Genomic DNA, 113,849 nt, shown 5'->3' on the forward strand with positions numbered 1-113,849 from the left:
CTTTTAAATTATAAGATGTATTTAAATGGGTATTTATGGTTGCATCTCCAATGTAAATTTGAATTGAATTATGACCATAATTTTTTTTGGAAAATGGGCGGGGGAGGTGAAAAAAATAATTATTTTTTTTTGGGGGGGAGGGTGTAAAAAAGAAATTGGGGAGGGGGATACTATTTATTTTTTCTGATTGGGGTAAATATGCAACAGTGTATTGCATGAAATCAAAGAACGAGAATAATTTTTTATTATTTTTTGGAGGGGGAGCAATTCGCAACAGCATAGTGTATTAGACAAAAGCAAAAACTTGAGCATATTACCAATTCTAAGTTCTTTGACTACAGTTGTGCTGTGTCCGAAACCTATTATGTGTCAAATATTTAATTACAATTCAAATTCAAACCTGTATTAAGCGTGAAAACTGTGTCCATTTTTGCCCCCAACGGTACAGTGTTGGACCTCTGCGGTCGTATCCAGCTGCGCTTGGCGAAACAATTTATTTGATATGATTTCATAAATAAGGCACATGTACATAAAAGACGAAGACAGTTAGAACAGGGATTATCTTAAAACGAATCCAACTAAACTTTGTATTTCAATTGACATGTTCAGACATTTAAATTCATTTGGTGTTTTGTTTTGATTTTAGAAAATAGGCTAGATACCATAATGAGATTTATGCCAGCTCGAAAGCCATGAATTTGGCTATATGACTTATAGTTATATGGTTTTGACCGTTTGAATGACAATATTCTACTGGAAAGAATCCTGTCCATAATTAGCAAAGAAATAAAGAAGACTTTACTATGGAGTATATTACTAAAGAGGAGGAAAACTATGTTCGGATGAGTTTGTTATTAACAGAAATGTCTCCTCGTGCAACTAGAACCTTCTTTGATAGTGAGTTTGCTCCAGTATGCTTAGGTGCAACAATGAAGAAAGAGTATAACAAGTTGTTTGACTTGAAAAAGAAATGTATAATCAACCAATCACAGTGGAACCTTCTGTTTCCAAGATTTGCTGGTAAGTGCAGAAATAAACAAAATAATAATACACTTTCTAAAGATTCACAGTAAGTATACACAAAACCCTGCTGTATATTCATGTACTAATCATATCCAAACTTTCTGTTCTGAAGATGTTGTAGTTTATTAAGTCCATTATTTTATTTCTAGAATCAATTTTATTTTTGCCGTTAACTATGGAAGAGTCTTAATGTTTTTGAAGTCAGTAGGACCAAGTTCAATGTCTCAAACAAACATGCAGAAAAAAATGATTTCCAAATTTTAACTTTATTTTTCCTTGATGGTAAAGATGGCAGGCTAATGGTCGGAAAAGTTGATTTTGGAGTCAATATGCCAAAGTTCAAGAGCTGTGTTTTAATAACATACTTTTGATAGATATATTTTCAGATCAAGTTTCAGTAGAGATAAGCAATTTATTTGTGAAATGCGTAATTATAGATAACATAAGAATTACGTTCTGGTTGACTTCCTATCTTTTTCTTTGAATTATATACCCTTGATTATAAAGCGTTCCTTATGAAGGTAAATCTAGAAAAGAGATCAGGATGCACAAATTTTTAAATTAATAAATTTTTAAGACTATTGGTTTTTTCTCTGTCCTACACGTTCTTTTTTTGTGTGCTGTATTCGTGTCACGAAATGTTGTCACTTTTAATTAGTGGTATTTTCAACATTTCCCTGTAAGTGGGAGGTTTAGCTAGCCATTATACCGGGTTCAACCCAAATTTCTTTCTTAGAATTCCCTTTACCAAGTCAGGGGCCGGTTTCACGAAGCTATCCTAAGACATGTCATAAGACATATCTTAGGACATGTCTTATGATCCTCTTATGACTATCTTAGGACATATCTCAGACCTCGTCTAGAAGCTGTCTTAGGATCATCTTAGCTAAGACATCCTAAACCTGTCGCAAGTTCTTTAAAAATTTTCAAATATAAATATGATCGACGGAAAAAAATCATGTAAATGTAGTATGTCTTACCATAAATTATTCTAAACGTATTGATTAATATAATGACATAATTTGCAAAATAAATATAAAAAAATAAAAGTAATTTATATATAAATTATCTTTAAACAATACATCAATATAAATATGAAATTTTCAATGCAAAATTAAGAAAAAAGAATATAAAATTATGACATTGTTTTGGTACAAGTGAGTTGAATTCAATTTCGACTTTATTGGTTATAAAAGGTTAAGAGATAAAATCGTGCAATTTTTATATCAAAACATCGAATTTTCATTGTTGACAAATCCTGATAATCCGTCAATGTATATGTTCCAGACCATATGAGTATTTGGACCGTACGAGTATACGTACGAGTATACGTATACGGTCCGGACCGTACGCGTACGGTCCAAATACTCATATGGTCTGGAACATATATATAATGCATGCTTGTCAAACATAGATGGCTGATACGTCGGAGGAACATTCTATTTTCTATGCTTTTATTTCATTGGCTGCTCGATACATACAGGAGTTTCCCAGGAAGGTTCCATTATATTTATTGTGCTCATCGAAAGGGCCTTTTTCGTATTTTTAAACGTAAAGTCTATCACTACATTAGTTCGTGTTTTCTTTATGAGAAAATCATTTTCAAATCCTATTTTTTTCTATTTCAATTATATCTTATATCTTTTACACTTTTAAGAATTTTATCCGCAGTTATGATTTTTTTTTCAAATACAATATATTTATATATAATACATGATTGTCACACATAATTTTTATGCTATTATTTCATTGCCTGCTCGGTACATATACAGATGCTTTTCAAGAAAGTTCATTATATTTCAGTCGTGCTCATCGAACGGACCTTCATCGGCTTCGGTATATTTGGCACCTTATTGATTGGTTTATCTATATTATATAGTGGTGTGCAGGAATTTGTAAATTTTATTATAGGATTGCAGGCAGCTTAAGGGATACTTTCATTCTTTCTTGCTAGTAGTTTCACCAGATTTTGTCAATAAATATTTAAGTTAGTCATAAGGTCTCAATGAAGGGATTAAAGGGGTAGTAATCTACCTTCTACCACCCTCTCCTTCTTTATTCCACCAGAACAATATATCTCTCTTTGCAAAAATTTAAAATCCAAATTATTCAATTTAAATAAAAATTCTTGTAAATTTCTTGACAACTGTTTCTTCTGGCTCAAATAGCTCGTGTATTTTGTTCCTACTCTTTTAGTATATTTTCGTTCCTTGCAAGGCATCGCGCGTTACCAGGCGACCTTCTATTCGTTTGGTCTTTAAGGAATATATTAATTCATGTACATTCATCCAATGTGCAGCGATAGATTCAGGATTGAAAGGTGAAGAAGGCTCCATCTAAGATGATAAAAAAAACACTTTTCTATACATTTTTTTTTAATTCTGATCGATACGCAGGCAATATCTGTACAATTTTTATGCCCCACCTACGATATTAGAGGGGCATTATGTTTTCTGGTCCGTGCTTCCGTTCGTTCGTCTGTGCGTCCGTTCAGGTTAAAGTTTTTGGTCAAGGTAGTTTTTGATGAAGCTGAAGTCCAATCAACTTGAAACTTAGTACACTTGTTGCTTGTGATATGATCTTTCTAATTTTCAAGCCAAATTGGACTTTTGACCCCAATTTCACGGTCCACTGAACATAGAAAATGAAAAGGGAGTTTCAGGTTAAAGTTTTTGGTCAAGGTAGTTTTTGATGAAGCTGAAGTCCAATCAACTTGAAACTTAGTACACTTGTTGCTTATGATATGATCTTTCTAATTTTAAAGCCAAATTAGACTTTTGACCCTAATTTCACGGTCCACTGAACATAGAAAATGAAAGGGGGAGTTTCAGGTTAAAGTTTTTGGTCAAAGTAGTTTTTGATGAAGCTGAAGTCCAATCAACTTGAAACTTAGTACACTTGTTACTTATGACATGATCTTTCTAATTTTAAAGCCAAATTAGACTTTTGACCCCAATTTCACGGTCCACTGCACATAGAAAATGAAAGGGGGAGTTTCAGGTTAAAGTTTTTGGTCAAGGTAGTTTTTGATGAAGCTGAAGTCCAATCAACTTGAAACTTAATACACTTGTTGCTTATGATATGATCTTTCTAATTTTAAAGCCAAATTAGACTTTTGACCCCAATTTCACGGTCTACTGAACATAGAAAATGAAAGAGGGAGTTTTAGATTAAAGTTTTTGGTCAAGGTAGTTTTTGATGAAATTGAAGTCCAATCAACTTGAAACTTAGTGCATATGTTCCCTATAGTATAATCTTTCTAATTTTAATGCCAAATTAGATTATTACCCAAATTTTACAGTCCATGGAACATGGAAAAGGATAGTGCGAGTGCGGCATCCGTGTACTTTGGACACATTCTTGTTTTTTAATTATTATACCGACCCTTATCTCGGACCTGCATCAGCCCCCGATATGCGACTTCTCAAATTGCAGAAAATATTTTTACAGTATGATTTCATATAAATGTAGTGTAATTGCCCCGTAGATCTAGGGGGTTTCCCCTTCCTGTCACAAGGGTACTGGTACACCACCGAGGGATCCGAAGGGACACATGACGCAAGGGTAACAGTTTGGTACTTCCAGTCTTTACTTCGAGTGCATTCCTCTCTTACAGCGGAACTAGCAAAGCAATGCGCCTGATATCTGGGACCTGACAAGATTAGCTGGGACCGACACCTTGTAGGAAGGTAAGGGCACTCTAACACTAAGCATAGCTTGAATTAGCCCCTGGGGTAACCGTGGAGCTCAGCGAGACAGGCTTAATAATACTTTACTGGTAGTTGCGGTTTGTTTAAAATTTTGGTCAAGCAGGGGATTGATCAAATTTTGAGTGCCTTCAGTCAATCTTTGGAATTGGTATATCGTCTTGAAGAGTGAAGAGTCATACCAGGTCCCGTGTTTTACTTTTTGGGTGAAAGAAAGGGAAATTACATCGTAATTGACTAGTTTTTTGGCCCGGAAAACTTTTTCAAACTTTGCTATAGTTTAATAGCGAGGTCACGCGAGGTTTTTTGTCGCGAGATTTTGGCGCCATCTTGAATTCCTAATTACAGATGTAAACAAACACGGTGTTTTTGTGCATATTGTAAAACGGTGTATTCATGTTAATATTGACTTTTTATATTGAATAAAGATTTATAGTTGCTTTTATTTCATTGAATATTTATTATTGCTTTGTAATTGATATTGAAATAAAGTAAAATAAATAAAACAACTTAAGGTAGATTCATGGTAAACCGCCATCTTGGATTGCACTAGCGCAGTACACAATCAGTATAATTATTTGCCCAAATCTGCAAATTTGTAGACAGATGTGCAATTTTAGTTGTTAGACTGGTATTTATATGAAGAAAACTTGCTCATTTAAAATAGTATTCAAAATATCTAAACAAGTACCAAACATTTGTGCTGAAGAATCCATTTTTTCATCTAAGCCATTTAAGGGGAGATAACTCTTAAAATATTTATACTGGACTCAAAGGGAAATTTTTTATTTTTACTTTTATCAAGAAAACAAGTTTGGTGCCATTATTTTTTCTTTTCATTTTCTTAAGACATATTATAAAACCTATCTTCTCACAATTTATTTCAAAATTCTATCTCATAGATTTCTTTTTATGCACAAAAATGTGTTTTTTCATGATCATTCTAAGTAAATTTATGCAATTTTCAATGACTCATAGCTTGAAAAATAGCACGGTGACCCATTCTTTTTACTATATTTTTGAAAAGAGCGTAGTAAAATCTCATTTTGGCAAGTATAAGAAAATTCTATCTCGGGGAAACATATACCGAGGATCTACCTTAAATAATATAGAAAGTCATAATGGAAAAAGCAAGAGGGTACACTATAAAGATAAACACCTGTACTGAGGTGGTACTGAAGTGTATGCCTGGCATCGGGGATACCATAGGAAATAGGATTATGGATATCAGGAACAAAGAAATCCACATTAATAGGAAGGTGTTAGAGCAAATCCCCTATCTGATAGTAACTGAGGCTTTCCTGGGTAGGATTGACTTTGAATCTAGAGAAACTAGGGAGAATACTGGTGCAAGGCACCCCAGTATTCCATTTGGAGACAAGGACCACACACACAGGTTCCTATAAGACCAAAACCACACCTGAAATCGATTGAACAGCCTGATTTCAGACAAACAATCTCACCTATTGCAATGCAATCAGTCCTTGAGTCAGAAATAGAGAAGGTGTTTGGGGAAATAGAAAGTATGCTTGGTTAGCTGGGACATCTCAGTGATGTTTCGGATAGGGATAGTTTAACACCTTTCACTCGGACTAAAAGTTTGCTGCTAGCCTACAGCGACAAAAAGTCCTGGACCTGAGTACACATAGTCATGACATCAGGCAAAATTTAACAGTTCAATATCAATTAGAACCACCTGTGGCTAATTTTCAACAGATAGACCAGCAGGTTATATCAACAGACCTCAACCGGTCAACAACAGCCATCGACAAGATGATATACCTGTCACGACTGATGAAATGCCAACTGACCATGTTCTCCACTTTCCACCAAGTGTTCAACATGACAACACATACCGTCAACAAGAACAACAGGTAGTCAGCCATCTTTAACAGGCTTCACCGGCATATCACAGGTCGTTAACTAGTGACAATCCTGTAAAACAACATATACAAACCTGACACTCAAACAGTTGAACGTGTTCAACAGTTCCCACCGTCTGTTCAACATGACGACGACCACCGTCAATTAGAATTTAACAAGCATGAACACCAGACAACTGGTTTTCACAGCCCTCCGTCATTATTCAACAAATTAGTGGAACATCAACAAACAAGTCACCATGTAAGTCAACAACACGACTTCAGCAAGTATCAACCAGAAAGGTTACCTTCTGATCATTTTTATGCTCAGCATACAGAATCCTTCCTTCAACAAGGTTACAACAGTCAACAACAGGATAGTACATCCCATCAATTTCAACCGAGTACACAGGGAAAATGTTCTACAGCCATACATTCAACTAATCAATACCAACTTAGTACTAACAACATACAAAGCTGTGTCAACAGGGTTCAACAACCAACGGTACAATCTCAGACTTATGTGCCGAGTCATCAAAAAGGTACCCAAACAACATCAGATTGGTTCCACCAACCAACAGCCAAGAGTCAACAAGCTTCAACAACCGATGTTGCCAGTTCAAAAAGGTGTGCAGTTGCAAAAACAGGAACAAGGCCTGCACCAACGGTTACCCAGCTTCAACTTGGGGTCAACAACTATGCACAACCTATACAACAACAAAATCCAGCTACTGCGGCGGTTTCCTTTCCTCAACAGCAGCCGAACCAACAACAACCTGTTTATCAACAACCATTGTACCAACCACCTAATTTTGTACAAAAAACCCAAACGCCTACAACTTCTAGGTTTCAACCTCCTAGGGATGGACCACCACCACCACAAGGACCAACACAAGGACCAACACAGTCCTTTAACCAGAAAAACATGTCTAGTGTAACGTACCCAGCCATGGGTCAGCCTACCTTATCAAGGCCTCCAGACACAAGTTACTATCAGCCACAGTCACACACATTACCCGTGAAACAGCAGCAACCACCACCACAACATAACAAACAACCGTCAGCAAGACGAGAGGAGTATGATAGTGATTATCACCAGAAACAGCGTATGCGTGATTCAGGTCGTTATTATACAGCTGATTCGGACACGTCTGATGCTTCACCATACTGCCAGACCTGGAATAAGCGTAGGTCAACACCTGCTTACCTTAGTGATCATCCACACAGAGCCTTATCACCTATAAGAAGTGCAAGGACCTCTCCAGCAAATAGTAGACATAGTTCTAGGAGAAGCCTTACTGCTAGAGAGTCGCAATTAGAATCTGAGACAGACAGTAGACATTCAAGGAATCAGTCAAGGAAAACCAAAAAAAAAATCAGAAAAGACAATTTCTGTCTTCAATTCCGAAAACACTCCGTTATTGTGGGAAATGCAACTGGAAAGCCTTTTATACCAAGTTTTCTGGTCACGCTAAAATTGCTGAGTCGACAAAAGAATAAAAAAAAGGGGACAGCTCTGTGTATAATAACTTACTGCTGGAAAACAACAAAACTGCTAGTTTTACTGATATCATATCCAATATGAACAGGTTCAGTTCCAGACAAGTGCCCAAGGAGAAAAGGAGCCCTTGGATGATTGGTCGGAAAGAGTGTTAACTCTCGCCATAAGTTGAAGAGCCTGTAGTAGGTACAGTAAACAACTGATGACTGAACAGGCAATCATGAGACTTTGTCAGGGTTGCAATGATACTGTTGCTGAAACAGAAGCCTGTATCTCTAAACCTAAGTCTATGGATGAAGCATTGGACATGATGAGATGGTGTCAGCACACCAGAAAGGCAGTCAGTGCCATTCAAAAACTTGGTAAACTGGCAAATGAGTCAAATTCAGGGAAGCCAGGTAACTCACCAGTAGTTCTTGGAATAGGTAGCACCAAGTCCAGTATGGATATTCGTGACTCTCGCATAGAGGAGTATATTGAGCAAATGATGTCAATAGTAACCAGTTTGGTTCAGGAACAATAAACCAAACAAGGAACCAGTCATAGTTCTAGGTCACCTAACCAAGATAGATCCAACAATTATTTGCCTAGACGTAATTATGGCCAAGGTCGTGGGTGGAGGAATAATTCGGGTGACAGGAGATATACCAGACCTGGATATTATAATAATGAATGCTTTAATTGTCACAAGCAAGGTCAATATGTCAAAGACTGTCCAGATCTATGTGTACAAGGTACCGGAAGTTGACAGTTAGTACAGAAAGAGCCAACGTTTCAAGAAGTATCTTTTAAAAAGTATAACAAAGATGATTTTTATGAATCTGAAGGAGTAGTATCAGAGTCAGTACAACTAGATCACTAGGAGCAGCTAAACTCTTCAGAGTTGAAGTAGATATACATGATATAGCTGGAACGAAAGTACTTGTTCTAGTTGATTCTGGTTCTGAAGTAACTATTCTAACGGACACAATTTTTGACACTTTGGAGCCTAATCCCTCTGTTATCAGGGAGTCTACCATATATAGGGCTGGTACCAAAATGACAATGCCATGCAGGCTTACTAGTCCTATCAAGTTTAAGATTGGAGATATGCAGTTCAATCAACAACTGTATGTAGCTCCAGTTTCATGTGATATGAAACTGGGATGTGACTTTATACTACAAAACAAGGTTGTCAGGAATATTGGAGAATTAATTATAACTGTACATAACAGAAACATGCCTCTTATCATAGGAGAAAATAATACTGCTCATGAACCAATTGTCAACATAGTTCATAGTTCAGATTCATAGTTTGCGACCAGTAAACAGCCCTGATTTTTTACTCAACTGGAGAGTTTTTTCTTCAGTTCTACACGTTTTAACCGCTGCACAAATAAATATGGTAGCCAAGGGATTTATCTACAATCCTCGAAATCCTCCAGAACCTGAGGAACTTGCTAAGATTAATGCCATTTTCTGGCCAGTGTTTGTAAACAAAACTCAGGATGAGTCAGCAATTCTTCAAAAATAAGGAGAGGAATATAATGTTCAGTCTGACAATGACACAAATGCACACCATACTTCGATGAATGAAACCGCAATTCTCCTTGGACGCCAAGTTTCACAACTAAGCGAATCCCTTCTTTTTCGCAGCTCAAATTGAGTCAGAGCCCTCAAGTTCCAACACTTGTTATACAGTATGAAAGTTTGCAGTGTATGGCAAGGGTTAGTTCTATGGCAGAACTGTACAATGTGGTTTCAGAAAGATTCCCTGGAAGTGGGAATGTTTCACTGATCATTGAAGGAACAGTTTTAGATGATAGTGTATGCTTTGACCTGTTAGGTCACCGTCCTCACATTGAGGTGAGGTGCCTTCAGTATTTAAATTGTCAAAACATAAAAGTTTACCAGTTTGGAATTTACCGTTATTGGTATTGTGTTGAGTGTGAACCATAGTTGTATTTTATGTGGTTTTTATAATTTTTATTTTTTGCTTCACACACTCACATGTATAGTGTACAATATGTTATCAGTTGCAACCGATATTTAGAGTGGTGTCATGACCCTTATATTATGTAAATTGTAGTTAAACTGTATCCTTATATAGAGGCACTATTTATAGATGGAATTTTTGACAACAGTCAAATTATTTATGGTCATGTACATCCTTCCCAGTTATGGGATTATAGCCCTATAGATTTAGTCGGTTGTAAACGGTGTATAAGGATATACATATTAGTTGGTTTCATTTGGAAATTTAGGGCGATATTAATGAACTTTTCATTTGGACATTGCGATTGTTTTATATTGTGCATTTATGTTTTGAAGTATGATTTTTGTCAGTTCAGTTCTTAACAGTTGACACATGTACATGTATGTTGACAATACACAATAGTCAGGGATTTTAGGCATATTGGGCATGCAGTATATTGCCTTGTTGTGAGACATGTATACAGAATTTATAAGTTGAAATAGCATACGGCTATGTCGACGTGGAGTTTGGCTGTTATTTGTCCTGAAGAATCTGTGTAGGTTTGCACCCTGTGGCAACTCTGGAGTGTAAATTGTTGGAAGTTTGATACTCCATAGCTAGATAGCTGTTTAGAACTGAATAAGTACATGGGTAATTCAATTTTTTTTCTATGGGAAAGATTCAAGTTTGTCGAATTTAACCTTATCCAGGATTAATGAGGTGGATATTTTAGATACCTTGTGTCATGGTTTAGCAAGAAGAAGACGCTGTCAGTCTTCCCCTGGGGAGTTTTAGTAAGATTATACAATCTTTGTGAAAAAAAATCATGTTTGTTTATATTTTTTTTCTTTTTGAAATGTCAAGAAGCAATCTGGCTTTTGTTGTTTTGTAAAATCTATATACTTTTACAACGGGATTTTCTCACATACTGATCATAATGTTGAACCATATTGACAGACAATTTTATTTTGTGGTAAATTTGTCTGTGTAATTAATTAAATTAGATTATTAAGTGACCTTTCATATGTCTTCTCGATTATATTTCTTTCACGATCCGGTACCAGAGCTTTCACGATCGTCTCGCAATACTTGGCCACCGTTATATATTCTTTCACGATCATTTCTCTCGTTTAACCTAATGACACCCGTGTAATTGAACGTATAGCATGTTTTATCACTCGAAAAAGCCCAAACTACACTCGGAAAAAATGGACCAAATCACACGAAAAACCACGATCCTAGCCGGACACTATACCTACCGTAGTTATGGATACGGCTTTTTAAATTGACGAGATGTTACAAATGTACATACTTATACAACACGTATTTCATTAATATTCCTATGTATCCACTGTATAATTTTCGTTTGAAGACTTGAACATTTGTCAAAACAGAATCTAAAATAATGAATGTAAATCAAAGGCAAACAAGGTAAATTACGATTACAATTCCATGTATAAATGTACAGTTATATTGAGGAAGAGACTATTAAAAACGGGGAACGAAGCAACGTTAACCATGATGTTTATAAAGTGTTATTTGGTCTGTGTCGCTGAGCTCTACGGTTACCCCAGGGGCTAATGCAAGCTATGCTTAGTGTTACCTTCCACTGTAAGAGAGGGATGGACTCGAAGTAGAGGCTGGAATTACCAAACTGTTACCCTTACGCCATGTGTCCCTTCAGATCCCTCGGTGATATACCAGTACCCTTGTGACAGGTTGCGGAAACCACCTAGAACTACGGGACAATTACACTACACCCCCCTCCATTTTAAAAAGGAGGAACTACAGTTCCGACAAAAAAACGATTGTATAATCTTACTTAAACTCCCCAGGGGAAGACTGACAGTGTCTTCTACTTGCTAAACCATGACACAGGGTATCTAAAAATATCCATCCCCTTAATCATGGATAAGAGTAAATTGGACAAACTTGAATCATTCCCATAGAAAAAAAAATGAATTACCCATGTACTTATTCAGTTCTAAACAGCTATCTAGCTATGGAGTATCCAATTTCCAACAATTTACACTCCAGAGTTGCCACAGGGTGCTAACCTACACAGGTTCTTCAGGACAAATAACAGCCAAACTCCACGTCGACATAGCCGTATGCTATTTCAACTTATAAATCCTGTATACATGTCTCACTACAAGGCAATATACTGCATGCCCAACATGCCTAAAATCCCTGACTCTTGTGTTTTGTCAACATAAATGTACATGTGTCAACTGTTAAGAACTGAACTGACAAAAATCATACTTCAAAACATAAATGCACAATATAAAACAATCGCAATGTCCAAATGAAAAGTTCATTAATATCGCCCTAAATTTCCAAATAAAACCAACTAATATGTATATCCTTATACACCGTTTACAACCGACTAAATCTATAGGGCTATAATCCCATAACTGGGAAGGATGTACATGACCATAAATAATTTGACTGTTGTCAAAAATCCCATCTATAAATAGTGCCTCTATATAAGGATACATTTAACTATTACTGTAATAGACAGTTTAACTACAATTTACATAATATAAGGGTCATGACACCACTCTAAATATCGGTTGCAACTTATAACATATTGTACACTATACATGTGAGTGTGTGAAGCAAAAATAAAAAATTATAAAAACCACATAAAATACAACTATGGTTCACACTCAACACAATACCAATAACGGTAAATTCCAAACTGGGAAACTGTTCTGTTTTGACATTTTAAATACTGAAGGCGCCTCACCTCAATGTGAGGACGGTGGCCTAACAGGTCAAAGCATACACTATCATCTAAAACTGTTATTTCACAGATCAGTGAAACATTCCCACATCCAGGGAATCGTTTTGAAACCACATTGTACAGTTCTGCCATAGAACTAACCCTTGCCATACACTGCAAACCTTCATACTGTTTAACAAGTGTTGGAACTTGAGGGCTCTGACTCAATTTGAGCTGCGAAAAAGAAGGCTCTTCCTGGGATTCGCTTAGTTGTGGAACTTGGCGTCCAAGGAGAATTGCGGTTTCATTCATCGAAGTATGGTGTGCATCTGTGTCATTGTCAGCAATATTGGACTGCAATTTTCTCATTTTGCTAGATGTGTCAGTGTTCAAACTTTCCCTCTCATAATGAATTTCTTCTATTTCGTCAATTACAATGGTACGTTCTTCTTGTTCAGACTGAACATTATCTGCCTCCTCTTCTTTTTGAAGAATTGCTGACTCATCTTGAGTTTTGTTAACAAACACGTGTACTGGCCAGAAAATGGCATTAATCTTAGCAAGTTCCTCAGGTTCTGGAGGATTTCGAGGATTGTAGATAAATCCCTTGGCTACCATATTTGTTGTTCAGGGGTTAAAAAGTGTACAACTGAAGAAAAAACTCTCCAGTTGAGTAAAAAATCAGGGCTGTTTACTGGTCGAAAACTATGAATCTGAACTATGAACTATGTTGACAATTGGTTCATGAGCAGTATTTTTTTCTCCTATGATAAGAGGCATGTTCCTGTTATATACAGTTATAATTAATTTTCAAATATTCCTGACAACCTTGTTTTGTAGTATAAAGTCACATCCTAGTATCATATCACATGAAACTGGAGCTACATACAGTTGTTGATTGAACTGCATATCTCCAATCGTAAACTTGTTAGGACTAGTAAGCCTGCGTGGTATTGTCATTTTGGTACCAGCACCATACATGGTAGAGTCCCTGATAACAGAGGGGTTAGGCTCCAACGTGTCAAAAATTGTGTCCTTTAGAATAATTACTTCAGAACCAGAATCAACTAGAACAAGTACTTTCGTTCCAGCTATATCATGTATATGTTACAGGCATTTTCTAAATTTAGGCATTTTGTAAAATGACTGAAATTTTTAGGCATTTTCTAAAATGCCTGCATGATTTAGGCATTTTACAAATTGACTATTTTTTTCAGGCATTTTACAAAATGCCTGAAAAAATTGTAAGGCATTTTACAAAATGCCTAAAAGACTAAAACTAAATATAATGTACTTAAAATTAAACGACTTGAAATATCAAATAGATACTTTTATTCTATCATTAAATAAAGCATGCAATTTAAACAGTTACAGATTTTTAATTGTAATTGAATTATTTACATAAACAGTGAAGTTGACAATTATTTGTTGCTACATGTAAGGTTTGGATGACAGCGACTGTTACACTTTTGTCCCGACTTTTCGCAAAGACAACGTTTATTGTTACATCTAGTCTTACCACTAGCACTACAGCCACATTTTATGTAACACTGACCATAACATAAAGAAACTTTACTGACAGCAATTCTAAAGGATATTTCATTATCATAATTTACAGATTGAATAGCAATAAAGTTACTGTCAGACAGTTCAAACTGATTCCTGGTGTAAAGTCAACGTAGTATTCCTTTTTTAATTCCCAGTTGATAACGATGCTCTTCCTTTCCAGTCACAACAGCCATAAGGTTAGGGGTCATCCATAATTGTCAACCATTTTCCAAAGTGTACAAAACGTACACTTGGGTGGAGGGGGTTAAACAATCAAAATTTTACCGTACGCCTTTTAAAAAAAAATAAAAGTAAAACAGCCAGATATTTTTTCAATGCAAATTTTGATATGAATCTGAACAATAATAGACAGGATCTTCTTTTTATTAGGAATGATTGATTCTTGTCTTGAAATCTGAAAATGGTTGATGTACACTTTTTGGGGGAGGGTGGGGGGTCGGACAAAGTGTATGTTTTGTACACTTTGGAAAATGGCTGACAATTATGGCTACATTTTTAAAGAATAATCTTTAATTTATTTTACTTAACCCTTTTGTGTAGCTTTACAATATATTTTTATCATCTATTTCATGTATTTCATATTTACACAATTTGCCTGAAACAGACCAGGCAATTTGTGAAATTTTCATTAAAAATTTCAGGCATTTTACAAAATGACTAGGTTTTTTTAGGCATTTTGTAAAATGCCTGCCAACTTTAGGCATTTTAGAAATTGCCTAAAAATTCAGTCATTTTACAAAATGCCTAAATTTAGAAAATGCCTGTAACATATATCTACTTCAACTCTGAAGAGTTTGGCTGCTCCTAGTGATCTAGTTGTACTGACTCTGTTACTACTCCTTCAGATTCATAAAAATCATCTTTGTTATACTTTTTAAAAGATACTTCTTGAGACGTTGGCTCTTTCTGTACTAACTGTCAACTTCCGGTACCTTGAAAATATAGGTCTGGACAGTCTTTGACAAAATGACCTTGCTTGTGACAATTTAAGCATTCATTATTATAATATACAGGTCTGGTATATCTCCTGTCACCCGAATTATTCCTCCGCCCACGACCTTACCATAATTACGTCTAGGCAAATAATTGTTTGATCTGTCTTGGTTAGGTGACCTAGAACTATGACTGGTTCCTTGTTTGGTTTATTGTTCCTAAACCAATCTGGTTACTGTTGACATCATTTGCTCAATATACTCCTCTATGCGAGAGTTACGAATATCCATACTGGACTTGGTGCTACCTATTCAAAGTCTCATGATTGCCTGTTCAGTCATCAGTTGTTTACTGTACCTACTACAGGCTGTTCAACTTGTGGCGAGGGTTAACACTCTTTCCGACCAATCATGCAAGGGCTCCTTTTCTCCTTGGGCACTTGTCTGGAACTGAACCTGTTCATATTGGATATGATATCAGTAAAACTAGCAGTTTTGTTGTTTTCCAGCTGTGAGGTATTATACACAGAGCTGTTCCCTTTTTTATTCTTCTGTCCACTCAGCAATTTTAGCGTAACCAGAAAACTTGGTATAAAAGGCTTTCCAATTGCCTTTCCCACAATAACGGAGTGTTTTCGGAATTGAAGACAGAAATTGCCTTTTCTGAATCTTTTTGGTTTTCCTTGACTGATTCCTCGAATGTCTACTGTCGGTCTGATTCTGAATGCGACTCTCTAGCAGTAAGGCTTCTCCTAGAACTATGTTTACTATTTGCTGGAGAGGTCCTTGCACTTCTTATAGGTGATAAGGCTCTGTGTGATTGATCACTAAGGTAAGCAGGTGTTTACCTCCGCTTATTCCAGGTCTGGCAGTATGGTGAAGCGTCAGACGTGTCCGAATCAGCTGTATAATAACGACCTGAATCACGCCTACGCTGTTTCTGGTGATAATCACTAGCATACTCCTCTCGTCTTGCTGACGGTTGTTTGTTATGTTGTGGTGGTGGTCCTGATGATGGAGGTTGCTGCTGTTTCACGTGTAATGTGTGTGACTGTAGCTGATAGTTACTTGTGTCTGGAGGCCTTAAAAAGGTAGGCTGACCCATGACTGGGTACGTTACACTAGACATGTTTTTCTGGTTAAAGGACTGTGTTGGTCCTTGTGTTGGTCCTTGTGGTGGTGGTCCATCCCTAGGAGGTTGAAACCTAGAAGTTGTAGGCGTTTGGGTTTTTTGTACAAAATTTGGTGGTTGGTACACTGGTTGTTGATAAACAGGTTGTTGTTGGTTCGGCTGCTGTTGAGGAAAGGAAACCGCCGCAGTAGCTGGATTTTGTTGTTGTATAGGTTGTGCATAGTTGTTGACCCCAAGTTGAAGCTGGGCGAACCGTTGGTGCAAGTCTTTGTACTTGTTTTTGCAATTGCACACCTTTTTGAACTGGCAACAGCGGTTGTTGAACCTTGTTGACTCCTGGCTGTTGGTTGGTGGAACCAATCTGATGTTGTTTGGGTACCTTTTGATGACTCGGTACATTAGTCTGAGATTCTACCGTTGGTTGTTGAACCCTGTTGACACCGCGTTGTATGTTGTTAGTACTAAGTTGATATTGATTAGTTGAATGTATGGCTGTAGAACATTTTCCCTGTGTACTCGGTTGAAATTGATGGGATGTACTATCCTGTTGTTGACGGTTGTAACCTTGTTGAAGGAAGGATTCTGTATGCTGAGCATGAAAATGATCAGAAGGTTACCTTTCTGGTTGATACTTTCTGAAGTCGTGTTGTTGACTTACATGGTGAATTGTTTGTTGATGTTCCACTAATTTGTTGAATAATGACGGAGGGCTGTGAAAACCAGTTGTCTGGTGTTCATGCTTTTTGAATTCTAGTTGACGGTGGTCGTCGTCATGTTGAACAGACGGTGGGAACTGTTGAACACGTTCAACTGTTTGCGTGTCAGGTTTGTATATGTTGTTTTACAGGATTGTCACTAGTTAACGACCTGTGATATGACGGTGAAGCCTGTTAAAGATGGCTGACTACCTGTTGTTCTTGTTGACGGTATGCGTTGTCATGTTGAACACTTGGTGGAAAGTGGAGAACATGGTCAGTTGGCATTTCATCAGTCGTGACAGGTATATTATCTTGTCGATGGCTGTTGTTGGCCGGTTGAGGACTGTTGTTAACCTGTTGGTCTATCTGTTGAAAATTAGCCACAGGTGGTTCTAATTGATATTGAACTGTTAAATTTTGCCTGATGTCATGACTATGTGTACTCAGGTCCAGGACTTTTTGTCGCTGTAGGCTAGCAGCAAACTTTTATTGTTCATGTTGGCGTTGAACAATCATATTGGTCCGAGGGAAAGGTGTTAGACTATCCCTATCCGAAACATCGCTGAGATGTTCCACACCTTTCCTGTTTCTGACTCAAGGACTGATTGCATTGCAATAGGTGAGATTGTTTGTCTACAATCAGGCTGTTCAATCGATTTCAGGTGTGGTTTTGGTCTTATAGGAACCTGTGGGTGTGGTGTCCCTATTAGCATGGTGTTCTTCAATCCAATCGCTAACCACATTACCACAGTTGCACATCTCTGCAATCCTTTGCCTATTCTCCTCATGTTGATGAGCAGGAATAGGTATAAAATATGGTGAATCTCCATATGCTTCTGATATACCCTTGGCTGGGTCAGAACATTCTCTGAGCAACGGCGAGTCTCTTCTCTCATGTGTCTCCACACATAACGGGCTAAACATAGGCGTCGATTGCCTGTCCTTGTCTCCAAATGGAATACTGGGGTGCCTTGCACCAGTATTCTCCCTAGTTTCTCTAGATTCAAAGTCAATCCTACCCAGGAAAGCCTCAGTTACTATCAGATAGGGGATTTGCTCTAACACCTTCCTATTAATGTGGATTTCTTTGTTCTTGATATCCATAATCCTATTTCCTATGGTATCCCCGATGCCAGGCATACACTTCAGTACCACCTCAGTACAGGTGTTTATCTTTATAGTGTACCCTCTTGCTTTTTCCATTATGACTTTTTATATTATTTAAGGTAGATCCTCGGTATATGTTTCCCCGAGATAGAATTTTCTTATACTTTGCCAAAATGAGATTTTACTACGCTCTTTTCAAAAATATAGTAAAAAGAATGGGTCACCGTGCTATTTTTCAAGCTATGAGTCATTGAAAATTGCCTAAATTTCCTTAGAATGATCATGAAAAAAACACATTTTTGTGCATAAAAAGAAATCTATGAGATAGAATTTTGAAATAAATTGTGAGAAGATAGGTTTTATAATATGTCTTAAGAAAATGAAAAGAAAAAATAATGTCACCAAACTTGTTTTCTTGATAAAAGTAAAAATTAAAAAAAATCCCTATGAGTCCAGTATAAATATTTTAAGAGTTATCTCCCCTTAAATGGCTTAGATGAAAAAATGGATTCTTCAGCACAAATGTTTGGTACTTGTTTAGATATTTTGAATACTATTTTAAATGAGCAAGTTTTCTTCATATAAATAAACAGTCTAACAAATAAAGTGCACATCTGTCTACAAATTTACAGATTTGGGCAAATAATTATACTGATTGTGTACTGCGCTAGTGCAATCCAAGATGGCGGTTTACCATGAATCTACCTTAAGTTGTTTTATTTATTTTACTCTATTTCAATATCAATTACAAAGCAATAATAAATATTCAATGAAATTAAAGCAACAATAAATCTTTATTCAATATAAAAAAAGTCAATATAAACATGTATACACCGTTCTACAATATGCACAAAAACACCGTGTTTGTTTACATCCGTAATTAAGAATTCAACATGGCGCCAAAATCTCGCGGCAAAAAACCTCGCGTGACCTCGCTATCAAACTTTAGCAAACTTTGAAAAAGTTTTTCCGTTCCAAAAAACTAGTCAATTACGATGTAATTTCCCTTTCTTTCACCCAAAAAGTAAAACACGGGACCTGGTATGACTCTTCACTCTTCAGAACGAAATACCAATTCCAAAGGTTGACCGAAGGCACTAAAAATTTGGGAGTGATGCCCAAAATGGCGATCAATCCCCTGCAGGACCATAATTTTAAACCACCCACAACTACCAGTAAAGTGTTATTTGGCCTGTCTCACTGAGCTCCACGGTTACCCCAGGGGCTAATTCAAGCTATGCTTAGTGTTAGAGTGCCCTTACCTTCCTACAAGGTGTCGGTCCCAGCTAACCTCGTCAGGTCCCTGATATCAGGCGCATTGCTTTGCTAGTTCCGATGTAAGAGAGGAATGCACTCGAAGTAAAGACTGGAAGTGCCCAACTGTTACCCTTGCGTTATGTGTCCCTTCGGATCCCTCGGTGGTGTACCAGTACCTTTTGACAGGAAGGGGAAACCCCCTAGATCTACGGGGCAATTACACTACATTTATATGAAATCATACTGTAAAAAAAATTCTGCAATTTGAGTAGTCACATATCGGGGGCTGATGCAGGTCCGAGATAAGGGTCAGTATAATAATTAAAAAAAATGTACAGATATTGCCTGCGTATAATGTGGATTCATTTTTATTCGTGGTATACCAATTTTCGTGGGTTTCGTGGGACACAGCGAACCACGAATTTAAGAATTCAACGAAAAATAATCCCAAGAAATGTGTATGGAGTCGGATTTTTATTTCCGGTTATGTTATGCAGTTCTAGTATAGTTAGTGTTGACTAGGGACAAACATTGTAACATAAAACATGTTTTTTATTGAAAGAAGATACAAGTATTTTGATTAAATCTATAATAAATATATCGAAAATCAGTGATAATTTACTTTATAAAATTTATTAAAACTGTTCATGGAAAATAACTGCAAGTTGTTAATTACCGTGTCATAGTTTGGTTTACCACTGATTAAAAATCAATAGGATTAAGAACAGGGATATTGCCCGTAGGTAATATTGTTTATGACAGGAACATTTATTTTCACATCTTATACTTATATCGTAATAAGGGAATTGAGCTTTCAATCATAAAGTTTTGAATGCTTTATATGTATAGGATTCAAACAAGAATTTATAAATTGTAAAACAAACACATAATTAGTTGTCTCTGTCCATTATTGTAATCGAAGTTATCAATGAACACTTTACCCTAGAATGACCAAGCGAGGATTTTGACGATTCAAAACTTTTTCAATTAATTCCTTCTTTTTTTTGTTTTTTTTGTTATTATTGATCAAACCAAGGAGGTTATATGATATCCTAAATCAAAAAGAAATCCACGAATTACGTATCTAATTTGTTGTTGTTGTAATCAGCGATCCACGAATTTACGTATACCAAGAAACGTCTTTTTTCTCTATCCACGAAAATTGATACCCACGAAAATAAATGAATCCACAGTAGATCAGAATTAAAAAAAATGTATAGAAAAGTGTTTTTTTGTCGTCTTAGATGGAGCCTTCTTAACCCTTCAATCTTGAATCTATCACTGCACATTGGATGAATGTACATGAATTAATATATTCCTTAAAGACCAAACGAATAGAAGGTCGCCTGGTAACGCGCGATGCCTTGCGAGGGACGAAAATATACGAGCTATTTGAGCCAGAAAAGACAGTTGTCAAGAAATTTACAAGAATTTTTATTTAAATTGAATAATTTGGATTTTAAATTTTTGCATAGAGAGATATATTGTTCTGGTGGAATAAAGAAGGAGAGGGTGGTAGAAGGAAGATTACTACCCCTTTAATCCCCTCATTGAGACCTTATGACTAACTTAAATATTTATTGACGAAATCTGGTGAAACTACTAGTAAGAAAGAATAAAAGTATCCCTTAAGCTGCCTACAATCCTATAATAAAATTAACTAATTCCTGCACACCACTATATAATATAGATAAACCAACCAATAAGGTGCCGAATATACCGAAGCCAATGAAGGTCCGTTCGAAGAGCTCGAAAATATAATGAACTTTCTTGAAAAGCATCTGTATGTACCGAGCAGGCAATGAAATAGTAGCATAAAAATGGAATGCTCCTCAGACGTATCGTCCAATTATGTGTGACAATCATGTATTATATATAAATATATTGTATTTGAAAAACAAATCATAACTGATAAAATTCTTAAAAGTGTAAAAGATATAAGATATAATTGAAATTGACAAATTTTGGATTTGAAAATGATTTGCTCATAAAGAAAACACAAACTAATGTAGTGATAGACTTTACGTTTAAAATACCAAAAAGGCCCTCTCGATGAGCACAATAAATATAATGGAACCTTCCCGAGAAATTCCTGTATGTATCGAGCAGCCAATGAAATAAAAGCATACACAATAGAATGTTTCTCCGACGTATCGTCCGATTATGTTTGACAAGCATGCATTATATATATATATATATTATATCTTGAAAAAAAACCAGAACAAATATATCAATATACCGTGCCCCATTTTCTATTTCGGTCTCTTTTATATAACCTCTTTTGACAGAGCCGGGAACACAGTGTGGGAACGGAACTGTACGGTTTTCTAATATTTTGGTCATTCGGGAGACTGTCAAGCGGTGCTCCGACATTCGAAAAATAACAAGTTGCTTGATGGAAACTTTGACGAACTCTTATGTTCCTATATAACGTTTCTGCTTCAAGTTTTGATAGCTAAAACATTCTTTATGTAAATATGAACCAATAAAATAATAAGAAAGATATATGCATCGAAACGTTTTCCTTAGAATGGTGGAGCTCCGTGTAAAACAATCAAAATGGTCACACAACAGCGATCAAAAATGTCAAATAAACATCGAAAAATCAATGTTTGGTACCTGGATTTTCACATGTACCTTTTCTGATATATAGTCTTACCTGTCTGAAAGTTTCAAAGCCATTGTCCCAGTAGAAATCCAAATATATTCATTTTCTCCATGTCGGATATTTTTATTGACTGTACAATCGCTCGCAAGTTGACTGTAATATCACTCGGAGCCTTCCTGTACAATCACTCGGAGCTTTTCTTTTCATCGTTTGGCCAACTAGACTACTCCGAAAGGAGGGTAACCTACTTAACCTTCTTATGACTTCACGGTCCAGCTAGCAAGCAAGCTAGTCAATGCATTTTGCTGTAATAGTTTCTAGTGGCATATGACTAAATAATGCTAAACTTCTTCTGCCACATTCATGATAAGTTTATGTATTCCATGATACTTTTGACATCTAAATATTTATTAAAACTACTGCAATCCAATACAATATATGTCTGGTATGATTTTTCTCTTCTTTTTCTGATACGATTTTTGGTATTGTTATCGATTTTTGTTTTAACCTAAATTACACACTCAAAAGGGTTAATGATTTTTGAACGTTTTATTTGAATGGCTGCAGCCTGCATTAGCGGATCTGGTATGCGGGGAGAGGGAGTTTTTGGTGGTTGAAGCCTATTTTTTTCGATTTTTATGGTGTTCCGTGGTTTGGATCCCCCTTTGTAGAAAGGCGGGATCCGCACCTGGTCTGATATCGTCAATGATAGTATGATGATCCGATTATTCATCTGATTTTTATAGTTTGGTCTTGTGCTGTGATAGTTTTGGGGAGAAATGAGCGCACACAAACATTGTTACCCTTGCCAAATTCTTTATGTACCTGTTTTAAGTCAAGAGCTCGTAGTTCAGTGGTTGTCGTTGGTTCGTGTCTGTCATATATGTTTTTCGTAAATTGTTTTATTATGAATTAGGCCGTCAGTTAAATTCGAAAGGTATTGATTCTTATTTTTCTTTTCTGGACCTTTTATAGCCGACTATAATTGCTTAAATCCATTTATTTTTTAACTTTGACAATCATATCACATCTCCTTATTTTTATGTTGAAAATATAAATGTGGTTTGATAAAATGTTGTTTTCCCTAAATAAAAACAACTGTTTCGTTCGTTTGTCGGATGCTATAGTTGGGAATATTAAAAAGTTCCTGAATCGTGACATTGATATAAAAAAAAATGTTGAAGAATTTTGTGTTTTCTCTGTCTTTCAGATAACAAGTCCTCTCCCATCCTTGATAAAATTTAATTTTACTGGAGCTTTTTCTACCAGTAGCTACATGTATAGCTTGTAATAAACAGACATCTCATTTGTAATTATACCACATTTTCTATTTTAATATCATGTTTATTGACATAAACGTGTCTTTTCTTGGGTCAGTGGTTAGCTACCACAATTCCACATTCGAATTCCTTGGTATACCAAATTAAAAAGTGTTAGGTATGTGTAGATACACCATAAGAGAGGCTAAATTTCACGATAAAGCTTTGCTTTGAAATTTAGTTCATCCTATGGTGTATCTACACATATAGCCAATCACTTTTTTATTTGGTAAATGACATGTGTCAAAGTTCTCAACTGATATCACAGGAAAGAAAATGTGTTACAATGTAGTTTCTTGCTAAAAGTGTGAGGTATCTAACATATACCACATGACCATTTTCAATCTTCTGGTAAACCAATCAGAGGGTCGATATGGAACTGTGGTGTATGTGTCGATTCCCTCACACTTTTTCAAACAAACTATGGTACATATCAAGTTACAATATCCCGATCCTGTGCTGAAAAATTCTTTGTTGTATTGTTCAAATATGTATTTATTATTTTTCTAAAATTGCTGGTGAATAATATATTAAGTAAAATTCAAAATATGCCAATTAACTTTCCAGAGAATCTTTTCGGTATATATAAATATTTATTTTGTACGAGGATTATTTTCATTTTTATTTAAGATTAGATTCTTTACATATTTTGTACTGTCCTTTTCTTTTTGTCTTGTATACTTATTCAGTGGTTGTTTGTTTATGTGTTTCATATTTGTTTTTCGTTCATTTTTTGTACATAAATAAGCCGTTAGTTTTCCGAAGTCTTTTTCCATTGTTATTTCGGGACATTTTAAAGATGACTATGCGGTATGGGCTTTATTCATTGTTGACGACCGTACGGTGACCTATAATAGTTGGTAATTTCTGTGTCATTTTGGTCTCTTGTGGAAAGTTGTCTCTTTGGCAATCATACCACATCTTCTTTTTTATGTGTAGTGTACACGTTTTGTTTTTGTCTCTGATATAGTCACCTTAATAGGGTTCCTTGATAGAATCTTAATTGTCAAAATGACTGGTTTTGTGCTTATTTTCACTTCAAATATCATAGATGAACAAATAGGACAGCAATACACAACCAATACAATGCATATGCAATGTATTTAATAAATTTGGCCAAGCAATTCTACAGGAAAGCTCCAAGTGATTTACAGGAAGGCTCCGAGTGATATTACAGTCAACTTGCGAGCGATTGTACAGTCAATAAAAATATCCGACATGGAGAAAATGAATATATTTGGATTTCTACTGGGACAATGGCTTTGAAACTTTCAGACAGGTAAGACTATATATCAGAAAAGGTACATGTGAAAATCCAGGTAGCAAACAATGATTTTTAACCGGATTTTTGTGACAAAAATGTCGGTTATTGATTTGGGGATGTACGGCGGGCGGTCGGGCGGGCGGTCGGGCTGTCGGGCGGGCGGGCGGGCGGGCGGCAATCAAATGTTGTCCGTGCATTAACTTATGAACCGTTCAACCAAAGCTTTTAAAATTTTAATATGTTATTCCTGACAACTATACGAAGGTCAAGTTCAATAATGGCGATTTTGACTTTTACCGTTCAGGAGTTATGGTTCTTTAAAGATTGAAAAATGGAGTTGTCCGTGCATTTACGCATGAACTGTTATACCAAAGCTTCCCAAATTTTAATATGTTGTTACTAATGAAAGAATGGAGGTCAAGTTCAATAATGACGAATTTGACTTTTACCGTTCAGGAGTTATGGTTCTTGAAAGATTGAAAAATGGAGTTTCCAGTCGTGTCCGTGCATTTATGCATGAACTGTTCTACCAAAGCTTCCGAAATTTTATTATGCTGTTACTGATGACAAAATGGAGGTCAAGTTCAATAATGACGATTTTGACTTTTACCGTTCAGGAGTTATAGTTCTTGAAAGATTGAAAAATGGTTTTTCCCGTCGTGTCCGTGCATTTTCTCATGAACCATTCAACCAAAGCTTTTGAAATTTTAATATGTTGTTACTGATGACAAAATAGAGGTCAAGTTCAATAATGACGATTTTGACTTTTACCGTTCAGGAGTTATGGTTCTTGAAAGATCGTAAAATGGCGTTTCCATTCAGGTTGTTACATTTACTCATGAACCATTCAATCTAAGCTTTTCAAATTTTAATATGTTGATACTGATGACAAAATGGAGGTCAAATTTGATATTGACGATTTTCACTTTCACCATTCATCAGTAATGGTTCTTGTGATATTGCCAGGACACAAATAAATGTTAATAAATCCGGTTTGCTGTCGTTGTGACAGCCTCTTGTTCGATGTTTATTTGACATTTTTGATCGCTGTTGTGTGACAATTTTTATCGTTTTACACGGAGCTTCACCAATCTAAGGAAAACGTTTTGATGCATATATCTTTCTTATTATTTTATTGGTTCATATTTACATAAAGAATGTTTTAGCTATCAAAACTTGAAGCAGAAACGTTATATAGGAACATAAGAGTTCGTCAAAGTTTCCATCAAGCAACTTGTTATTTTTCGAATGTCGGAGCACCGCTTGACAGTCTCCCGAATGACCAAAATATTAGAAAACCGTACAGTTCCGTTCCCACACTGTGGGGAACAATTTGACCAAATCGAATCATTTGTGCAACAATATACCGATCGTCAAGGTCGTACGGAGCATCTTTTATGGTAACATGTGTTATTGACTTTTCTACATCTAAAAAGTTAACTGACCTATTCCTTAATGTTATACCATTTACTACCAACGTATCTTTGACTCTACGTCTTTAAGAGACACAATACATTTTTTTTCTGTAATTTGTATAGATCCAACATTGTTTATATGTATTTGTTTACTTATTTCCGTTAAAATTTCATCGTGTTTTATCCCTTTGAAACCTTTGGTGTAAAAATGTATGGATAATTGTCTGCTTACCCTCGACATTTTTCAGTGAGTTGAAATCAGGATGTCACAACAGGACACATAAACAATAAATTATATTATTTTTGGATCAACAAAAAGCGTTTGATAGGGTTGAATGGGAATGGATAGATTTTGTATTGGAGAAATTTGAATTTGGTGGGAAATTTAGAGCATGGATAAAGATGCTATTATACAATGCTACTACGTGTATCAAAACTAATGGGTTTGTATCAAGCTACTTTTCGATTACTCGCTCCGCTAGGCAAGGGTGTCCAATAGCGCCTCTCTTGTATATCATACAAGCTGAACCCATGGCATGTGCGATTAGGGGTGACATTAAAATAGAAGGATTAAAATTACCAGGAGGGGGAGGGAATTTTATAGAAACCAAATTATGAATGTTTGCAGATGACACCCAGATATTTAATAAAAATGAAAAATCTGTAGAAAATACTTTTAAAATTTTGTCCTTATACGAAAAAGCTTCGGGTTCTAAAATAAACTATGACAAAACAAAAGGCTTACTATTAGGGTCTTCTAAAAGAAAACGATTTAAATTTGATAAAATCAAAATGGATCACAGGTAATGTTAAAACATTAGGGGTGTGCCATGGTTATGAAATAGATGACGATGATATTTGGAGAAAAATAATAGAAAAAGTTAAAAATTGTATACATGTATGGAAAAAGTAGGAAGCTTACATTTAAAGGTAAAACACTTATAATAAAAAATATGATACTTTCTCTTTGTTCTTACGAGATCGAAATACAAGGAATTCCAGATAAATACACTAAAGAGCTAAATAATATGATTTGGAACTTTATGCGGGACGGAAAAGTGAACCATGTAGGTAGAAATGTCTGCTGTTTGGATGAAATAAAAGGGGGGTGGGAATGGTAAGTATAGATACGTTTATAAAAAGTAAACAAACAAAACTTGTATATCGTTTAATTCAAGAGCCATTGGAAAGCTGGAATGCGATCGGTAAGTATTGGCTTCGGAAATTTGACGAAAAATCTGATGATAAAATTGAGAATGGAAATGGGGAATGTGCCAAAGAGACAACAACCCGACCATAGAAAAAAAACAACAGCAGAAGGTCACCAACAGGTCTTCAATGTAGCGAGAAATTCCCGCACCCGGAGACGTCCTTCAGCTGGCCCCTAAACATATATATACTAGTTCAGTGATAATGAACGCCATACTAATTTCCAAATTGTACATAAGAAACTAAAATTAAAATAATACAAGATTAACAAAGGCCAGAGGCTCCTGACTTGGGACAGGCGCAAAAATGATGCCTTTTTTTTAATGTAAATGTTCAAGTTTAAATGGTTTAGATATAAACCAACTACCACAATTTTATCAGAAAATTATAGATACGTGGTCAGGATTCATTCAAAATGTTAATTCACCTCCATATAAAAGTGCTATTTTAAATACGAGAATATTTGGAAACTCTTCTATTCGTTTCAAAAATAAACCATTGTTTTACTCTTCTTTTTTAAAAAGCGGTATCACAACTATCCAGGACATTTGGAATTTAGAAACTACAGATTTCATTACCTGTAATGAAATTTATAGGAAGCTGATTGATCGGCGAAATTGTATTTCCAAATTTTCAAAAATAAAACAGGCAATTCCTAAAGATTTCGTGCAAATTTTGAAATCTTGCGGAAACCAGAATTATGAAAGTAAATTAAAGATATCAAATGACCTTGAGATCATTAACTTAAACAACCAAAAAATCAAACCATCAAAGTTAAAACTCAATTATATTCGTACGGTTTTAAATAAAGATGTATCTCCAAAATGTCAAATTAAGTGGGAGGAAATATTTGAAACAAATATACCTTGGGAAAATATGTGGTCGGGATTAAAATATTAGAAAATTGAAAATAAAGTAAAAGAATTCCAATGGAGATCCTTACACAATATTTTATATACTGAAGAAAGATTAAAAAAAAATGAAGATATTAAATGGAAAATGCCACATTTGTCAAAATGACAATGATATAGAAACTCTGCAACACTTATTTTTCAGTTGTAGTACATCACAGTTAATTTTAAAAACCTCCAAGACCATGACCATCATGCTTAAAATAGAACATAAGGGTTCACTATACAAGTTTATGAAAAAATTGTAAAAAGAATATCAAATGGTCACAACTTGAAAACTATTTCAAATAATGATTAGGGGTCTTGTAACTATTGTAAGACTACAATGGGATGACTGGTTTTAATTTAGCTATTAGAAGATTTATATATCATGTTTAGGGTTTGTTTTATAAAAAGTAAAAAGTATATCTGCTCTATGTTGATACATTATCAATTAGAAAAATAGAACTATACTTTATTTGTGTTGGAAGGTTAAATTTCGAGTTATTGTACCATGCTTGGCATCCGGACTGGATGGCGTATGCCAAACAGTGTCCGTGCAAAGTAATGTCCCGTTCGATCAAAGCTTGTCAAATTTTAGTATGTTGTTACTGATGACAAATAGAGGTCACGTTTAATATTATATATTGACGATTCTAACTTTCACCGTTAAGGAATTATGGCTCTTGGAAGATTGAAAAATGGTCTTTCCAGTTGTGTCGAAACTTTTTGTTACTGTTGACTAAAAGGGGTCAAGTTTAATATTGACGATTTTCACTTATACCGTTCAGGAGTTATGGTCCTTTTGATATTGAAAAATGCCAGATTTCAATTTAGCCGCTCTGACAGCCTAGTGTGTGTGTGTGTGAGAGAGAGAGAGAGAGAGAGAGAGAGAGAGAGAGAGAGAGAGAGAGAGAGAGAGAGAGAGAGAGAGAGAGAGAGAGAGAGAGAGAGAGAGAGAGAGAGAGAGAGAGAGAGAGAGAGAGAGAGAGAGAGAGAGAGAGAGAGAGAGAGAGAGAGAGAGAGAGAGAGAGAGACTATAATTCGTTTGTTGATGTGGTACATATTTGTTTTCGCTCATTTTTGTACATTAATTAGGCCGTTAGTTTTCTCGTATGAATTGTTTTAAACTTTTCATTTCGGGGTCTTTTTTAGCTGCCTATGCGGTATGGACTTTGCTTATTATTGAAGGCCGTACGGTGACCTATAGTTGGACATTTCTGTGTCATTTGGTCTCTTATAGACAGTTGTCTCTTTGGCAATTATACAACATCTTATATATTTGTAAGCAACTGTTACCCTGGAGCATTGAGTAAACAGTACCACATTAAAACAATACAACTGTACCAATCAAATTTCTCAAAATCTTTGATATAGCTCTTCCAGAATTTAATTAAAGGAATTTACTTATAATTCTTCGGTTAGAATATTCTAGTTGTATGGTAATTATGTTTCCTTAAAATACGGTTTTTTTTTGTTTTTTTTTAATTTATTTTCCAGATGCTCCGGATTCTAAGAGGTTTGATGTGACTTTGATGATAACATTACTGATGCATTTGACTCCAATGACCCCTCCTCTTTGTGGATTTGACTGTTTACCTTCTGCAATGGAAACCACACCAGCTGCAGATTTAGCAAGAATAAAACACTATGGGAATTACCTGGCTCATCTGCAGGATGACAAGATAGACACTTCTGTCTTTATTACAGCATGGAGTGATACAACTAGTGTATGTATATATCAATTTCATTTAGCTGAATATAAGTCACCTGGTAGAAAACATTGGGAAATTAAAACTTGACATTTAATTAATTTTAACATGCCAGTTCTGATGGATGGTTATAAGACTTCTTATAAGCACATGTTTCCAAAGAAGACTCACATTTCTATACCTGAAAGTTATGTTAATGTACAGATATATGGATACATTTCTTTAGGAGACAAGTGCCTGTGTGGATGATGAATAAATGAAAGGGAATTCAACATCACCGCAAACACTATTTTATTGTAGTGATATACCATATGCATAGTAATCATTTGTTTCAGTATACTCGTTTGTATAGCATTCTATTCTAATGGTAGTGCTGGTCAAGTGCATAGTGGACACTCTTCTATAATAATTCCTTTTTCTAAAGGATTGCATTTGAGTAGGCATTCATATTTCCCAACGTTGGCTGCGATATTCTTCCACATGCGTTAACACATATTTTCGGTATTCTTGATTTTTAATTGATATATTTCTCACGACAATTTTTTTTCATATCATTTATCTATGTTCTTTAGAATGTAAAAGATAATTTTCGAGCTATCTTTTGACTTTAACCATTTGGCATAGTGCCAGACATATGTTTCTTCTTCCCAAGACTCTCACGTCGTTTTTTGAAAATCCCAAGGCTTTGACATCTCCCTTTTTAACCAACCTGGTCCAAAGAGTCAATGTGTGCTTATCTTTTTACATAGTATTGATCGTCTGTTGTCATCTGTCACCGTCGTTTGTGGTCGACTTTGTCCCTTAACATTTAAAAAAAAATATATTTGCCAAATTAGATAAACCACAATCATCATTTAGGTATCTAGTCATCGAAATGTGTCTTAACACTGCCGTTTAAAAAATATGGCTGACATGGCTAAACATAAAGCATCCCGTTTAAGTTTTGTCTGTTATCTTGAAAACTGCTATACAGAAAAAAAAATTACTGATATATCTGTTTTATTTTCTTCAAAACTCTGCACGAGGCTCTTGGTCACAAAATATTTACTCAGTACTCGGGAATGCAAATTATTTTATTGAAACACCACTTCCAGTATTTTGATTGGTTGATTTCTGAGAAGGTTCTTCATGTTCGAATAGTTGAATATGACCACAAGACCTGGAGTGTGGGCAGAGTATGTGTCTCCTGCTATGCATGCATCAACCTTTATCAGATTCTTTCAAAATGTCTCAATAAGAAATAGGACAGCATTGGTTAATTTACAAGTCTGAAGATAGTTTTCGGTTCTTAAGATATAAGAATGCATAAACATCGTTACACGTCTTTCATAGGTTGAGACTAAGAAACATCATATTATATCTTGAGTTGACCGTGAAACCTGTGCTATATCATTTCAGTAGTTCTTCTTCATAACCATGCTAGAACAAGTATTGTGTCATGAACATAATACAATGAACATAAACAATTACATATCCCTTTGTGGTATCAAAACTTGTGGTATAATTTCAGAGAAATTCATACACTTAATCACAATTTATTGTCAAGAAACTACAAACTTATAAAAAAGGAAGATGTGGTATGATTGCCAATGAGACAACTATCCACAAAAGACCAAAACTACACAGACATTAACAATTATAGGTCACCCAACGGCCTTCAACAATGAGCAAAGCCCATACCACATAGTCAGCTATAATAGGCCCCAATAAGACAATGTAAAACAATTCAAACGAGAAAACTAACGTTCTTATTTATGTAAAAAAACAAATATGTAACATATAAACAAACGACAACCACTGAATTACAGGCTGTTGACTTGGGACAGGCACATACATAAATAATGTGGCGGGGTTAAACATGTTAGCGGGATCCCAACCCTCCCCTAACCTGGGACAGTGGTATAACAGTACAACATAAGAACGAACTATAAAAATCAGTTGAAAAAGGCTTAACTCATCAGATGGACAAAAATACAAGTGGACGTAGCCGGATACTTATACATCCCGACACATAAAGACACAATGAACAGATCTTAGAGTACTCGCAGTTATCTGACAGCTAGTTCAAAGCCACTAACAACTAATAAAAAAATCATGCATCTAAGACTAAACTATCAATCCGTACACATCCAACATCCAATGGATTTAGTGTAAAGACGTCATAAACAGCCAGAGAAAAACATGAATTGCTTATTTGGGCCCTTATTCCTTGACTTTTGGGACCATAACCACTAAAATCATTCCCAACCTTCCTTTTGTGGTTATAATCCTTGTGATTAAGTTTCAGAAGTTGCCATACCACAAAGGGAGGATTAGGATTGACTTTGGGGTTATGGCTCAAACCATTTAGGAATTAAAGGCAAAAAGGGGGGGAAACAAGGGGTTTGTTTTGAAGGACAAATAAAACAATTTAAAACAGTGTTAGGGAAGTAATCCAAATCGATTAAAGGACAATGTTTTATTACCTCCCTTAAATTGCTTGTAAATTATGTATTTTAAAACTTTTATGATGTATTGAAATGAGTAATTATGGTTGCAAACAGGTCCGTGTAACACTTATCAATTCAAAGTTTTAAAAAGTTTTCAAATTTTAGAAGTTTTTGGAATTTCGATCAAAGTTTAAAAAATCAAAATTCCAAATTGTGTAAAAGTTTTGAAATTTTGAAATTTTTACCAATAATTAAAATATTTAAATTCTAAATATCGTTTATAAATTTGATAGTTTAGAAATTTGATCAAACTTTTAAAATACTAAACCTAACATGTAATTTTGATTATTTCACTTTTTGGAAGTTTGATTTTTTAGATTTTTGATTAAGATATCAAAAATAGAAAAGGGGCGAAAAGAGGGGTACCTGTAAACACGGCTTTGATTATAATCATTCTTAGTAAAAAAATAAATAGCACGAAATATATCAAATCATTTTTATTTACAAAATAAATAATTAAAAGAAGAGGTCGGTTTTTTTTTAAACATATTAGACATCACATGGGATAACAGTATCCTGAAATTTAAAGGTTGTGCATCTATTAAAAAAATTCATTTAAACCGGCATCAAATAAGTTGATTTAATTCTCTTATATAAGGTTAGCGTTTGAGATAAATAATACAGTTATTTGGTGTCCCCAGTGCCCAACATTTAGTTGTAACAGTGAAAACTGACCAACTCACAGTAGGCCAAATACATGTAGTATTATTCGCCTTTTTGACGTTCCTGATGAAGGTAGATCCAGAAAAAAGCGAATCGATCGCATGCAACTTTAAACGATTTGTTTTCTTTTTTATTGATTGCATGACGATAATATATTGTCTTTTATGACTGATTTCAGTTCCAAGTTATTATACGGAAGGAATACTAAATTTATGGTTTCGCAATGAACGTTGTCCTAGAAAAAAAAATGTACTGGTCCAGTGATGGTTCAGTGATGGTTCAGTAATAATAGACGTCATATTAAACTCCGAAATGAAACTATGAACTAAAATTAAAATCATACAAGACTAAAAAGGCCAGAGGTTCCTGAATTGTGATAGGCGCACAAATGCGGCGGGGTTAAACATGTGTCGTGAGATCACCCCTCCCCCCCCCCCCCCAGTTACCTCCAGCCAATGTAGAATAAACAAACACACAGCAATACGCACAGTAAAACGCAATTTAAAAGAAATCCAAGTCCTATGTCAGAATAGGAAACAAAAGAAACAAATCAAATAATAAATTAACAAAGGACTACTTTATATAGGGCAGTTACTGACATATGCCAGCTCCAGACCTCAATTTAACTGATTGAAAGATTATGTCTTCAGCATATGAATAACAAGCACAATCCTTCCCTTTTGTATTTATTGCTAATTTGGCCGGTCCTGAACATTTATGAAATACTTGTCACTGCCAACCAAAAATCGATAATTTTAAATACGTTGTTTACATACAAATTTCAAAGAAACTTAGGATTCAACTCCCTCTGGCAAAGTAGCTCTAATAGATGGATTTTGATATGTTTAACTTCACTTTGACCAAACAGGTCTTCAATTGTTTCGGTTATTATATTTACTTGACTTTCAAATATTCAGTTTTCAGCGTTTCTTAAGTGAATGCTTTACTTAAAATTCAGCGTTTTACATTGTTCTAGTTTCGAGAGCAACATTGGTGTATGGCCAAAAATGGAAACACCCATTATGCAGCTAACAGCGTGAGACTCTCTTTACACGCCCTTTTCGGACTGGACGTACCTGTGTTCTTTAACTTTGCTCTCTAAGTTGATTGATTGGCGTACGATAACTTAAAAATGCACAATTCACAAATACGGAACAATGTCAGTGATATTAAATGAAAAGAGCTTCGGTCGTAACTTTTAACGTTTTGTTTTCATTTTTTATCGATTCCATGCCGATCATATATCGCCTTGTATCAATGTTTTCAGTTCTAAGTATTGGTACGGTAGGAATACTGAATTCATGGTGTCACAATGAACGTTGTGCTTGTCTGGAATGTGGGAGTTTTTTATATCTGTTTTTTTTTGCATGATATTAAGTGTAAGATCAGAACGCTCAAAGCTGAATATTTAAGGCCAACAATTTATAAAGAACAAAAATAGTTGATTAAAATGTTAAATATGATTGTTCAAAATGTACATGGAATGATATATCTTGAAAATGAAATTAGTTCATTTTCTATTGAAGGACAAATTATTTTAATAGGGGATTTTAATTCTAGAACTGCAATGAAAGCAGACTACATAGAAAATGACTCAGATGAAATAAATAATTTTGATGGTATTGACCTTCTTCCAGAGAGCTATATAACTGATATTGAAATCAGAAGAGTAAACCAAGATAGCACTTTGAATACATTGGGGAATAAATTACTTGAATTATGTTCGTCCTCAAGGCTACGTATACTCAATGGTCGTTTTTTGGGAGATTCCCTGGGATATTTTACTTATATGTGTAATACTGGGTTCAGTACAGTTGATTATGTTATTGCAAGTGAGAGTCTCCTGCCTGAGGTAAAATACTTTAAAACAAATGACTTTACATATTTATCAGATCATGTTCAAATAAACTTATATATGAATTGTTCTATCATATCAGATACATGTATGAAGAAATGTTTAGATGAAAAGAGATGGCATTTGATAAAATCATACAAATGGACAGAATTGTCATCTTCAAAATTAATTGATGTTCTATCAACAGAAAATGTTAAAAAGGAAATTTTAGATTTAGAGATGCAATATTTTGATAGAAATAAACTAGGCGTTGGTGGTGCAACTGAAAAACGTACCAAAATTATACAAACTATTGCAGAAAATACATGTAAAGTCATATCTAAACCAACAAAAAAAAATTAAACAAGTATGGTCAGATAATGTAGTATATGCAACAAAAAGACAAATAAACTTTTTAGGAAATAAAATCAAGAATAACTTAAATGACAAAAGTTTAAAACCTAAATATTTTGAATTATGTAAAAAACTAAAAAAAATGATTAAACAGAAAAAAATTGAATATCACCAAAAACTTTATAAATCACTTTCAGATAATTTTAAAAATAATCCAAAAGAATACTGGAATATTCTAAAGGCAATAAAAAAGAAACCAAATATTGAAGAAGATATTCCTGAAATTTTAATGAATGAAAATAAAATCATAAAACATTTTCAGGATCAGGGTACACCAGCCTCATATGATAAATCCTTTGTAAATAAACTGGAACGTGAACTAAACATTCTAGAAGATAATATTGAATTGAATATGGAAACTGATGCACCAATTACATTTGCTGAGGTAAAATTGGTCATTTCAAACCTTAAAGTAAACAAATCAGCAGGCCCAGATAGAATTGTGAATGAAATACTCAAACACTCACAACCTGTGATAATTAATTCTATTGTAAAAGTTTTTAATTTGATTTTAAAGACAGGTAATTATCCAGATTCTTGGAAATTATCTTTCATGATCCCTTTACATAAAAAAGGTGACAAGTTAGACCCTAATAATTATAGAGGAATTTCTCTTATAAGTAATCTACCAAAATTTTTTAATGCCATATTGAATAATAGACTAATCAAGATTGTTGACAAACAATTAAGTGATTGTCAGTTTGGTTTTAGAGAAAATCACAGATCAGCTGATAGCATCTTTTTATTAAAGTCCTTGATAAATAAATATTTACATAAAGAGAAAAAAAAGATTTATGCCTGCTTCATAGATCTGAAAAAGGCTTTTGATTCAGTATGGAGAACTGCTTTACTTTATAAATTATGTAAAATGGGAGTTGGCAGGTCTTTTTATAGAGTTTTAAAACAACAATACTTAAATACTAAATCATCTTTAAAATATAAAGATTATGTATCAGAATATTTTAATATTGCTAAAGGGGTTAAACAAGGAGACACACTAAGCCCCACTTTATTTAATGTCTTTATAAATGATATTGTAAAAAATTTTGAGGGAAATGATTCAAGTCCCCTTAGCTTATAAATAGTAAGGTGGGATGCCTCCTTTTTGCAGATGATCTTTTAATCCTGTCAGAATCAAAAGAGGGTCTTGAAAACAGTTTAAATAATGTTAAATTATATTGTAACAAATGACAACTCTCTTTGAATACAAACAAAACTAAATCCATGATTTTTAGTCAGTCAAAACATAATAGTGAAACATCACATATTTACTATGAGAATAAAGCCATAAGGAGTGTAACAGAATATTCATTTTTGGGAATGTTGATAAAATGTAATGGAAATTTATCACAAAGTACTTTAGAGTTGACAAAAAAAGGCAAAAAAAGTATTTTTTGCAATAAAATCCTATACTAAATCATTGAATAATCTACCTATAAAAGTAGCAAATAATCTTTTTGATTCTTTAGTAAAACCAATTATGACCTATAATTCAGAAGTAACATATTTGGATACATATATTTCTTTTCATCGAGCCAATAACAGGGGCCGGTTTCACGAAGCTATCCTAAGACATGTCATAAGACATATGTAGTTGAAATGAACTTTATGAAGATTTCAATTAAACAATTAATTAAAATTTAGAAATAATCATAAATAACTAAGGATATTTGAAAACTTCCCAACTGGAAACTTTCCAAAGTTTCAAGAAACTCACAAGAATTCTGGTGAGTTGCAAACATAATAAGCACCTTTATCATATATTCTATGAATGAATTTCAATAAAATAAAAAAGGGTGTAGTATTATTACCAAGAAAATTATCATGAAAAAAACTGAACAAAATAATACATAGTTATCTAACACGTGATACAAAGCTTCAAGAAACACCATTGAGTAATATGGGAGGAGGTTTCAGTACAGACAACTATAGAAATATTGAAAAAAAACCAATGGTCTAATCTATAAAAAAAAAACAGGAACGAGAAACACGTATAATTTTATGAACAGCCACATCAATAAATGACAACTACTGAACATCAGGTTCCTGACTTACAAATGCAGTGGGTTTAAAGGTTTAAAAGGTACCAACCTTCACCCTTACCTGAAACAATAGTGTAACATCACAACATAGAAAGACACACTATAAGATATCAAATATTGTAAATAAGTTTTTGTTGCTATATAGATATAGGAAGATGTGATATGAGTTCCAATGAGACAACTCTCCATCCCAATTAACAATTTATAAAACTAAACCATTATAGGTCAATGTACGGCCTTCAACACGGAGCCTATAGAATACATATGGTTTTTGCTATAAAGTATTCATTCATTCATTCATTCATTCATTCATTCATTCATTCATTCAATTGAAATGGCATGAATTAAATTTAGCTACCTGTAAAATACCTAATATGTGTTTAATTAGTATGATTGTTTTGATAAGCATGCACTTTTGTTGTGATAACTACTTGCACCTATTCCTCGAACGCCAACATTATTTCACAGGTAAATTATTGGTAGATCAAAGGATGTTGGCATTCAAGGAATAAACCCTTAGGACATGTCTTATGATCCTCTTATGACTATCCTAGGACATATCTCAGACCTCGTCTCGAAGCTGTCTTAGGATCATCTTAGCTAAGACATCCTAAACCTGTCGCAAGTTCTTTAAATTTTCAAATAAAAATATGATCTACGGAAAAAAATCATGTAAATGTAGTATATCTTACCATGAATTATTCTAAACGTATTGATTAATATAATGACATAATTTGCAAAATAAATATAAAAAAATAAAAGTAATTTATATATAAATTATCTTTAAACAATACATCAATATAAATATGAAATTTTCAATTCAAAATTAAGAAAAAAGAAAATAAAATTATTACATTGTTTTGGTACAAGTGAGTTGAATTCAATTTCGACTTTATTGGTTATAAAAGGTTAAGAGATAAAATCGTGCAATTTTTATAGAAATACATCGAATTTTCATTGTTGATAAATCCTGATAATCCGTCAATGTATATATGTTTTAAGCAGGAACAGGAGAATAGATAATTAGATAATTATAAGATATTTTTTTTCAAAATTGATATAAAAAATGAGTGTAATTTATATACATAAACGTATTACTATCCTAAGACCATCATAAGACACCTCTCGCGTTGTCCTAACTTTATGACCAACTTTAAGAGATGTCCTAATTTAGGACCGCTTTGTGAAACCCACTTAGGACTAAGATATGTCGTAAGACCATCCTAAGACATGTCTTAGTCCTAAGACAGCTTCGTGAAACTGGGCCCAGAGCCTTATCTTCAGGAAAAGAAATTAATCAACTTGATTTTAAGGACAAAACCCCCATTGAAAATATGCATCTTAATTTTTGTAAATCTACTCTAGGAATAAGAAAAAATGCATCCAATTTAGGAGCAAGAGCTGGATTAGGGAGATTGCCTATCGAATGTTTTATTAAAACACAAACCCTTTTATATTTAGCTAGACTATATAATAATAATATTAATCCATTGATAAAGGAAGCTTTTTCTCTAGCACAGTCTCTAGATTTGACAGGAACTTACTCATGGTATACATATGCAAAAAATATTGTTAAAGAGACTAATGTTGACCTTAATATTCTTTCTACTTGTAAGGACATAAAAGATGTAAATAAAATTAAAAACGATATAAAGTTAAAAATGAAAAATGGATATGAAGATTTAATTCAAAATAAATTTCAAAACATTGATGATAAAAGTAAATTTTTTCTTTATAAAAAAATTGAAAAAGATTACAAACTAGAATCTTATCTTAATACATCTAATTTTCAGATAAGGAGATTAATCACTAAATTTAGAATAAGTGATCATTCCCTTCTGATTGAAAAGGGGAGATATTTTAAAATCCCAAGAGAGGAACGTCTTTGCCATAAATGTAAAATACTACAGGATGAGAAACATTTTTTACTCTATTGTGAGTTTAATAAAACTCTAAGAAATGATTTTGTTCATCACATATGTACTGAAAATAATAACTTTAATAATTTAAATGAAGAAGAAAAAATTCAATATTTACTAAATCCATCATCGCCTTTACAAACAAATAAGTTAGGATCCTTCTTGAAAAAGTCATTAGAACTGAGGGCAGGGGACTCTTAACAACTTGTTTGTTGTTTAAAAAAAAAATTGATGCTGTTGTTATTGTGTATGTTTAATATGTATGTTTATTGTGTTTATTGTGTTAATATATGTTGGTCACAAACTGTAAAGTTTATATGACAATAAAATATTTGATTTGATTTGATTTGATTTGATATATCCATATGTCGCCATGATTGCAGAAAGTAAGAAGTCGTAGAGCAAAACAGAAAAATTTGAAATCAAATGAGATAATACAACGTGAATTGAACCATTTTATTGCTTAAGGTTCAGTAAATAAATATAAATAATCAATCTAACCATACTATTTGACCTACTGCGAGTTGGTCAGTTTTTACTGTTACTCCTAAATCATGGGTGCTGGGAAAACAAGCAAGTAAAATGGTCATTATCAGAGTCGTGCGTCTTCAGTGTTTTAAAAATGAATTCTATTCTTTTGAGAAATATTTATTTTGTCACCCAATTTTTCACCGCTTACAACTGTCTACCTGTGGTTTTATTTTATACATTAACTCATCAGTATGTTTTCATTTTATTTTGTTTCTTTCCATTCTGCTTTTATTTCGTTTCCCCCTCTTTTCGCCCCTTTTCTATTTTTGATATCTTAATCAAAAATTTAAAAAATCAAACTTCCCAAAAGTGAATAATCAAAATTGGACGTCAGGTTTAGTATTTTTAAAGTTTGATCAAATTTCTAAACTATTAAATTTAAAAACGATATTTAGAATTTCAATATTTTAATTATTTGGTTAAAATTTCAAAATTTCAAAACTTTTACACAATTTGGAATTTTGATTTTTTTAAACTTTGATCAAAATTCCAAAAATCTAAAATTTCAAAACTTTTTAAAACTTTGAATTAATAAGTGTTACACGGACCCAAACACCATTAGAAATTTTAATTGAAATACTTACCATTTCTTAAGGGAAAGAATTTTCGTTTGGAATAAGGGAAGGGGAATTGGAAACAAATTGGAGGGACAATTTTATTCTCATTTCAGACTTCAGAAATTAAATTCTTCAAATACTTTTTTATGGGTGCAATATTCAATAGCGTAGTGTATTGCACAAACTAAAAAAAACAGGGAATTTTTTTTTAGTGAGGAGGGGTCAATACGCAACAGAATAATGTATTGCACAAAAGCAAAACATTGAATAAATTTCACATCATATAACCCATTTGAAGTTCTTTGACAGTTATTCTGTGTCAGAAACCTATAGTGTGTCAAAAGTTTAATTACAATCCAAATTCAGATCTGTAAGAAGCGTGAATATTGTGTCCATTTTGGCACAACTTTTCAGGGTTGGACATCTGCGGTGGTATCCAGCTGCGCTCAACGAAGCAATTTATTTTAAAAGTGGCGGGGTTTATTCCCTTCCGGAAAACAAGTAATTATCCCTGGTTTTTGTGTAATAAATAATTCCTTTGTTTTTGCACCATAATTGAAAGAATTTACAATAAAATTTGAAGATCCTTCCAAATATTTTTATAAAACTCTACTGAAAAACTATCAGTTCAAGGAGTTTTGTTGTTTTTCTCTTTTTTTTTCGGTTCTTCGCCAGCTTCTTTATCGCAAATTATACATTGTTTACCTTCCAAGATCATTCTTTTTCCTGAGATCAACGGATAGGAACACTTAAACTTTTCAAGTCTTTTTTTCAGATTGCTTAAAGTATTTTTGGTACTCCTTTTTTATACAGATTGTCATAAAAATATTTAACTTCATTAAAAATATCTTTCTGTTTTGTTGTAATTTCCATATTTTCTTTTCTATTTTAGGAATAATTTTGATCATACATTTTCATGATTCTAAGCCACAGAAATAAGTAGTCGTTTTTTTCCCTTCCTGTATCCATTGGACACGTATATACTACTAATTTCCCTTGTAGTTTTTGTATTCGTAAACTTTCATTAAACTCATCATAGAAACCAGCTCATGCTTTTTTGCTTATAATTCGTTATTGAAACTCAGAACACATATTCCCCATGGAATGATCTTTCTAATTTTAATGCCAATAAACTCGTCATAGATACCAGGATTGAAATTTTGTATTTTCGCCTGACGCGCGTTTCGTCTACAAATGACTCATCGGTGGGGTTCGAATAAAAAAAAGTTAAAAAGGCCAAATAAAGTCCGAAGTTGAAGGGCAATGAGGACCAAAATGTTCTAAAAGTTTTGCCAAATATAGCTAATGCTATTTATTCTTGAGGTAGAAAAGCCTTTGTATTTCGAAAAGTTCAACCTTTTGTAAACAGTTAATTTATGATTATGACCATATCAATAACAATCCATGTCAACACAGAAGTGCTGACTACTGGGCTGGTGATACCCTCGGGGAATAATAACTCCACCAGCAGTGGCACCAACCTTGTCGTTGTAAACAATCTCATCATAGAAACCAGGATTTATATTTAAATTAGAGTTTAGACCCAATTTCATGGTCCACTGACCATAGACAATTATAATGTGAGTAGTATGGAAAGCCAACAGGTTCAAAATTCTTAATTCGTAACTTGTCAATTCGTAACTTGTAGTTGTGTAATTTCATAATTCGTAATGCGTAAATTGTTAATTTGTAACTTGTATATTTGTAATTTCAAAATTGTCAATTCGTAAATTGTCAATTTGTAATTGAAACTGTGTGCTTTCAAAATTCTTTATCGGTAAATTGTCAATTGTATATTGATGCTTTGTATTAAACTTGTAACTTGTCGATTCGTGAAATGCCGATGTGTGAAATGCCAAAGTGTTAAATATTGTCGTTGTTGTATTATAAGTAGTAGGATTCCACCTAGACACTAGTCGGAATGAAGTAGGAATCCACCTAGATTCAAAGATTCCATATAGAAAGTAGGCGGACATGGAAAATGAACAAAATTCTGACTGGAATTTTTAATATTCCTGCTTCCAAAATCCTACTACCTAGGTGGAATTTTAAAAGTCTGTATGGATTTTTTTCTGTTTTGAAAATCCGATTTGATTATTTATTTTCCTACTACATGTTTAACATTCTTACCAGAATTAATTTATAAATTCCTACTAGAAAATCTTTCTACCTGGAAAGTTATCTTGAACTGGATTCCTGTTTGCTAATGACACACATTTTGCGATGTTAAATGCAAGCAAGTTCCAGTTCACAAATTCAAAAGTTGGAGGCGAAAGAATGAAAAGTTGTGTTGGAATACAATGTTGCAAGCTAGGGTCACACAACGAAAATATAGAAATGTTAGAAAATATGGCTAATCAAGACTAAAGGTAATTCTTATGCAGCCCGTAACAGAGAAGTGATCGAATTGATGTTTCTTTACCGTCAAAATTAGCTACGTTATCGACAAACTTAATTGAGTAGTGACCGAACTATTGGTAGTTTAACGTTAAAAAGATTGACAATGCTGACAAACTTTCATGTGTCGATAATCAAGTTTAATACCGATAATATTGAAAATAATTCTAATAATATGAAACAAAATATGTCCATGCACCATTTCGATTAGGCGAAAAGTAGTCATTTCTTCAAAGTCAGATAAGAAAAAAAAAGATTTATGGAAGAACGTCTTGATAGTATTATTTCCTTTACAATTTTACCCAAAACTAAAAGAAATATACTGGTAAACAATTAAAAAGGTGTTTGATAGGAATGAAGTCCTTTATTTTTTCGGACTACAATGTGTACCGTATATACGTATGTGTGATAGATTTGAATTCAATCAATAACTTTGAAATGTTTCCTCATATGTATACACAAAAGGGAGGACTGGTATTTGTACTTCTGTTAGAATATGTCTTCGTCCGTTTCACATGCCAAAGTTTTTTCTAGTACAGTTTAAACGGGAAAATTTTGTTGAGAATTTTTTTTTAATATGACAAAATAACGAGCAAAACTATTTCTTGCAATGGCACACACAGCGAATATTTTTTTTAGTAAAAATCAGTAAATAAAGAATTTCTCCAAAATATACCATGGCCAGGACCTGACAGTTTTTAGCAGTGTACAAATGAAAATCGTCCGGAAAACTGCGCTTGCTGTCATTTTGAGGGATCATGCAATATTTCACCTATTACCCATAAACAACATAGGTTCTCAACTATACTAAAAAAAGTTCTAAAAGATAATTTCAAATCAGAGTAAACATATTAACTTCCTTATATCCAGTCGAATTTGTCTATAGGTTACACAAAGCTGGTTCTTAAAACGTTTGCATCAGGAAAACATTTTTCTTTGACTTTTAAAACATGTAGGGGAAACGGATTTCCTAACCATTCACATATAATATTCCGTATTTCTGATTTTTTGTTCAATAACGTAAATTATACGACTTTTTTATGACTACGTGAACTTGTGCCATTTATTTTTGCTGGTCTTTAGGAAGACAATTTACAATTGTGCAGTGAACGGATGCACTTATACATAACCTTATAATTTTGTTTGGAAACAAAAATAAATTCCCAATATATAAATATACATGTATGAATATACATGTATTATATGTCGTGTACATGATTGGATTTTGTAGATATAACTACCGCACAGAAAAAGTATCATGGATTTCGAGGCTTTCATATTCAAGGTTTTGAATTCTACCCTTGTTGAAACCTGTGGAGACCTCTACAGTTCCTTAAAACATCAATTATTTTTTTGTAAATTGAGTGCCGTCTCCCTGAACATGCTAACACTTAAGTCATATCTTTTCATTTTCATATTTGTTTCCCTGTTTGTCTCTGTTGTCTTGATTGTTGGAACGATTAGTGGTAACTTACAATATTTATGAAAGCTTCCTGAGAATTATGAATATTTCTTCTCTGTCAGATATGGATCATTACCAATGATAAAATGAAAAGCCGTACATCACATCTTATAGAGGTTTAAATTTCAAATATTCGTCTATAACTTAAGATATAGAGCAATTTTGTCTTCAACATTTCAAATGTTAAAGGGTACATTTGTATTTTTTACTTCGATTTGAAGGAAATTTATTTCAGTTTTTTCTGTGACAAAGTACAAGCATGTCGGTATTGCAACAATGTATGATTGACATAATCCCGGGGACATAATAAACAGATAGGTATGAAAAAGAAAAGATATGGGGTATTTTGTATCAGACGAAAGAAAAACTATTACAGTGTTGAATCCCATAAATATTGACAGTGAAAGCAGTATATAATATCTACATTGAGCATATGTTCGATTGAATAATGATTTCCTCGTAACAAATGATAGAAATTTCGGAGATCCCGTATTTGATCCTTTACCATTAAAATGAAAATGCCAATGACAGATGTTGATTATAAAAAATGTTTTACTGTGTTAAAAAAAAACTTCGACTTAAACGGCAATGTACACTTACACGTTGGGCATGAAATATTTTGTCGATGAAGAAAATTAAATTATGTCACTTCTGAAATAAGTTTGTCGATAACGTAACTTATTCTGACGGTAAAGAAACGCGAATTCGATCACTACTCTGTTACGGGCTGTACATTCAAGAGGATTGTTTTTATCTGCCTGCCAAAAATATTTAGTAATCAATTAATTCAACTATAGTGCATAATCTTACTCATTATTTGTTCATTTAACTAATATCTACATGTTTATGTATAACTCCTTTTATAGCTTGCATTTATTGCAGTATCCTTATAAATTTCAAATGTCAATTTTTTTAAAAAGGAATTTATTCCATGAATTTCCTTTGTTCTTTGTTGCAAATGGTTGAGATTCAAACTTATCATTGACCCAGTTGTGTATTTGTGAATATACACTTACTTTTTGTATATTTTTAGATTCCAACCAGAAAATATTTTTTTCTGGGTGGAATTTTGAAAAATTCCTACCAGGTTTTCTATTAGGAATTTTATTTTCCTACCAAATTATTCCTGCTAATTTGCATATTCCTGGTATTCCTACTAGATAATTCCTGCTAATTTTCGGCTATTTTCCGTGTGGATTCCTTCTACTGTCTGACCAGAATATCACTCTTTTCTGGTAGAAATTCAAAGCAATGTTCCTACTATGTTCCGTGTACATTCAATATGGATTGTTTCATACAGGCCGGTTTCTTCTTCGTGTTCATAAGCCATCTGTAAGTAGGAGCACCTTCATATGGAGTAGATACCTAGTAATTTAAATCAATTATGTTCACCAAATGCCGCAAAAAAAAATGCATGTTTACAGGATCCCAGTTTTATTTTGTTTAATGAAGACGACAGTTGGCGTTTCTTTTAAGCGGGAACTATAGGTAAATACATCCCGAATAGTTCAGTCCCTCCACCTAATCGATCTCTCCTAATTGCAAGATTAATGAAATAGTCGTTTGTCAGCGGAATAAAACGACAGAATTATTCAAGTAAATACAATAAGGAGATGTGTTAATAAACCGTATGATTGCCAATGGGAAAACTATCCACCAAAGTTGAAAAAATTAAGCAAGTATAGGCAACTTACGGCCTTCACCAATGCCGAGAATTACTAATACCATATATAGTCGTTTATAAAAGGCTACATCATTTATACTTGAAATCCCAGGTACTAGTAATAAACGATTTCTGTTAATCCTTAAATGCTACTATCGCACCATTTTATTTTGACAGGATGGGATAGGGCTGCCAGATACAAATATATATTAATATACATGCCAACTGAACTATAATTCTTGTCTCGAAGCTTAAGAATTATCGCTACCTGATTTTATATAATAATGGGAAATTGCATAGTACTATATCACCATAATTATGATTTGACCATTTTGTAGCAGTAATGTATCAAACGCCACAGCTGTCTTATGTTGAACTCTAATATTACTTTATGTTTGTTTATTATTGCTTGATGATAGTTTGTCTTTACATAATATGGTTTTCACATTACGTAATGGTGTTTTGATATAACGCAATATGGTATAGTCATTACTTAATGATATTTCGATATTACATAATATGGTTTCGTATTGACTTGATATAGTTTTGTCATTAATAATATGGTTTTGTCATTACTCGATGTGGTTTAACCATTATTTAAAGGGGTTGTGTCATTAGGCAATGTGGTTTTAACATTTCTTGATGTGTTTGTGAATTAACGGAATGTAGTTGTTTCATTACATGATCATGATGATGTGGTTTTATTATTTGGTAATGATGATTTGTCAATTCTTTATATCACTTTAACATTACGTAATGATGTTTCAAAATTTGACGATTTTACACTACATGATGTGTTTGTTTCAGTATTTGATGTGGTCATGTTATTCGTTGATGTTGTTTTCCCATTACTACTACGAGGTAAAACCACCAGAACATTTTTGAAAAAAAATATGATCTATTTTTAGACCGATTTCCATATGTCGTTTGTGTAATGCGCTTTGGATGAGTTCCGCTATCCATTAAGTTAAAAATTCAAATTAAAGTTCAAGTTGTTGTTCATAGTTATTTGGTATGAAAAAGGGGAACGACAGACAAAATTAAGAAAAATGAACTTAAACATTTACAGTAATTCGGACATAAGGAGGTCATCCCCAAACCGTGTTTTTCCTTAGTTCTATTGTCCTGAATATGCATGAAATATTTGCCACTGGACGTTAAGCAACCAACAATCAATCAATCCTTAGTTCTTAAATGGAAGCAGTAAATTAATAAATAAATTATAGATTCTTATAAACCATGAGTCTCGCCTGACAATTCTGCTGTCAGTGTTAAAGTGTAATGTTGACTGACTGTACATTAACCAGTACACTTAACGGGGGGAACATGTTTTTCTGTAGATGCTTTTATCTTGATCTTAGAGAATAACTCCTATACAAGTTTTATAACAATTCATGGAGGTTTATAAATTTATCATGTCAAAACAGTTTAATTCAGTAATATTTATGCATTTAAACAACCTTATATAGAAATTAAGAAATGTGGTATGATTGCCTATGAGACAACTCTCAATCACATACCAAGTTTAGATTTGAACTTCGAGTTTCGTCGGTAGTTTCGTCGGCGTCTTATCATTTAGATCGTTAGGTTTTTATATTGAATTGTTTTAATATTTTTCATTTCGAGACCTTTTTAAGCTTACTGTGTGGTATGAGTCTAGCTCATTCTTAAAGACCATACAGTCACACATATAGATTAACTTCTACGTCATTTGGTATGTGGTTGAGAGTTGTTTTAATGGCAATCATACTACATTTTTATGCCCCATTTATGGGCATTATGTTTCCTGGTCTCTGCATCCATCCGTCCGTCCGTCCGTTCGTTCGTTCGTTCGTCCTTTCGTTCGTCCGTTCGTAAGTCTGTCCCGCTTTAGGTTAAGGGTTTTTGTCGAGGTAGTTTTTGATCAACACAAACTTAGTAAACATGTTCCCTTTGATAATTCTAATGCCAAATTAGACATTTTATCCCATTTTCACGGTCAACTGAACATAGAAAATGATAGTGCGGATGGGGCAACCGTGTACTTGGGACACATTCTTGTTTTTATTTTTTATATAAGGTTTTTTAAGGCGAACTCATATCATGTAATATCGAAATATCATTATGTTATGACTATTCCAATTGAGTTATATCCAAACATCATTGCGTAATGTCAAAACCATATTATGTAAAGACAAACTATCATCAAGTAATAGTAGAACAACATAAAGTAATATAAGAGTTACACATAAGACAGCTGTGGCGTTCCACAGTAATGGGACATCGTCCTTTGTTGGAACTGTGATTTTTTGCCATCACTTGGCGTCCGTCACCGTCTGATGTCGTCCGTCGCCGTCCGTCTGGTGTAAACTATTTCAAACATCTTCTCCCCTGAAACTAATGAACCAATTCCTACCAAACTTTAGCTTAATAATCTTTAGGGTATCTTGAACAAACTTTGTGTTTTTTTTTTTTTTTTTTGTCTTAAGGCATGGCCGCCTGGGCTAAATATAGAACAAAGGGGTAAAATGCAGTGTTATATGTAAGCTTATATCTCAAAAACAGTCGGGGCACTTAGCGAACTCCATAATATTATGGAATTGGCTAAATTTGACTGCTTTATGAAAATCCATAATATTATGAGATTAAATAATATTTCCAGTTATATTATGCGTATCTATAATTTTGAATATTATTGAATTTCATAATTATGCATGAAAAAATTAAATTTGATGTGTCCGAAAAACAATGTTTTGGGTACTGCTAACAAGTTCCGTAATTTATTAATCTAAAAATGCTATTTTTATGATCATCTATTGATTATATTCATCCGACAATCGTCGCCTTTCTCGCGTCATATTTAAAATGCTTTCGTCTTCAATGTCTTTTATCTAGGACAGTATTTTGTACAAGGGAGACAAATCGTGTCGTCTTATAAGCCATATTTTTCTTAAATGTATTATCGTTCCTTAAACAATGAATAAATCGTGTTTTAGAAAATAAATGTAGAAAATAAGTGTGTCAGTTGACCTCGTTTTCAATACATTAGTTTTATCAAGGGGAAATGTTACAAAAAAATAGTACACATCCTTCAGACGTCTTTATAAATTATAAATGACTATGTACACAATAGGTATAGAAACACATTACTTTCACGTGTTTATATGTCTTGATTTGACGAAATTTAATTAATGGTCAGATCCACAAAAACTCATTACATGCAATTGTTATTGTTTCAAATTCAGTTTATGTTGCAGACCGTTTTAATGTTGCTTATGTGTATTTGTGTATATTGGGTAAGGTGGGTACATTAATTCGAATACACATGCATACAACGTATTTTTTCTGTCACCATCAAATTTGAAATGTTTCTTTTCAAACCCTTTAAAATTAAAATTGTGTCTGTAAAAGAAAAGTCTCTTGTGTTGTCTTACATGTAAATAAAAATTACATCTTAGAATAAAAATCGAGACATCAAGACAGAATTTAAAAAAAAATCATAATCTATAAACATAGGCAGGTAGAAAATAGATATTCATTTTGATGTATTACCAATACATATTTATTTCGACGTCGGTCAATATTTGATGATAGATACACCTGAGTATTTAAAACAGCACTATGACATGTATGATTGTTATTTTCCTACATAACACGTTGCATATCAAAATTCAGTTATTGTCCATTTGACTTCTATATATCTGCAGAAAAAAATTCTTAAAAAATTAAGATAACATATTGGTTCTTGAGAACCACAAAATTAATTTATATACAAGTATAAAAACAGCAGAAGAAATAAATTGTAAATATTATACTATTTCAAAGCGAAGCAAGGTCATGTAATACAATATTATTTAGTTCAGCAGTATGATTAATTGGTAAGAAACAGATGACATAATTTACGTTTGATATGAAAATTTATACACATTGCAGAATGAACTCATAATATTAATGTCTAGTTGAAATTATATCACAACATACTAATGGGAGTGCAACCTGTCAAAATAATCTTTTGGAAATAAATATATAAGTACTGTATGAAATGTGGATGATGACTTATGCATGACGACATTTATAACAGACTTTTATTTTTGTTTGTTAATATATAATATTAAAATCGAAAAAAAAATTCTATTTCTATTTATCCAAATTTATTCGTTGACTTCTTTGCACATCATACTAGTCAAAACACGAAGTTTGTTAGTCAAAATATAATATAGAATAATATAAATAAATATATTAAATATTTATAATATAGAGATTTGAACACTCCAAACAAATATCAATCACTACGTGTTAATCGCAATTCATTGAAAGGTAAATCAGTTGATTCAAACAATAAAATATAATATAAAAGCTACGAGAAATGTTGTATAAAGGTTTAAAAATTGTTCTATTATCTCGGCTAATATTCTAAAACTATAACACCTGTATTCCTTAATTTCCGAATTAAGTAGTATTTTTTTATTGAGAGTAATGACTTATTGCTCCGGATTCACAATAATATGTCCGAGTAGGACGTCATGTCTAATTACATAAAATTGAGATCGAAATAGGGAATATATGTAAAAGAGAAAACACTCCAGCCAGAGAGCAGACAACAGACTGACACTTTGTGAACTAGCAAGACTTGAATCCTGGTCAACATTTAAGACTAGTAAAAAGCCGGGTTGATATGGTATTATCGTGATTTGTCGTAAGGAAGCTGTTTTTCTCCAATTTAAGTTTAGACCAGTAAATTTATATAAGATATATGACGTCCCATTGAATTGCTTTAAACTAATACAATAATATACTACATATATGAATGTGACTTCCTATTAAGTTTACAAAAATGTCGCGCTTACAAAATACTAAAACAATATAACCACTCTCTGTGAAAGATGGGCGACAGATTCCAGAGGGACAGTCAAACTTATAGATCGAAAATAAACTGACAAGGCTATGGCTAAAAAAGAAAAGACAAACATTTAAATAATAGAACCCAATACACAACACAGAAAGGTAAAAACTGAGCAACACGAACCCCAACGAAAACTGTGGATGATATCAGGTGCTCCGGAAGGGTATGCTGATCCTGATCCACATGTGGCACCCGTCGTGTTGCTCATGTTATTACAAACCCGGTAAATACTTTAATTCGGTATGTCATATACGTGAAAAGGAAAGGGGATTTTAGTTATGAAATAAGGAACATATCCGATATCATCTGTAAAACGGTTAATCCATAACTATCATTTATCATCTACAAATTACCACATTTAATAAACATACTCTATCGACACCATTCAAACTCTCGTCATCTTTGAAAAACTAAAGCTAATGATTGAAGAGTTTTGAAGAAGGCTTATTTTCTTTGGTAAAGTGCTAGTTACATTACACCATAACGAATATTATGGTACACCATAATTTAAGATATATTATAAAAATCAATAATATTATAAGATAGCATAATGTGTGGATTAATATTATGAAATCAAATAATTTTGGAAATGCTTATAATGCATCAAGATATTAAAAAACCGATCATATCGTGATAACGATTTTATTGGAATATGTTTTTGTTTCGGTAGACATGTCTAACATTTGGTGCTTTCATAAGATAAACACTGGCAATGTTTTGAATTTGACATAGGTAACAATTTATTTAAAAATAAACCATTTATCCGCTATTTCATTTACTTTAAAAAAAAATCATAACTAAAAAACAGGCAAAGGATACCCAGAGGACATAAAAACCCACAAGTCGAAAATAAACTGACTAAGCCATGGCTAAAAAAGAAAACAAAAAAACACTCTGAAAACAGTAAACATTACAGAAGAATAAAAAAACGTAGACAATTTCATCTAACCTTTACAACATACCCAATTTAATAACCATACTCTATCGATTCTATTATATAAGTGCATTAATTTTAAAGCAATGTACTGATTCGTTCATTCAAATAAAGCAGTCAATATAAAAGTTTCGACACCATTCAAACTCTGGTTCATGGACATTTTTATAAAACTTAAGCTTATGATCGAAGAGATTTGCAGAAGGCTTATTCTCTTGGGTAAAGTGCTACCCAAAGTATTTTTTCGTGAAAGCAGCATACCATCCGTATATACATTGGACATCCGTTCTGTCCGGACATCTTTTTTTTTTCATCCGTTAGGCGTCCGTTCGTGCTATCCGGTAAGGTGTGACCGAAGCACGAACGGACGTCTAACGAATGAAAATAAAAGTTGTCCGTTGACAGAATTGTTATCCGTTGGGAGTCCGTTGATGTACTGACCGAATACAGCGGACGTGTAACAGATGCCTTACGGACACATACCGGATATGCAAAGTACGAGAAACGGAAACGTACCGGACAGAACGGATGTCGAACGTACATCCAACGGAAGAGTACCGCATAAAACGCACACCTAACGGAAGCGTACCGGATAAAACGGATGAACAATATATACGGAAAAATAAAAGGCAACAATAATAATACATGTACATCGCATAAATATTCAAAATGTTTAGGTGTAACTGTTTTTGGTTTATTCTTCAAAATACCGCATAAGGTCAGCGTCTGAAATAAGAGCTGCTTGATTGTGAAGAATCGCCCTTACTTTAAGGTTGATTATGAATAATAAGAATTCATGAACCTTAAGAAATCTGACATACCAATAATTGGCATTTCTGACGAAAATTTCAATTGGCATATATCCGTTTCAGATCCGTTGGTCATCCGTTTTATCCGTTATACGTCCGGTAGAAGTCCGATCTCATTCGTTCAACATCCGTTTTATCCGTTATACGTCCGGTAGAAGTCCGTTGGTGAGTTTATCATCCAGACCACCAACAGATGTATAACGGACACGTAACGTATACAAAATGGAAACGAAACGGACGAGTACCGTACAAAATGGACGCCTAACGGACGTTCAACGGACGTTCAACGGACATTTTATCCGTTGGACGTCCGTTCAACGTTTTGAATATGCTCACAATTTTCGACCGGACAGAACGGACGTCGACGGATAAAACGTACGCTTAACGGACATGCAACGGATATGGACGGACGTCTTACGAATAAGAACGGACGTCTAACGGACATGAACGGATGGAAAAAAGGTTTTCCGTTAGGCGTGCGTTCGAGATATCCGGTAAGATATGACCGAGGCTTTTCTTGCATCCTTATTTGCAACACACTATAAAACACGATTTTACATTTCTAGCGATAGACTTTACATCTACAGCGCTTGAATTTACATCTTCAGTGCTACACTTTATACGGATTTGGCTATACTTTTTGGACCTTTTGTATTATAGCTCTTCATCTTTTTTTTATAAGCTTTGGATTTCAAATATTTTGGCCACGAGCATCACTGAAGAGACATGTATTGTCGAATTGCGCATCTGGTGCAAGAAAATTTATACCGTTAATTTTATTACTACCACTGGGTCGATGCCTCTGGTGATGGACTATTAGTCCCCGAGGGTATCACTAGCCCAATAGCCAGTACTTCGGTACTGGCATGAAAATACGGATTTTTTTATGTGTTATTAAAATTTGCTATTACAAAATGATAGAAATTGTTATAAATTAAGAAATGTATCTCCCTCATGCAAAGCTCTAATTTCTTTCACAGATTTGGCTATAATTTTTGGACCTTTTGGGTTATAGCTCTTCATCTTTTTTATAAGCTTTGGATTTCAAATATTTTGGCCACGAGCATCACTGAAGAGACATGTATTGTCGAAATGCGCATCTGGTGCAAGAAAATTGATACCGTTAATTTTATTATATCTTCAGCGCTAGACTTTACATTTTCAGCGCTGGACTTTACATTTCCAGCGCTTGACTTTACATCTCAAGCGCTAGACGATATATCTCCAGCGCTTGACTTTACATCTAGATCTCCAGCGCTTAACTTTACATCTCCAGCGCTTAATTTTACATCTTCAGCGCCAGACTTTACATCTCCAGCGCTTGATTTTACATCTCCAGCGCTTAACTTTACATCTTGAGCGCTAGACTTTGCATATCTCTAGCGCTAGATATTACACATCTCCAGCGCTAGACTTTACATCCCCAACGCTAGAATTTACATCTACAGCGCTTGACTTTACATATCCAGCTCTAGACTTTAGATCTCCAGCGCTGGACTATACATCTCCAGCGCTGGAGTCTACATTTCCAGCGCTTGACTTTACATCTCCAGCGCTATACTTTATATCTCCAGCGCTTGACTTTACATCTAGATCTCCAGCGCTTAACTTTACATCTCAAGCGCTTGATAGTACATCTTCAGCGCTAGACTTTACATCTCCAGCGCTTGGTTTTACATCTGCAGCGCTTGACTTTACATCTCCAGCGCTAGACTTTGCATATCTCCAGCGCTAGATTTTACACATCTCCAGTGCTAGACTTTACATCCCCAGCGCTAGACTTTACATCTTCAGCGCTTGACTTTACATATTCAGCGCTAGACTTTAGATCTCCAGCGCTGGACTTTACATCTCCAGCGCTAGACATTACATCTTCAGCGCTGAACTTTACATATCCAGTGCTAGACTTTACATCTCTAGCGCTAGACTCTATATCTCCAGCGCTAGACTTTACACATCATCAGCGCAGGACTTTAAAATACACTTTATAATCTGTGTGAGACCAACAGGGCTTCGTACTTTAGAGCCTCTAGTTATTTATTATAAAGAAATCGCATGTATAGGCGCACCTGTATTCTGGTTGATATTCGCATGTGTTACGGAGAATATATCTCCCAATTGAAACTATATTCCGCGCTTGTATGACAGTTATGAATATTTTTATATTTTTCTCATAGTATTTGTTATATGATATATTTTATAACAATTGCATTAGGATTTTTTGTAATTTCACATTTAAATTTGCAAAAGTATCATCTCCTCTAAAGCAGTGACATCGAATGTTTTCTTATAACTAATTTTTTTTATCCAATATTTACAACATTTATTATAATTTCACAACATTGTTTTCGCTGTAATAAAAGCGAACTGTTTACGTCTGCAACATTAGACAGAAAATTTCACACTTAGTTAACCTGATTCCCAGAGATGATAAAAACAATGTAATTAAATATCCACCAGCTGTATTTGCAGACGACTATTATTTGAACTCTTAATGACTAGACTGACCTACTGAAGGTGTCATAACATTTAGGAATCCCGTAAAGATTAACGTTCAACTTTCTACACTGTAATAAACTATTTAAAAAATACTGTTATTTTTAAAAGAAATTGTAACTTTGTTTCAACATAATTCATATTGTACTGAAAAATAACGATTAGATTAATTTAACTTGCAAAATTATAAGTAAAACTATAAAAACGAGTTCTAATCTACTTAAATTCAATCATACTCCTTAAAACTATTTAAAACTATTAACTATTGTTTTTCAATAATTTAAAACTATTTAAGTTAAGATATCTAATCGGGTCCTACTAAAAAGCGTCGGGAGCGCCCGGATGAAGAAAAAGCGCCCGTGGAAAAAAAATTAGCGCCCGGGGAAAATATATAGAGATGAATGTTTCAATTTTAACAATAATATATGAATACTATTTCGAAAAGCTAATAATGGATCACAGTTTATGCTGAAGATTTATAAATCGTTAAACACCGACAGATACGTTTCTCAAATTTCCCAGATAAATATTAATTTTATAAAATTATTTAAGAACGATAAAAGTAATTGAACAAGTGTTCACCATGCAGTTGCGAATATTAGACCTCGGGAACTGAATTTTTTTAAACTAACTAAATATACGTTTTGATCGAGGACAATATCGTTCATGATTCTTCTATATACTTATATTTACCAACTTATATACAATTTTTAAATATAAAATGTAAAAGTGCAACAACACTATCTAAACACTTTAGATTTAGCATCGTTAATATCCCCATTTATACGGGTGAAACACGCAATGTTTTTTTTTCATTCAGGAAATCACTTATTCTCCCGGGCCTTTTTTCTTCCTCAGGCGCTTTTTCTTTTCTCGGACGCTCTCGGGCGTTCCCAAGCGCTTTTTAGTAGGACAGATCTTATCGTATTATTTATTTATCGTAGGACATGTAGAAAAAAATCCGTCCTTTCGGATAAGTAGTTTTATACATATCAGCCCAAGGTTATCCTAGTAACGTGTCGAGTAACGAGTAGCAGCATGAAAACAAATAAATGGTGGTGTCAAACTGTCAAATCCAATGTATCTGTGTTTTCCCCCCAAAATGTTTTTATACGGAGCACTCAGGGGAGGACAAGATAACTTCTTTAACACCGAAAAATATATTAGAAAAAAAAAATGAATAAATGATATGTTTTAGAAATTGTAATCACAATGACTGACATGCTTGAAATCCTAAATTGGATGCGCAGTTGCTTATTATTTTATTTTCTTCAATTTTACCCCACCCCCTTTTTTTTAAGAAATGAATATATTTCATAGATTAGACTACATCCATTTTTTTGGGGTAAAATATGGTTCTTTAACTCCCAACATTGGTAGAGCCTTCAAACACCAAACCCTTGATCAGTGCATTTAGTCTGTTATGATTATGGCAGAAGACATGCAGAGAAATGATTAATGACCAGTGCATTATAGGATTTACATTTTTCCTTTTGGTCAATCATCTTGCAGGGTCCAAACGAGTTCACCTGTATGTGTGCCATTTATTTTCTTGATTTCTTTATCAGCTATTGACTTGGTATCTTCTTATCAAATAATGTGTGTGAAATTTAAATCTCATTTAGATATACATGTTAGTTTCTTACCCTTTTTACTTAAAAAAAAAGCCATTTGCCAATGTAATAAAAAGAATAACGAATCAAAGAATTCAAATAGGCTGCGCGCATTAGCAAATTCATGTGTTGTTCGGTCACTCGTTGAATATTTTTCTTTTTGGATTCTTCGATAATTTATTCTATAAATCTCATTTTAATTTCAATTGTACGTACACGTACTAATGTATATATGTTTGTTAACTGGATAATATTTCTCGGTCTTAAAATCAATTATACGTCGTATACTTTTCTATGTTAAACTTATATAGTTAGGCACTTTTGTTGTATGTTTATATCATTCGGTTTTTTTAGACATTTATTTCTTCCATTAGTTCACTGTTGTAGCCTAAACATATATTAAAAAGGCTAAGTCTAAGAAATCAAGTTGAACCCCATCATGAGTTGAAACATCAATATATATAGTCTTAGGTCTCTACTTTTTATATTTTGTTGTAAGAGATGTATAAATACTCTGTCACGTCCGGTCTATGTTTTAGTCAGTTTTTTTCTGTTTGTATCGATCTGATGAGACAAGCCATTTTCAACTGGCTTCTATAGTTTGTTCATATGTTAGAAGGTTGAGCGCTCACAAACATGTTTAAACCCGCCACATTATGTATGCGCCTGTCATTTGTATAGAACCTGCAATTTAGTGGTTGTAATGGTTCATGTCATAAATTTTTGTTTTTCCCAATTGATTTGTGAATTATGCCGTTATTTTTCTCAATTTATTTGTTTCACTTTTTATTTATGTCTTGGCCTTTCATAATCGACTTTAAGGTATCGACTTTTGTCATTGTTGAAAGTCGTACCGTTACCTCTTATTGCTAACATCTACTAAATATGAACTTTGGTGGAAAGTTGTCTCATTGGCAATCATACAACATCGCCTTATATTTATAATCTTAGGAAAGGTATAGGAAATAGTAAGGAAATTGGAAATATATATGCACGCCATTTAAAATGCATGCTAGTGCTTTATTACAGAAATTAACATGCAAAACATTAAACGTTTGAAGTTGTAAATTGTGTTAAAGCTTGCTGAAGAATATCTCAAAAACGTTTTACGACACTCCCGATAAGGACCGGTAACTCTGTATTTTTTTGCGGGAAAATATGAATGGCTTCTCATATCTAATCTTTCAGAAAAATCGATTTCTTACAAAAGAGTGTCCACCATGCACTTACACTGCACTATTGAAAGCATATAAATATATTGATATACAATTGGATGAAATATAATAAAGAAGATGTGCATGGTATGATTGCCAATGAGACAACTATCCACAAAAGACCAAAATGACACAAACATTAACAACTATAGGTCACCGTAAGGCCTTCAACAATGAGCAAAACCCATACCGCGTAGTCAGCTATAAAAGGCCCCGTTAAGACAATGTAAAACAATTCAAACGAGAAAACTAACGGCCTTATTTATGTTTAAAAAATGAACGAAAAACAAATTTGTAACACTTGAACAAACGACAACCACTGAATTACAGGCTCCTGACTTGGGACGGGCATATACATAAACAATGTGGAAATTATATATACAGCCCTTGGATGGTGTTAACTTTCCAAAAAATTGTATAGTGTACTGGTGTAATGGTGTAATGGTGTAAGGTGTATGGTGATGTGGTGTATGGTGCTGTGGTGTATGGTGTAAGGGGAATGGTGTAATGGTGTTTGAGGAATGGTGTGATTGTGTAACTAGCGATCGGGAATGGTGTGAATGATGGTGTACGACATCTCATTGGTTGAAACGAATTTCTTTTTATTTTATTTTTTCGAGTTGTAAACATACTCAATAATAATAATCTTAATATTTGAAATTTAATTGCATTATGGGTAATTTCGGATCGTGTAGATAGAATGGGGAATGGTGCATGGTGTAATGTGTAAGGTGTATGGTGCAAAGGTGTAACGTGTATGGTGTAATGGTACAAGGTGTATGGTGTAATGCTGTAAGGTGTATGGTGTAATGGTGTATAGTGTTAGTGGGAAGTTTACACCATCCAAGGACTGTACATGTAACTGTTATATTAATAATAAAATAACAACAAACCAGTACATACTTTGTGACGTTTATTATAATATGAGGCAGGCATTACCTGTAAATGGGGACGAAGTCTGTATGAATTATTATTTTGTAACTTAAATATTTGTTCAAAGAAAAAGAAACGGAAATACCGTAACGTTTCCGATTTTGGTTCTGTTGTTAGGGATTTTAGTTATGACGTTATTTAAATTATGACGTCATATACAATGTAAACAAAGAAACGCTATCATCAGGTAACGTTTTTTCATATCAAGGAATTATGTAAAATGAAATTGGTATTGCGCGTTCCTTCCTATTTTTATACTAGACTGATAAATATATATTTTACTCAAAGATTCATGCAAACGAGACCGGAAAAAGGAAGTACATAGTACATTTCTGCGCAGGTCCGGGATTTCAAAACACGACAAAAAAAAAATTTGAACGATTTTGAGTTCATTAGAAAAATGAAAAATTCGGGAAATTTTCCCGTATTTTTTTTTTTATTGAATTTTCTACTGTTATTGGGGACTACGTCCCCATATTAGTATAATAGTCCCAAGTAAACTGATTTGTATCTCAACAATATCATAGTTATTACGGTGCGGTTGAATTTCCTGTCATTTATTCATCATCCACGCAAGAACTTGTCTCAGAAAAAAATATACTCTGTACATTAAACTCAGTTTCAGGAATAGCAAATGTACAGAGGTGACTGTGATCTTTTTCTGTGACATCTGCTTTTGACCATCCACAAGAACTTGAGTCATCCGATGTTTAGTACTTCAGTACTTTGATTAAGTTGGAAGTTTTCAGTTCAAAATCGATTCATGAATTTTTTTGGTGAAAATAAGATTTTTGAAATATCAATTATTGAAACAACAGAAATCGCGTATTTGTCTTCAATAGTTTTAATAAGAACATAACACTTTGTAAATATAGGACCAATTGGCCTATTATTTTCCTTATTACAGTGTATTCAATTTAATGATATACATTGCCTTGTATTGTTTCTTGTGTTCGTCCGGAACCATTCATGAACTATTTGCCACTGGAGTCCAATCAAATCGTTTCCTTTGTTGACTAGTATATATAAATCGATTGAAGCTTGTTTATATCAAGTGACTAATTACATGTAATATTTTTTTTTATAAACTGTAGTATCAAAGCTCCTCTATGCACACAAGACGTAATTTATTATTAATTATGGACTTCTTCCAGTAGTTATTTTATATCTATGTTAATCTTTGGTACACCATTCTTACATGTCAGTCCTCTCCCACCATAACATCACTCGATTTTGGTTAATAAGTTGAAAAGTTAAATTTCGTTTATTGTAAGTGTAATGTATCAAGAAAACAAAGACGGGTTCAAACAGAAAGGTTTTGAAATCAAAGATAACTGTGCACCTTAAGATCAGCATGGGTTTATTAGTCGTCAATACGTGTACTTAAAGTCCAGTCTAAAAATAAGCATACTAGGTACTTTGATTCAAGGACGAAACCACGATGTCTAGTCTTACTAAAAAATATAATCAATATTCAAACTCTACTTATGAAGATTAGAACAGATTATACCCATGTCATATCTTTTACCAATTCAATTCAAATATTTATTGTCATATAAACTCTGAACAATAAGTTTGTGACAAATAATATAAACATACACAAAATACATTTAACAAACAAAACCATGAAAACAAAAACAGCAAAAAAGCAAAACAATCTATCTATATGATATATAAATATATATTTTATAAATAAATCAAGAGTCCCCTGTCCTCAGTTCTAATGCCTGTTTAAAATAGGACCCTAAGCTTTCTACTTCTTTTGAGGTTGATGGACAAAGAAGATATGTATTTTTTTCATTTTCTTGCCAGGACATAAAATCTGGCATATGTTTAATTACATTTCCCATAAAGTTCTCTCTTAGTTTAGCAATTTTTTTGCAGTATAAAATAAAATGGGCTTCATCCTCCATTGTATTACAGGATGTGCATAGTCTTTTTTCTCTAGGTATTTTTAAATGTCTGCCTTTTTCTATCATTATATTATGATCGCTAATTCTCATTTTTGTTATGTTACTTCTCTTTTCAAAAGATTTACAGTTTAAGTAGTTTTCCATTTCTAAATTTTGCTTTAAACTTTTATATAAATACAATTTACTTTTTTTATTTATTTTTTCAAATTTTTGTTCAAATATATTTGTGTAGAAATTTAAGAATTGATGTTTTAAGGTTTTTTTTAACAACTTTACCACTTAATCATAAAAGAATCGCGTCTTGTCATTGCCAGTGGCGATCTATGATAGGGCGTGTGCAAGATGTTCACCCCCTCCTTTCATCGAAATAGACAGAAAATAGTATGGTTCTCACAGTTATATGTATCTAAAGGATAAAGTAGTCCTTCACCTAGCTCCTCTCGCCAGTATGAATTGCCTTTTTGGGATTTACACTCCCTTTTCACATTTCATGGATTCTCCCTGATTGTACTAACTATTGTATAGAAATGAGTTAAATCAGTCTAGAAAATACTTAAGGTGGTATGGGAGTCTAAATAAAAATGATAGAATTTGTTCGTTACTTTGCCAAAACGTAGTATCTATTGATACATGTCGAAAAATATAATAAAAATGATAAGTCAACGCGCATTTTCTCAAGCTACAGGACGGGACAAAATGACACATTTTGTATGGATTATACAGGAAAAAACACCATTTTGTGATTATATATAGAAACTAAACAAAATGATAGAATTATTAAATACTTCAGGAACATATAGATTTCAGACACTGCTTTGAGAATATCAAAAGAAAAGATAGGGTCACCGTACTTTTTTCCGTCTAAAATACAAAATAGGAAAATTCCATGAATCCTTCAGAAAATGCACTGTTTTAGAGATACCTCCCCCTAAAATGCCAATTATAAAAACCTAAAAGCAAGCCAAAATAGTTAACATTTGCAATAATATTAATATTTATAAGTTCTATTCTTATAAATTGGCTCTTATAAATGAAAATTCACATTAAATATCTGCATTCCTGCATCAAATTTTGCTATCTTGATGGAAAATCTAGATCTTTGGTTCTCTGTTTTTTACAATCCAAGATGGAGGAAGACACTAATACCACCTTAAGACTAGATCATCTTTTATTTAAATTTTCTCAACTTGTAATTTTTTTAAGAAAAATATGTATTAGGTTTTCAATCAAATTAGTATTATCACAACTGCATGTGACCATGATGACTTTGTGTACTTTTGAAAATATTACAATTACTGTTACACAGTAGCATATCAGATTCCTAACCATATATATAATTATCTATAGATGAAGGCTATTCATTGGGGAACCGTCGTGTAATGCATTAAATTTTTGCTCGCGTAATTAACATAATTTAAAGAAAGATGTGATATTGTAATCAATGAGTCAATTTTCACAACAGACCAAGTGACACAAAAATTACCAACTTAAGGTCACCGTACGACCTTCACTAATAAAATAAAATACCAAACTGCAAAATCAGTTACAAAGACTCGGGTTTTAACAAACAGCCTGACTTATGGTTTAATTGGTGAACGATAAAAAATGAATTATACTTCATATGAAAATGCAATATTTTGATGGCTGATACGAGGGTGTTAATTTACTCTATCACATGGCCGAGAGAGTGACAATTTTTTTTTAATATTTCCTTTTCGTCTAGAAAATCGATAGTTTAAAAGACAATGGGTTGACAATACATCAAGTAAATAAAAACACGGCTAAAGTTCTGCTACGTTTTGACTCAGATTTTATCATTTGACTGTCAATCCCCCCCACCCACCCAAAAAAAAAAAAAAAAAAAACAAGACCGTTCCTGTTTGTATATGGTTTAACACTAGTAATTTTTAAGACACTTTATAGCTTGTTGTCCGGTGTTAGCTAAGGCTCCGTGTTGAAGGTCGTACCTTGACCTATAATGGTTTACTTTTATAAATTGATACTTGGATAGAGAGTTGTCTCATTGGCACTAGCACATGCCACATCTTCCTATATATATGTATACTATATAAATAGAAAAACTGATTACCAAAACCAAGATGAATAAAAAATATCAAACAAGAATTACAAATACATCATTTAGTGAAATATTCCATGTGGAACACCTAATAAAATTATTATTTAGCGAAACAATATTGGGAGGAACATATATAAATTTGCATATAGGAAAACACATCAACTTAACATTGAATACAATGTTTCTTTGAGGATTTTATATTAAATGGTCTTCAAGTGAAATATGCCAATTTTCACCATTGAAGTGTTCTGTTAAGGGAACATAGAAATATTACACTAAGAACACATTTACATTGTACAAGTTACAGTTTGGTAAATAATTATCTAGGGAACCCACACACCTTTTAAAAGACACATATTTATGGTAAACACATACATGTATCCCTTAAAAATGAAGCGATCCCACATAACCCGTTATTTCCTGAGAGACGGACAGAGATAAAGGAACATGGAAAGGGAAGCGGGGGTTAGCGGGCGGGCAGTTGGGGTCAAGGGATTAGGAACTGGATGAAGAGAAGAGGTAAAAGATGTGATATTCTGGTGAAAATGATTTGACGGATTTTCGTATAGGGGTTAAGAAAATTGAAAGTAGGAATTATCCCTCTTTTCTGTAACGCCAAACGTATTTTTTATAAATAATTTAACGACCGAAATAGCAGATTTTATATAAACATGTACATACATGTATGTTATAAACATAAACATGTTTACCCCCGCCACATTTTTGCGCCTGTCCCAAGTCAGCTGCCTCTGGCCTTTGTTAGTCTTGTATTATTTTTAATTTTAGTTTCTTGTGTACAATTTGGAGTTTAGTATGGTGTTCATTATCACTGAACTAGTATATATTTATTTAATAGGGACCAGGACCAGGTGCGGGAATTTCTCGCTACGTTGAAGACATGTTGGTGACCTTCTGCTGTTGTCTTTTCTATGGTCGGGTAGTTGTCTCTTTGACAAATTCCCCATTTCCTTTCTCAATTTTATGACTTCCTCATGTTTTATAAACAAAATGGAAAACAATTTTCATGCAAGTAACTTTTGTAGATTTGTAAATTAAAATTTTACTACAGTTTGGGGATTCCGGAGTGGAGGTGGGTGAGGTTCTAGGGGCTGAACCCCCCTTTTTTTTCTTAACTATTATTGCATTTGAATTGGGACATATGTTGGACCCCCCTTTTTTTAAATGGCTGGATCCGCCTCTCAAGTATACGTTATGTTAGGTTTCATTGCAAATTTATTGTGTAGCATTTTAAAACAACATATTTTATACAACCTTGAAAATATATATCAAAGTTCACCAATATTTACCGCAGATAGAAAAAGGCGCGTTGTTGAAACAATCAAATGTGATTATCAAACAAGATAGGAATGTTAAAGTTAGGCTTGTTGCTAATTAAAATAAACAGGCTGGGAGTTCCGATAATAAATCTCAGACAAACGCTCCAACTAAACTGTCAACAATTGAGATTTCCTGTCGAAATAATTATCCGCTATATAAAGAAGAAATGCATGTGTTGGACGTTATAAAATGCGAGTTTCATTTTAGTATTATAATACTAGTGTAGCCAGGTGTAGGGTGAGGTTGTATAAAGAACTAGCTTTATACATTTTTTTTCTAAAACATTATTATATTACTACATATTACTTTTAACTGATTCGCTGTAATTGATTGTTATTGTCTTTACGTCCAGTCACAAATATTTCGAACATGTTCAAGACAAGAACAGATAAATCATAAGTACAACATGTAGGTCCTTTATGCAACTGTATGGAGTTTAAACATCACAATTTTAATTGTTGTGAAATAATTCTGACTCTGACCATTTAGATATTGACAAATATAATGTCTATCAATATTAGAATAGTATAAAGCATGACATTATTCTCATTGGAAACTTTAGAACTTAAAATTGGAAATGAAAATTGGGAATGTGTCAAAGAGACAGTAACCCGTCCAAAGAGCAGAAAACAGCACAGGGCCACCAATTGTTCGACACAGTGAGGAAATCCCACAAGTGAGGTTTTGCTTGCATCTAAACAGTATGTTTGTATCCAAGTTCAGCAAATATGAAATTTAATAAAAAAAAAATATCTCCGAAACATATAAAGGAACCAAAATAAGTAGTAAAAAAAACCCATACTAAACTAACATAGGCCAGAGAATCCCGACTTAGAATAGCCGCACAAATGCGGCATGTATATATATAATGGCAGTCAGCAGGGTTAAAGAATATCAGTTGTTCGACCTGTTAGTCAAATGCGTTTTGTTTAAATATACTTTTTCACTATTTTGGTCTTTTGGAAAATGTTGTTTGTGCTGTTTTTAGACCCTTCTACAACGAAATTTGGTTTACATGCACGAGTATAATAATTGCGGTTTTTATCCAACGCAATCATAGGTTTGAACGTAGTTTTCAATTTAGACTCGTATAAATATATATAATTATATATATAAAACTCGTCTTAACATCAACCCAACAATGTTAGATCTGTAAACTTGCTTTCGCAAATTTTTTGTTCTTCCCTCGCCGGGACACCCAATCGCCTGCACTGTTGCCGTCCTGCTAGACCTCAATTTATATATAACTTGTTTAGTGAAATCTTACCCCCCCCCCACCCCCCATGTATACATCTATCCTATGTGGAATCAACAAACACACAGCAATATGCAAAGTAAAAAGAAGTCCGGAACCGATCTTAGAATAGGTAACACAAGAATATTTTAAGACACGTTCGAAAGGCGGCTATTGTGATTGTGTCAGCTCGACAGGGACACATTCAAATGTCTGAATGTTGCAAAACTCCACGAAAAACGTATCGCATGTAACACACCCACAAAGAGGCTGCCCAACGGAAATAAACCCTAGTACTGAAATGTTGCAAAACTACAAAAAGACAAAGAGTACACAAAACAACATTAAATACTGAGTAGCAAAACACCTACAAAACAAACAACAGAAAAGTAAACAGATGAATGCATCTCTCACAAAAAATTAATTGTTTAGCTCTACCATGATTTATTCTGAAAGTTATAGATTTTTTGGGGGGAAAAAGATCGTGGATTAAGACTTGTGCCAGATCAAACATATAAATTTAAAATCAGTATTTGCTGCTTGACAGGTGTAAAAGAAAATCTTGTCTGCCAGGAGTCAGAATAATGTATTCGAGTAGAAACTCTTCAATTTCGAACTTTATTCGATCGTCACTGATGAGCCTTTTGTAGACGAAACGCGCGTCTGGCTCAAATACAAAATTTAAATCCTTGTATCTACGATGAGTTTATTAGGCTTACTGTGAGTACTCTCATATTTGTACTTCGTGTCTATTTGGTTTTGTTTGGGATGTACAAGTACCCGGACACGTCCACGTGTAATTTCATGTAGTATTTGTATCTTTAATCATCTGTCGAGTTAAGACTTTCAACTGATTTTTATAGATCGTTCTTATGTTGTACTATTACACCACTGTTTCATGTAAGGGAGTGGGTTGCGATCATGCAAACATGTTTGACCCCGCCACATCCAGTATGTATGTGTCTCTCCCAAATCTGGAGCCTTTAATTCAGTGGCTGTCGTTTGTTTCTGTTACATATTTGTTTTTCGTTCATTTTTTGGTACATAAATTAGAACGTTATTTTTCTCGTTTAAATTGTTTTATATTATCATTTTGGGGTCTTTTATAGCTGACTTTGCGGTATGTTGACCTATAGTTATTAATTTCTGTGCCATTTTTGGTCGTTTGTGAAGAGTTGATGCATTGGCAATCATACCATTTCTTCTTTTTTCTATATTTGCCTTGTGAACTAGCACGCTTAATAAACTGACCCAGTGCGTCATTGTAGTACAAAGTTTTGAAAATTTTCAAACCTCATATATCAATTGCCGTCATAAGACGGCATGCTGGACTCATTCGTATCTTGGACTGTTCGCATTCGGGATGCAATCTGGACTCAATCGGCAAAAAAACAGCAATGGTAAATCTTTCTAGATCATGTCCGTTCCACATGACACTGTCCAGAAAATAGTTATCAAAGACACAAGGATTATAGTTTTTTAAGGCAGACGCGCGTTTCGTCTACATAAGACTGATCAGTGACGTTAAGTTCCAAAATAGTTATTAAGCCAAACAAGTACAAAGAAGAAGAGCATTGAGGACCAACAATTCCAAAAAGTTGTGCCAAATACGGCTAAGGTGATCAATTCCTGGGATAATGAAATTCTTAGTCACAGATCAATGTTACGATTTTGATCATCGCGATACTAGAGAATTTGTCACGACATAATAACGATTATAATTCGACTAGACAAAATTGATTGAGACTTCCCGAATGTTAAGGGACGCACCTTACTGTCGGGGTGCTTGTCCAAACTCTCCGATCCGTAGGAGTCCGAGTGTTACGAACGTATACTACAGCGTTCAGGCAATAACAGGACATTCCATATCATTGAGGATAGTAATCCGACTTTTTAACTTTTCGAGTCTAAACGCAGTCTGATCTCAAATGGGAGCAATAATCGCCCTGTGTAAACCCCGCTTTAAAGATCATAGAACGATTCTAGCACGCTCATGCCGTCCTAATCACGCACGTCTTACGACCTTACTACGTTCATATTACGACCATTTTTACTTATAGCCATGCTCGGGCTCATTCTCATTGTCAAATAAAGCATGTAAAAGCTCTCCAGGTTTTATTCGTCTGTATATAATTTGGACCTAATGTCGCTAGTCTCCAACAGCTCAGCCATGCTTGACACATTTGTATCATCCCACTATTAATTGTTCAATAAAATATCTTCATTTGATCTTGATAGATCAGCAATATACGTTGTGATAGGTTAATCCGACATCTCATCTGGATCAGGATTCGTTTCAGAGGCCCCACTGACTCTACCTCTATCCATATATATCATGCACAAATACAAAATATTGTAGATTTTGGTGGCCTGTCTGTGTTGTTATCGAGAATTTTACGTATAAATGAAAATAAGGAGGAATGGAACAGTATTTATATTGACTCCGACAACATGATATTGACGTTATTATATTACCGAGAGCGTAGTAAAATCGCCATATGAACATGGTAAGATCGTAGAATGATCGTGATAAAATCGTTCTTTAATCGCAGAAGAAACGTGCTAAGATCGTTTTTTAATCGGATAAAGTGTGATATAATCGTAGTAAGAACGTGATGAGCGTAGCAAGATCGTGATTATCGTAGTGAGGTCGCGGAACAAGCGTGGTGAAAACGGGGTATACTCTTGGCGGAATCGTTGTAGAAAAGTAATGAGGTCGTAGTAGCATTGTGAACTCATCCAAAATTTACATTTTCATGCCGCCCATACCGCGACCTCAACACGATCTGAATACTTTTTAGATCGTGCTGAGCGTGGTGCGATCGTGGTCTAGTGTGACTTGTTCATAAAATAACAGCGGGCAAGCTGAAGAGATGCCGTGCATTTACATTGATACATGTATACATTGTATATTTAGTATTGACCATTTACTGAAATAACTATCTATTCTGTCTTTTTGGAACATTACCATTGAACTTTCATTGTAATTCTTTTGCACTATTGAGGAAGTTATATAATATAAAACATCGTAAAGCTTAACTTATAGCTGTTTTGATTTTAGCCAGTGGCTTTATCTCCGAAATCTAAAAATAAGAGGAAAGACAAAAACACCTGTTATATTTACCTGAATGTGTGGTCTTGGATTGGGTTTTAAATAAAAAGACACTTTTCTATTATTACTGTTACTATTACAAAATAGAAAAGAAATGAATTTCATCTTCAAATTGGTTGCAGTTAATCTTTCTTCTATATATATTGGCATTCTACATTTCTAAGATATCTTCCTTTTTCTATTAATAAATTATGATCTCTTATTCTAGTTTTGTTATTAGTTTTCTAAATTAAAATTTTGAGTAAGTTAAATATTTTTCATTTGTATTATTTAGTCTTACAAGATTATAAATAGTGAGTTTGCTGTTATCCTTCATATCTTATCATTTACTCTCTTTTCATAAAAATCCTTCAATTTTAATTTTATTTGTTCTCTAATAGTTTTATTTATCTTATGAGAGGAATATTTCTTGAAAGTGTCTAAATCCATACCAGTTTCTTCTGATACATGTTTTACAAATGAGAACCAACTGAAGAATAAATTCGCACAGAGTCTAAGTTTTGAGACAAAAAAAAATGATTCCTTTACAAGAGGATTAATGGCATGAGAATATAAACGTATACCATACAATATAGATTGAAATTTAATATGTAGTTCCAGGGGAAGTCTCTCAAGACCAGCTCTTAGATATAGGAAGATGTGGTGTGCAGTGCCAATGAGACAACTCTCCATCCAAATAACAATTTAAAAAAAAAGTAAACCATTATAGGTCAATGTACGGCCTTCAACACGGAGCCTTGGCTCACACCGATCAACAAGCTATAAAGGGCTCCAAAATACTAGTGTAAAACCATTCAAACGGGAAAACCAACGGTATAAATTTGATGAAACTATGCTTAAGCCACGTGTATATTTACAAAATTGTAAGTGTGACTTTTTAAAAGGTGGTTTGACATGAAGTGAATCAAATTATCAAAGGGTATCAAATAGTTGCAGGGGCGGATCCAGCCATTTTAAAAAAGGGGGAGGGGGTCCTAACCCAGGACAAAAGGGGGGGGGTCCAATTACATGTCCCCATTCAAATGCATTGTTCGTCCAACAAACCCCCGGACCCCCTCCCCCCTCTGGATCCGCACCTGAGTTGCCACTGACACATTGAGTCTTTTTAGTTTCATGCTCTCTTAATCAACTCAAGATCCAGAAAACTAGTAAATGGTACATATAAGACTGTACTTTGACCTTCAATGGTTTATCTTTAAAAATTATGACTTTAATGGAGAGTTGTCTCATTGGCAATCATATGTTATCTCCTTATATCTATAAAGGTCATGATACGACTTTCAACTATGAGTAAAATTCGTGCAGCATAGTCTGCTATATGAAAGGCCCCGAAATTACAAATGATAAAACAATTCAAACGAGATGCATTATGATTAGTTTGGGTTTTTTTTCATTCCAAGAAAATATGTATAACTGTGTATATAAAATTTACAAATTGCCAATATCTCCTTTTAAGCTAACCAGGCCAAAAGTGACAAAGTGCGATTATTTATTAAACTTCTCTCATCAATTGTCGTCCTTCGTCCGTCGTTGTCGTCTGATAGCTTTTACAAAGATATTCCACTCTGAATCTACTGGGCCAAATAAAACCAATTTCGGCCTAAATCATTATTAGGGTATGTAGATAAAATTTCATTCCGATGCATATGACCACGCTTGTGCACCGAGATGGCAGTCATCGCTAAAAACAGAACATCGGGGTAAAATGCAGTTTTTAGCGTATAAATCTCTGAAACTAAAGCATTTATAGCAAATCTTATGTTCGTTCAGTCAAAAGTTATCTGCCAATGCAGTAGACAACCCGTTGTTGTGTTGTTTCCCCTTGAACTGATAATTGAAAGAAAATTTTGCAGTTTTTGGCTATCATCCTGAATATTACCATGCATGAAGAAAAACTGATGACAGCAAACTTTTTCAGCAAAACAAGGTCTACAAAAAGTAGTTATTGCCTTTTACAGTTAATTTCCCACAATTTGTCTTACATTTCGGTAATCCTTTGCCAAAAAATTCTCCTCTGAAACTACTTGTCCAAATTAAAACAAACTTTGCATAAACAATCCCTAGGGTATCTAGTTAAAAAAAATGTATTCATTGACCAAACATCAACCAAGATGGCAGAATGGCTAAATCGTAAATAAGCGGGGATGCAGTGTTTGATTTATATCTCTGAAACTTAAGCATTTAGTCCTAAATAAGATATAAATGAGAGAAACTGAACAGACTTTAATGACCGCCAATATAAGATAAAAAAAAACATATCTGTTTTTGTCATTTAATAATACTTTTCTCGTCTACAATGTTGAAGTGTGTCTTTGTCTAATATGATATAGACCAAGATGAGCAACACAGGCTATTTTGAGCCTCCTGTTATTATTAAACTGGCGTTTTTTTTGTGTTGTTTTAACTCGCACAATATTCCGGAACAGTAGTGAAAATAGAGGTAATTCGAATTTTTCATTACAGTGCAGACAATGAATGAATAAATAAAATTGAAAGACTTTGTCTAGCTGCAATTGAAAGACTTTGTCTAGCTGCAATATTCCTGTTTTCCTCTTTCAGTATGCAATGCTAAAAACTCGACATGAAATATTAGTTAGGACTTCGATATGGGGAAAATATCACTCACCTCAAGTTCAAGAAAAACAATTTTCACTGTGTAAGTGATTCTTGATGTTGAAAGATTTCAGAAATCATGAACTAAACTTTATCTTATAAAAAATATGTTGTATGATTGCCAATGAGACAACTCTCCACAAGAGACCAAATGACATAGAAACTAACAATTATAGGTCACCGTACGGTCTTCAACAATGAGCAAAACCCATACCACATAGTCAGCTATAATAGGTTCCGAAATGACAAATATAAAACAATGCAAACCTAAATTACGTACAAAAATGAACGAAAAACAAATATGTAATACATCAACAAACGACAACCACTGAATTACATGATCCTGACTTGGGACAGCTTGTTTGTAGTTCTTTTGTGTGATGAATGCAATAATACTGAAGGTCGACTTGTTACAATTTTTTTCCTTCATGAAATATTAATTCTCTACCGTATTATTAGAATAAATTAAGCAAAAACTCCTAGAAAAGTTTAATAAATTAATTGAACATATGAACAATAGTGCTTATGTTAAAAGAAAGATTACAATACATGTATTGCAATATAATTAAATGTGTCATGTCATGTTCAAACCGACCCGTCAGTTTCGTGCTGGCATAGACATTATTCGTATGAGTGATATTTTTCGAGGCAATTAATAAAAACTATTACATTAGCGGATCCAGGGGGAGGGGGTCCGAGTGTTTGAACCCTCCTCTTTTTGGCCGATCAATGCATTTGAATGGGAACATATAGTTGGACCCCCCCCCCCCCTTTTGTCCTGAGTTGGGACCCCCCTTAAAGCTTTTAATATGGCTAGATCCGCCCCTGTATTATATGTCAGAGGAAAGACTGTGGTGCTCGCGGAGTCATATTAAGTTTTGTTGACTATTTAAATCTACATGTACATTAGCACGTAAACAAAACACAGCGCTGCTTCCCAGTTTAGTTGAATATGCCATAACATTAGTCATATAATTCAAACAAACGCGAGAAGAAAAGAGTTCTAGTATATCACAAGCTTTTAGCATTAATTATAAATTAAATTTAAATTCCAGCAACCTTTCACGTTGAAGTCCGTGAAAGTTAGAACATACGAAAAAAAAAAATCAAACGAATTTAACATTCAAACAAACTCATAAATTTGTTGCGAGTGTTTTTCTATTATATAGACTTTTTCAATAGTTTTATTTTATTTTGTGTCGTCGATTAGTTTGTTTTCCTTCAGAAGCATATTAACAATTAAAGTTATAACAAAAATAATAATTTATAACTAATATCTACGCTTGTGTATTATGATGCGTTGTCTGTTTTCAAAGTTGGCGATTATAAATCTCTAAACCTTTATCACAAAATATTATATATTAAAGTGGCAAGTGCAATTTGAGGGATCAGCGTACCAATGTGACCTCTAGCTTAAGAGAAATGTCTAATCGTTGAACTATCATTAGTTATAATGAGGTTTCCTGATGCACTTGAGCCATTAAAAATCAAATACCTTGTTACTGTAGCTTACAGTACACAGATGTATTAGTATCGTATTTCACTTCATTGATAAAACACAATATTTTGTAGCTTAGACGATTTATAATTACACAGTTTATATATCTCTGCAGATTATAATGTATTTATAGCACACATATGGAAACAGATACGCATACGTCAATGTGATTGCATCAACAATTTGTCAATAGTTGTATTTATGTCCTGCAATTATACTATCTAATATTTTTCGATAATTAAAATACGAATCGAATATTTCCGCTTAGCTCTCATTTAAAATTCTCCCAAACAGAGGTATGCCATGAACAAGATCAGTTTTCAAAATCTTACACTTTAAGCTAATCTAAGTCATTCCCTCTCCATTTATACCGTCAGAGCATATACATGTATTTTCATCAGCAGGACTGTTAGTTACAAATAAAGTTGATAATTAGCCTCATCCCAGGGACAGTTGTCAAGATACTACTTTTAGATCAGACAAATTCAATGCACCTTATGTCGATCCTCAGAAAATTATTAAAGTCATCAGTGATCATCAGTTAGTTCAAACATCACCCCTTTGTTGATTATTTTAAAAATGTGTTTTTTACGGTCCCTTAATACTGTTGTTTGAGTAATAATTTTTCTATAGATATCACTTTATTACTGGATTAGATAATTGTCAGTTTACATAATAAAATAAGAACATGTATGTCATGTATTAAATCAGCTTTTAATTATGATTTATATGGTATATAATTCATATTATCTAGTCCATTGTTATAATGTTGAGGGTTTTACGTTTATAAGTCCTTAAATTCTTTATTGAAAAGCACTTTACGCCCATATGAGCCCTCAGTATGAGCCAATGGCTTAAAACATTATACATAATATACAGTTTACATATATATGATCATATATAAAACAATGAAAGACCCACAATACATAAAATGGATATAATTTTGTGTTTCCATTTTGTAAATGTTTTACCGAGCGAGTACTCTTCACCGAGGTAACATCCCTTCATGTTATTATATATTTTTTTCCATTGTAGTTAAGAAAACAATAAATAGATTTCATTTGTCTCCCTTGTTTTTTTTTAGAGAATCACTTTCAAAATATAGTTATCTCCCATCTTAAATTTAGCCTGTTAGTCAAAGGGAGACAACTTTAATTTTCCACAAAAATTACGGAATTCCATAATATTATGGAGTTCGCTAAGTGCCCCGACTGAAAAACCAAAGCATTTAGCAAATCTGACTAGGATAAAAGTATTCATTAAGTAAAGTTCTATCAGCTCTGAAATTTTCAAATGAATCTGCTATCAAATTGTTGTGTTGCTGCATTAAATTGGTAATAGGAAATTTTGCAGTATTTGGTTATTATTTTGAATATTATTAATGCTAAAGATAAACTGTAATCAGCAAAAATGTTCAGCAAATTAAGATCTACAAATAAGTTGATATGATCAAAATTGTCATTTGATCCCTTATGCCCGCGTCACACTGTCCCGATTTTTACGCCGATGGCAACACGATTATGGAAAATTTCAAAATCAGGACTGATCGTATCCAGATCGGGTTATTCGTAGTGCCATCTTTAACCATCGTAGAACCATCGGCCACTTTTTCTAGCCTTCGGGGACAACTTCGGGAAGGGTTCTAAATTTTTTAACATGTTAAAAAAATCCACGAAGGTGCGTCCGATGTTGAGGGTTCGTATTGAGTTCGTATCACCATCCTCACCATCGTAATGTCACCGGGAATGCATCTTTGAACATCGTATTGCATTCGTGTTTCCATCGTTTCCATCGGGCAGTTTTGACATTACGATTTCTACACGAATGAATCACGAAGCTACCCGAAGGTCTTACGATGGCAACACAACTTAGTGAAGACCTCGTAATCCCGTCGTGTTGCCATCGAATAAAAGTACGAAGGCGACAAGATTGAACTACGACGGCAATAAATCCACCTAAATGTAAGTTAATTTTCGCGCTAAAATACATTTAAAGTGCCATGCGCGATATGCACTGGTCAGTCTAATACGACAGTTAAGAAAGACGTTCACAAAACATGGAGCCCATATCATATGATTCTATGAGAACAAGAAATGTGACAGAGTTGTTTCTATTAATTCAAATGGAACAAGAAGAGCAGCTATTACAGGCTCAGGATTTACTTTTACAAGTAAAATATTATTTTTTGTCAATTTTTCATATCAAGTAACATAATGAAAATCATAAACGCGCCTCGTACACCAACACTGCAGGTACACGTATATAGGGAAACCAACTTTTTCTTCGTTATCCTTACTTTTTATGTATCGTCTGAGTTATTGTCACACGAATGTTTACTCCATAACCATTTTGTTTTCTATATGTCATATTTTGCCGTATTTGTTGCTTTCCCCACACCCTTCGTTTTGTCTATAGTATTATGATATTCTCCTGGAAAGAGCTCTTTTTGAATAAAAGGGATCAACGAACCCATTACCTTACCTTTAAGATAGATCAGTAAACATGGGCATAATTATGGGTGATTACTCAGACTAGTGCACACATTTTACAGTTCAAACAAGACAATGCCGAGCGTGGCATCCCCTCGTATGTAACATATTGGGGACAAATATGGACACTATATTTGTATGACACATGCAGAAAATGGTAAATTGAATATGCATATTTGATACATAAACTATTTTTTTAGAAATCAACCAAAACATTCAGTAACAGTAAATACCTTTAATATTGTCTTTAGAACCAGCAGGTAAAAAAATGAGCAACCAATTTCCTGTGTATTATGCTATTTCAAGCTGTACACGACGTCTTTTAGACATCGTATGGCCATCGCGCCGTCATCGTAATCCATCGTGTCGCCTTCGTAATCCATCGTGTAGGCTTCGGCTGAGATATGAAGCTTAAATACCCGTCTTCGGTTAACCTTCGTATGTCCATCTTTTGCTATCGTATATAATTTCGGCACCATCGTATAGACTTCGTTATTCATCGTACTTGCTTCGGTCACTTTTTGGTATTTTAACGAGATCGGGACCACTTCGCACGAACTTACAATTTTCGCATTCGGGTGTCCATCGTATTTAAAAATCGGGACAGTGTGACGCGGGCATTAGGGAGTTATTGTATTTTAAGAACAATTTTTCATAATTTGTTGATCATGTTATCTAACTTCAGAAAAATATTTTCCTCTGAAACTACTAAACTAATTCCTACCAAACTTAATCTGTATGATCCTTAGGGTAGATACAATAAAGTTTGTGTTTTATCTTCTATTTCCTAAAAAAAAAACATGGCCGCCATTGCTTAAATAGAACATGGGGGGTAAAATGCAGTTTTTGGCTGATATCTGAAACACTAAAGCATTTAAAGCAAATCTATCCTAATGTGAAGTCAAATTTTTAAATAGGTCAAGTTCTATCAGCCATGAAATTTTCATCTAAATACCAATTGTTGTGTTGCTGTCACTTGATTTGGTAATTTTTAGTAAATTTTGAAGTTTTTAGTTATTATCTTGAATATTATTAATGATAAAGATAATTTTTCAGAGATTATTCATCTAGTTTCTTGCTTTAAAACTGCTGAAGAAATTTCAGCAAAACTTAGGCTGAATGAGTTTCAGAATATCTTTTATAAATCTTGTATTGTATTTCCTATACGTCAAGAAACAACCACTATAACTAAAATGGACATGTTTGGCAAAATGCATTTAAAACAAATGTGACAGATACAAAGAATATTTAAATGGATTTTTAAGACACTCATTAGTATATATTAAAAAGCAAAATTATTGTGGAATTTTGTTAAGGAAAACATAACAGATGAGAGATTCAGGCTCTTTACAGCCTCTTGTTTGTTGTGTAACTTTAAAACCTTGTAAATGCAACTTCTATTTAGACTGTTTGATAGAAAACTCTCACATTTTGAAGGATTGTTTGCCATCATGTGTAGTTGACCATATCATAGTAATATTTTGAATCAACAATGTGTATGGAAGATATGGGACTTTTGTCATATTTCAGAAGTTTTGTATCCAATAACACCTTCTGGATATAACAGATAGATAATAAGACAGATAGTTTTCAAACTTGACAGCATTATTTGCAACAAAATGTAGTTAACCATATCATTATCATTTTGAGTTGACCATTTTTACCACAATGATTTTTTATGAACTGAACTCATTTGAAGCAATTTGACAAAGTGCTCTCATTCTTAAAAGGGTTACATGCCATTGTGTGACGTTGATCATATTATACCTCCATATATTGATTTCAAAATATTTGTAGAAGTTTTGAGACTGACGTCATCTTTACTCTTGTATCACAAAGACACATTGTGACACACTATTTTTTTCAATCTGTGGCAGGGGCAGTTTGCTATATGGCATATCAATCTTGTTTGAATTTTTGGCTATATTCTTGAAAACTTTAATTTATAGAGAGAACCTCTCTACAGATCTACAAATAAGTCAAATGAAGGAATTGTCAAAGAATTTCTGTTAGGAGTTATTGCCCTTACATGACAAGGTATATTTCCAGTTTTGAGTTTGTGCCAACTATTTTGAAAACGTAGGAACTGTAAACAGCCAACAGCCAAGCTGATTAGTATACAAAGATCTTAAAAAAAAGTTATAATAACCAAAATCTTCAACAGTAAGTTATTGCCCTTAAATGACAATTAGGTTGTATTATTTTGATTTCCTTTCTATAAACAACTGAAGAATTTCAAATCATCATTATATATGAAATATAATAATATATACTTAAATACATCTATTGACTATTCCATCATAATATTACCCTAATGATGAATATGTTCGAATAATAACTTAACACTTAAACTTTCCTAAGTGAACCCCTCTATATGTTTTCTGTATACTACCAACCTATTTCACATTGGACATAGTGTTAAGTATTTAAAGGAGTGAGGCAGTTACAGTTCAGTATTCACTCTAAAACAAAGAATAACTCTTTATTTACCTTAAGTTAGAAAAAAATCCAGAGTGAATAAATTTAACAGAAATAATCACAGATATACCATTAAAACCAATTTCCTAAATTACATAATATTTCCTTAGATATTATGTACAATAAACAACCAACTGATGAGTTAGATTCCTGACTTGCATCAGGCACATAAACTGCAATAACTTATATGTAAACAGATGTAGAACCAATAGAAGTATACATGTAGTTACTTGCTTACTAAAACTTTTCAATGATAAAATATGTCATTTTAACTTGTATATTAAGTAACATAATCCGATTTCTTGACTATATTTATAGGCCATCGAAAGATTGGGTGGACAGGCAATTAAAGAGGAGTGTGATCGTCTCAGAACAAGAATTTTAGATAACAATACAGTACCTTGGAATATAAGAGGTAAAAACTAGGATAAGTCTTATTGATTTGTTGACATTTTAGGTCAAGTTGATACCTTGTAACATTTTTTTAAAATTTAGAGGTCAGGCTTGCATGACATTACCGTTTGTACAATGAATAACCAGTTACAATTTATATCTTTAATTTATGTACGATTTTCTTGTGCAGATCAAGCCGAATCTAAGGTTAGGGTGCTCATAAAAATTGTGATGGAAGTTGGGATTTCTTATGACCCTCAGACATTGAAAGGCACACATATGTCCTATCTTTGTGATAATTTTGATAAAGAAATAAACACATGATAGAAGGTTTTGAATAATGTTAATATAAAGGAGTTTAAGGGGTACCAAAATAGTTAAAGGTCATTTTGAAACGGACATACCAAACTAATGGTCGACTCTTTGTAGGAGTTTTGCCCCTATGTATGATATGTAAGTGTTTTTTTGTTGTTTATGCCTATTATCTTGAAAACTATAACTGATAGATCGAAAAAATTTAAAGCAGAAAATATTAATAAGAGACGATTTACAAATAAGTCAACATGGGTAAAATCATTGGTCGACTCCTTATACTAATTATTTTCCCTAAATGACACTGCTTGCGTAACTGTACATTTTTTTATAAATTAAAACAAATTGGGCTCGTATCATAGTATGACGTTGTCATTGTTGTCTGACACATTTGGTTTCCAGAAAATAACTTGAATTAAAGTGTTCGGACCTCTATGGAATTGTATCAAAATCTCTGATAACAAAACGGAAGGTCGGAACTGATTTTGGGGGTTATTTTTTAATAATATGAATAAAGGCAACTGTAGTATAACGCTGTTCGACATTCATAAATCAATAGAGAAAAAACAAATCCGAGTTACAAACTAAAACTGAGGGATATGCATCAAATATAAGAGAACTACGACACAACAGAAATACAACATTAAAATGTAACACACACAGAAACGAACTTTAATATAACAATGGCCATTTCCCTGACTTGGTACAGGGCATTTTAAGATACAAATGGTGGGTTGAACCTGTTTTGTGGCATGCCAAACCTCCTGCTTTAATGGCAATGTTAATGTTAACATTAAAATGACATTATTACGTGACAGGACTACAATACAAATAAATGGGAGGAACAAACGATTAATAGCCAACAACGGGTACCTGGTTAAAAATTTAATACGCCAGACGCGCGCCACGTCCACACAAGACTAACAAGCGACGATACTTTTTTTATAACTATAATTGTTAACTTTTCATTCATTGTGAATCGGATTTAACGTTGTTTCGTTGGCATTATACCACATCTTCTTATTTAGATAAAGTATTAGCTAACCATATTTCCATACAGATTATTTGACCGTTCCCCCTCAGTCATGATCCATAAACTATTGCTTAGTTCAAAAGAAACATTTCGTGAAAAGTCAGTAATATTTTGTATGCTGGTATTTTGCATTGTCAATTTCAAAGTGTGGCCCTGTACATTCAGTCAAGATTCATTGACTTTTAATGTTTTTCATAATTTACATGTAAAAGTATTGCCAATTTCATCTCAACATTTGCTTTACACTGTCAAAATTGCATCAAGAGAAGACATATCTCTGTCGACAGTTTAATTCAGACTAGTTAATTTGAACAAGTGAGAATTATGCAATTTTGGTTATTTATGCACATTTATGTCCTAAAATTTGTTTTTTTCTCTCTATAGCAAATGTAAAGATAATCTTGGTCATTCTCATAATGATCATTGATTTATATTTCAGTACATAACGCTGAGATGCTTGAAGACTGGACACGCAATGACAAGATGTTTATTCAGACCAGATCTACTAAACATGTACTGAAATGTTTGAAGGAAAACAGTTGTGTTACTATAACTGCTAGTTTTGGTGTAGGTAAGACAGCAACCCTCCGACATGTTGCTCTTGAAATGTCTACAGACGGATATGATGTTCTTCTAGTTTCTGATCCATCTGACATTGTGAAGTTTTACAATCCGTTTCAAAAAACTTTGTTTGTAATTGATGATTTATGTGGAGTCTACTCCATAAACCAGAGTGAAATTAACAGTTGGTATACAGTCATGAAACGAGTAAACGATCTTCTTCGAAACAAAGTATACACAAAAATAATTGCAGCTTGTCGATTACAAATATACCAAGATGAATTGTTTAAATCTTTATCAATTTTCAAGTCATGTGTATGTAACCTGAATTCAAAGACCATGCGTTTGTCAAAAGCTGAAAAACAGTCAATAGCAGAGTTATATGTGAAAACAAAAGCCTCTCAATTAACTGACTTATATGATTTATATTATTTTTTCCCACTTCTATGTAAACGTTATCGTGATAATCCTGCACTTGATGTTACAAATATATTAAGGAATCCCTTTTTAGTTTATAAAGCAGAGATTGACAACCTACTGATGGAAGGGCACTTAGATAAATATTGCGCGTTGGCTTTATGTGTCATGTTTAACAACAAGTTGACAGAAGAAATGTTGAGAGATGAAACTGATGAAAAAAACAGATCTATCATTGAGAACACTTGTGCGGCATGTGAATTGGACAGGAGAACATTTAGACTTTTTTTAATCAACGAACTTCACTCACTAAGAGATACTTACATTAAGAAAGAACAAAATGTGTATAAGATTAAACCTGATCAAATATTTGACTTTCTAGCCTTTTACTATGGAAAGAAAATACTCCATTGCTTGATAAAAAATGCGGACAGTGGTTTGATAAAGGAAAGATTTTTATTAGAAAAAAAAGATGAGATGGATCAGTTTATTACTGTTATACCTCCTGAATATCATGAGATGTATGTTAAGAGAATGTTGGATGACTGGTCAAAGGGAAACCTACAGGATGTATTTAGTAACATCAATATGAAGATACCACAATTTAGACAGACATTTTTGTCCCATCTTAATACCCTCGATATATCTTCACAGAGAGAGCTGGCACTTAGTGGTGATAAACATTATCTAAGAAAGAAAAGTCTGAGTGAAGGCGATGATGGTACCTATAATACTGTTTTATTACATTGTTGCTATATAGGAGATGTTTCTTTGGTTGAGTGGTGTTTTATTCAAGGTGTTGATGTAAACAGGTGTACACATGATGACAAATCACCCATAATGATTGCTTGTAAACATGGTCATACCGAAATAGTAAAGATGTTGTTAGATAGAGGAGCAGACTATGATGAATGTGACAGGATGTATCAGTCACCTTTAATGAAGGCTTGTGAACATGGTTATACAGAAATAGTGAGGATGTTGTTATACAGAGGAGCAGACTATAATAAATGTGATAAAAATGACAGTTCACCTTTAATGAAGGCTTGTGAACATGGTCATACAGAAATAGTAAAGATGTTGTTAGATAGAGGAGTAGACTATTATAAATGTGACAGGAGGAGTCAGTCACCAGTAATGAAGGCTTGTGAACATGGTCATACAGAAATAGTGAGGATGTTGTTAGACAAAGGAGTAGACTATAATAAATGTAATTGGTATGGTGAATCACCTGTAACGATGTCTTGTGAACATGGTTATATAAAAATAGTAAGGATGTTGTTAGACAGAGGAGCAGACTGTAATACATGTGACAGCAGGATTCAGTCACCAGTAATGAAGGCTTGTGAACATGGTCATGCAGAAATAGTTAAGATGTTGTTAGATAGAGGAGCAGACTGTTTTACATATAATGTGTATGGTAAGTCACCTTTAATGAAGGCTTGTGAACATGGACATACAGAAATAGTTAAGATGTTGTTAGACAGGGGAGCAGACCATAGTAAATGTGATGTGTTTGGTAAGTCACCTTTAATGAAGGCTTGCAAACATGGTTATACAGAAATAGTGAGGATGTTGTTAGACAAAGGAGCAGACTATAATAAATGTGATAAAAATGATGGCCAGTCACCTTTAATGAAGGCTTGTAAACATGGTCATACAGAAATAGTGAGGATGTTGTTATACAGAGAAGCAGACTATAATAAATGTGATAAAAATGACAGTTCACCTTTAATGAAGGCTTGTGAACATGGTCATACAGAAATAGTTAAGATGTTGTTAGACAAAGGAGTAGACTATTATAAATGTGACAGGAGGAGTCAGTCACCAGTAATGAAGGCTTGTGAACATGGTCATACAGAAATAGTGAGGATGTTGTTAGACAAAGGAGTAGAATATAATAAATGTGACAGTGACGGCCAGTCAACTGTAATGAAGGCTTGTGAACATGGTCATACAGAAACAGTTAAGATGTTGTTAGACAGAGGAGCAGACCATAGTAAATGTGATGTGTATGGTCAGTCACCTTTAATGAAGGCTTGTGTACATGGTCATACAGATATAGTAAATATGTTGTTATACATAGGAGCCGACTATAATAAATGTGATAAAAATGACAGTTCACCTTTAATGAAGGCTTGTGAACATGGTCATACAGAAATAGTTAAGATGTTGTTAGACAAAGGAGTAAACTATAATAAATGTGACAGTGACGGCCAGTCAACTGTAATGAAGGCTTGTGAACATGGTCATACAGAAACAGTTAAGATGTTGTTAGACAAAGGAGTAGACTATTGTAAATGTGACAGGAGGAGTCAGTCACCAGTAATGAAGGCTTGTGAACATGGTCATACAGAAATAGTGAGGATGCTGTTAGATAAAGAAGCAGACTGTTATACATGTGATGTGTATGGTCAGTCACCTTTAATGAAGGCTTGTGAACGTTGTCATACAGAAATAGTTAAGATGTTGTTAGATAAAGGAGCAGATTGTAATACATGTGAGGTGTATGGTCAGTCACCTTTAATGAAGGCTTGTGAACGTTGTCATACAGAAATAGTTAAGATGTTGTTAGACAGAGGAGCAGACCATAGTAAATGTGATGTGTATGGTCAGTCACCTTTAATGAAGGCTTGTGAACGTGGTCATACAGAAATATTTAAGATGTTGTTAGACAGAGGAGCAGACCATAGTAAATGTGATGTGTATGGTCAGTCACCTTTAATGAAGGCTTGTAAACATTGTCATACAGAAATAGTTAAGATGTTGTTAGACAGAGGAGCAGACCATAGTAAATGGGATGTGTATGATCAGTCACCTTTAATGGAGGCTTGTGTACAGGGTCATACAGAAATAGTAAATATGTTGTTAGACAAAGGAGTAGACTATAATAAATGTGATAAAAATGACAGTTCACCTTTAATGAAGGCTTGTAAACATGGTCATACAGAAATAGTTGAGATGTTGTTAGACAAAGGAGTAGACTATAATAAATGTGACAGTGACGGCCAATCAACTGTAATGAAGGCTTGTGAACATGGTCATACAGAAATAGTGAGTATGTTGTTAGATAAAGGAGCAGACTGTTATACATGTGATGTGTATGGTCAGTTACCTTTAATGAAGGCTTGTGAACATGGTCATACAGAAATAGTGAGGATGTTGTTAGATAAAGGAGCAGACTGTAATAAATGTGACAGAAGGATTCAGTCACCTTTAATGAAGGCTTGTAAACATGATCATACAGAAATAGTTAAGATGTTGTTAGATAAAGGAGCAGACTGTTATACATGTGATGTGTATGGTCAGTCACCTTTAATGAAGGCTTGTGAACATGGTCATACAGAAATAGTGAGGATGTTGTTAGATAAAGGAGCAGACTGTAATACAGACTATGAAAAAAGTGACAGTGATGGTCAGTCACCTGTAAAGATGGCTACACAACATGGTAATGCAGAAATAGTAAAGATGTTGTTAGACAAAGCAGCAGACAATGAAAAAATTGACAATGATGGTCAGTCACCTGTAACGATGGCTACACAACATGGTCATGCAGAAATAGTAAAGATGTCGTTAGACAAAGCAGCCGACTATGACAAAAGTGACAGTCATGGTCAGTCAGATGTAACGATGGCTACACAATTTGGTCATGCAGAAATAGCAAAGATGGTAGTGGACAGAGAAGCAGACTTTAGTCCATGTGATAAGTGGAGTCAGTCACCTGCAATGATGGCTGGTGAAAATGATCATACAGAAAAGGACGGTAAGGGTTAGGCATGTTGCATGTTAATTAAGGGCATCCGATACAGTTTCTCGATAAAATGTCATTTTTATAATTTTGTAATATGTTGTAGGCCTTGGCGAGTTATAAAATAAAACACAAAATAAAACATAGGTCACCGTGCTTGTTTTCGAGAAAATTGAGGCTGAAAATTGGGGATTTGTGCAATTTTGTAAAACAATTAGGCAATGTTATAAATTTTTTGGAGCAGATATTTTTCACCGTGCTTGATTCCATGATAAACGCGATTTATCCTAAAAATTGCTCCCCCCCCCCCTTTGTAACCTCAACGTTAGAGCTAAAGTGCACGACGTCGTTGGCAGACAATTTCGACGTTATCTCTGCAAATTACCGGCGACATTTTCAGATGTATAAATATTGCTTGTAAAGTACTATCTATAAATTGGTAATATTGTTTCCGGAAATAAAATCATTTGAATAACAAATACCTCTCTCTGTTTGTGGTCTAAGTGAGAAACATCTCAAGAAAGTTATTACGGACTGTTGATAATTTTTACGGCTTTTAAAATTAAAGACTCGGCAATTTAGAACTTGACATACAGGTACATTTACTGTACACACTCGTATATTATTTCATACCGTATGTTGACCTCTAGATTTATTTTGTTTTGTTTGGTGGGCTGCTGTTTCATTGCAAATATTCCTTAAAATCCTTTTATTCACGTTTTAATCACTGAGAAATCCGGTTTTGTTGGTGGATACGAATTAAAAGTTAACGTCGTTTGGACAGTAAATCAAATTTAACGCGCATTGCAATTCGAATTAGAATTTACGTTAGGACGTAAAGCATTTCGAATGCGAATTAAACTAATTCGAATTAGTTAATGCGAATCGAATTCGAATTACGTGTGAACTCATCATTATCCTGCAAATGGAACTTCTTTTTTTTTGTACATAAATTGCAGCACATAAATTAGGCCGTTACTTTTCTCGTTTGAATTGTTTTACATTGTCATTTCGTGACCTTTTAAAGCTGACTATGCGATATGGGCTTTGCTCATTCTTGAAGACCATACGGTGACCTATAGTTATTAATTTCTGTGTCATGTTTGTCTCTTGTTGAGAGTTGTCTCATTGGCAATTATACCACATCTTCTGTTTTATGTGGTCAGAAAACAAAAGCAAAATCTTATAAAGGAGAATCTTCAATTTGCTAAAGAATGCTTTTGTCCAAACAATGAAACTATAACTTTGAATTTTTTGATTTGGCAAAAACGATTGGATTAGTTGCGATTAAAATCCTTCTCACATAGCGTAATTTTATTGGTCAATAACTATATATTTTTTTCACCATATAGCGCGTACATAAAATATCGCACGTCCATTCTTCTGTCTGTCCTTTCGGTCCTTCTGGTTAATTACATTTTTCAAGTGTACAATTCTTGCTAACTTTCTATAAAACTGATATATTTATAAAAAATATAAAGAACAAAATAAACAGATGTTCTACGAGCGCATGATACGCCCGTCGTCTTATGAAAAAACATAATTCATGTTTTAAAAAAAAACGGGGGTTGTACAGGAAGTCATGCTAAGTATATCTTGACTCATTCATTATTCTTGCTCAATAGGAAGTTTGTATATCACAACATGTCTTATATGATCACCAAATTGAAGCTCAATAAAAATTCAAAAACTCAAAAATGAATTAAAGAATCATCACATAAAAATATACAGATATAAGAATAATTTAACTAAAAAGTATGTGAAGTTTTATGCAATAATTATAAATAGTTTCTGAGATACGGCGCGACATGTGAAAACACCCTCTTTTTGTCATAAACTCAATAACTCTAAAATCAAATTTTGAATCATCCTCAAAAAGTATATACAGATCTTCAGATTAATATAACTAAGAAGTGTGTAAATTTTTAATCAATAGTCATAAATCGTATTTGAGATGCAGCGCGAATTGTGAAAAAAAACCTGTTTTAGATACAAGGTCCTGTAACTCAAAAAGTTCACCAAAAATTAAACAGATCGTTTGACCATCATGACTGAAAAAAGAACCATGTTTAGTTTAATGAAATTTGGATACTATGCTGTACCATGTTTGCGACGGACAGACGGACGGGGGCATTTGTATACCATAAAACGTCCCGTCAAAATTTTTACGGGTGTATAAACATATTGTTGGCTATTGCCTTTTGTTAGATAAAATACGTGCAACGTGGAAGAAATAAGAACTTTGTTCTTTTATAAAAGTTGCTTCATTGTTTATATTAGCGGCGTGTACCTACATTTTCGGTATTAGTTTTAAAATATCATTGGTTTCCTGTGCTGTAATAAAATGTCTCACTATACGATATTTTGTTGAACATCTCAAAGAAACAGTAATTTGTTTTATTTCTTATGATGTTATTAGACTGTTATCCTGTTAGAATCAAATGCACTAATATTAATGGCGTAGAAGTTAGCATGCGGGAGAAACAGGAATTGGAGCATCGAAATTCCACATTACGTTTCTTATTACGGAAATTTACACGCATTACGTCCCGCAAAAAGTGACGTTTTGCGGGCATTCAAACGCTTAACGTCGTGCCAAGAGTTATCTCCCTTGAAACTGTATCAGATGCCCTTAAATTCATCTGCAACTAACTTTATTCAGATGATTGATTTTTTTGGGGGGAAAGGGGGAGAGGGGCTGAGGATAACAAATGGAAATGTTTTTTAAACACACAATATGCATTATGAATCAAGTAAAATTGTATCTCTAGTTTCATTTGTAATTTGCTGAGATTTCGAAAGCAATACCAATATAAAAAAATTATTTAATGTTTACTTCTTGAAACTATTTTAAATACCTTTCAAAATCATGAAAATTATACATAAAAGATTTGTATATACTATATATACAGTGTATCTGTAAGAGGTCACTATAATCATGATATTTGGTTTATTGCCTGTCTGTCATCTAAAATTTCCTATGACATTGACATCATTTTTATTGAAGATTATAAGGTGAACATAGATATTAGAAGATAAGGTATGAGTGCCAATGAGACAACTCTTATCGGGCCTTTTATAGCTGACTATGCGGTATGGGCTTTGCTCATTGCTGAAGGCCGTACGGTGACCTATAGTTGTTAATGTCTGTGTCATTTTGGTCTTTTGTGGATAGTTGTCTCATTGGCAATCATACCATATCTTCTTTTTTATAATATCTCCATCCAAGTCATAATTTGTAAAAAGTAAACCATGTTTGCTTCATTTAACAGCATTTAAGTTTCCTCATTACTAAGGCTGCTTCTCAGACATATAATGTTAGTAAATTATATTTTGGGTATAGAATGATTGTATCACCTCAACATCAAATCAATGATCAATGAAAATGAGGTAAAGTTGAAATGAACCCTTTATGACATCTTTATACAATCATTATGTACCCCAATTATATATTTAAAAAAAAAGATGCATACTTTTATGTATCTGTAAAAATTCGAAGATGTTGAATAATTGCTTATGAGACAACTCTCCACCAAATGCCAAAGAAACATTAAGTAACTATAGGTCACTGTGTGGCTTACACAGTGAGCAAAACATATTCTTCATAGCAAGCTCTAAAAGGCTAAATACTACAAAAAATAATTCAATCAAGAAAACTAAAGGCCTGAATTCTATAGAAAACAATAAACCAAAAAACAATTTGAAATAAAGCGAGAAACAACAATCACTGAATAACAGGCTATTGACTTTGGACAGGTTTTGACATGAATATCAATAATGTGGTAATTTTATTTCCTGTTACATAACATTGAAATTGAATTTTTCGAAAAACTAAGGATTTTCTTATCCCAGGCATAGATTACCTTAGCCGTATTTGGCACATTTTTTTTTGGAATTTTGGATGGTTAATGCTCTTCAACTTTGTACTTGTTTGGCTTTATAAATATTTTGATATGAGCGTCACTGATGAGTCTTATGAAGACGAAACGCGCGTCTGGCGTACTAAATAATAATCCTGGTACCTTTGATAACTATTTACACCACTGGGTCGATGCCACTGCTGGTGGACGTTTCGTCCCCGAGGGTAACATCAACCCAGTAGTCAACACTTCGGTATTGACATGAATATCAATAATGTGGTCATTTTATTTCCTGTTACAAAACTTTGAATTTGAATTTTTCGAAAAACTAAGGATTTTCTTATCCCAGGCATAGACTAAATTAGCCGTATTTGGCGCAACTTTTTGGAATTTTGGATTCTCAATGCTCTTCAACTTTGTACTTGTTTGGCTTTATAAATATATTGATATGAGCGTCACTGGTGAGTCTTACGAAGATGAAATGTGCGTCTGGCGTACTAAATAATAATCCTGGTACCTTTGATAACCTAATACAGAACATGGTAGGGTCAAACATGATTGGAGGGAGTCCCACCACTCCCTTACATGGAACATAGTACGGTAACAGTCAAATAGGGCTTAACTGGTCAGATCGATACAAATCACAAATATCACTAACAGAACCACAAAGTACAGATCTAAGAGAACTTTTAGCTACTATAAGCTTGTTGAGAACCAATAATAACTAAGAATGAAACACGTTTCTAAGACTAAAATGTTGAAAACCTTGAAATAAATAAAGTTTATCAAATTATAATAGGTTTGATCTATTCATCAGAAAAAATAGAAAAAAATAAACGTTTCAATTTTTTATTTATAGCAAGAAGCTCTGCACCAATAGATGTTTTCTGTGATGGTATTCATATTGTCTGTTTTACAGACACTAGATTTGCTATGAAATGTGTTTATTATACAAACAGTTTTATAAAAGAAAAAACAATCTCACATGGCAAGTATAAATTTTGAATTATCTCACCTTGCTGACTACTTTACTACTTTTTATTCTTCCTCAGTCACAATAACCTGCCATCATTACTGAACTGAACAAAGAAATAACACAACGAGTGCCGTATACGGTACAGGAAATGCTCACCCTTCCAGGGCACCTGATTTCACTCCCGGTTTTTAGTGGAGTTCGTGTTGTTTCTTATCTATTATGTATTATGTATAACTGTTGATGTAAATGTCTTTTGGTTTTGCGAGTCTTTGTTTACTCCTTGGTTTTGATTGTTATTGTCTTTTGTCTCACCTCGAGGAAGTTAAAAACAAAGCTAAAATTAGGCGAATAAGTTCGAATAAGGCTTCCTGCTTCCCACGAGTTAAGCGGCTTCAACAATGTATAAGTGAGGAGATCAGTTATAGAAAAAAAACCACGAGTGGTAGGATACTTGATATTCAGTTGTATTTGCATTGTCACATCTCATATTGTGGCTCACTTCTCCTCAGTCATGTTCTTTCAACTATGAAACATTTCCATAGTTTATATCATACAGTATGGTATAAGGTCAGTTTCAGATAAATCACAGCAGAAGCATTGGGTCAATATGCCCAATTCATCTTAGGTAGTTTTTCTTCTTTTTTTTCGGTTTTTTTCTTCCATTCATCTGTACATAGCATAAACTTGAATACATACTATGGATAATATCAAAGCTTACATTTGTAAAGATGTGGTAATTTTGTTGTTGTACAGTTCTCTGGTCTTCAGAATAGGACAAATACTTAAGCTAATGTAATAAGTTAAAAGGTCTTAACATGGCATCATGTTCAATATAATTGCATAGAGTTTTTTGTTTACACAAACACATTTGCCTAGTGTATGCTATTGTGGAAGAGATATATTTGTTTTAACATTTATGTTATCAGAATAGTACTTTTATTATATTCTTTATTTACAGTTATTACCATTTTAGTTTTTTTTTTTTTTATTCAGATGGAACAATACCTATTGATTTCTTTGTTTTGTTTTTGGCGGGAACATTTCCGTGTTTCTTTTATGTTGCTTTGCTTATACGTATTGCCTTATGTGTAAATGTTGCAAATAAAAATGTCTTTTTAGCAATTACGTGTAACTAGGTTGCTGCATCAGGAAGTTCCTCAATAGCTACTTTTTAATCCTAATTTGCATAAAACTACAAATGCTAGCTGCTCTCATCGTTTGGTTTATCTAGGGAAATGAAAACATTATCCTTATTTTATTACTTAAAACGTATAAATAAAACCAATCATGACTATTGAAGCAGGCATACACCTAAAAAAACAGGAATGTTTGGTGATGAGGAAACCTATGCATAGAAATATTTCTCAATAAGATGTTTTCTTCATTTAATGTCCTTTTAGATACATATATGCAACATGCTTTTTAAAAAAAAATCTCTCAGTTCTATTTGCAAATATCTGTTGTAACTGAAATGTATTGTTTGTATTTATCAATAGGTCAAGAGTCTTCACTTTTAAAATGTGATGGACATTTGATACAGTGTATTCAGGATAAAAGATTAAGTAGAACGTTTAAAAGTATTAATGGTAAGTAAGGCAAACTGTGTGCTGTCATACAATTTTTATAATATATATATTCCCTAAAACTGTAATTGTCATATTTTTGTCGAGTCTGCGACTTTCGTCTAAAAAAATGACTAAAAGCTTTACAATTAAGTTTGTATTACCGAAATTACCAATTGACCCCTTAAGAAGTTACTGTCCTGTAAAATATTTTTTCCACAATTGTTTACCTAGTTTGCTTACTTTTAAAAAAATCTTCACTTTTGAAACTGCTTAATAATTTCAGCCAAGCTCGGGCTGAATGACTTTCGGTGTATTTGGAATAAATTATGTATACTATTTCATTTTATGTCATGATACATAGCAACTGTGGGTAAAATGAAACATAGGGGTAAAATGCATTTATTTTTAAAAAAAATTGATTTTTAAGAAAATATGACAGATAAACATCATGGCCCAAAAATTCACTATTGTCCTCTACAATATAAACATGATAAAGGTAACCGTAGTATACCGCTGTTCAAAGTCATAAATCGATTGAGAGAAAAAATTGGAACTACAAACTAAAAACACATCAAGTATACGAGGAAAACAACAGAACAACAGAAACATAGCAGTGTAACAAAAAACAAACGCCAACAAACATAGAAACAAACTGAGTAAAATTACTATAAGAGGAAAACAACGGAAAGACTCAATTGCAACAGCAACAAAAAAACACCAACAATCATAAAAACGAATATTTGACAAAAACTGCATATCAATATCATTGTTTAACTTTATGCTTTCATTTACCAAGATCTGTGAAAAAATAATCGTTCTGTCAAACTATTGTTAACATTCGTGTGTTTCAAGGTACTTTTATTTTTCAGTAATACTATTGTAAATTTCAAACACCATCCAGCATGTACAGTTTGAAGCTTATAATAAATAACTGTAATAAACAAATATACTTTCATTGTAGATAAAGCAGTAACAAGCAATGTTTGTGAAAATCCAACAATTCCTGATTTTGTGAAACTAACTTACATATATGGATTGATTAAACGAAAAGAGTTTTCACGTGAATCATGGGAAGATATGTTAAAGTTCACGATAGTGAACAAAAAACTTGTCTTTTGCTATTTTCTTCTAGCTAATGCTGAAAATATTATGGCAACTGATCAGCCAAAATTCCATGATATTTTACAGCAAGCTCATTGTAATGCAATGACAAATCAGGATAAGGAAACAGCTAGAGGTATTTCATGGTTTATTGTAAGAAATTTTTACAGAAGCCTCAGCTGTTCTTTGAAAGAAACTATTATTGACACATGGCCATCGTTTGAGTGCAAATGTGATGATAGAAACATGAGAAAGACAGTTCCGAACTTTTGTTCCTCCAGTATGATAATTATAATCGAAACGGAAAAAGCTGGTAATGATTTTCCAAAAACGTTTTGGAAAGTCAATGTAAAATATATTGCTAATGACAAAATAGACAAAAATGAATGTAAGGAAATTCACAAAAAACTACAGACATCACTGAGCGAAGTTCATTTCCTGAATAAAGTTGTTATTTCAGGTGTTGATGCAAAAACAGTATTTACAGAGCACAGTAATCTAACATTAATATGCAAATCTGCATTCAAGTCAAAGGGATTTCTAAAAAACGAGCACGAATTTGTCGACATACCATGTGTGCAACTTTATTGTAAATCCAAAGGAGTAATACCTGTTGGAGAAAGCCATTTTCCAAAAACAATATGTGGATTGCAAACAGATATATTAGAAGGATCACCTTGTTATCTAGCAGGTATAAGAGTAGGTGATGAAATTGGCACTGACGAATATAAAAGAGGAACCCTTGGCGGATTTTTGCTAGTACGAGGGGTGAAGACTTTTATAACCTGTCTCCATGTGTTTTTAAATGTCGATGAATTATCAGCAGACAATATATCGATTGATGATGATAAGTTGTCTATGGTTAAACTGTATCCTAGAAGTTCAGCTGTTCAAAATTCACACGAATGTGGATATATTAGAGATATTGCATTTCAAGTTGATAATGAGAAAGAAACGAGTATTGATGCAGCTTTGATTGAATTCACCGCAGATACATCTATTGACAGCCAGGATTATATGGTATTGGAATATGGGAAAAAGTCTCATGTTGGTGTGGGTGAGTATTTATTAATTTTTGTCCTCGAAGAGGGTTCCGGGAGGCTTGTACTAAATTGGTTGTTTTAAGAAAGGTAAAGCATTTCCAAACCTCTTTTTGCATTTTTGTCGAACCTGCGACTTTTGTCGCAGAAAGCTCGACATAGGGATAGTGATCGCGCGGCGGCGGCGGCAGCGTTAGCTCACTTCTTAAAAGCTTCATATCTTAGAAGGTGGAAGACCTGGATGCTTCATACTTTGTATATAGATGCCTCATGTTACGAAGTTTCCGTCGTTCACATGTCCAATGTCCTTGAGCTCATTTTCATGGTTCAGTGACTACTTGAAAACAAGTTAAGATTTTTTGTAATGTGAATTTCTCTCTTATTATAAGTAAAAGGATAACTATATTTTGTATGTGCGTACCTTGAAAGGTCCTCGTGCCCGTCAGACAGTTTTCATTTGACCTCGACCTCATTTCATGGATCAATTAACAAGGTTAAGTTTTGGTGGTCAAGTCCATATCTTGGATACTATAAGCAATAGGTCTAGTGTATTCGGTGTATGGAAGGACTGAAAGGTGTACATGTCCAACTGGCATGTGTCATCTAACCTTGACCTCATTTTCATGGTTCAGTGGTTATAGTTAAGTTTTTGACTTTCGGTTATTTTTTCTAATACTATATGCAATAGGTCAACTATATTTGGTGTATGGAAATATTTTATGATCTATATGTAAGTCGTGCAGGTTTTATTTGACCTTGACCTCATTTTCTCAGATCAGTGTGTTCAGTGTTAAGTTTTTGTGTTTTGGTCTGTTTTTCTTAAACAATAAGCAATAGGTCTACTATATTTGTTGTATTGAAGAATTGTTAGCTGTACATGTCTGCCTTGCATGGTTCATCTAACCTTGACCTCATTTTCATGGTTCAGTGGTTAATGTGAAGTTTTTGACTTTTGGTTATATTTTCTAATACTATATGCAATAGGTCAACTATATTTGGTGTATGGAAATATTTTATGATCTATATGTCAGTCGCGCAGGTTTTATTTGACCTTGACCTCATTTTCACGGTTCATTGCTCAGTGTTTAGTTTTTGTGTTTTGGTCTGTTTTTCTTATACTGTATGCAATAGGTCTCCTATATTTGTTGTATGGAATGATTGCTAGGTGTACATGTCTAGCTTGCAGGTGTCATCTGACCTTGACCTTATTTTCATAGTTCAGTGGTCAAAGTTTAATTTTTTGAGTTTTGGTCATTTTTTCTTATACTCTATGCAATAGGTCAACTATATTTGGTGTATGGAAATATTTTATGATCTATATGTCAGTCGCGCAGGTTTTAGTTGACCTTGACCTCATTTTCACGGTTCATTGCTCAGTGTTAAGTTTTTGTGTTTTGGTCTGTTTTTCTTATACTGTATGCAATAGATCTCCTATATTTGTTGTATGAAATGATTGCTTGGTGTACATGTCTAGCTGGCAGCTGTCATCTGACCTTGACCTCATTTTCATTGTTCAGTGGTCAAAGTTTAATTTTTTGAGTTTTGGTCATTTTTTCTTATACTCTATGCAATAGGTCAACTATATTTGGTGTATGGAAGTATTTTATGATCTATATGTAAGTCGTGCAGGTTTTATTTGACCTTGACCTCATTTTCTCAGATCAGTGTTCAGTGTTAAGTTTTTATGTTTTTTTATGTTTTTCTTAAACAATAAGCAATAGGTCAACTATATGTGTTGTATTGAAGAATTGTTAGCTGTACATGTCTGACTTGCATGGTTCATCTGCCCTTACCTCATTTTCATAGTTCATTGACCAGTGTTAAGTTTTCTTGGTTAATGTTAAGTTTATGTGACAGTTGTAATAAAGCTTTATATTTAGGACTATCAACATAATATCAATGATTAGTGAAGAAGGCGAGACATTTCAGTGTGTGCACTCTTGTTTGTATGAAGCAACACAGTGTCCACAGTCGAGCGGCACATATGCAGACATTGGTAGAAGCTCAGTAATTTTATATTGTTTGCAGATGAGTTTTGAGAGCCTCTGATCAATGTTTATAAATTAACAAGGTTTTAGAATTGAAAGGCTTGTATATATTTTTTTAGCATAATTTTGTTTTAAGTATAAACCTGGTAATAAATTACCTACTTTCTGTTACTTCTCTTTTCATAATGATACGATTCATCCGAGTTTATTTTGATAGTATTTATAGATCTCAGATAGTAAATTACATATAGTCTTTGTGAAACTATCTTTTAGATTCATCTTGTGAATTTATTTAAAAGCCAACCGCCATCTTGGAAACTTATTTCAAAAGACAAATAGATAATTTCTTTCCGATGTGATCATTTTATAATTCTTTGACTTTGACTTGATATAATTTTTATACGCCCGTCAAAAGTTTGACGGGACGTATTATGGTATACAAATGTTTGCCCGTACGTCCGTCTGTCCGGTGTAAATATGTCGCACCGTAACATGAGAACGACTCATCCAAATTTCATAAAACTTAATACAGATGATGGTCAAACGATCTGTATACTTTTTGGTGAAAATAAGATTAAAACTTTTTGAGTTACGGAACTTTGTAACTAAAACAAGGTTTTTTTTCACATGTTGCACTGTATCTCAAAAACAATTTATGATAATTCTTCAAACTTTACACACTTCTTAGTTATATTGATCTTAAGATCTGTATAATTGTTAGTGATGATTCAAAATTCTATTTTTAGCTCACCTGGCCTAAAAGGCCATGTGAGCTTTTCTCATCACTTGGCGTCCGTCGTCGTCGACGTCGTCGTCGACGTCGTCGTCGTCGTCGTCGTCTGTCGTCGTTAACAATTTTTCAAACATCTTCTCCTCTGAAACTACTAATTGGATTTGTATGAAACTTAACATGATTGTTCCTTAGTATATCCTGCACAACATGTGCGCTTCGATTTTTGATCCGTCAAAAAACATGGCCGCCGTTACTTAAAATAGAACATAGGGGTCAAATGCAGTTTTTGGCTTATATCTCAAAAACGAAAGCATTAAGAGCAAATCTGACATAAGTAAAAATGTTCATTAGGTCAATATCTATCAGCTCTGAAATTTTCAGATGAATCAAACATCCAATTGTTGGGTTGCTGCCACTTAATTGGTAATTTTAAGGAAATTTTGCAGTTTTTGGTCATTATCTTGAATATTATTATAGATAAAGATAAACTGTAAACAGCAAAAAAGATCAGCAAAGTAAGATCTACAAATAAGTTAAAATGACCAAAATTGTCAATTGACCCCTTAAGGGGTTATTGTCCTTTAATGACAATTTTTCACAATTTGTTCATCATATTTGCTAACTTTAAAAAATCTTCTCCTCTGAAACTACTGAATGGATTTGGTTAAAACTTAGCATGGTTGTTCCTTAGATTATCCTGCACAAAGTGTGTGCTTTGATTTTTGATCCGTCAAAAACATGGCCGCCGTTACTTAAAATAGAACATAGGGGTCAAATGCAGTTTTTGGCTTAAATCTCAAAAACGAAAGCATAAAGAGCAATCTGACATGGAGTAAAAATGTTCATTAGGTCAATATCTATCAGCCCTGAAATTTTCAGATGAATCAAACATCCAATTGTTGGGTTGCTGCCACTTAATTGGTAATTTTAAGGAAATTTTGCAGTTTTTGGTCATTATCTTGAATATTATTATAGATAAAGATAAACTGTAAACAGCAAATATGATCAGCAAAGTAAAATCTACAAATAAGTCAATTTGACCAAAATTGTCAATTGACCTCTTTAGGAGTTATTGCCCTTTAAAGACTTTTTTAACAATTTGTTCATCATGTTGACTTACTTTAAAAAATCTTCTCTTATGAAACTGCTGTATCAATTTCAGCCAAACTTAGGCTAAATGAGTTTCAGAGTTTCAGAGTATCTAGTATAAATTTTATATTTCATTTCCTTGTATGTCAAGAAACATAGCTCCTATGGCTAAAATAGAACATAGGAGAAAATGATTTTTTTTTGCTTTTGAAGAAAATAGGACGATTCAAAGAACATTTAAATAAATTGAAAAGCCAAAATAATCATTGATGAGAGATTAAACCAAAAAAATTCAGGTGAGCGATTCAGGCTCTTGAGAGCCTCTTGTTGAGATATTGAGTACTTTGTGAAAAAAAAGGGGGATGGGGTTTTACATTTTGCGCCATATCTCAAAAACGATTTATGATTATTGCTTAAAGGTTTACACTCTTATTAGTTATATTAATCTAAAGATCTGTATACTTTTTGGTGATGATTCAAAATTTATTATTGAGTTTTTTGTTTAAAAAAAGGATGGGTTTTCACATGTCCAGCTGTATCTAAGAAACTATTTATGATTATTGCACTTCAACTTTGTACTTTTTTGGCTTTATAAATACTTTGATATGAGCGTCACTGATGAGTCTTATGTAGACGATACGCGCGTCTGGCGTACTAAATTATAATCCTGGTACCTTTGATAACTATTTACACCACTGGGTCGATGCCACTGCTGGTGGACGTTTCGTCCCCGAGGGTATCACCAGCCCAGTAGTCAACATTTCGGTGTTGACATGAATATCAATAATGTGGTCATTTTTATAAATTTCCTGTATACAAAACCTTGAAATTTTCGAAAAACTAAGGATTTTCTTATCCCAGGCATAGATTACCTTAGCCGTATTTGGCACAACTTTTTGAAATTTTTGATCCTCAATGCTCTTCAACTTTGTACTTTTTTGGCTTTATAGATATTTTGATATGAGCGTCACTAATGAGTCTTATGTAGACGAAACGCGTGTCTGGCGTATTAAATTATAATCCTGGTAGCTTTGATAACTATTGCACACAAGACGACGGGCGTATCATGCACTCATGGCGTAGCTGTTTATTTTAGTTTGAGGGCATTTTACAACATATGAGGGACTTAAAAATAACAAACTTGTTTATATATTTCTTTTGGATCATGATAAATTTTAGATGTTATATATCAACCATACTCAAAAACGTTCTTTTGCTTCTTTTAATTGATCGTAACTAATAAGTCCTTTGTAGATGAAATGCGCGTCTGGCGTTGCGATTTGTAAGCGCTCTCATGTGAACAATTCTTGCCAGATTTTTATGAAACTTATATTATAGGTTTATATTAGCAATGTTTTGGGCTAGTTCGAAAATCAATAGTTTTTGAAAGAGTTATGGCTCTTGGAAATAGAGATTATGGAAAATTGTATTGTCAACGCTGTCATGTTTATTTTTTTGTCAATTATTGCCAAATTTTTATAAAACTGATATTATCATGATTATAGGTTGAAATCAGCAATGTCTGAAACGATTTTGAAAATCATTACCAATGAAAAATTTTTAATAGAGTTAAGCTCCTTGAAAACATGTATTATATTGAAACTTTATTGAAGGTTAATATCAGCAATGTCTTTGTTTCTTGAAAAGTCAGTGCCTATCAATAATGTTAAAACGTTATGGCCCTTAATAAAAATATGGAAAAGTGATTTTTGTTGTTAATCAAAGAGGGGCATATGCTTTCGGAGTCATTGGACCCGCTACTGCATTGCCCTATTTGATATGCAAAATTGCAACACATGTTTGCAGAAATGTTCTACACAATACTGCACATATAAGACATCACCTTTTCTCAATTATTGACTAGTGAATGAATTCTTAAATCAATTCAAATAATTTTATTGGTGTAAATTCCAGTACAGGAATGATACCAGCTGACATTTAGAAAATTATAAATACAAAAATAGACAAAAATAAACAAAAATAAACAAAAAACGAGACATATTTTCTCAATGATACGAGACACATATTTTATATCTACATTGCAGTTTTGAAATAATCATGCTGGTGCTAGTAATGTTTTGTTATGTTTACAGGCATGAATTCTGATTTCCTAAACAACAGCTGTGTTGATTACAAACCCTTGTGTTATTCCATTCCAAGACCAATATTACAAACCGTATCTATTGGTGCTGTATCGGGTTATTCGGATTGTAAAATATCTGAAGTCCTGGAAAACAAAGAAAAAGTAGTTGAATTGGAATCAATTGAGGACTTATACAGTAATGTTGTTCTTAACGAAGTGCGAGCAAAGGCTAAACTTATTATCAGCTATTTTCAGTCAATAACATTAGCAAACATTCCAGATGAGCAAACTATCGTACAATATATAGAACAGACATGCGATCCTGATATATCTGCAGAAATAAAAGTTATTCTTTGCAACATTGTTAAAAACGTTTACTTAAAACTTCAAAGCAATACTAATGAAAGCGTTGAAAACATTATTCAAGAAGTGTCATTGCATCATACACATAGCAGTTTCTCAGCAATAATAGGAAATGTGCATATGCAGAAAGTATTCATTAGGAAGACTGGAGATAATATGGATATTAAAAGAATTAAGCGCAGAGTTTATAATCAACTTCACATATCAAACATTCCGTTTAAGCCAGGTGATTCAGGGACTTGCATCTATGTGTTGAGTCCAGTAAGAGGTTGTATTGGAATGGCTATTGCAAATCATCCACTAAGCGGTTGTATCGCTACACCTATCATGGAAATACTTAAACATTTTAAAATTGGAATAAAGTAAAATAACACTTTAATTCTGGACAAGTATTGATGTTGAAGTGCCTTCAAGTTGTGAAACTGCTAAAGTTAACGGGTGACACTGTGATATGAAGTTGTTTAATATAAATCAGACAATTTAAAGATATCTTAAATGTATTGTATTGTCATGTAATTAGTAAGGATTTTATCATTAGTACTTGAAATATCTTATTTGATCAGCATTATATTTGAAAAACTATACTGTCTCATTGAAGACTAACCAAAATCACATTTTGTGGTGGACGATACGTCCCTGAGGGTATCACTGTGGGGACGATATCTTATAATATAACTCTGATAAAATACACAACAGCTTTGTAGTTTGACGTTTACTAGTTACTAAAAAGATAAGGAGACGTCGCCGTGTGACGTCGACCTTAGATACAATATGACTTCCGATACGTTGCCGGTCCCGCGGTCTTCTCGACAATCACCAGACCAGTAGTCAGCATTTCAGTGTTGCCATGAATATCAATTATATGGTCAGTTTTATAAATTTCCAGTTTACAAAACTTTGAAATATTCGAAAAACTAAGGATTTTCTCATCCCAGGAATATATTACCTTAGCCGTATTTGGCGCAACTTATTTTGAATTTTGGGTCCCTAATGCTCTTCAACTTTGTACTTGTTTAGCTTTATAACTATTTTGATTTGAGCGTCACTGATGAGTCTTATGTAGACGAGATTCGCGTCTGGCGTATGAAATTATATAATCCTGGTACCTTTGATAACTATTTATTGTGTGAAAAATCATGCGCAATCAATTCATTGAATAGACAGACCATGGAAGTATTATTTTTATCATTTAACTTCCATGGACAAACCAAAGCAATAACATAATACAAGGAAGCAATACAAGATGTGGCCAATGCTTTTAGTCTTATCATCCAATCCCAATATACTTCTGCCTATCATTTTAACACAATTAAACAGTCATCGAATGATTCACATTACATCATATATTTGAACTCAACTTGTTATTGATCTATGGAACAATATATGCAGACAAAATATACATGTTGCGCTAGACACTGACTTACACATATTTGAATATACATTTTAACTTTTAATCAATTATTGAAAGGAAGGACTAGTGGAATCAACTCCTTTATAACTCACCTGACCTGAAAGGTCAAGTCAGCTTTTCTTATCACTTGGCGTCCATCGTCTGTTTTGGTCCGTTCACTTACAAAAATCTTTCTCTGAAACTACTGGGCTAAATTTAACCAAACTTGGCCACAATCATCATTGGGGTATCTAATTTAAAAATTGTGTCCGATGACCCCTCTTGCCAATCAATATGGCAACCATGGCTAAAAATAGAATAAAGGGAGTAAATGCAGTTTATGGCTTGTATCTCGGAAACTTAAGCATTTAGAGTTAATTTGACATGGGGGTAAAAAAAAAATTTAGGTTAAGATCTATCTGCCCTGAAATTTTCAGACGAATCCGACAACCTGTTGTTGGTTTTTTTTTAGATAAAATACACAATTTACTGATCGGCAAGAAGGAAAGGAGTAGATCCGGTAAGAGCTGATTTTAGCCTCAAATTTCAGATTCATCATTTGAAAGATTTTGGACACTTTTTAAACACTTAAGTGTCTATTTCAATTGATTTGATTAGTTTTTTTTGACAGATTTTAACTGATTGAGTCATTAAAAACGCTCCGATTCAAGCTTAAATATGAAAAATCTATCAAATATGCCAAATAATGTTACTTTTCAGATGTTTTTTGTCAAAAATGAAAGTGGCCGCATCCGTGTTCATCCTCAACCTTTATATATGTAATGTATTATCATCAAATACAACTTACATTTCAATATTATGAATGAACACGAATGCAGCCACTTTCATTTAAGACGGAAACCATCTAAAATTTAACTAAAATGCTCAAATTGTGAAGAGTTCAGTAATTTAGCATGATTTTATGATGCCAGTACCCGATATATGTACATTGCTTTGTCAAAAACAGCCTATATTTATGCAGCAAAAGTATTCTACTTTCCAATAAATAACTAAAAGATTATAATTTCACAATTTTGTAAAATTGCTATATTTTGGGGCCAAAAAGGGGTCTTACTGAACCTACTCCTTTAAACTTCTAATTTACATTCTGCAGAGGATATGCGTAAAGAAATATTGACTATATTGTTTTCATAATTTGAACGACATTCAATAATTCTTCTTGTGTAAGGTATTCTGACGACATATGCGCGATTAAACGTCAGAGCGATGTTTATCGTGCTTAAACCTTTCAATTGTTTATGGGTAGATTTAACATACATAAATAAAATTCAAAACAAATAAAGCTATGAATGAGGTTGTTACATTTGATATATGCCTTTTTGTGCTTCTTTGTTAAGTATTTGTTTGTTTTTATGGATATTAAGATACTTGTACTTGTACATTCTGTCATTATTGTTTATGATATTCTCGTATTATTGTCTTTCGTTATGCTAAATTAAATGTGCTTTGTCTGTATGCCTTTTGGTGTTAAATCGAAAACTTTTTTGTTGCTCGTCTTTCATTTTTGCCATGTGTTTTGTCTTTATGCCTTTTTATGTTTCTTCGTTACACATATGACGTACTTATACATCCAATCATTGTGTTATTGTACTATGGTAAATTTGTGTATTCTTGTCTTTAATTTTTACTAATATGCATGGTCTGTATGCCATTTTGTGTTTCTTTTTTAAATGTTACTATGTATTTTTGTGATTAGATTTACCTATAATTTCTGTTTGTTTTGTTCACGAATTGTTGTCCACACAAGTGAGAGGTTTAGCTGGCTATAAAACCAGTGTCAATCCAACATCTACATAAGAAAGTGCCTGTACTAAGTCAGGAATATGACATTTGTTATCCATTCGTTTAATGTGTTTTATTTTGCCATTTGAATAGGATCTTTCTGTTTTGAATTTTCCACGGAGTTCAGTATTTTTGTGATTCTACTTTTTGCTGCCCCTGAATAAGTAATTTTAAGAACAATTTGCAGTTTTTATACGACCGCAAAAATTGAAAAAATTTTGGTCGTATATTGGTATCACGTTGGCGTCGTCGTCGTCCGAAGACATTTGGTTTTCGCACTCTAACTTTAGTAAAAAGTAAATAGAAATCTATGAAATTTAAACACAAGGTTTATGACCATAAAAGGAATCTTGGGATTGTTTTTGGGTGTTTCGGTCCTAACAGTTTAGGAATTTATGGCCAAAAAGGGCCCAAATAAGCATTTTTCTTGGTTTTTGCACAATAACTTTAATATAAGTAAACAGAAATCTATGAAATTTTAACATAAGGTCTATGGCCACAAAAAGAAGGTTGGGATTGAATAAAGGGAGTTTTAGTTCCTACAGTTTAAAAATTGGGGGCTAAAAAACAGGTCCCAAATAAGCATTTTTCTTGGTTTTTGCACAATAACTTTAGTATTAGTTTATAGAAATCTATGAAATTTTAACACAAGGTTTATGACCACAAAATGAAGTTTTGGATTGATTTAGGTAGTTTTTGTCCCAACGAATTAGGGGCCAAAAGGGGCCAAAATTAAAAAATGAATTATTTGGGTTCTTTGATAAGCCAAATCTAACCGTGTATTCAGATTCTTAATTTTTGGTCCTGTTTTCAAATTGGTCTACATTAAGGTCCAAAGGGTCCAAAATTAAACTTGGCTTGATTTTAACAAAAATTGAATTCTTGGGGTTCTTTGATATGCTGAATCTAAACATGTACTTAGATTTTTGATTATGGGCCCAGTTTTCAAGTTGGTCGAAATCGGGGTCCAACATTATTATATTAAGTTTTGTGCAATAGCAAGAAATCTTCAATTGCACAGTATTGTGCAATAGCAAGAAATTTTCAATTGCACAGTATTGTGCAATAGCAAGAAATCTTTAATTGCACAGTATTGCGCAATAGCAAGAAATATCTAATTGCACAATATTGCGCAATAGCAAGAAATTTTCAATTGCACAGTTTTTATGAAATATTCTTTGAAAATTGGAGTTATCTTTCTTTGTCCAGAATAATAATTGAATCAACTTAAATCATTGTTTTATACAATATACAATGTATATTCACTTTTACTACCAACTAATAAATTAAAACAATCTTTACCATTCAGTGATAACAAGCACCTTTTTTTACATTTTAATATTTTATGATGTATCTAAATGAGTAGTTATTGTTGCAAACTCCATTAGAAATTTGAATTGAGATCAGTTTTGAAAAAAATTGGGGGGGTTCAATTTTACTCATTTCAGATTTCATAAATAATAAGAAAATTTCTTCAAACATTTTTTTGAGAGGATTAATATTCAACAGCATAGTGAATTGCTCAAAGGCAAAAAAAAACCTTTTTAAGTTCATTAGACCACAATTGTTCTGTGTCAGAAACCTATGCTGTGTCAACTATTTAATCACAATCCAAATTTAGAGCTGAATCCAGCTTGAATGTTGTGTCCATACTTGCCCCAACTGTTTAGGGTTCAACCTCTGCGGTCGTATAAAGCTGTGCCCTACGGAGCATCTGGTTGGTTATTATCTTGAATATTATTATCGATAAAGATAAACTGTAAGCAGCAATAATATTAAGCAGAGTAAGATCTACAAATAAGTCAACATGACCAAAATTGTCAATTAACCCCTTGAGGAGTTATTGTCCTTTATAGTCAATTTTTAACAATTATTTGTAAATAGTTATAATCTTTTACAAAAATCTTTTTCCTCTGAAATTACGACGACAAATTAAACCAATCTTAGCCACACTCATCATTCGGGTATTTAGTTTATAAAATGTGACTGATGACCCCACCTACCAACCAACATTGCTGGATGGCAAAAAATAGAACATAATGCATATTTTTGCTTATATCTGATATCTCTGAAAGTAAAGCATTTAGAGCAAATCTGTCATGGGGTAAAAATGTTCAGTAGGTTAACATCTATCTGCCCAGAAATCTCCAGACAAATCAGACAACCTGTTGTTGAGTTGCTGTCCCTGAATTGGTAATTGTAAGTACCTTTTAACCTTTAAACTGCTAACAGCAATAATGTTCAGAAAAGTAAGATCTACTAATAGGTCAACATGACCAAAGGAGTTTTTGCCCTTTATAGTCAATTTTAAACAATTTTTGGTAATTTTTGTAATCTTTCACAAAAATCTTTTCAACTTAATCTCACCGGTCAAAATAGAATTAAATATAGCCAAAATTTTCATTTGGGCATCTTGTTTGAAAAATGTATCCGATGACCCTGCAATCCAACAAATATGGCCACCATGGCTAAAAATAGAACAAAGGGGTTTAATTTATATAATTCTATTGGATTATTGTAAAAAAAAAAATCAAATGGTCAGAACTAATTTAAATTATGATAAGGGGTCTTCAGTAACTATTGTAAGACTTATTGGGATGACCTGCTTTTAATTTAACTACTGGGCCAAATTAAACCAAACTTGGTCTCAATCATGAATTATTGATTTTACGGGGTATCTAATATTATTTATTATGAATTATTTAATTGATTTACCAAATCACAGTAGATACAGGTGAGATACACCGGATCTTGAGAGCCTCTAGTTATGTTTCCCCAGTATATGTATATGTAGACATCACATACCATTTTACTTTTTTCCAATAAAAACTATCAATAATACAATGACAAAGAAACATAAGGTGTTTAACAAATTATTATAACTTCAGATTCCAGATAGATTAATTTACAGTTGACACTTTCTTTGTATGTATATATGCTTCGCCTGGTATAAATAGTGTTAGTGTTTCTAAAGGTTGGCTGGTATAATATACAATTGTAGACGTGTTGGATCGTTATTGTGATGTTATATTATGTATATTGTATCAGGATGCACTTTAAATAAAAAAATATATATATCTATACTTGGGAGTACGGCCCTGTTTCAGCATCACTTCTTACTACGTAAAAATTTCAGGATAACTTGTTCACTGATTTCAACATAAATGTTCAGTAGTTATGACTTTTCTGTCTCAATTTAGCTCTCTCTTTTCAAAAGAAATTATAACTTCACTGTCTTATCATGTGCTACATATCGATGATAGTATGCACTGTAGTAGTAAATATTGAAAGTAAATATATGTTTATTATATAAATGACACATAACAGAAAAGGCTATACCAAAGGTAAATAATAACTCTTGATATTATTTGCATGAACTACTTACTTTTAGCAAGATTGATCAGATAAAACACATCCTCCACGAGTAGTATTCGAAAGAATTTTAAAAGATGTGGTATGATTTTGAATGATATAACTCTTCACAAAAGATCAAATGTCACCGTATGGTTCTCAACAATGAGAAAATATAAAACAGAAGATGTGGTATGATTACCAATGAAACAACTCTCCACAAGAGACCAAATAAAACAAGACATTCACAGCTATAAGTCGTCGTACGGCCTTCAACAATGAGAAAAACCCCATACTGTATAGTCAGCTATAAAAGCCACGAAATCACAAATGTAAAACAATTCAAATGAGATTACTAACGGCATAATTAATGTAAAAAAAAACACAGCCTACAAACGACAATCACTGAAAAAACAGGCTCCAAGCTTGGGACTGGTACATACAAACAGAATGTGGTGGAGTTAAAGATGTTAGCGGTTTACCAACCCTCCCATAACCAACAGTGGTGTAACAGTACAACATAAGAACGAACTATAAAAATCAGTTTAAAAAGGCTCAACTCATCAGATGGATACACTTAAAAATACATATAACAGAAACATGCATGTGGACGTAACAACAGGTCTGACCGTAATTTCAGTTACTAACAACTATTTCAAAGCCCTTAACAACTTACATAAAAAATCAAGGATCACAGACTAAATTATCAATCAGTACACATCCAACATCCAATGGATTTAATGTAAAGACGTCATAAACATGACCTTGTACAATGACAAGTATGCAGATTGTAGATCAACGAAAGTGCATATGTATATAAGTTGAATATAACATTAATATTTAGTTTGCTTTTAGTTTACTGACGACAAAATCAATATTAATACCAATAAGAACAATATTCACAGATCGCCCATACCGGCCGGATAGTCAGCTATAAAAGGTCCCGAAATGATATTCAAACTTGAAAACTAACGGCCCAATTAATATACTAACAAGAATGTGTCCATCGTACACGGATGTCCCACTGAGGGGGAGCACGTGGTAAAGGGAGACAGGGCAAGAGGGGGCGAAAGAAAGAGAGCAAAGGGTTAAAAAGGAGACAAAAATGTATATTGAAATTATCAAAATTTAGCAGGAAAACTATTATTTAATAAATGAGTTAATCAGAAGATTCAAGAAAGTGTTAATAAAAAGTAATATAACCAACAAAAAAACGACTTCGAGGAAATGGCAAAATTAAACAAATGAATAACAACTGTTATATTCCGAAATGGTACAGGCATTCTCTTTGTAGAAAATGGTGGATTTGACCTGGTTATATGGCGTGTCAAACCTCTCACTTGTATGACAGTCGCATAAAATCCCCCAAAATGGCATAGTAACGGAAAAAAATCCGAACGTCGTTACTAGTTCATTACGATCTCTTATATATGGAATAGAATATGTCATTTTATTTATTTTCTTTTGATACTTCTTCTGACATCCGACTCGGACTTCTCTTGAACTGAATTTTAATGTACGTATTGTTATACGTTTATTTTTCTACATTGGCTAGGGGGATAGGGGGGGGGGGGGGGTTGAGATCTCATTAACATGTTTAACCCCGCCGCAATTTTGTGCCTGTCCCAAGTCAGGAGCCTCTGGCTTTTGTTAGTCTTATGTGATTTTCAATTTTAGTTTCTTGTGTATAATTCGGAGTTTAGTTTCTTGTGTATAATTCGGAGTTTAGTTTGACGTCTATTATCACTGTACTAGTATACATATTTTTAAGGGGCCAGCTGAAGGACGCCTCCATGTGCGGGAGTTTCTCGCTACATTGAAGACCCATTGGTGGCCTTCGGCTGTTGTCTGCTCTATAGTCGGGTTGTTGTCGCTTTGACACATTCCTCATTTCCTTTCTCAATTTTAAAACTAAAATTTTAATTTTATTTTATTGTGAGCCCGGGCATGTATAGAGACACATGTCACCATCCTTGGTGGGGTTTTTTTTATAGATAAATTGCTTCAAACTTCACCGATATGCATAACATTTGGCAGAAAAAGGAAAACATTACTTAATATAGATTAACAGGTTTTTTACTGCGAGGTATCAGCCGGAACTTTCTATACCAGAAATATATTATTATAAAATGTCCCTTGAGGTATTGAAAAAATATGCAACGGGATCTGAATGGTGTTTGTTATTTTGCTTTCATTTCCACTGTCTGGTTTCGTAAAATTCTTATTAGTTCTACTGATTTAGTTTTTATTTTCAACTAACAGGGTGTAAAAATTTGATTGAGTGAACAGTAATTTTTAAATACAATTTGAATTGATTGATTTGAGGTTGCAAAATGTCCGGTGGCAAATATTTCAGGCATGTTCAGGACGACATAATACAATTTGCAATTGTTGTGTCTAAAAGATACATTTCTGATGAAGCCATCAAAAAAGGTTACTAATAAAAACATTCCGTCAGTTGTAAAAGTGAAAGATAAGATAATACATGTTTTAATATACTAGTAGTATATTCTCTGTATGATGTAAACGTCACAGTTGGGTAGTGTGCATAGTTATGGACAAACCTTGCAAACTGTATTCAATGCAAGTTCAACATTCTGTCATTCGGGAAAAATAATGCAATAAACAAAATCTGAGAACATGCATGCATCCTCTGTAAGTAAAACACTCGGTGCATCGTAGAAGGGGGAAGTCGGACTATGTGCTATGCGTGCCTTTATATATTTTCAAAATACCAAATGTAGCAACCTGTCATTTAAAAAAAGTCTTGACTGAATATGCGCACTTTTGGTATATATATTCATACTAAAGTTGACATTAAAAAAATATAGCACTTCGAAAAAAATTGTATAAACCCTTACCTACATCCTATATAGTATAAACCGATTAAGTGAGGGACGGGTGGTCAAATGGACACGGTAAACCAGCGTGCTCGCGGTATTTTGTCGAGTGACCAAAATATATAATAAACGTTTATGATTGCGTTCTATTTTACAAAGCATTTGATGACAACATTAATTTTTAAATATGCAGCTCATAGTGGAATATAGTTGGGAAATCTCAACAACAAAACACACCCATCTCTGTACATCCAAGTGTAAATTAACATGAACCAAAATGATGTTAAAATGTAAGATTTTTTCAGTTTATTTCTGCATTTAAAGAAATATAGGCAAACAACCATATTTCTTTATTGATTTGTTTGGCTTTCGGAGCGCTTTTCTGGGTTTACCTTCATCAAAGCACCGATTGTTCATTTATTGTTGGCCACTGGGTTTTATTTAATGAATCGTGTGAATGTAAATTTCAAGAAATATTTTGTTTTGAAATACGGAAATACGGAATTGAAAGCAAAAATAGGTAACGGGGTCTGAATGATATAATTTTATTTCGTCCCAACGGGTGCGCATTAAGTGTTGACATCCCAAATTGACAAGCCTTTGTTAACTTTTTCCTCGTTTCGATGTTGCTGTACTGTGTAAACTGCGCTTATACGATTACAGTATTGGCAATCTACTTTTTACCAGCTTCCGGAACCATATTTTTTGTACAGTCCAATAATATTCCAAAACTGGTTACATTTGGAAAGTTGTGCGCCAAGGTAACCAAGTTCAGGGACAGTTTTATTATTCTTCTTTAAGAATTATATTCCAAAAATCCTTTTCTGTCGTTTCTATAGTTTGCATTCATACTTTAAAAAACAAAATTCATCAGGAAACGGCGTGCATCAGAGTTACAAATTCAATACAAATATACAGCTTAACTGTCAGTGAAAAAGTAATAGAGGTTCTTGAAGCAGACGAAACAAAACTGCTATTTTGTGAAAGGACAAGACGGGGACGAGCCATTAAAACAAGACATTTGATCGATTTCTTTTTAAATTAGCATCCTATACACTAGTTTTTCATGTTTTCAGGGCGGGAGCAAGGAGAAAGGTACCCCCCTTCCGCCCTCTCCCCACTCACATTATCATTTTCTATGCTTAGTGGACCGTGAAATTGGGGTTAAAACTCTAATTTGGCATAAAATAGTCATATGGAATATGTGTACTAAGTTTCCAATGGATTGAAGTTCAACTTCATCAAAAACTACCTTGACCAATAACTTTAACCTGAAGTGTGACAGACTGACGAACGCACAGACCGAAAAACATAATGCCCATAAATGGGGCATAGAAATGGACGGAAAAAAAGTTACACGTACTGCAACAAACGACAGCCACTGAATTACATGCTCCTGACTTTGAACAGACACATACATCTATACTGTGGTGGGGCCTCTAAATAGTATCAATGTCCGGCTATCGGGCGAAAACACTCAAAGGACAAAACATTTATGAGACAAAAGAGAAGAAGAAAATACGTTTTTCGCATATGTTTTGGTAGGGTATCAGTTTTTCTAAGATCTAACTGTGCATGTGATGATTGATTTGCAAATAAACTAGCAACTTATAAAGCATATTCTTAGTGCGTAACAAAAGAGGCAAAATACATTAAAGGGACAAAGTCACAATTAAAAAATAATAAATTATTTCTTTCTGCTGATGTTTCTTTTGAAAATATCATTAAAAGATGGGAAGAGTTAAAGCAATTATTACTTAAGGCAGTCTTGTGAAATTTCCTTTTAAAAGATATATCACTGGTCAATGAATCGAAACCATGATAATGGTTGATATGAAGCTCAAGCCAAAAGGAAATTGTGTCCCTTAAATGGGGTCATTTTGTCTCTATAGTAGTGTCATAGAAGGAAACGTGGTTGGTCTCCGGTACTAGTTTCGGAACTGAAACCAAGCATTCAGTTTGGGGATCTATGTCTCTTTTTTTTGGTGTCATATACCTTTTCAAAAACTGCTTTTCCATTGTCTTATGGAATATTCATTCATAAAGAAGAAAAGTCCACGGATGAGAGCATAACATTGCTTTAAACGATCCGTAGTGAATATAAGGGGAAAGTTCTTTGATATGAGGTCGCATGTGATGAGCCTATAAATGCGCAACAGTCGATTAAGAGTTGAGAAATTAACATCCTTGATACTAAACAGAGACGGATTAAGGAGACATGAACCCGACACCTCCTCTTTAATGAGCTACATATATGGTTTATGAATATGGTTTACATTTCCTCTCCACACGTTGCCTAGTTTGCCGCCCCTTTTTCTTTTTTTTTTAAATTCAAATACAATTTATTTTAAATATCCTGTTACAGTGACCATAGTAGCCTAGGAGCTACATTCTCACTCCTGTCCAGAGAAAACAGATGAGACAAATGTCAACTTAACTTTTTCTTATATCCATTTAACACAAAAGTCAACTTTAACACAGCTAATAGAATACATTAATTCGATGTATACATAACATGTAACCCCCCCCCCCCATCTTTTTTCATATCCAGGATCTGCATCTGCTAATCTGAACAGATATCCGCACGAGGTCAACAAACACCAATGTATCCTCCCGAAAAGTTGCCATCCAAACACTGCCTACAAGATATATCCTTGTCAGTCAGATATGGAGAATTAAAAGAAAATGTTCAACTGGGTCGATATCCATAATGCGCCATCATATTGAGGAACTTGAGAAACACAAAAGTTGTGTGTAAAGAGAAAATTATATTGGACATGTGTCTAGTTTTTACAAATGACTGGGCTGAACGATTTGTTTTGATTTGGAAAGTTGTATTCAAAGTATTAAATTTTCAAAGAACTTGTGTGAAAAAAGGGAGTTTTTACAACGAAAGGACTTTCGGGGTATGCTAATTTACGGGAAAATGAAAATCACTTCGTACCCCGAAAATTTTAGGTAAAATTGTACCCCATATATGAAAATGTCTCAGCTTCGAACAGAGACATCATACATATACAAGTTTACGATATGGACTGAGCTGCAGAAGAAAACGTTACCTTTACCGCCTATGGAGAAACAATTGCGCATATTGCCCCAACTGGAAATAAACAAAAGAGGGAGACATGGATAACTACGTCAACGTAAAATTGAGCAAGGAATACATGTAGTTCTATAATGTAAAATGAAAAACAGCATAGAGACGTATGCTGCATAAGAGATAAGAATCAAGAAGCCAATAGAACCCATCTTAAAAACGTATCATCAATTGTTCAAAAGCATTGGAAAATAAAAGAGAATAACCATAATTTGAAAACAACGTTTTCCTCGCAACTAGTCATGCGTGGAACTTTATAACGTATAACTCAATTTATATGCATGGTATGACTGTGAAACTTTAGGCATTCAGTGTGTGGTGGAAACAATAGAGATTTTAAAAAAGAGGCAAATAATCAAAACTCAAGTCCAAAATAAATTAATAACGCAAAAAAGACCAAAAGACAGACAACAGTATACAAACCAAAACATAGAAAACTTCGTCCTCAGTCAATATACTTCTTTCTGCTTAAGGATGTACTTAGGTGAAATTTAAAAAATCAAGAAAAATTAAAATTGATACTACATTTTGAAAGAATACCAGTTAAGGACAGGGCCGTAACTGCCTATGAGGCAGAGGCAACTGCCTCCCCTGAATTTTCGACACTAAAATATTTTTTTTGAAGTAATAAAATGAAATATTGACAATATGTACACGAAGAACTTGAATTTATATTATAAACAACACAAGTTTACAGTTTTAACAGTGTTTTGTGCTTGTTTCGGCTTTCAGGCTTTTGTGTCTGGGCGTCACTGGTGGATCTTGTGTGGATATGGTGCACTTCTGGCGTATTAGAATGTTCAACTTGTTGCCTTTTGTTGGCTGTTGTTGGTGTGTTTCTTTGTCAATTGTATTCTCCAATTTATTTATATTGTAGTCCTGTAGTGTTGAGTTGTCATCTTGATGTTATATTTCACATGGCTATAGGAGGGGAGGTTTGGCGTGCCGCAAGGCCTGGTTCAACCCGCCATTTTTTTCTTTGGGAATGTCCTGTGCCGGGTCGGGAATGTGGCCATTGTTATATTATAGTTCGTTTCTGTGTGTGTTTCATTTTGGCGTTGCGTCGTTTGTTTTCTCTTGTTTTCGAATGTAGATTCACATTGCGATAGGACGTGTCGCGGTGCATGTCTATCCCAAATTCATGTGTTTGGTTTTGATTTTGTATTTGTTATTCTCGTAGGATTTTGTCTGTTGCTTGGTCCGTTTCTGTGTGTGTTACATTGTAGTGTTGTGTCGTTGTTCTCCTCTTATATTTAATGCGTTTCCCTCAGGTTTGGTTTGTTACCCCGATTTTGTTTTTTGTCCATGGATTTATGAGTTTGAACATCGGTATACTACTGTTGCCTTTATTTATCATGATACATGATATATCTGTCATTTTCCGGATTTTTTACCGAAAGTGAACCGTTTCAGTTTTTTATTTTACGTGTTGCCGTCCGTCTGTTATTTAGTATTCGTACGACAATTTTGAATAAAACTTAACTATTCACATTTATTTAGGGGCTCCATTAAGCAGAGGAAGTTCCCTTTGTATTGTGAATCTTTTATGATATTGGAAATTCGTTTCCGTCTGAATCAGCTGTTGTGTCATTTTTTAACGTCTCCCGGCCGATCGTACGAGAACATTATGGTCAATGCCTTTGTAGTTAAACACTTCTATTTGTTGAAGCAGAGACTTTCTAAACTAAGTATATACTAGTTTAGAAAGTCCCTGGTTGTAGTTATATACATGTCTGTTCAGCTTTCAACAATATTAAAATTCAAGGTCCTCGACAGAAAAGTATCTTGCTTTCTATGATCTTGCTTTATGTTTTTTTTTAACTTAAGAGTTTGATTTCTAACAAAAATATCTTTAAATACAGATAATAATTGTTTGTATAAAAAATTGCTTCAAGGATCCAGCAATACTGATGTTTCTTAAAGTAAGGAAATCGAAGGAAAACGGGTGATTTTTAGCCATATTGAGAACAAAATCCGCGGTCACAATGTATTTAATGTTAATAATTATAGGTCTTCATAATAATTACGACCTTCAAGACGGAGCCTTGGCTTACCCCGAACAGCAAACTCAGTTTGTTTTTGCATAAAAATTGCTTCCAGGTTCAAGCAATACTGATGTTTCTTAAAGTAAGTAAATCGAAGGAAAACGGGTCATTTTTAACCATTTTACCTCGAGAAAAAAATCGGCGGGGGCTGCGCCCCCCAAACCCCCTCTATCTAAGGGGCCTCAATCGGTGGCCCCAAACCCCTGCCTCCCCTGAATTCGAACCCTAGTTACGGCCCTGCTGGACGGTGACCTAAATCGTCTCATGTAGGTGAGTCTTGAAAGTCCAATTCAGAAATCCTATGGACAGGTCTTGTTTGCTTTGTTACATATGTTTCTGATGTGTTCGTTGCATTTTAAGTCTGAACAAATGGTTTACAGCTTACATATTTGGCAGATTTTACTGGCTCCAGTGTGTGTACATGCAATTTGTATTTCTATCTAACTATAGGTTTGCACTTTCTTGTGATTGTGATTATAAACAAAAATGTATTAATGATGAAATTTTTTGTATACAAATATTCATTCACAACATAGTTAGGGTGTAAAATGGTAATTTATTCCGAAGTCGAAT

General features: G+C 33.6%; 1 protein-coding gene across 1 annotated transcript; it reads left to right on the top strand.

Annotated features, from left to right (window-relative positions):
• The first annotated feature begins 19,333 nt into the window (after nt 1-19,333).
• LOC139515061 (serine/threonine-protein phosphatase 6 regulatory ankyrin repeat subunit B-like) lies at nt 19,334-83,978 on the top strand. Its single transcript, XM_071304621.1, has 5 exons — nt 19,334-19,385; nt 29,673-29,902; nt 35,547-35,669; nt 77,807-77,903; nt 79,666-83,978. The coding sequence occupies exons 1-5, from the start codon at nt 19,334-19,336 to the stop codon at nt 83,976-83,978; spliced, it is 4,815 nt and encodes a 1,604-aa protein (XP_071160722.1).
• Nucleotides 83,979-113,849: the final 29,871 nt, after the last annotated feature.

Source organism: Mytilus edulis, chromosome 3 (genome assembly GCF_963676685.1).
Source record: "Mytilus edulis chromosome 3, xbMytEdul2.2, whole genome shotgun sequence".
NCBI classification, from domain to species: Eukaryota; Metazoa; Mollusca; class Bivalvia; order Mytilida; family Mytilidae; genus Mytilus; species Mytilus edulis.

Coding starts and splice junctions, on each gene's coding strand:
- LOC139515061 (XM_071304621.1), top strand. CDS start 19,334: ATGGCGATCAATCCCCTGCAGGACCATAATTTTAAACCACCCACAACT. Junction 19,386..29,672: donor TAAACCACCCACAACTACCA/GTAAAGTGTTAT, acceptor TTTATTTTCCAG/ATGCTCCGGATTCTAAGAGG. Junction 29,903..35,546: donor CATGGAGTGATACAACTAGT/GTATGTATATAT, acceptor AAACATTTTCAG/GATCAGGGTACACCAGCCTC.